The 120,000-nt window shown below is 39.9% G+C and overlaps 3 protein-coding genes across 14 annotated transcripts; 1 reads left to right on the top strand and 2 right to left on the bottom strand.

Moving 5' to 3' along the window:
* Positions 1 to 2,907: 2,907 nt before the first annotated feature.
* Positions 2,908 to 33,061, top strand: cyth3b (cytohesin 3b). Of its 3 annotated transcripts, none has more exons than XM_043232959.1 (13): positions 2,908 to 2,926; positions 17,370 to 17,452; positions 17,788 to 17,852; positions 18,714 to 18,780; positions 18,977 to 19,095; positions 19,477 to 19,557; positions 19,864 to 19,976; positions 20,858 to 21,006; positions 21,310 to 21,421; positions 29,049 to 29,125; positions 29,542 to 29,613; positions 29,703 to 29,857; positions 31,558 to 33,061. In XM_043232959.1, the coding sequence occupies exons 3-13, from the start codon at positions 17,815 to 17,817 to the stop codon at positions 31,628 to 31,630; spliced, it is 1,056 nt and encodes a 351-aa protein (XP_043088894.1). In that variant the 5' UTR covers positions 2,908 to 2,926; positions 17,370 to 17,452; positions 17,788 to 17,814; the 3' UTR covers positions 31,631 to 33,061. The 3 variants fall into 3 exon arrangements, with proteins under 3 accessions (XP_043088894.1, XP_043088888.1, XP_043088879.1); XM_043232953.1 differs by lacking the exon at positions 2,908 to 2,926 and adding an exon at positions 3,192 to 3,476; XM_043232944.1 differs by lacking the exon at positions 2,908 to 2,926 and adding an exon at positions 13,377 to 13,527.
* A 180-nt stretch (positions 33,062 to 33,241) lies between these two features.
* cacng5b (calcium channel, voltage-dependent, gamma subunit 5b) lies at positions 33,242 to 38,638 on the bottom strand. Of its 3 annotated transcripts, none has more exons than XM_043233130.1 (6): positions 38,491 to 38,638; positions 37,110 to 37,351; positions 36,348 to 36,434; positions 35,162 to 35,302; positions 34,937 to 35,082; positions 33,242 to 34,301 (listed from the first exon to the last, which is right to left on the bottom strand). In XM_043233130.1, the coding sequence occupies exons 2-6, from the start codon at positions 37,303 to 37,305 to the stop codon at positions 34,011 to 34,013; spliced, it is 861 nt and encodes a 286-aa protein (XP_043089065.1). In that variant the 5' UTR covers positions 37,306 to 37,351; positions 38,491 to 38,638; the 3' UTR covers positions 33,242 to 34,010. The 3 variants fall into 3 exon arrangements, with proteins under 3 accessions (XP_043089065.1, XP_043089083.1, XP_043089073.1); XM_043233148.1 differs by having other exon boundaries at positions 33,242 to 34,268; positions 38,491 to 38,636; XM_043233138.1 differs by lacking the exon at positions 38,491 to 38,638 and having other exon boundaries at positions 37,110 to 37,646.
* Positions 38,639 to 41,080: 2,442 nt separating this feature from the next.
* On the bottom strand, positions 41,081 to 98,927 carry LOC122334878 (protein kinase C alpha type-like). 8 transcript variants are annotated; one of them, XM_043232783.1, is made up of 17 exons: positions 98,840 to 98,922; positions 71,470 to 71,581; positions 69,689 to 69,817; positions 63,211 to 63,367; positions 62,999 to 63,133; positions 61,758 to 61,851; positions 60,838 to 60,867; positions 54,941 to 55,114; positions 54,497 to 54,670; positions 54,206 to 54,235; positions 53,218 to 53,309; positions 52,661 to 52,723; positions 51,404 to 51,542; positions 46,658 to 46,738; positions 45,269 to 45,376; positions 44,539 to 44,679; positions 41,081 to 42,171 (listed from the first exon to the last, which is right to left on the bottom strand). In XM_043232783.1, exons 2-17 carry the CDS (start codon positions 71,480 to 71,482, stop codon positions 42,004 to 42,006), a joined length of 1,728 nt encoding a protein of 575 aa, XP_043088718.1. In that variant the 5' UTR covers positions 71,483 to 71,581; positions 98,840 to 98,922; the 3' UTR covers positions 41,081 to 42,003. The 8 variants fall into 8 exon arrangements, 7 of the variants coding, with proteins under 7 accessions (XP_043088718.1, XP_043088708.1, XP_043088701.1 ...); XM_043232773.1 differs by having other exon boundaries at positions 54,974 to 55,114; positions 98,840 to 98,916; XM_043232766.1 differs by lacking the exon at positions 71,470 to 71,581 and having other exon boundaries at positions 98,840 to 98,927.
* Between the last annotated feature and the right edge of the window lie 21,073 nt (positions 98,928 to 120,000).

The following is a 120,000-nucleotide window of genomic DNA, read 5'->3' as shown; positions in this document are numbered from 1 at the left end:
AAACCCGCTCGTCGCCACTTTAAGGTTTATCTAATCATTTTGCCATAATCATTTTTTTTTATTTTTTAAGGAAATTGCATCCCAGTGAGGTCGTAGCATAATGTATGAATGAAATATAATATTTTTAATATTATTTTTAATGCTCTAAACAATGTAAACGCATGAAAAAAGCTCATATTCTGGTCTTAAGAGAATATATTTTAGTCATCCAAGTAGATGTTATTTTCACATTTCTTTATAAAATACACTGTAATAAGTTGCAGCTTCAACGCGTGCACCCTGATAAAGCCGTTATAATTAGATTCAGGCACTACTGTGATTAAACTTTACATAATAGATTAAATTCGAGCTCATAATAATGACAGCAAAATGTGCGTGCGTGCCGATTTCAATCACAGTAAAGGCATGCGAACGTCTTACTGTGATCAGTGTTTTCTCTGATTATTGAGGGGAGCAAATTCGTGACGGTTTTTCACATTACTGCTGCGCAGAGACACATTTACATATTTATTTTACGGTAAATGGCAGACAGCAGTGACGTGAGACAGATTAATGAAATGAAAGAACAAAAAAATCATGCAAAATCCCACACAGTCACACGGGCACTTTATGAAAATGCACTCAAGTTTAGTCTGCAGTGAAAGGAATGTGACCAGCGGTATTATCCACACAGGATGTCCCATTTCTCTGACCCCCTCGTGCCCCTTTCCCCAACCTTCAGGAACTATAAACCCACAGGATGCGCACTCTTCCCCTGGCCTGCTCTTCTGTATACATGTATATATATATATATATATATATATATATATATATATATATATATATATATATATATATATATATGAAGAGTTCAGATGTGAAAGCCTTTATAAGAGCTGTTTTAACATTCAATTGCCTAGAAAAGGACCGATATATTGGCATTATAGCAACATTTCTGAATCTAGCCATAGGAGACTGATAAAAATGCCCATTTTTAGATGCAGTTTCATAAAAATGCAATTTCAGACGGCACTTTGAGGCACATGAATAAACATATATATATAATATATTAAAGTTGCATCTTTAAAATCAGCCCCAATAATGTTATATCCGTCATCGGATAAAAAAAAAAACGACAGAACCGTTATAGTTTGGCAATGAAAACCTAGCCGTGATGTTAGTGTGTAATGCTGTGAGGTTGTTAGGGTGTTCCTCATTTGACTGATGCAAGTTTCTTAATCCCTTATAATGTAGCTTATAGGTTGCACCAAATGAAATCTGGTTGTTAACAAGCCACATGATTTGAGGCATCGTTCATGGGTTGCGCAGAGATTTAGCGCCGTTGGGGGTGAGGGGTGACCCAACCGAAGACACCGGAGCAGATGAAAACGTGTTTGTCTGACTGCTCAATCAGGCCACGTGAACTCGGTCAGCGCGCCCGTGGTCTCCCCCGACTGAAGCCCAATTCCGCCAGACGCGCGCCGCCCCGGGGGCCGCCGCCTCTGCTGCAGAGCACGCTGGGAAACATCCAGCCCGCCACGCGCCTGATGCATGCTTACGCGCAAATGTAAATGTGATCAAAACATGTCTTTCGGCGTGAACAGACGTGCAGATTATTCCAGCCGAAATATGACATGTGACTTCCAGCTGAGAAGCCAGACAGGACGATAAAAACACGCATCGAGCAGCTAATGCAATTAGCATGCCGCGATCAGTCGTGCATCAAAAACCAATGAGAGAAACAGAGCTGTTCGGGAAGAGCGTTTTTGACCATATTTGAAGATTACGCGTGTGACCTATTTTCAGTCCGCAGCTTTGATATATTCGCTCGACTCCGGCTGAAAGAGCGTCCCACCCAAGTCAAACTGGGAAAACAGAGTGTTTCCTGGACTGCGTTAGACATCTGTTCCCCGAACAGGAAACACTCCCCCAAAACCTGAGGCTCCCTCAAGTCGAGTTCATTATAACTCCCCGCTCTGTCCACCGACACGCATTTTCGAACACTCCTGAGACTGGAAGAGTCTTCGTTTTTTTAGGAAACTGGCAGTGATGATTATGTTAAAAACGTAACATCTGGACGGACTTTGAAGTGAGTCTTGAGTCGTTTCAGGAAAATAAATATCGGTCCATCAATTGCCGAAGATTAAAATGCGGTCTGTGTAGGAGCTCTCCTTCTTCTTCTCCTTCTCATCATGTCTACTTGTTGATTTGTGAATATTAAAGAAGAAAATTCCACGAGACCGAGAAATAAACGGCCAACTTCATTCTTGAGGGGTTTGGTAATGTGTATAAAGAGGGCAGCCCGTTTCGTCTGAGAGGCCGGCGTGCCGTAATTGAATCCATGTGTCGGTGAAACATACAAGCGCAGCGTTGTGAACGTCCAACGCCATCAGCCCCTTTAGACACTTTTCACCGCCCGTTATGTGAGGTATACAAGTCTCGTCTGACTTTTCCCCCTCATACTAAGACGATATCATGCTCCTCTCGGCTGTAATGAGGAACGTTTTCCCATTCGATTCGATTCACCCTGTTTTCTCACTCAACCATTTTAGTACAGCGTATGTTACTGTATGTGTCATAGCCTTTCCGACGCTTTGTTAATGAATGTTATAGCGTATTGTAGTATTAATTATAGCGAACTGATTAACTGTAATAAATACTGTGGTATGGCCTATGGTTAGGCCTGTAGAAAGCTTTGGGTATAGTTATTTGCCCAGCTTATTTGAGAATATATACATAATTATTATAAGTGGCCTATGCAACATTTATAGTGAATTAAAACGCTCCATTTCTGTTTTCACTCAGTATCCGAGCTACAATACAATGAATGAAGAGACGAACACGTCCTACTAAAGCGAAGGCTTGGCTTCTGAATATTATTTACGCCACGCGACGTCTGTCCTGATTGGCTGAAAGGAAGGCGTTTGCAGGACGTGGAATTGTGAAGGTAAATATTTTTTTTAATTTGACTTCTTTTCTGCTTTACGTCCGCGCCCACGCGTTACAGCCGTGTCAATATTATAAGCGAAACAATTATGCTTTTGTGAGGCAATGAATATCAAAAACCGGCTTCAAGTCGGTTACCAAGCAACGTCAGCATTAGCTAGTTAATATTCATACGTAAAGCCTTCGTCTTAGTAGGATTGGTGCGTTCTCGTGTAAGGGGCGGGGCGAGTGTGATGACGCGCGACGGTCGCTGCGAAACACAGATGCCCGTGTGTCTGGAGCGCTTATTCCGCTGGATGTTATTGATCCGCGCCAGTGAATAAACCGAGAAGGGCTGTATCCCCACATCCGTTCAGAAAAAGGCTCCATCGGATTTAAACGAGGATTGAGACAGAATATCAGTGTATGCCGTTTAATAAACAGGAGCCGTTTCTACACACAGCGTTTAAAACCCTCAATATTAAGCGTGCATCTGTGCCTGGAGCGCGTTTTCTCATCACATCATTTCATTATTTTGCATTCATCTGCAGATATGGACGAAGATAATCAAGGTAAGACCACCGGGTTTATAATGCAGAAGAAAAACGTGGACATGTGTGACCGTTTTATGGGTTAACACGGCATTAGACGCAGATGTGCCATATCATTAAGATCGAAGAGCATTGCATTCATTATTCATGCCATTTATTTAGCCATATAAACATTTGAAAAAAACATGAACGTGATTTATTCGGTGTAATAACAAAAACACTCTTACTAGGTCCGTAAGGTGACACCTGCAGGCACAGTTTTTATGCTTGTTTTTGTTTTAAGGCCTAAAAAAGTCTTTCAGATATTAAGACAGTCATAACTTCTTCATATAATAATCTGTAACGCAGTACGTCTGGAGAGTAGCGCCCCGCTCCAAAGCTCCAGGACTCCATAATCCATGTTTCATTCTCAGAAGTGAACTGCAGGTTTGACACAGAGCATGTCAAGCACTGCTTTCTTTTCCCAGTCAAATGAGAAACTTCAACGGCTTTAGGTGCAAAGATCGGACTGCATGGGATGACCTACATGCCAGTTTGCCGGTGTTCGTGAAGAGAGACTGTGAGCTGATATCTCTATTGATTTCATTCAGTCAACAGAATATTCCCAGAGCTCCCGCTTTTTCGAGCAGGACACATATCCTGCACTTTTTCGTTTTTAACCGGTCGAGCGACGCGATAACCGATACATCTGTTGACAAAATGCAACATTTTAACTGCGTTTGAACATTTTTTGGAAAGAAATCACATTATCTTGAGAACCGGCTGAGAACAGACTTGTCTTCCGTAGAGCTGCTTTATAGCTGCATCGCATTCGTTTCATAATGAGTGAATTTTGGCCTCGTCGACACTGAAATGAATCGATATTGTACTTGACTTGACTTGAGCTGAATAACGACGCTGCTGTCTTCACTAGAGCTATACCTGTAGCTGACCTGAGCTTGATTTGATGAACTTTTCACACGGTTATTAAGCCAAATAATAACACGTTGTCACATTGTCGTATGGGTAGATGTGTTCTGGGTGGTTTCTTATTGACCGAACCAACATAAAAGCCTACTCTCTAATATTTAGGTTTTCTAGGATCTCTCCTGGCCTTCTCACCGCTTGCTAAGACCCTAAAAAAAAGACCCTTCCTCAACAAGCTGTGTGATTTTGAGCTTTTGGAGCGTTTAGTTCTTTGCACGGTTTCCCGCGACGAAGCTAATCCGTTGTTATGAGTGCGTGCGTAGTAATATTTCAAAAGATGGTCTTCTCACTGGGAAGAAAACAACAGCTAATTAGCATATTCAAAGCATACGCTCAACGTAATCCTCCTCCACAATGCCGTGGGTTCGCGCTGAGGACTAGCTAACAGTCAGACCGCTGGTGTGTTTTGACAGCGGTTTGGTGGTTCTGTCAGAGAAGGCTGGTCCAGCGGGCAGACTGGATCAGACTCAGGGAAAGCCGCTCTGTTCCATGCCGGGTTCCCCGCTGGGCGACAGTAATCGATGCTGTGGCCCGCTGTGGGAGATCCCGCTCCGGGCCCACCGGTGGATCCGACCGCACTGAGAGAAAGCTTCTTGTCGCATGCGCACTGAGTTACGATGGCCGAAAGTAAGACTCCAACAAAACAAGGTCTCATAAGTAACCGAATGCAGGATTTTGACCTTTTTGTCACTTGTTGTAGCACTGATTTACAACATTAACTATCTATACGACCGCTATAATAATGCATATATATATATATATATAAAAATGCAGTTTTTAAATCCACTTTTAAGGGGTCGTCTGACGCCCATTTTCCACATTTTGATGTGATTCTTCAGGGTACTAAGTCTATAACTTACGTTGTTTCATGGCAGTGTTAAACCACGCCCCTTTTTTACCTTTTCAAGATCAGCTCTTTTCAGGGCAACCTGTTTTGTTGCATATTCCTCTAAATGCAAACGATCCCTGCTCTTTAGCCGCATTCACTGTGAAACCCGCTAACTAGCGCACTATTAAGAAAGGGCAATCTGCGGGTACGAGAAAGGCCATTAGATGTATCAAGTGGATTTTTATCATTATAGGGTGGTCGCGAACACACACAGCAAAAACACATTTCAGTTCAAACGACATATTTTGCATCCGGCGACCCCGACTTCATACGCATTCACGTCTTACCTGTCGAGCGAGATCCCCGAACCGTGGCTATTTTTGACCTGGATGTCGCTGACGTCGTCTTCATGCCGCAGAGATCTGAGCCTTGCGTCAAAGTGCTGTGCTTTTGCCAGCTAATGTCAAGATTTGACGATTGAAGTGACACGGTCATGTTCTGCTGACTGGAACTACGGCTGGATTGGAGTACAGTGAGTCTTTGTGCTGCAGGGCATTGGGCTGTTTCCGTAAGAATGATGTATGTTTCATTAAGCCGCATGACGTCAGATGGGGAAACCACCAGCAGGGCAATACTATGAAATAACATCAGTCTCACCCAGGAGTGATTCACATCCATGGCTCCGAACAGGGACTGTTTTGAACTCATCTCTGTCGAATTTGTGATTAATCCATGTGATAAATCATAACAAAGTCTGGCAGTACGCGCGTGCAATGCCAGCAAAGTTAAAAACATTATTTGAGGCTGACAGAAAAGTTCTATGACGAACTGTCTGTTGTCTAAATAGGCAGCCGTTCACACGGAATGCATTTTTCGATTCTAATACTCTGTTTTTCAAAGTAAACATGCACGGGACAGATGTGTTTGACTGTTCTTCTCTGGTGTGATTTCGTAGGGTGCAGACTTCTACCCAACTGCAATTCGTACATGTTTTACGAGGTGGCCATTTTGTACGAATTCATACGACCTCGTTCTTAAAAACGTAGAATATTTTTGCTAAATCAAATGGATTTTCAAATCGGTATGAATTTGTATGAATGGCTTACACCTAAGCCCGCCCCCCCCAAACACGTCCGCCAATCGGGTTTAGACAAATCGCACAAAATCGTCCAGTCGCATGAATTTGTATGGATTAGCCACCTCATAAAATATGTACGAATTGCTGCGAGATCTGGCTGGTTGTCCGCCGTCACAAATCCGTTTTTGAAAGCCCGCGTATTCCACGTATTTCAAAAATTCGAGACCACAAAAACGGCAAAATAAAAAAATCGTAAACCACATTGTAAAATACATCGCGAAATGGGAGCAACGTGTTGGGAACAACCAAAATGGTCACAATTCTCAATATTAACTATCATTAATATTACTAGCATTTTGGCTGGTTATTTATCGTAAAGCACATATTAATGCCTTATTCTGCATACGCATATTTTAGAACTCTTGGCTCTTGAATCTTACATGATTATTTCTTCTGACCTGGTCACAAAGCATTGTGGCACAGGCTTTGTGAAGGATACATACAATGCTGCCTAAACAATCTGGCCAACACAAAGTATCTCAGAATTCATTCTGGCAGCTCGCTGGTTTTTGGAACGAAGCTAACTTGCGTCCTCAGCTTTCTCATCAGCATATAATGTTAGCAAATGCAGCAGGCAAGAATGCACATGGAAATGATTTGCGTACCGTCCAAAATATCAATTTAACATTTTAAGAAAAATTTAAACGTCTTGCCAAATTAGCTGGGATCTTTCTGTTCTTTAAATGGTCCAAAGATTGAAAAAAAAAATTTCATCTGATTGACTTAACTTATGGTACGGGGTTAAAATTTAAGAATGCAAAAATTAGAAACACATTTGCACAAACAATACGGCAGTTTCAGGAATTTAGGTTGGCGAGAGGAAAACTGAAGACTCTTTCACCCCCTCATAAAGGAAACCAGACTGCAGACGAGTCTCTGGAGTGTTGGAGCATGTGGCAAAATGCATTCCAGCGAAGGAGAGCCACTCTTTTGAAGAACGGTATTTTTCACTGATGCTGGAATAGCACGCAGGAGTAGAGGTGAAGGGAAATAGATTACGTAAGGGATCTCGAATTGTTTAAGATGATGAGGGATCAGGAAAAGGTGCATTCAGTGGTCTTGGACAACAGGTTTCGTTCTCTCTTTCCTCTAGCGTGGGCTTCAGCTCTCCAGCGTTTGTCCTCAGAAAGAGGTTACTGAACAGAGATTTGCTGGAGGAACAAAATGTTCCATGCGAATCTTTTTGAGAGTTACAGTTTTATCTGTAGATTGTCATGCACTGCACAACCATCATTTTGTCAGTGTTTAGCAGTTCTGACCTAAGCAAGCTTCACCATTATTCATTTGTAAGATTCAAGCGAAAGTTCACCCAAAAATGTTAGCTGTTGGACACAAAAAAAAGATATTCTGAAGAATGTTGGTGACCAAACAGTTGACGGTAGTCACAGACTTCCTTAGTATTATGGAAGGCTACTATAAAATGTTTGGTTACCAGCATTCTTAAAAACATCTTCTTTTGTGCCCAGCAGATGAACGAAATATAGGCTTTATATACTTCTAACCCTAGCACCAAAAATGGTCTTGCAGCTTCATAAAAAGAAAGTCTACAGGTTACTTTGTGTTACATGCTGTTTGTCTGTAGGCAAACGATTCTGGTTAATGATTATAGTTTGCCAATAGCTCATTAAAAACCAAAATCCTTCTTGTGTTGAACATTTCCCGTGCAAATAAGCATACGTCCATGTGCTGCTTTCCCTGGGTGTATGGGGGATTTCTGTTGGCGATGCACATTTAAGAGGCTGCATCATTCAAAATTCATACTGTTTGACACGCAGCTCCGCAGAGATATGTGTTTGTGTGTGTGTGTGTGTGTGTGTGTGTTTGTGTGGTCAGTCACGTTTGGCCTATATATATATATGCAAAAGAAATGTATGCAAAACGAACATTCCTTTATCAGGAACCTTTCAACCATTTGAAGCCAGATGTATGCATGCGTGCACATGCAGTTATGTGTTTGATAAAAACTGGTTAGGCGATCTAATTTATAGCACTAATCTAACCTAAAAAAAATAGGTTATAGGTAGTGGTCATAGCCCAGTTTTTGCAGTTACGTCCAACATACCGTGTGTATTTATTGTACTTTTACAGTAACTAGGGGGAAAAAAACTACTGAACCTAACCTAAAATTACAGAGAAATGACAAAGAAGAAATGATCATAAAACTAGCCTGTGTTAGTGGTGCACTATATCCGGAGCCCTCTGAAGCCATACAGTAGACGCAAATATACTGTAAGATGCCACTGATAATCTTCCCCTCCAGTGAACTGAACTGAAGAAGCGGATCAGTGAATGGATTGTCTTTCACAAATCGACACAGAATGAATTCAACACATTGACTGAAGCTATTCATTTGCAGCTATTCTTGAGTTAACAGGTCACCGGAGGTCTGTCCCCGCTTGCAACAGACCCTCAATCTACGAAAACCCACATTAATTGTTGTAAACCAACTATTGTTACAGGTTTTCGTAACTTGGGTGTTGGAATATAGCATATGGCTGGACTACTTTAAAGGAAAACACCATTGTTTTTTCCATATTTCACAATGTTTTTCCCTCAAAACATATTGATACGTATCTAGCGCCACTATGTTAGCAATATCATCCTCAACCTCTGCGCAAAAAATCACCACGTTTTATTTTGTGTCACCGTACTTACTTACGTGACCATCTATAAATAGGGAAAACTTGAAAGCGTTTAGTGGCTTTTAAATTCATGCCTGTTCGGTACCGAAGTAATGAATGGTATAAGCTAAGTGCTAACGCTAGAGCGGCTAAGTGCACGCACTGAGACGGGACAGATGTATCAACTCATCTAAGATGAGGGAGTTGTGAAATATGGAAACAAAACGTGGCGTTTGCCTTTAATGGTGCTTTTTCCTATTACAGCAATGAAAGTAGGTGTCTCCACATCAGATATGATCTGATTGGCTGTGCATATTGGCCCATCTTACAGCAATTTCCCATTCGGTCTGGACAGACAAATGACCCGGTGCTAGAATGCGTCTGGTTCAGATCTGGAGTAAATGAGTTCAACAAGCCAAAACTAGCATCTCTGTGGGATTCCCAGTGGACGCGTGGCAAACACAGGTTTAAGATCATTTGTAAAGTGTAGCTGGTTAAATGGGTCACGGCTCGTGTTTCTGACAGCTGCTCTAGTGTGAGTAAGCTTGAGTCAGTGCGTAGCCGGAATCGGGGGCTTCACCTGTGTTATGTCAGCAGCAACACTTCACCACTGACCCCTTATTCATCACTTCATTGCTGACAAAAGTCTGCTGTGGGTGGAAATCACTAATTACTAGGTTTGATTTGAATGGTTCGCTGTGCTGTTTATTCCAGAGCTACGCAACGAAAGTGTCGTAAAATCCCTCTCTCGTATCATTTGAGAAATTCAAGATCATATTCCTGTATGTAACTTTATGCGGTCCGCTTAGTTAATCTGTTGTTGACATATTGTGGAATTACAAACTAAGACTCCTTGATTTCTTAATAAATTTCCCCTTATTTCGCAAACCTCTTTCAGGTAGATTCACATTTCTTGGAAATTAGTTCTAGGTTTGTGAACGTTCTTGCTTAAAATAACACGCAAAGTTCACATTAGTGTACCCTCTACTAAACATCTGTACATCCTGTACATCTCCACAGCTGGACCTAAATTAACAACAGCCTCTTCTATAGTTTATAATTAAACCCCAAAGTCCCAAGGAAATTCAGGCTAAAGGAATTTAGTTCACAGGGAATGAATAAAACACTAGTGTCAGAGCGCCTGAAGAATGTCTTATGGCACAATAAAGAGCTGCCAGGACCGGATGCTCAGCCCCCGTCGCCCACGTTTCAACCATAATAACGTGACAGAGTGATTTTGTCTTTGCATTCCCCTCTCGTACAACAGAGTACACCCCCTTCCTCGCATCCAGATGTGGTGTCTGGACAGACGGGGCCAATATAAACAGGCCTGTTAGGTGTCCGGTGGCCCAGTTTGTCTCATTCACGGCTCTCTATCAGACGGCTGGAATCAAACTCTAAACTCATTTCCTGTCTGAGTCATTGCAGGCCTCGGGGTGTTCAGAAAGAAGGTCTCACGGTCTCACCTCGACGCCCCATGAAACCCTTGCAACGTATATTTGTTTTGATAGACAAGGAGATTCTATACTTGATTGGATTCGTTCCATAGAAGGAGACAAGAGATGAAATCCTGACTATAATCTGGATTTAATGGTGTCGCTCGGAAATTTGATCATCATTCAAAGCGACTGCATTTAACAGATTACAATCTGAGAATAGTTGAACCACTGATGTCCTATGGACTATTTTATGGATGCGTATATTACCTTTCTGTGTCTTTTGGAGTGACGTAAGGATCGGTAATCAAGGAGAAGATTGAAAGTTTTGGGATAAACGATCCCTTTAATTATTAAACTCACAAACCCCTTGCAGCTCAAACCATTTGGATCAAGGTGATGCAATGCATTGTTTAATGCACTTCACACTGCATCAACAACAAGTGGAATGTATTTTCCCTCTCTTAGGTTTACATCAACGTGGTACACGATTGTTCTGATTAGTCAAAAGCTATCTAAAAGTAATCGAAAGTGGTCAAATTCAATATAAGATTGCATTACCGACTACATATACACCTACGCCCGATTTCTGTTCATGCGTTCATTCTTGGGCCATTATATGGTTTAAATTTTCCAGTCAGGAAAGTCTTTACGTGCGGTATGCATCGGAGGGAAGACCCTTGGATTTAATGACATAATTTGTATTTCTTATAAACGCCTACTTGAGTGAAAAGCTGTCAGCCGGTCCGTCTCACTTCCGGCAGTTTCTCAGTAAAGAGTCTTTTAATCTAATGGCGCACTCGCTTATTTATCATCCTCATGCAAACCACGGCAGGATGCAGATACGGAAGCTCCGCCGATGTTTTATGTAGCCGTTCTTAGCTTAAACTTCGCTCGCGTTATTAACCCAGATGCTGCAAGCGAGGACTAAACCAGCGTGAGAAATCAGATGCAGGCAAACCACTAATTATACGAGAAACGGCACAGAGCCTCTGCCAAAAATACTAATCTAATTTGTGAACGGGAGCATGACACAGGATGAACTAAAAATAGGGGGCATCGGGATATTTTCTCATCTGCTAAAGGAAAGGAACGCTTTCTTTTTAAAATCATTTTCCAAATGGGCTCAAGATGTCAGCGTGAAATGCAGGCGATGAATAAGGCATTGTGAGGGTGTGCGAGGTTTTTATTGAGTTACGTGTGGAGTGGGTGAATTTTTTTTTTTATAAATTCAGTTATTATTTTGTCTTGTTGAGTATATATATATATATAAACAGCTGTTGCATGAAATAGATTATTCAGGATAGTGCTAAATAAAAAAATATTTATTTTGTTTCAGTTATTAACATTTAGCATATTCTGCAATGCGTATGTAAACTTATGAACACAACTGTATGTTATAACGCCCTTTATGACTATGCTGTGTATTAAAATGTAAGAAATAACAACATGTCAAACTAACATAAAATTTCTCGATCTAGAGCCTCTTTGCTGAAATTTATGCTGAAACGATTTGTTCTGAACAACAACAAAAAAGAGTCACGATAACATGTTTTCTTTGTGTCAGATGGCTTTCCCAGACTAATGACCTGTGCAGACTTCACATATGGCAGTAACGGAGGTTGGAGTATCATCACCAGAATGAGCAAAACTCCAGATCTTTTCATCAGATTCAGCAGATTTAGTGGTTAAGGCTTCTGGGCTTGTAAACGGATCATTGCTCGTTCTGGCCCCATGAGGGAATGGCCCACGAGCGAGTGACATTATGCTTTTGAACGATCAAGACGCTAACACAAGCTAAATGCTAAATCGACGTTAGCATTTAGCTTCTCATGTACCTGTCCTAAAGCAAAAACGCCGTTCTTTGCTTTGCTTTTTGAGCGATAACAATCAAATTGTTCAAAATGTGATCCCCCTTTTCCGATCTTGCTCAAAAGCGTACTAACTTAATAATATTTCGACGCTGTGGCTCATGTTATGTCGTCGTGCCCGAATCATTTTCAATCATCAGGCATTAACTGGAAGCAAAGAAATAAAGTTTAGAAGAGAAACGCAATTTTGTTGTGTAGATCACAAATAACAGGATTAAGTAAATCAGACAAACACTTTACTTTAAGGACCAATTCTCTTTTATAGAGCCCATTGTTTGTGTTTAGACATACTTAACAAAGTGAATTTTTTAATACATTTCAGAGTTAGTTTGCTTGTTTGTTGGTAGTGAATTCAAAGTGCAGTCCTGCTTTTGCTGTGAGGCTATAAATAAAGCTTGTGACTCATCATTGAAACCAGTTCTGATTCAGGTGCCACTCCCGTTTGAGTGTAAACAGTCCCAGTATGTCAAGTTATATTAATGACATCAGCGAACAATGTCAGTGTGAGTAAAGAAAGTAACGAGGTCGTATCACAATGAACAATAACAGTGACTGCAAACAGTATAATAACAATTTCGGAGTTTGGCTTCCCCCTGCAAAACCTGACCGTGCTTTTTTTTGAAATATTTTTTTATATACCTGCCGGGGTGTTGTGGGAGGTTGCCAGAGTGTATTGATTTGCTATTATTACAGTTGCTATAGGGTTTGCCGAATGTTGTTAGCATGTTGCTGTGCCTAGGTGGTTGCTTGGCTGTTGTACAGTAGACGGTTGTAAGGAAATTGCTAGGAAAACGAAATACAATGCAGATTAAACTTAATAACCATGTACTGTCCTCATGCAACATTTTAACGAACTCAACTTATACTATCTGATGAAACCTGATCTTGGTGAATATATGGTGAGTTTTACCATCAAGCGAAACAATCACGGTGATTGAATGCACTAGAGATTGAAGTCTTTTCAGAGCAGAGGTGGTCGAACCGGTTTTACCAGAACAGCTGGTCTGTATAAGTATGCAAACTATGTCTATACTGTGTTTTGAGTGCAGCGTGTGTGGAATAAATGTAGTCTATCCGACACATCGTGCCTGTGTCTGAGTGCTTCAGTTTCCCCTTGGGAAATCATTCTTCTGACAGTTTCCAATGTGGTCCGCTTTGAGGAATGACTGCTGTGCTACATAAAGAAGAACAGACATGGTCAGAGAGTGACGGTACGTACTGCACGGTGAGATTTAAGATGGAATACGTTTTCCCGTGTACCTACGGTGACACAGAGCTATGTTTTTGGTGGGTGTAAGTGGGTTACAGCACGATAAGGCTCTGCGTTTGTGTTGCGTGCTGCAAGTCTTCTAATCTGGGCCCCAGACAGGCAGAGACATCCTCTCTATTGTCCCAAGGCAGTCCTGGACAATATCAGGATGTCTATCCAAGACTTTTCTTCATTAGATGTCCCCAGTCTCCACAAAGGATGTAGAGCTTGTCATCTGAACATTGCCTTTTTCGTATCTCAGCAGAAGCAACTCTAAGTAACCCGTTGCTGGGTTGATCCTCTAATGTTGGGTGGAACTGAGTTGGGTAGCTGTAGAAAGTGTTTTTGTCTCGAATTTGAGGAAAGCACAGCATTACGTGAGATTTAAGCAGCCTTAGCAGTCACAAGACGGCTAATATCTGAGTCTGGATCCGAGGGGGTAGATTAATCTGTTCACTGGTGTATTGGTTCACCTTTTGATCCCTTTCGGAGGGATTGTTCATGAGAGGCAGGGAATGAAATGGATGATGGGAATAAGGTTTATTTATATGTAGATCTTTCTTGTCCTTTATCCATACACTGGTAATGCTGTGTATGTAGGAGCCAACTCACATTTATGCTAAAGCACTGAAAAAAACGACATTAAAATTCTAACGACTGACTAATTCAGTTGACGATCAGGAAAATAACCCACGAAATCCTGTTACAATTCTCCAGGAGAGTTAAATGCTTGCACGCAAGGTCAGATAACTCACACGAGCTGAGACCTGATTCGATTTTTGATTTGATACTTGATCGCAACCACCGCTTACATCCATATTGATAAATTCCAAATTTGGTGACTGTACGCCCAACCATACCAGCGTATTGAATTGATTTCGGTTTATTTGGTTGCTAGAACGTCTGCCAGCAAAACCCCAATCGATGATGATCAGGGATAGGACTTTAGTTGAGATGAATCAACACCGCTGATAAGCGCAGGTTGAAATGATGCACTCTCTGTATAGTGCTTAGACTGCAGTGGTACTTAAATTTGCACAGTTGACACACATTTTTTGGCAAGCAAGTTTCCTTTTCCCCTTGTTGGGTTATAGGTCATGTTTAATGCATTAGAGCGACAGTGATATCAAATTACGCCGTGCTTCCTGTGTGTGCGCTCGCTAACACACAGCGGGGGTTTGTCACCGAGTCCAATAGGCCAACAATTAAAGACATTTGCCTCTTTTATTCCAGCATGGGAATTTTCTGTGCTGTAGACGTAGGTTCGCCTGTGGGGGATCATTCAATAAATGCCGCTTTATGCACGCTGTCAAAGAAAACCCAGAAAGCATTGTGCGCAGCCGGGACGTGGTTAGTATCATCATTTTTGTCTTTATGGAAAATATTCATTGTTTCCGTGAACCCTAGCCGTAGCCGCAGTCACCCCACTACAGACGTCCCAGGCCATCAGAAAGCTTTGAAGCAATGTTCGGTATCTTTTCATGTTTTTTTTGGCCTAGAAAGGGTTTTAGCAATTGACAACTGAATGTGAAGTGAAAATGGGAGATGAAATTCAAAGCAGCTTAGTGGAGTGATGCAGATGGGATTTCTCTTCCCAAGCAATGGATACGGGAAGCTGGCAGAGAGCAGGCGAGCGCTACAATCTGCTCCAGCAGAAATACTGAAGTGACCTACTTCCTCTAGCTGCCGAATGAATCTCAGCCATCTTCACTCAGAATCTGTGGAGCCTGATGGTGAACACGTTTCCTGTTTTTGTCCAAATTACGTTCTTTGGATTTAACCGATATTCCGTTTGTCTTATATTCATTCATTTTTCCATTCAGGTTTCCAGGCTGAAATGGTATATATTTGTATATTGCCTCTAATGCATTGTACACCGCTATTCATTTTCGATGTTTCTTAAACTGGTTGGGTTTATCTGTGCTTTCATTTATTTGCAAATGTAGTGGATATCTCTGTTCAATATTATGTATATTGTATGCATGTGAGCGGAATTGGGTGAAGTTTTGTTGAGTAGATTAGCCACGAACTCCATCCGAAAGACGTGTTTACTTGTTTATTGTGGTTTATTTATAGTGTCCAATTCCCCGTGAAAGCATTTGAAAGGGAGGCATTGTCTGTCTGCTGCTAATTACAGAAATAAACGGAAGTCATCACTGACATACACAATGAAGACATTTTACCAGATGCACGGTATTCAAGTTTAAGGTTCATGGCTGTTGTTATTTCTTACTCGCAGTCCTGGCGGCACACCCATAGACCATCTATGGAGTTCTTGGTGGATTTGAATTGCTTAAATGCCAAGATTTTACTAAAATTGCAGTATGATTGGCTTGTAGTGTATGGTTACTGATCACCTACTACTTCCACCATGATTCTGTAGTGAAATCCAAAGGACACTTTACTACATTTGTGAATGGCAGGGACATAAAAATGACAATACGCAACATACCTTTGAACAATCACAAGTAGGTTGGTATGTAACACCTCTAAAGGGTATATGATATTGGACGCAGGTAAAATCAGAAACAGGTGGCTTCAATAATTGCTTCTGTACTAGGGTTTTTATAAAGTTCTCAAGTTCTTTACACCTTTAAAAAGGGAACATACACGTGTTATTAAACTGTATCTCTTAGTGTCACTTAAATAGAACTTTTTGAGAAGCAATCTATTCATAAAAGTTGTGTTTTGCGTGGTCTTCGTGTGAAAAAGATACAATACAATACAGAACAACCCACTCTAAGACCTCAGTCGATGGAAACAGCTGCAGTGGGCTAAAAGAATCAAAGAATCAGATCAAAACCTTTTTCAAAGAACGTCTGTTCACTCGGCAGACATATTCGCAGTGCCTCCAGACGGTTATTTTGGTCGTCCAAGACCAAATACTTTCTGCTTGAATAGGGAATCCTGATAAATTAAATAAATATATGATAAATGGTCAAATAAGCAACTGAATCTGACACGAACTGTCCCATAAACATTTGTTATGCTCAATAAAAAAGCTTATATTTTAAGCTGAATGCTCACGTGCGGCCCCAAATGTGCAACTCGGGACGCTGACTGTTTTTATGGCAGACACACGCTACTAAAAGCAGCTGCAGTGTTTTAGAACGTATGAATTATTCCACCGTATTGTGCGTTGCGTTTTTTTCCCCATTCATGAGAAGCGTGAATATTTGTACGCCGAACGTATTTAAAAGAATGCAGAAGCTGTGGGCTTTTGGGAATTGAGGAGTTAGACTTCCTTAATGAAGCTTTCAAACGGAAACCATCACAGAAATTCGAATGCTTTACGCTATCAATATTAAGCATTACAAACCATCGACTATCAACCATTAAAATAATAAAAAAAATGATTTGATGTAGGGTGTTTTGGGTCATATTCCATTAGAATTTAGTTTAACAAGCCACCAATAGAAGGTTTAGATCCAAACATGATCAAACTAACGTGTAGCTGCCTATCAATCCTCCTGAAGACCTCGATTAACCGGTTCAGGTGCGTTTGATTATTGTTGGAAGTAAACTCTGCGGGAAAGTAGACCTTGAAGTAACCTGTCCTCACTTTTCCGACTGTTCGTATGACCCTGGCTCTTTTTATGGCTATACTCGTTAAAAGTCTGAGAAGAATATTTATGGAGGTTCTCTCGTTTTATGGCAAAGATTTTCATAGAATCTGGAGATACTATGAATGCTGAGGGAAACATCTGACCCACATTATTGCTAATTTGAATATGCTATGCTCTTCTGCTCCTCAGTGTTAAAACGACATGTTTACCGGTGTCCTACCCTTGTGTTTCGTTATAGTCCCTGAAGATCTGTCCTTAGAGGAGAGAGATGAGCTGTCCAACATACGACGCAGGAAAAAAGAACTGCTGGATGATATTGAGGTGAGAATGTAGTCGAAAGAAAGAGACTTTGATAACAGAATTAATAAAGAATAGTAGTCGCATTTATATTAGATAAAATAATTATTAAATGAATTCCTCTGGCAGTGCGTTCTGAGCATAACCCTTACTTTTATTCATTAAATGCAATGTAAAAAGCATATCGTTTAGTCTTCTCTGGTTAAATAGCTTTAGAACTTCATTAAATACGTTCGGCAGACAGTTTCATCCGAAGAAACTCACATTGAGGGAATCGAACCCATGACCTTGGCGTTGTTATTCGGGTTAAAGGAGTGTCATGTGGAGTTCACTGTTTGACGTGAGCCCGTGTTTTGCAGCGGCTGAAGTTTGAGATCGCTGAAGTGATGACAGAAATCGAGCAGCTCACGTGTGTGGGCGAGAGGTGAGTTACGTTTCCTTTTCATTACAGTCCGACTGAAGCTCATTTATATTTGCACCTGTCTCTCTTTTGTCTGAGCGTCCTCACGGATCTGTCCTCTTCTACACGTTCATTAAGCACTCTATTCACAATGTGTCGAAAGGTTGAAAGGTCGTCAACCGCGCACTCACCTGAGGAAAGGACACGTGTGCTCAGGTGTTATATTGCGCTTACAGGAATATGGATTGACTCAATGTGAGGAAATGGATGTCGGACATCCATCGTTCAATAACCCAAAGCGGTTAGAGTTTAGTTTTAAAAAAAATAGCTTTGAATCTGCCCAAGAAGACGTAATAAGTGTAAAAAGTACAATATGTAAAAGCGATGCTGTGTAGCACCTACGGGTCTGCAGGTCCTTCTAAAGGACGTTTTTAGCAATTATCACAGATCATTATAAACGGTTTAATTGCTAAAAAAAGGGCAAGAATGCAAAAACGGGCTGAACTAAGCTAAAAGTACTACGCTGTTATAAGGAGCTATGTTATAACGTTTCACAAACAAAGACGTAACTGTGAGGGATATGGTGAACTTTGTGAATGAAGGTCATTTTGTGTGGGTGTTTACATAGAGTTATATGTAAAAGCATAGCAGTAAAACAAACTAACAACTGTTTTGGAACAGTCGGAGCTAAAAAGTGGACCTCATTGGGAGATTAAAATAAAATAAATATTGAACACGTCAAATCAACAGCTATTTGTGACCATAAGCACAGGACCATTAGTTTTAAAAGTGCAGATAGTGTTTTGAACTATACAAGAAATCATACAAGAAGTTCTGAGTCTTATTAAGGCATATTTGTTTAGATATATTTATTTCCATTTGCAGCAAAACAACACAAAGAAACAAACAGATCGCAATGGGAAGAAAGAAATTCAACATGGACCCCAAAAAGGTAAGATACGTTTTTTTATTGTCTGTTCTACAATGACCCAGACGTTTGAAAATCTACACGGACGTCAGTGTTTTTTAAAGCATTGTGACATTTTCCCTGACACACTGTATTACTTTTGGAAATGTTCTACATAATTTCCCTGGCATTTATTGGGTTGATCCTTAAATCCTTTTTTTTTAAATTAAATTCCTTTTAGGGGATTCAGTTTCTGCTGGAGAACGACCTCTTGCAACAGACCCCTGAAGACATCGCTCAGTTCCTCTATAAAGGCGAAGGCTTGAACAAAACTGTTATTGGGGATTACTTGGGGGAACGGTAACCCTTCATTCCTGTAGTTTTTACCCCTGTTTATTCATTGAATGTCAGTCGCCCCCGTGAGAGAGATATGTGCCTGATCCATCACAAAAATCCTCCGGAAATTGATTGTCTGGGTTTAGAGAGCAAAGCAGCAGCAGTGAAATGCAACATGTTTGCCTCTGAGGGAAGTGGACCACCTCTTGGGATGTGCTGTCTTGTTCAAAACAACAGCATTTTGTTGAAGCACAGCTATAGATACAAACAGACGGAGGCGGTCCACGAACGTTGCTGAACATCTTGAAGGATCTTAAAATTCTGCTTTTTTTGAAAGACAAGCGATCGATCTTTCTTCGCAGAGAGTAAGCATTTCTCCTGTGTGTGGTTGTTGTTTTCTCGCAGGGACGATTTCAACATCAAAGTGCTTCAGGCTTTTGTGGAGCTCCACGAATTTGCCGACCTCAACCTCGTTCAGGCTCTGAGGTGGGAGAAGCTTCTCATTCTTCCCCAAAAACCGCGCGCATGTCTAGGCTATTAATGTTTAGTAACATAAATCTGGTCATTTTAAGGTCCATTTCTCGCCGTTAACAAACCATTAACTACGCATCTGTCTCAATTAACTGCTTAATGAATGAATTTTTTTTGGATTGTGACATTTTCATAAACATTTTATACCAAAAATATAATATATGTGGGGAAAAAACATTACACACAAAAACTATTTTGTGTAAATGCAACCTCGACTTCACTCGCGAATGATTTTATGATGGATTCGCTCTCTCCACGCAGGCAGTTTCTCTGGAGCTTCAGACTTCCCGGAGAGGCCCAGAAGATTGACAGAATGATGGAGGCGTTTGCGTCGCGGTACTGCCAGTGCAACCCGGGGGTCTTTCAGTCCACAGGTCAGACGTGCCAAATGACCGGCGTCCATACTAATGCAAACCTTCCACATTTCATAGAGAGATGTTTGTTGAAAAAGCAATCGAACCCAAAAACATACTTAGTCAAATTTGCTTGCTTAGCCTATCTTGCAAATCTCAAGCCTGCAGAAAAGCGCGTGCCGGTTATCCGATCACAGCAGAATGGAATGAACGGTTGGGGTGAAACAGTCATGTCATGTGCCAAGCAGGCTGCGTTTAATGCTTGATCTGTATACTGACAGAACAGACGCTTGTTTAATGTCACTGGTTAGAGTTAAGAGCTCGTGTCATGATGTGTTTAGAGAGTAAACGTTGACCGTGGTTGGATTGAAGCTGTAAGAGAACAGCTCATTCTTGCAGTGAAATCCCGCCCACATTCTCACCACGCTAGTGACTCACACCTACGCTTATGTCAGGGTTTGGCTTTAAAGCGATACTAAGAGTTTTTTGGACTGACTTAAAAGTTCAGAATATTAAGGCGAAAGAAGATTTGGTAACACTTTAGCATAGGGACCAATTCTCAATTATTAGCATGCATATCATTAGCATGTTCATTAGTACTTATAAAGCATTTATTCCTAAAGCTCTACTCAATAGCTCTACTCAATACTTAATCTTAACAATAACTATACTAACTATTAATAAGCAGAAAATTGGAACTTTGATCAAGGAGAATTTGACAATTAGTATATAAAATCTATCTATCTCTAATGTTTTTGTATAGTTAAAAAACTTAATCAATGCTATTATTATCATCAGCCTCTTAATAGTAGAACACTCTTACTATTGCTGTTTATGGAGTGAAGGGCAGCAACAGACACAGATATTTGTTGGAGACAAATAACCTTTATATTTCTTTGCAGACACGTGTTATGTCCTGTCCTTCGCCATTATTATGTTAAACACAAGTCTTCACAATCCCAACGTCCGGGACAAACCCGCCGTAGAGCGTTTCATCTCCATGAACAGAGGCATTAATGACGGAGGAGACCTTCCCGAGGAGCTGCTCCGGGTAACAACCTATCTCTGATTGAATAAGCCATTAATGATATATGATATAACAGATAAACTAGCTAAAAAGTACGAGTTTTTCCCCTGTCCTGGAAAAGCCCAGTTTGAGGGCCAAGCGCTAACAGCAAGAACTTTATTTACTCTTCTTTTTCTTCTTCTTCTTCTCTCACGTTCCACTTTCTAAACCTCTGATCTCATCGTTATTATTACAGCAGCTGCCATGTGACTGTTTTAAATATTTGACAGTGTAAATGCGCTCATCTGCGTACATTAAGAGCACCGATGTCCCTTCGCTCTCCCGCAGAACCTGTACGAGAGCATCAAGAGCGAGCCCTTCAAAATCCCTGAAGATGACGGCAACGACCTCACGCACACGTTCTTCAACCCGGACCGGGAGGGCTGGCTGCTCAAGTTAGGTCAGAACCAGACTCTTACAGCTCCTTGGCTTGATATTTTCTGCAGAGATGTGGTTTTTACGCTGCGGTCTGCTGGAGCCTGTAGGTGGTGTCAGGGAAAGCTGCGAACACAGTACTGCTCATTATCATCCTAATGGGTTTTTCACACCACTGCGAGGGATTCCTTCAGAAGAAGCACGGCGTCTCGTAGGGACAGAGCGCCTGACACACGGAGTTACAGCCACTCATGAAAAGCGTGTTCAGTTTAGTAGGGAAACATATTGTGGGGAGACAAGAATAGGATGAAAGCAGAAGCATCAAGCAGAATGCAGTGGGCTTTCTTGCTGTTACTATTGAATTAGCTTTTTAAACGTCAGGGTTGTGGTACTTTCATTTGTGAATTATGAGGTCCTGGAATGGGGTTCTGTTGGATCTGGCAAGGGAGAAAGGGATGCATAATTAAAAAAAAAAGATGTTTAACGCCCAATTGAAATTGTATTTTTTTGTAAAATACTGAAACACTGTTCACAGCATTTACTGTAATCTGATGTAAAAATGGATTTGGCAAACTCTAATTTGATTGGATAACATTGCATGTCTATTTTTAAGTCCACCTGGGTACAAAGTTATGTTTATGAGCGGTGCAGTGATAGACTAATTGCTGTATTTTAGCAGATTACTAGAATCAAATATTTAAAAAAATCTGAATGACTTTAGCGCTTTGATAAATATTGTTTGTGTGTGATTTTGCACTTAGTAGAAAGCAAACTGGGTCACACTTTAGTTTAGGGATTCTCACAATTAACTATAACTTTTTCCTCAAACTTTTAAAAAACTGGTTATTAATAGATAGTAAGGTAGTCGTTAAGTTTAGGTGTGGGATTTGATGAAGAGATCCAAATAATGGTCTTGCTTTATAACTACTAATATATAGCCAATATTCTAGTAATGTGCAACTAGTTAATTGTGAGCGTTGGTCCCTACATAAAAAGGGAAGCTGATGTCAGGTCTGCTTTGTTTATCCGCCATTTTGAAAGGATCACGCTGCCTCTCCGCTATTGAGTTCAGAGCACGATTGAGATTTTCTGCCATGATTGCGGAAAATGTCATCATTGTCATTCATGCTGCATCAAATATTGCAAAAGTAACTCTGATCATCTGCGTTTGCAGCAGAGGATGATCCTCTCAAAATGGCGGAGGGACGTAGATTCCTTATAGAGTTTTCTCGAAGTCGTTTCAGTTAAAACCGCCTCTAAATGGCACATGAAAATAAAAGTATGACTTCTTATTTAGATTTTTTTAATAGTGTTCAACCGTTGAATAAGCTCTAGTGTGGACCAGACTTGATGCTGATAGGTATACTAAATTAGTTGGATGTATGGCGCCAGATCTTGATCCGAATCCCATTTGTATGTTGCTCTTTTATTTGTCTTTCAAGCATCAAATGGCACTTGTTTGTATGTTTCTGATGTCTCGTCTCCCATCTCCTAACATTATGTGTGTCATTTCTGTCCAAAATGTGTATTTGTATGTGTTGTGGTGGTGCTTTGTTTGTCATGTATTGATGTTGAACATTCCTTCTTGTTTTCCTTACACACTTTGCCCTTTGACCCCTGCCCTCATTTTCTGTCCTGTGACTGGCTGTCTCTACAGGAGGTACGTAACCAGGACAGATCTATCCCATCATTCCCTCAACTTCTGGCGCCTCTTTTCATCTCCCGTAACCTTCATTTTATTCTTTCCTGGCTGTCATTCAAGGCCTTCCTACTTCCTGTCTGTAGGGACGTGTATATTATTAGGTTGCTCCTCTCTGACTGGCTGCTGCTGGGGTCAAAGGTCAGTTTAGTGCATATGGTCTGATTTAGCGTCACACCTCAGCTGTATTGTTTGGCCTGGGACACACAAATTCCTTGTTTACTATGTAACGTCCCGGGAGTCCTGTATATGTTGTAATAATGAAGGTACACATTATACCCACACATTCTTTATGTGCCCCCCTTCAGTAGTAAGCAGTGGGGAGCTTTTTCCACTCACAATTATGGTTTTCCTTACTGAAAGTATTCCTGCTGTATATGTGGGAATGTACACTGAAAATGTTTGTACCTGAATAAGGAAATGTAAGGACAAAATCAGAAAAACAAATAACCCTGTATTTACATGGAAATAGTTCATATGAATTAATTTGAGAAACACTTAATGTTGAGTTATGTATCATTATGTATTAGCTTTTTTGTATTAATTATTAAATTTCAAAACCTACTTTCAAATAAATTAGTTATACAAATAATACACACACACACACATATATATATATACACACAGTATCACACAGAAGTCAGTACACCCCTCATATTTTATTATTATTTTATTTTATCTTATATCATGAAACTTTGCTACAATGTAAAGTAGTGACAGTAACCGTGTCAATTTGCTGTCCCCTCAAAATGACTCAACACGTAGCCATTAATGACTAAACTACTGGCCACAAACAATCTATACACCCTGTTATATGATTATATTATATTATATTATATGTTATATGATTATGATTATGTTATATGGTTTAGGAAGTATGGGTGTTAAGATTTAAATTCCCAGCACCGGTAGAGAGGTAGAGAGACTGGCGTAGCTGAAAATAAACCAAAAATCCAGTCCAATTTCCTCTTCAAATCTCATCTAAAAACAAAAGTGGTAAAATAAATCTTCGGCGTCCAGGACACACCTATAAATTACTCAGTCAGAAGAAATACAAAGATTGGCGTGCACCACCCTACCTAATGTATCTCTAGACAGCAAGTTACCGACAGCAGCATACCTACGAAGTAAGCTATGTGGCTTACTTCCCTGAAGTGTTTCAGCCACTAACCAGCATATTGAACAAAGTATCAAGATTGCCCATCAGTCCATGAACCTGGCTTTTTAGAAGCCTGCTGGAGAATGGAGATTGATTGGAGTCAGAGCATTGAATCAGAATATAAATGAACCAGAAGAGCAGAATAATGGGATTGGTTGAAGTGCTGGTATGTGAGGCAACCACTCAGCAGCAGTGGCAAGAATGAATGGAACCACTAATAACCTGAAATAACAGAGCAGAGTGCAAACAGACAAAACCCAATACCGTTCCGTAACGTAAAAAAAAACCCTAAATGAAAATGTCCAAATTGGGTCCAAAGTGTCAAAATGTTATGTGGCCACCATTATTTTCCAACACTGCCTTAACCCTCTTGGGCATAGAGTTCAATAGAGCTTCACAGGTTACCACTGGAGTCTTCATCGACTCCTCCATGATGATATCAAAGAGCTGGTGGATGTTAGAGACCTTGCACTCCTTGAACATCCATTTGAGGATGCCCCACAGAGGCTCAATAGGTTTTAGGTCTGGAGACATGCATCACCTTCTTTAGCAAGGCAGTGGTTGTTTTGGAGGTGTGTTTGTGGTCGTTATCATGTTAGAATACTGCCCTGTGGCAAAATTTCCAAAGGGAGGGGGTCATGCTCTGATTCAGTATGTCACAATAAATGTTGGCATTCATAGTTCCCTCAGTGAACTGTAGCTCCCCAGTGCCAGCAGCACTCGTGCAGCCGCAGACCATTACACTCCCTCCCCCATGCTTGACCTCTAGGCAAGACACACTTGTCTCTGTCCTCCTCAACTAAATCAAAAATGTTTATCTTGGTCTCATCAGACCACAGGACATGGATCCAGTAATCCATGTCCTTAGCTTGCAAACAGTTTGCAGGCAGTCTTTCTTGTGCATTATCTTTAGAAGAGATAATTCCTTCTGTGACGACAGCCATGCAGACCAATTTGATGCAGAATGTGGCGTACTGAACACTGACATCTCTTGCAGCAATGCTGGCAGCACTCATCCGTCTATTTCCCAAACACAAGCTCTGGATATGATGCTGAACATGTGCACTCAACTTGTTTAAACGACCATGGTGAGGCCTGTTCTGAGGCCTGTCCTGTTAAACCACTGTATGGTCTTGGCCACCGTGCTGCAGCTCAGTTTGAAGGTCTTGGCAATTTTCTTATAGCCTACACCATCTTTATGAAGAACAACAATTCTTTTTTTCAGATCCACAGAGAGTTCTTTGTCATGAGGTGCCATGTTGAACTTCAAGTGACCAGTATAAGAGAGTGAGAGTGATAACAACAAATATAACACACCTGCTCCTCATTCACACCTGAGACCCTGTAATACTAACGAATCACATGACACCAGGGAGAGAAAATGGCTAATTGGGCCCAATTTGCACATTTTCACTTAGGGGTGTACTCAATTTTGTTGCCAGCTGTTTAGAGATTAATAGCTGTGTGTGGAGTTATTTTGAGAGGACATCAAATTTACATTATTATACAAGCTGTACACTCACTGCTTTACATTGTAGCAAAGTGTCGTTTCACATAGAAAGTGTTTGTATATCACATATCTTTTTAGATAAATCTCAGACGGGTTTGTTAAATAGTCTTCTTAGATAGATGGAATACATACTTAAAGAGGTTGGTCAACATTAATAGGCAAGTCACAGTTCTCATGAAATATGAAGAGAAAGAAAGATCTTTCTGAAGATTTAAAGCATTGAACTGTGCAACAATATCTTGCAAAAACCATAAAAACAATTAACATTTTGTGAAAACTTGAATAGATTTGTTATTGATTCAGAGCACAGAAGAACTCGATCAGATAAAAGCTTAAGGAAACTTAAGGAAAGTTTCTGTCAAACTAATTATTTGTATTAAAAAGCTATAAAGACCCACTATTGAGCTGCTGGTGTCCCAAGAAACTCTCCATGTAGACTGAAAGTTGTTTAAAAAGCTACATTTCGGCCAGCCCTGACAGAAGGCTTATAGAGAGACACATTTACAGTGGGTGTAGAAATAATGCATGAAGACAAATTTTTAATTTTAGTTTTATTCACTGATGAATGGATTGTTTAGATGGTTGTAGTTCTGGATGATGGGCGAATGAAAGTTAGGAACACAGTGTACGCAAGTATCCTTCTGAATAAACAATAATTATTGTTGGGAATGTATTGTCCAATGCATTGTCCAAATGAAGGTACCCTTATCTTTGTAGGTCAAGAACTAACCGAAGCCTCCATGTATTAATAGAGTCATTGAGATTTTATCATCGTCCCTCAACCATTCAGCTCCCTCACTGAGAAACACATGCCATGAAACATCACTTGTGATCTCTCACCCTAGATACGAACCTCATTCTCCACCTAAGAGTGGCCTTCATTGCCATGAGCTGCACTGGTACATTGAATTTCTCTTAAGCTGCCATCTTTTGTAACCATAAAGTGGCATAATGCAGATGAACATCAGAGACAGTGAATGTACGACTTGGGAATAGAATTGCAAGTAGGGAGCAGACAGCACAACTCTAATCTCTCTCTATGCAGTATGTTTCAATGCGGATGTGCATTCAGCATCTGTGGGTTGGAGACGTTGGAGTCAGGAGAAGGGGTAGATAAGCCCGCGGCAGCTTTGTGCTGGATACACCATGTTATTGCAGCCAAAAACAGAACAGAAGAGTGCTGCTTGCTCTAGAAAACAGCAGAGGAAAGATAACACTGTAGATGAGTCAGAGGCTGTAATGTATATGAGAACATGCAGTGTGCGGGGGTGTAAAAGAGAAATGCTTTGCATGTCTGTATCTATGTATGTGTTTTCACACCATGATAGGGGGGTTTCTACATTTGCCATGAGACACGGTGTCTAATTCAATCTTAAAATGCAATCTAGAACACTCATGTAAGGTCTTTTTTTGAGAAAGACTGTTGCGTGACTGTTTCTGAAGAATAAACCAAATAAGGGTAACGCTGTGATCCAAGCTCTCTTTGACATCTGTCTCAAATAACTTCTCTCATCGTCGCAGCATTGCTCCCAGACATTTCTGTTTTCACTTGCTGTGGTCAGGAGTTGCAATCGAGAAATCGAGTGCTCGGCACAAATGTAGAGCAGTCACAGGTTTGAGCTGTGTTTTGTTTTCTGAAGGGTTCAGGAGAATCTCCATGTGGAATCGCCACTTCAGTTCGTGAAGATTGTTAGTCAAGTCACCTTTATTTATGTAGCACCTTTAACAATAAAGATTGTGTCAAAAGCATAGCATCAAATAGGAGAATAGAGTGTCAGTAATGTAAAATGAAAAGTTTAAACACTTAACTTAAATGCATTTCATTATTGAATTCAGAGACGTCATTGTCCTTCTTAGTTCAGTTTAAGTAGTATTTGTGAAATCAAATTTACAAACCATGCTGGAAATTACGTGTCCCCAACTAAGCAAGCCAGAGGCGGCAGTGGCAAGGAACACCTTGACAGAAACCAGGTTCAGTTGAGAGCCACTTCTACTAATTCTAGCCAGCAGTTCAATTCCAACCACAGCAAAATCAGATTGTGTAAAGGACTCATCTGATTCCTGTAATCTTGTCTCGATGACCGTCAATGACTTTAGTTGAAGACACCACAAACTTCAACAAATAAAATTGCAAAAATATTGAAGCCTTGTTTACACTTTCAGTCCAAATCCTTTTTTTGTGCACATCCGATTGGAAACTGATCATAATTACCAAGTGCGAACTGGCAAAAAAAAAATCACATCAAATGTGTATCAAGCTACATTTGTATATGGTTTGGAATTTTATTCACGTTTTTGGAAATGTGTCTCAGCCTGATTGCCCAGATAGCTTTTTTTACATCCTCGTGCGTTTATGTCCAATTTCTGTACTATACGCTCATTTTTATACATATGTTCTGTTTTATAGGATACATTTTGGGAGGGTTTATGTGCAACATATTAACTTGGGACGCCCATAGTGCAACAGCACTGTATGTATCATCGTCAGCATGCCACTCATAAGGCTGTCAGCACAGACACAGCAGACGTTGTTTAGTAGAAAACATCGAAGAAACAAGGTTGTGTTGTTGCGGAGCGCACTTCAAGCTGAAAATAACAATTGACAATACTACTGGTCTCTTTGAGTTTTGAGAACAGTAGAGAAGGTAGCATGGAACAAACCTGCACATTCCAGCTACGTTTAAGCCGCTTTCTCATTCAATGTAACATGATAAAGCGCAACGGCAACATTTACATTGCAAACTGTAGTAGTTGCGATACACGGTGTGGACAGTCATTTAAATCCGACTCCAATCGTATACACAAATAGTCCGATTTGGATTGACAGTCTCTACAAGGTTTACTGTTTCCAAACAAGTTTCCATATTGTCTTGCCATCTTCCATTTTTTTACGAAACATCTAGTTCTGCCCAAACTTACACCACTGACATATCCAACCACTCTAACAAACAGAATGCTGTTCTCAAGTGCCACTGGCCTCATCTGTGTTTAATGTGGTCTCGTGTCCTTCAAATGCATGTGTCCATGTAGACCAGACCATATCCTATTTGTTATGAATCAGAAGGGAGACCCAGAGTGCCTCTTCTTGGCTTCAATGTGTTATATTACAGATCTTTCACTGGAGATGAATTGGCTATGTTGCTCAAATAAATAAGAAATGAGAAACAGGAGCTGTATGTTATTGTTGCACTGACGCTAGTCATTTACTGCTCAGAAATTGGGTCACTGGCCTTGATTTAATTTCTATTTCATGGTTCGTAAGTTCTGTTTAATTTTCTTTGCAGGTGGCCGAGTAAAAACCTGGAAGAGGAGATGGTTTATTCTGACCGACAACTGCTTGTACTATTTTGAGTACACAACAGTAAGTAGTTTTTGGGTTGGCAAAGGAATAGTTCAACCAAAAATAAAAATTCTGTCATAATTTACTCACCGTCGAGTAGTTCCAAAGGGTGAACAAATGATGACAGGATTTACATTTTTGGGTGAACTATTCCTTTAAGTACGTAATTTCTAAGGTGTACTGTACACCAGGCCTGCTATACCTCTTCCTGGAGATCTATGTACCTGCAAAGTTTAGTTCCAATCATCATCTAACACACCTTTCTATAATCATCAGCTGCTCCTGAAGACCTTATTTAGTTTGTTCAATTGTGGTTGGAGCTGAACTTTGGTGGAAGGTGGATCTGCAGGAACAGGATTGGGCACAATCTCCTGTCTGAGAGTGTGAGGAGTTATTCTCATCCTGTATGCATTTTAATGGGTTTCTCCTGCCTATAGGACAAGGAACCACGTGGAATTATTCCTCTGGAGAACCTCAGCATCAGAGAGGTGGAGGAACCCAGGAAACCTGTGAGTGCCCAAACAAACTTATAAGTTACAGCTGAATAAGATCATGAAAACATCATGCATTACATTTTATGTTTCATTTTCTTTTGTAGAACTGCTTTGAGCTGTACAATCCCAACCATAAAGGTCAGGTGATCAAGGCGTGTAAGACAGAGGCAGATGGGAGGGTGGTGGAGGGAAACCACGTCGTCTACAGGATATCAGCGCCAACACCAGAGGAGAAGGAAGAATGGATCAAATCTATTAAGTAGGATTTCCTTCATATTCCTCTTATCTGATTATCTATCTGTCTGTCTATTTAATTCATTCATTCATTCCAGTAATTAAAATTTGAGGGATTAAACAACATGAAAATAATGTCACTGTGCAAAAAAAAATCTTAATGGTTTTGTCATGCTATTGAGTTGAGTTTCACCTCACTAGTTTTTGAAACGGAGCTATTAGCTGTGGTTTTATTCATATTGGGACAGCAGTGGATTTTAACAGCACTAGTCATGATGGTGTTTTGAAAAGAAACAGCAGTCTCATCACATAACCCGTTTTCATGGGGCGTCAATGGAGATTAGTCAGAGCTTAAACCCCCACAAGCCATCAACTCCGGCGGGACCAACAGACCTGTTGCAGACCTGTTCTCTCCGCTAATCCAGGGCTAGCACTAGCGTGTCTCATCTCTCAGGGACATGCTGTAGGATGAGAGGGTTTATCACAGCACATTTTGCCTAGTCGACACAGCTATGACCCGCTATCCTTATCTGCTTATCTGTAATCACGCCTTATACCCTCAGGATAGAGGACCATTCAGTCACGCTTTGGAAACAGTCCCAGGAACAAAAACGAGGGCTTCCCATGGGTTTTAAGTCTTTCAGCAGAAATAAGTTACGGCAGTGTATCCGATGGGTATGTCGGCGCAGAATCTGAGCCTACAGAAAGTAGCATGTAGAACTTCATTGGAAGCAGAATTCTTTTCAGGGTAGAAATAGAAAAAAGGATATGTTTGGAATAGAGCACTACCATATTACTTGCTTAAGCCTGTGAAGTATATTGAATCAAAATCTCATTCTGACTATAGAGTGTGCAAACACATTTCTCAGTAACCTCCGTAATAACAAAGACACAAAGAGCGCGCATTCTTCTCTGCCTCTCCAAGAACTCACAGTTTGTAACTACTTTTAGTATTTCTTTTTAGAAAGAGAGAGAGTGTGTCTCAAAAAGGGAGGAATATAGGAAGGTCAATAAACTCAATGCCACACGTTTCATTCCAGTAGGCTTTAACATTAGCATGTTGCTAAGCTAAATTAATAGCACAAACAAATAGCATTAATCTCAATACGGTACATTTTTTTTCACCGGGTTCATCCCAGTGCATGGGATTGCCCAATAAATGAATTGCGCATGTGGTGCTGCCTCACATTTTGGCCAAAGCAAGGTATCTTATAAAGGCAGCGTAATGTTGCCTTCTATCTCGCTGGAGCACACACGTTGATGCCTTAATATGCCGTCTACATAGGCAGCTAATTAGGTTTTGGAACAGAGCTGTATCCTCACGATGAAATGAAGCACTTCCTGCAGTGAAGGATGAGTTTCACGCTATGCTCAGCGCTAACAAGATTTCTAGCCGTGAAAACTGTGGCACCATCAGCGGAGCGTTCGCGACTCTTCCCAGAGCTCTTTGTAGAGCAAAAGAACATCAGATATCGGTCACCGATCAGCTCGAACCAGCCTTTAATCTTAACAGGTCAGGCCTTGCACTGGACGAGACTTAAAAAAAAGAAAGGCGGGGTTAAACAGGGGCGGGGTCTGTCCCCAGAAACCATGGAAACCAAACTAGGTCACCGAACAAACTATTTTTCAATGATGCGCGTACTGTATATATGTGCTACATTTCCATATCAAAGATGCCGGAGTCTCTCTGCCTCTCCTCACATCTGCTTTAATTGCTTCCTTCAGAGCGAGCATCAGCCGGGACCCCTTCTACGACATGCTGGCCACCAGGAAGAGACGAATCGCCAACAAGAAGTGAATGGCTTCCCCAGTGGCTTCCCCAAAAGCAACACGCACTGCCTTCTGGGACAGCCTTCGTGAGAGCGTGTGCGTTTGACGCGCCCCGCAGCTGAAGAATTCATGTTTATAGTTCCTTTCTCGTGTTTCTACGCGTATGAAAACACAGCTGTCCTGATCTGTTTGTATTTGCATGGATGTATACCTGGGCGGCTCACTCGAGAGTCCAGAGGAAGTCGTTCGTGATCCCTCGCTACAGATGTCAGATAGAAAAGCCATTTATTTCAAGAGACTAGACCTATTTCGAAACCCAACGACCTGACGATGCGATCGCACAGGGCTCTGAGACAATAAGCCTCCGTGGCCGTTATCTCTTATGGTGCTAGAAGACTTCCTGCGTGCATGTGACCGCCATAGAAATCAACGTTAATGATCCAAGGCTAACACTAGGTGGCGGTCTGGAGTCAGCTGGACTGATTTCATGTTGTTAGAGCAAGAAACAGCAAATATGTAACACATACGCTGCTGTTCAAAGGCTTGGGATGAGTACGTTTTTTATGTTTTTTGAAAGAAGCATTTTGATTAAAAATGCTGAAAAAATCTGTACGTGTATTTATTTATTTTATTATTTTATTCAGCAGAGATTTGTTAAAGGCGTCACAAATTCCAAAGAATATTAAGTCGTAATGTTACATATAATACACTGAAGACTGCGGTAATGGCTGGTTAAAATTCTGAAATAAATGATATTTTAAAGTATATTAAAAAAAGAAACCAATATTAGAAATAGCAAAAAAATACCGTTTTTTTTCAGCATTTTTGATCGAATAAATCTCCTCGATATCTTACCGATCCCAAACGTTTGAATGGCATATATATATATATATATATATATAGATTTAGTTTCCGGAAGCGGTCCATTAACCTTTCTGTTCTGGTCTTAGATGACACTATCTACTGTCACGTATGATGTGTTGATGTAATATGAATGAATCTGCTTGCTTTTGTGTTCTTATGACAAGTATAGTTAAATATCTTTTATATTTATTTTCTTCGTGAAATGATTTTATTCTGCTCATAATTGGCATACTATAGATCTAAGTTATGTGTAAATACTGTAAACATTTGTCTTCTTTTTTTTTTTTTTTTTTTTTTTTTGTAAGTACAATCTGTAGCATATAAATCTACTGGCTTTTTAATGTTAGGGCTCTTTGCTCAGCAGCCTTAAACTAATGTACCTCTGTCAGGGAAAAACACCTTGTAATTCTGGAAAATATTTTTTTTTTTTAATCCAGTAGCAATTTATATGTGGTTGTAAAAATAACAGCCCTGTCCGAGGGCGGAATGCTATCTCCAATGCCCTTTCGGGGCTCCAGATTAATTTTTATATGTCTGTATAAGCTATTGGTCGAAATGTACACGAAATATGAATACATAAAACATTCATAAAGAGTGATTTTTTCTTTTTCTCTTGCATCACAGCTGTTCGATCCGACTCGAACTCGCTTGCCGCTTTTTTAAATAACTCTAAATCGCATTCTATAAGTATTAAATGGAAGATGCGTGGTATTTAAGTGTCATAAACGGTAAGTGGAGCTGGAATCAAAGAATTAAGGAAACATGGATTAAGAAAAACAAGGAAAGCTTTGCAGTATTTTTAGATTATATCCATAAATGCAACCTTTCTCACACTTACAAAATATTAATGTAGAAAGCGTCATCATACATTAGCTATGACAAAAAGACAGAAAACAGCACATCGGATACATTTTCGGATACAAAAAGAAAGCAAAATACTTCGTTATGCAAACATGGATGTGAAAATGTTTACAAAGAGCTATTTTATGAGTTAGGTTTTATATTCCTAGCAGAAAATAAGTAAGCTGTGGAGCAACAATATAATATCCACTTTGATGTGTTTCATCTCACATGTGCACTAATACATGATATGCGTTGTATATTTGTTCATTTGATTATTTGTATACTTTGTATATGTTGATGAGTTTTTCAAGATATTCTCCTTTTTAAAAATCTGCACTTATTTGCTAATATTTAATTTTTTTCAGAACAACCTCTATAAGAATACAATTTGAAGTATGAACAGATTTTACATTGCATAAATACATAGTGTAACGCGCATAAATGTGCTATTCTCGAAAGCAAGATTGAAGGCTACTGTTCCGTAATGGCTACAATTCATGTTTGTATGAGCACCGTAAATATTTACATCGATCAAAACCCGGTTTTACGCTAAACTTCGACGGTTACGCGCGTGTGAATCGCTCCAGAGGAGAATACCACACTGCCTCCTGCTGGAAACGAAGCCTTCGGCTCGCTAACATGACGGTCGTACGTTCTATCAGGACATAAGGCGAAGACGCGCGCGTGTGTGTTTGAGACCTTCAGCAGGGAGAGGAAGACACCTGGTCGTAGTCGGGGCACTTGAGCAGGGCAGGGTAGCCGGCGTTCATCTGAAGCGAGGCGTCACTGGAGATGTCTGACGGGCTGCGTCCTCGCGTCCAGGCGTCGGGGTGAAGGAACTGACCCGAGTAATCGGAGCAGTTGCTCAGGCGAGGGCGGTAGAAGCTGGGGTGAGGCTGGTAGATTTCCTCCGCCGTGTAGCGCTTCATGAACAGGTAGACGGACATCACGCCTGCGCTCTGAAGAACAGGGGAACGAGACGTTTCCTGAAGCTACGCGGTGGACGTCGGCGACGGTGAACATTTACCAGGCGAGAACAGAAAAAGCAGAGTGCTTTTTTTAATCGTGGATTTTTTCGAAAACGACTCGTCGTGGAAAGTCGATGAAAACATCCCGCGATATTGGAAATCCGAAAGCTAGTTAATGTCTCTTAGCTCGACTCTGAACTCATTTGAAACGAGCCATCAAAATGAAACGCTAGCACATTTCATATATCTTTTCGCATTGATCGTGAATGAAAATTCACGCCGTAATGGAAAGACGTTAAAAAAACAGAACAGACTGAGACAGAGTAAATAGAGAAGACCTATCTATCAGTTATAGATATAGTACCACAGCAACAGAGAAAGCAGTACTAAACACAGATTTCATGTCTAACCTAAAGAAGATTAAATTAATAGCTTATCTTTAAAAAGAGGTAAAATTGTACTGAACTCTTTGACATTCCTTTCATCTTACATTTCGTTAAAGCCAGACTTAAATTACGCACGAAACGCTGGAATGGAGTCAGCGCATTAAACATTCAAGCTAAATGAACTGCAGAGGGTTCAATTCCTTGCGGAAAGCCCTAATAATGGAGAAGAGTGAGAGAAGAATGACGGTAAATGGTAGTGTGTGAGCTTTTTACCTCAGTGAGCAGAAAGGAAATGGCGGCGAACGCGAACGACCAGCCGTACTTGTAGCTGAAATACGCTTCATTGCTCTTGGTCCTGTTGAACATCTCGTCGTTTATGCTGGAGATGTACAGCACCAAACCAACCACCAGGGACAGACCTGAGAGACGGAGAAACGAATGAGACGAGCCGGACTGACAGACGAGGAAGAGGAAGAGGAAGAGGAAGAGGAAGCGTACCTGACAGGATGAAGAAGATCCCAGAGACAAATGCCAGTATGGTGCGATGGGGCCGGATATGTCCGATGTTGTTGAGCACGAAACCAATGAACATAAAGAATAAACTGACCAGGGGAAACGGTGTGGCCGAACGAATCATCTCTGAAAAAAGAATATTTGATAGCGAGTGAGTAAATGCCTGTTCAATAACTACACAAACTAATCTAATATTGAGTCGATTTTACGTATAACTTAATCGTAAAAATCTCGTCATTAACACACTATGCCTTACTCAGGAAACCGTTGAGGTAAGATGTTTTCAATGAGCACCATTGAGAAAAATTGTGCTGAGGCAACCTCTTCCTCTTTAGTTGCATTTACTTATTTTCATGAACGTTGGTAAGTTCTCAGCTAAACTTCTCGTGAGAATATCACATAAGTTGTAATATGGTTTGGTCGTGGTCATTTATTCGTCGGTCAGTTTATATATTGGTCACGCTGTTCGTTTTTTTTCGCGTGCGGCCAAAAAATAGCGTTTTTACCGAATTCAAATGCTTTTGCGCGATGGCTCAGGATGCTATCTTCTGGAATCGGCTGTGAATGTCAGATGAGTCACGAGAAGCGCGCTATTTCTGTGAAGCGTGTGAGTGACTGTTAACGAAGCTGCCGACGGTGAGGATGCGGCTCGGCGAAGGATCTCCCGTCGGCTCAGACCCTCAGCAGGGTAATTACCAGAACATTGACAGGACGGCGCACCGAAATAAACTGACAGCTAATAACCACCCACCCTCTGTTAGCTACGCAGTCTGGATCGTATAAGCAACCGGATTTAAATGTATGGTATATGGATTTTAAATGATAGGGGTGGATCTGTTCTGACGGGCGGCGGGAAAGCAAAGCTAACCGCAAGTTAACCGTAATGATCGTGCAGAGTGGTTAGGAGATTTACGATGACTTCACGGACTGGCTGTATGACGTCGTCCTCAAAAACCATTGGCAAAGGTGTGCAAAGTGAATTCACATGTTAATGAAGAGGCATCTGCGGCTCACTTTCGGGTTAGAAAACGCATTTAAGTGACCGGATGTAAACAGAACCGTCGACTCTCAAGACAACAAAGAAATCATTCGGCGTTGTAATTTAGAAAGTCAACTCAGAAGCAACTGCACTGAGGGTTCAATGATTTGACCGATGTGTCTCATCGCTTACTGAGGACGCTGACTGTAGACTCGCTGGTCAGCTGAACGCTCATGGGCATCACGTACTCGATGGTGAAACACCGGCCTCTCTCCTCACCTGAGACAGAGAGATCACATGATGGTTTATATGGTTTCTTTCTTCATTGGAACACACACACACACAAACACACACGCACATAATATTAAGCAAAATGTCTCAGCGTTCTTTTTTTAGCCCAACATATACGTTTTATTAATTGATTTTTAATTTGCCGGTGAACTTTCGCTTTAAGGACCGTCATCTTTGAGAGTCACTGACACTTTCCTCATGCGGTGTGACCTACAGGATCACGATATCTCAGTCAAAGCCCAGAAATAATGTGAGACTTCTGGACTTCTCAAAGTTTTAAAGCAGACGGTGATCCCAGCAGAGCTCACACCTGTTCACAGCCACGCTCGATTTCACCGGCTGCAAACAGCGTGGGGTTTGGACCAAACTCTGTCCAATCGAGCGCCCACATCTTCTTTCGCTGAGGCTAATGTGTGTGTTTGTGGCACGGCGGGTCGTTGCTTGCCCATTCAGAGGACCGCGAGCTCAACGAAACGACCTGTCTCGCGTGGATGGACCTCCTCAATGCAGCAGAAGACATCTTATCATTAAACGCATCCAGGAAAGTGCCATGGAGATCTCCAGCGTGGCGCTGAGACTTTAGCAGTCGGCCGTAATGTCACGCAGTACTCACAGCTGAATAACTGTAAATGTAACTTGAGGTAGAGATGGCCGTGCACTTACCTGCCAGGAAACAGACTCTCCAGAGGCCGGAGTGGATAGACACGCGTATGTCGGCGCTCTGGTTGAGAGGCAGGATGACGCCCTCCTCCAGGTAGAGCCAGTAGTCGGTGCTGACGGCGATACCCAGCAGCCCCAGGCTGCACACCGCGAACACGCTGCTGAGCAGGGTCAGAGCCTTCCTCCCGCACGCGCTCATGCCACTCGGCCTCCGGCAGGGGGCGCTCACCACGCGCGCGGATAATCTGAGGGGAGACGCGATTTCACAAAGAGCCGCTCGCTGAACGCAAACCGGGGCGGGGCGTCCGCTTCCACGTCTGACACGTAATGAATCGCGAGATGACAATCGACGAAAATACGCGTGCGTTTTCACATCTGTGCGCGCGTCGCCTGAGCACAGCCGGAGCCGCTAAAACACGTGATATGTGCGAGGCATGACAGATGTGGGACATACGCGCCAGTTTAGCCAAAAACAGTTCTGCAACAATGCAGAATAATTAAAGACTACCGTTTTATATTGCACACGTAGAGCTCTACTTCAAAATGCATAAAGATGCACAACTTTTTGAGCTAAATAACACTGTAAAGCTGCTATTTAGTTGAACCGAGTGTTTCAAAGTTGAACCTATCGACGTATAACAATAATCTATAGAGCTCCTTTATGGCTGAAATTAAATGTTAAAACTATTTCGAAACGGTCAGAATTGTGTATAAATAAATATGACTTGACATAAATTAAGGCGCTCTATTATTACTACTGAAAAAAGATTAATTCAATTTACTATATTTAATTTAATTAATTATTTGCAACCGCTTACCATAAAACAGTAACATACTTTTTTTTCAGTGTACAATACAATTAGTAGAGAAGCCTAGAGTATAAAAAAAACTTTATTTCTATATTGACAGATAGCAGCAACTATTACTGTTTACTGTAGCGTAATAATATAGCTGAAGCCATGGTAACCATCGCGCGTTTTGGCAAGGGCGCGCGGCACTTTGGGGCGTCAAGTGCGTACGGCAGGAGAATTCCAAATCAGCAGCATATAATTAATCAGCTCACTAGGTTTAGAGACACGGCTTTCATCTTTAAAATCTATAAACATTTTTTTTTTTCTCGGTTTCATCACATTTCTGTGCGTTACGTTCCGCGCGCTCTGCGCCCCGGTTATTACGAAACCAATTAAGCAATTTAAAACACGTTTGAACACTTTTTAGCGCGTGCACACTGTATCAACCATGTTAAAAGCATGAATTGCGAACGCGCTACGCGGTGTGTGAACTAAGTATATCAAATCATGCTTTTAAAAAGCGTGCACGACGTTAAAACGATGACATCAACTCCACGGTCCTTCATCTATGCATCGAAAACGTGGTCAGTTACCTGAAGAATGATGCTGATGAGAGTGAATCTGAGCGTAATCCAGCTGTGGAGTGAAGCAGCTCCTCGCAGCGCAGTCTGACCACGAGAACGAACACGAGCCAGCTAGCGCGCGCGCGTGTGTGTGTGTGCGCGCGTGTGTGTGCGCGTGTTGTGTGAGTAGCCTACGTGCGTAGCCGGCGCAGGTTAACGAGTCGGTTCGTTCAAATGAAACGATTCACCGTTCAGCGATTCCTAATCGAGTCATCGCTCGAAACGCGCTGCAAATGTTGCAAAACCGAGGAGCTTATTTATTTATTTCCTATGCGTTTGGTGTTATGAAAGTGCCTATATGCGTATGTAATAAAAACAAAAACACGTGGTACCCTTTTGACGTGTATATGACACGCACGTGTTTGGCGTGCGTATAATACGCGGTTTTCGAGTACATATGATACTAATCTACCCAAAAGTCCAAAACTGTAGTCCAAAGTTTAACCAAAAGGCTCTCTTTGACTGAAAAAGTCATTCTAGTTCAGTTCAGCTCTGTACTTTACAAAATAACACCATTATTAAATAATAATAATAATAATAAAACCTTTTATGTACCCTCACCTTATCATCTAGCCCCTTGTTTAATTTTCTGCCAATATGTATTCCCTAAAAACATTTAAGCATTGTTAACGAAACCCTTAAGGAACGTCAATAATTAGAAGAATCGGAAACAGAATAGTGGTTTAATTCTTTACGATTCCCTTCTTTGCTCGTCCCGGTTCCTTGGGGAGCGTGTTCGGGTTTTAGACTTCGCTTTCGTCATTTTGAAGAACTAAAACACGGACGCGATCGCTTTTGTCATACATTTATTTATACACATTATCCTTCACAAGGAACAAAATTTTATAAAGAAAAAAAAAAAAAATCGAAAAAACCGATGAGTGATTTAACCTACTCAAACTAAAACACTGTCCCGGAATGCTCAATGATAGCAAGGATAATAATAAATATATTTATGATTTCTGATAGAATCTCTAATTGTAAACGGCTGGGTGGAAGGTTTGTATTCTCCTAATGTCCGGGGGAATGTCAGAAGGCGACCTCACATGCCCGAAAAAACCCACAATCAAACGCGAGAACGTTACATTCCCAAATACTCTCAATGTGAGACACTTGTGTAAACCTGCGTCCTGCAAGACAACTTTCTAAATCGCTCCGTAAGAGGGCCGGCTCTATTTCCACTCGTTCGTCGTATGTCCATTTACTTTTGAATGAACGGAGAAGTAATATACGCAGGGCTTCGAACATCAGGTCTAAAACACGTACTGAAAAATGCAACACGCGCATGAATCAGCGGTGAGATTCAACGACGGTGCGCCTGACAACTACAGTATTTCCACCGAGGGCTTGGCACAAGACTAGAGCCCGAACCGAGCAATCTAATGCGTGAATACAGCATTTCTGAGGTACTTCTAGCGTACGTGAAATGACGTCTGAAGTGCGGTGAAACCGAATTCCCCGTCTTGACCCGGTTGCCATACGCAACGACGGAGGTCGGGATCTACGAATTACAGAGTCTAAGTCTTCACCCACTGACCCGAAACGAAACGGGAACGAAAGCGACGACGCGAAAGAAGGTAGCCGAGGTGGGACAGATACGGTACGGTCGTTCCATGCTAGAAGACTCCGGGTCCCTGGAATCATGCGACACGTTTTTGCATGCGCCGGTTTGCCCCACATGCAACACAGCGGCTGCGGTACGAACGCGCATACGGTGTTGTAGGAACACGGAGCCGGTCGGTCTACATACAGCTCCTACACTTATACACCATCAGCATAGAAAACAGAGCGGATCAATACAAGAATTACATGTAACAAAGGTTTGCAGATACCAAACTAGTCTTTTTGGATCGTCTAAACATAGAAACCGTCTAAGTTAGTAAAAGCACATTCAGTTCTTAGTATAAAATCTGCAGGGTAACGTACGCCTTTCTCTGCATTTACAAAATTCTTGGTTTATATATATATATATATATAGTGTACTTTTAGTGTAACAGTAAACATAGCGCTCTACGTAAAAGTACTCACAGAGCGGAAATGCAAGATGATTGCAAACTAAGACCTAAAAAGATAAAAATATCCGATATATACTGGAAAGCTCCCTTTGATAAGAACACGTAGTTTAACACGAAGAGCATCGACCACCAAAGGACAAAAACACTACCGGAGACAGGGTTATATTAGAAGTTATACGTAACTGACCTCCCGTCCCCATTCAACGTTTAGGGAGTCATGAACTGGGATGATTTACATGAAAAGAAAGTGTATTTTGAACTTGTATGACAGTTGGGCATCATTTAATTATGTTTTTTACTTTGTTTCGAATGGTGATTTTCAGTGTCAGACAATAAGCAGAACCAACTACAAAGACGGCATGATTCTTGGTTTTAAAACATTATATTTTGTTTTAAGCAATTAAAAATTTCAACTAAACTGAAATTGAACTATGTTCTGGTCATGGTTTCCTGACATGGTTTTCATCTCTTTACGTGTTCTTTACATTATAGCAGTGGTAGTTTTCTTCAGCATAATACGCTGGGTTGATCGTTTACAGATCGGGCCCAAAATCTACGGGATGGGTAAAATACGTTAAATAAAAGAGCATCATCTGAAGTATTTCATAAAAACAAACGTGCAGATGGATGGGTAGGACGGGTGGTAGAATTCTGCGGAAATCTGCAGGATCCTGCGGGGAGTGCGTAGGCCCGCGCTTTACCAACGAGGAATCACAATCCATACATTTAGAGGGAGAGAAAGAGTCGTGTATATGTTGATTATGTATAGGAACCGGGGCGAGCAGGCAGTGACGGGATTGGAAGTTGTCATGCTAAAACTCGGGGAGCGATAAGGGTTCAAGTTTCGGCCCAAGATAAGGGACACCACCAAGAGATCTAGTAGGAAATCAATATGCATATATAGAGCTGGATATAAAAAACCTTTTGATGCAGTTATATTTTGGCACTCCTATAACAAGATATTTTTTTTTTTTTAGATTTACAAATATATAATTCAAGGAACATTAGAAATGGCAGTAGAGGATACAAGGAATAGGACACAAAAACCTGTTTCATGTCGGCATGCTTCACACACACGAAGAATCTGAGGACTGGAAAAAAGGGATCGTTTAGTATCTTCGCCTTCAAAAAATATCTGTTTTTGGAAAATATACTGGCCCTGCACGTAACATCTATCTGCATGCGACTCACTCACTGCGAGGACATCTTTCTGACAGGGCTTTCTGTCTGCTGCCTACCCAAGCAGCGTCCTAACCGAGATGGGTTCTCATAAAAGAATAATTTGTCAGGAACGAGCCTTAAAATTTCCCTCCAGCCATCAAACCCCCTTCTCCAGCCCTCCTCGGTTCAGATATGTTCAGATAAAGGGTATTCAACTGTCTACAAAGATTTGGTGCGTTCATAAATAACATGGATACGGTTGTTAGTTTGCGCGGGACGGGTGGTCCTCGTCTTCGTCAGGGCCGTCTCATACAACACTGTGAAGCGACGATGGGTGGATGAACTCTGGGTTTATGTAAGAGAATCCAGCGAACTCGCTCTGGTCGATGTTGGCGATGACCAGTTGGTCTGGAGGAGTCAGCATGGGCTGCGTGCGGGTGAAGAATTTGTCAAAGTTCTCTGCCGCTTTGCCGCACTGTGAAAGAAAGGGGGAGAAGAAAGACGGGTGGGTTATTTTTAGACTCAAGTGAAAAGCTGGGGGCGCGCTTTAGAAAGAAATTCATTCGCGTAGGGCTTCCGTTACGGATGTCACCGGCTCTCAATGGAGGACTTTTGGAAAGATGATTGGAAGGGGAATATTGAGGGCTGGCTGTGTTAAAGGTCGAAATGACTGAAGCCGGTGGGGTCTTTTGAGGGGGCTGTGCAAACAAGCATGGGTGGGCACAGGTTGAGATGAATCAGGTTATAACCATAAATCACACTTATTGCATATAGACAGAATGAGGGAAGATCAGCTCAGAGGGTGGGTGGTTTTGATGCAAACATAACCAAAAGAAAAATGTTTTATCATGTGGATTCCCTTTTAAGCACCACGTTCACATATTCCTTTAAGAAATGAACAAAGGAGAAAACTTGTTTTATTTCGCTTTTAAGCCCCAGGTCCCAAAACAACAATGAACAAAGGGAGAAAATGCCCCAGGTCCCAAAACAACAATGCAAACGAGACGGGTATGAAAACGCACCAAGAGTGTGAGAGCAGGACTTTAATCACCAAAAACGATTGATTGAAATGGATGAACAGGTCACACAGATGATTCATTTTTCAATACGATCACTCCTGGCTTCTCCAGTACACTTAAAACATCCTTTTCTTTAAAAGATGTGCACAGTTTTCTGTTTAATGGACTTGAGATTAGAGCTTGGTTGGCTGGCATTTTTCCACATCTTAATACTAATAAGATTTGATTGTGTTGTCTTTGGACCCTCTTCTTCTTCTTGCAAGCCTCTATAAGTGATCATGTCAAGAATTTGGCTTTAGCTTTAGATAAACATTTTACTAGTGTTGTGATGGCTCGTATTGTGCTGCATAAATTCTCTGGTCTGGACAAGTCAGCTGCTTCTGAGGAACTTCTGAGGGAGAGCTCATCATTTCAAGATTGTTCATGAGTTACAACTCTTAAAGTCAACATGAAATCCAATGCTTTTTAATACACATTGTACTGTGCATGTTTCATATTTTAAAGAAGTGTTTGTACTGATATTCTGTAATCCAGCTACTTCGAAGTGACTTGGCTCCTTATTGACCCTATATCTACCTATTTTTCCTCCTTGATCATAAGATCAAGTTATTCTGTAAATTAAAACGCATAAGTAAGCTAAGATGGTGTGTGAAAACAGTTCTTTTTGACAGCTTTTAGACAGTGTCCTCATTAGCCGTTCAAGGCTATAAGCGGTCTACTGAGTCCTAACAGCATGGACCTTCAACCCCCCTTTATTTCATTAGGCAGTTCACCAAAGTTCACGGTTCCTTCCTGCCAAGCACTGAAGTAATAAAAGAAAGAGAATAATTTACTCATCTCAGCGATCAGAGAAATGTCTCGATGGTCTCGTAGCTTCTACTCAATAATTTAATTCTCGTGACAAACTAAAAGGTGCAGAATTACACTTGTACAGATCTGGATGGAGATTGTACTGGATAGTAGTTTGCTGATTTTGCTCAAGAGAATAATCTGTTGAAGTCACTGTCATTCTAACTGATCATAGGTTGAGTAGCATCAGTTATAATGTATTGCACTGCCGTTTGAAAATGTTCACTGGAACTATGGTTTTGGGAAACACAAAATCATGAAACTATGATAATTAGAACAAAAAACCACCACTGTTTTTCTAAAAACCAAGAGCGCTCATCACTAGTAAGTAACATAGTAGCAGTTAGCCATTGGTGGATGCACTAGCGTTAGCCACATTAGGGCCAGTTTTACTAACAATTTACAAACCACCTTTTTCCGTTAAGGTAGGATTTATGACGCCCAGTGAAGAATTAGCTCTGAAAAGGTGTGGGCTGACCTTATTGGATATGCATTTCTAGGGGCTTCCCTTTCAGACACAAACTTTTATGGGAGGAGCGTATTCAAACGAATCATGCTAATTACTGGCGTTAGCGCTATTATCTATCAGCCAAAAAGAAGCATGTCTTAAACTATTTTGCGCTTGAAATGACTGCGATTTGTTGCAAGGAGAACTTTTCAACTTACATTAGCTTCTATACTTCTTGATTTGCGACTACTCTAATTTGAGTTACAATTGGTGCATTGGACGATATGAAAATGAGATCTCTTAGTAAAACTCGCCTATAGCGTATAACTTGCATTAGACGAGCAGGGGCCGGTCATTTGAGGCTGAGATTATGACACGTCCAACTATCAGCAAAGAACGGGGGGTTACGTAAGTAACAAAACGCCATACAGTGTGGTGTACTGTGACCTGAAAGGGCGAGCTGTCATCGGCACCAACAGCCCCGGCGAAGGTCACAGACGTACAAACGAATCATATTCGCACTCACCACTTTGGGTTTGAAAGGTGGCTGGATCTCTCTGTTGGCCAACCGTTCCCAGTCGATTCTGCGGAAGAAAGCTTGCTCCTTTATATCTCTCTCACCCTCTGGACCGCAACCTAGACGCTTGGATGGATGCTTCGTCATCAGCTGTGTGCGTGGAGGAGAAGAGAGACTATTAACCTCAGGTTTAATCACGAAGGAGCATCTGGCTAGGTAGGCTAAATCTGAAAGCATAAATGATGTATATTTATATATATATATATAATTCATTTTCACTAAAACGCACGAGTGCAAAGTTTTTCTTTTCAATTCGGCTGTGCTAAATTGAATCTGAAATCACATTTTCCATTAACTAACATTGTTAGTCTTATTAACACCCATTTACATTCATATAAAACGATTAATAAAAATGTCCAAAACATCTAATGGCCTTAAAAGTTATTCTAAATTATTAGTAATCATGCAGGGTCAATATTATAACTGGCATTTACAGTATTTCACCACCATGAATCATATTCATTTATTACCACGGAACATAATCAAACAGAACGGTGGAAAGATAATGAAATATTCTTAGCTTCCACTTAACGGGTGATATTTCCGTGATTTGCGCTGACAGCGATATTAAAGCACGCGAGTTATTAAGCCGAGCTGAAATTTGAATTCCAATACCGCCTCTGCATTATTCGTTTCATCCAGACGTTTAGAGGAATAAAGTTGATGTCTCGGGACTCACCCCTTTACAGATGGACACTGCCTCTTTAGACAGGGATTTGGGGTAGGAAACATTGTGCTCCATTATGGACTGAAACAGCTCATCCTCGTCCTCGCCATCAAATGGAGGCTGTTAAGAATCAAACAAGTAAAATATTAAACGTACATAGTATATTCTCTCTCAATCCGTCTTAAGTTCTCCAGAAGTACTGACAGCTTCCACCTCCTCATCCTGCCAGAGGCGGGTTTTCAGCAGACACCCGCTGTATACTCAATGCTTTAGAGTTTGAGCTATACACGTTTTTTGTCATGATTCCAGAGTCATTTTACACTTTTTTTTTTTTTTTACTGTATACTGTACCCTCAGAGCGGTGGGATGATGTATTACATAAGCAGGAATCATTCCAGGATGGGGGTGTCCGAGACAAAATCATCCAAAGGGGAAGTGTATAACAAGATTCTTCTGTTGGGTAATTGGACCCCGGGAGAAAGCTGAGATGTAAATGATGTAACCTTGGTAACCGTTCTGGCAGAAAGTACCGACGACGACGACACAGGAAGTGTGTTTTTACACTGAGGCCTGGGCTGCACTCTATATAAATGAACCTCACTGAACTCAAAGAATATTCCGGAACGCACAAATAAAGCAGTTTATTATTTCAGTGCATGTGAATTAAATATCTGCGTATATCTGTGTAGTTGCTAAGTTTAGGTGTCGGGTAGGATGAGGGATGTAGAAAAACAACAGCTGACTTTAGTCACGGCCTAATAATAAAAAAAAGCCTGATAAGTGGCTCTTAGAATTAAGTGTTACCTGTAAACAATAAAAATTAAATTCAATTAGATGAATCGATTAATTAATTGAGTGAATGAATGAATAATTATATAAACGACATCTTTTTGTGACATGGTTTGCCAGGTCGAATGAAAGGACATTACAGGCCAGATGTGGCTTGGGGGCCCTGGTGTGAGCATATCTGATCTTACATCAGTCTACATCAGAGATATTAGTTACCAGAGTAGTAACATTTGCCCTTAAGGTAGTAATCCAAACGTATGGTAGTGTAATGAACACTTTAGGGGTAAAGATGGTACAGAGGTCCCCCTTTTAAGGGTAAGTGATAAGACGCCGAACCCAGGAGATTAAAAAATACATTGTAACACAGAACTGCGTAAACTTCATGTTCCATCAGAAGCACCTTGTGCAAACCAAAGTCTCAATCCTCTGCACTGTTGCTCAGAGACAGCATGTTTTGCTGCAAGTCATTTTTCTGTGGCTTTGGCTGATCACAGCAGGGCCGCAATCACATTTATTCAAAGCGGCTCTGAAAGGCCCTGCTTGTCTGACTCATTTGAGTATGACAGAGAATGCTAAATGATTCACAAGAACTTTCTACGCACATCCACCTACCTGCCCAGCCAGCATCTCGTAGAGCAGCACACCGTACGCCCACCAGTCCACAGATTTCCCGTACGGCTGATAGGCGATTATCTAGGGGAAGAGGAAATGGACATGTGCATCATTTTCTGTCCAGTCATTCGATTGGCTCTCATGGGAAACTGCATTCAATCTCCATTCATTTGTCAAGAGCACAATACGCATTTCATTGCCGCTAAAGGGGGTGGTTGGCGCTCTGCTATTTTGAACCATTTGCTGTAATAATTGCTTTTTTCCCCCTCAACAGTCCATTTACACCCACATATTGAGCACACACACACACACCAGTGAGTGTGTATAATCACAGGGGTAGTTAATGAGAGCTTTGTTAAGCACAGCGAGTGTACGATTCGTGTCACATCTTGAACTTTCTTCCTCTTCACGTGTTGTGCCGCTTTCCACAAACAGGGCACAAATTGGTGCCCCTTTTCTTTCTTAAAAGCAACGAGGTCGCACATATGCCACATTCATTCAAGAGAGACCCATTTGATATGTTACCTACACTCTTAAAAATCAAGTTGCTTCACGACGCCGTAGAAGAACCTTGTCTTAATGGTTCCATAACATCTGAAAAACCTTCACAAAATGTTCTCTGTGGCAACAGAAGCGTCTTCAAATGATAAAAAAGGTAAGAAAGTGAACTTTTGACAAAAATTGCTCTTCTATGGCTCTGCTTTAAAGGACCTTTAAGCACCTATAAAATTAGTAAAGCATGAAAAGAAGGTAAAATAAGCCAAATACAGCATCTACATAATTTTGACTAAATTGACTATATCTAACAACTGATTTTGTCGAAATAAATACACATTTGAGTGTATTTACACAACTGCTTAACTGACTATACATAATATGATATGATTTCAATTTGCTACATATGCATGATTATCCTTGATTGAAAAAAGAAAATTTGATATAATTGAGACACATACAAAGTGAAATCCCCAAGACCAAGCAATGGTAAGACAATAAAATGTTCTTTATATTATATTATGTAGAGTAGTGCATGCATCAAGAACATTCAGATCAACCCTGTTACCAATTTATTATCAGAAAAATGGTGTAACATTTTTTTTATTTTATTAAAACACATGAGATAAAATTTTACAAAGGCTAAATGCTGCTACAAGATTTCAGGTTAGATTAAGTTTGGAAATACTGGTTGTTTAATCAGAGCATGCAAATGGATATTTGAGTGGCGTTGGCTGTTTTTGAGAAGAACGGGAAGCTCTGCACGCGGGGTGAGGTCACAGTTAGCATGTTTTATATGTCTACTGGTCGTCTGTTCAGCTTGACCTCAAACGTCCTGACACACAGCACAAACAGATAAACAGATGAACACATATACTACATTCCTACTAACAAAAGTGATGTCTCTTGAGAAATGTTGTCGTTTTTTGCTCATGATGCTATCTACATTGAGCTTGTGGTATGTTTCGAATATTCAGCGATGTCAAATCAAGACCGCTACAAAATGGTGGACGGCTTATATATCGAGGTTCGAAGAAACGATATGTCATTAATGAGGCATCTACGTATGTATATATATATATATATATGGTATGAATTTGAACGAATTAGCCACCTCATAAAATACATATGAATTGGTCATGAGACTGTGTTGGTCTTTTTCTGTTTAGTTTGCTTAGTTTTGTGCATAAAAGACCAGGATGTAATCTGTCCCGTCCAATTTTTGCTATGACAAAATGTCACTTGTTCCAACAAACTGAGCTGCAATTCTCATGCAAGCACGTTAAAATCATTTCCGAGTCATCTCGCGTCGTTCCACTGTCAATAAAATGGCAGAAAGCGTGCAGCTGAGCGTAACTGTTGATTAAGTCGTCTTCCAGCACCTGTTTTCCAGAGCAAATTTAAACTATCGATCTATTCCTGGGGTTACACCTGCTTTTAGAAGCAGGAACGTCAATGTATCTAATCATTAGCATTTGTCTAAAGACAGAAAGATCGCCCCATTTCCTATTACAGTGTGAATCTGGAAGCCAACATAGTGGTTTTTGGTTTCCTTGAGACACAACGGTACGTATTCATGACATCATCACTGCAATATGGGACACATTTTCCCAAAACGCAACAGCTAAGTTCGAATTCTGAAGAACCAAGCATCTGCTGCTCAGATCACTCACCCAGAGAACCGTATTTGTATAAAAATATGAACTTCATTTTGTTTCTAAAAATAACCTCCCATCTGCAGTAATATAAAGATGGCAGACATCGTGATCGGAGGGTTTGAATAAAGTCGGGACGGATGAAGAGGTGGAAGGGCTGCTTATGGATGAATAAATGATTGTGTCAGGACACGGACGTGCTGGAGTTTCTAATAGAGAAGCTGAGATGATGGAGTCACACTGACCTTCTTCAGATTCAGAATACACTCAAGGCTATGAAGACACACTAGTGGGAGAGCAGTGTGTGTCTGTCGTCTGTAACCGTTATAATTATTCTAGAAATGTATTTAGAGCTTACTGTAGTTCACATAAGAGCAGATACATTTACAATATAATCAGATTAAAAGCTTACTCGGAAAGAGAGGCTTTACGTTAACACCTCAATTATTCAAATGGAGCTCAGCACAAATTAAACGTCCAATCTGATTAATAAAAGGTTGTGTAGATCTAAATCGGTAACACTTTATTTAGATAGTCCACTTTAGACATTCTACCAATTCTATCCATCTCTTTTAAATAAATAAATGCGTGCAATTGCTGGTTTGACATAAATCGTGGCTGGCACTGAATGTTTCCTAGACTCTTCTATTTAAATTATCATAAAAGGGTCTCTGATAAGACCTGAGGAGATCAATAAGTGAGGAATTGGATGAAGCAGGGAGCCGTCACGACGCATGAGCTGAAGACTTCAAGACGACACTTGAAAGGACTTAAAAAGTCATAAGCAACCTGCAAGCTATGCGCGATATAAAGAGATCAAAGTTTCCTCGAATCCCTCACATGCACACACAACATTCTGTATCAAAGCACCCAGTGCTGTCCTGAGAAACAAACCGCCTCGTTCATTTTAAAAGCTATCTTTGAGATATGAGGATCCTGCCAGGAATACATCATGTTTATGTTTGCTCTCTCTCTCTCTTCCCACCTACAATATGCTTTTCACACAGTGCATCTTCTTTTGTGTCATAACGCTGGAGAAGAGCATGATGTTCCTGCAACCCACACGGCTTCGCAGCTTGATTACCCCTCACACACGCACACAAGATATCAAGCTGCCACACGATTCGGTGGAAATGGCACGGCGCTAATCTACAGGTCAATATCACCGTGGGCTTCGCGAAGAGAGTCAATTAAAACGTGGCTATTAGGGAATGGTGTGGAATGTACGTAACATATATACATTATCATACATACATACATACATTATCTCAAACTGCCCTCACATCACCACATGGGTGGAAGGTTTCAAGAAAAGAGCTTCAAGATCTTCTCCTAGCTCAAGCTGTAACTTCAAATGGCACCGGCTTCTATGGTTAGATCAAACTAAAAAAGATTTTTGGCAGCAATCCCATCAGATTAACACCACAGGTTTAGCACAAACAGGGATAAAAAGTACCCCATTTCCAATGTTAAATATACTGCTGGATCTTTAATGTCGTTGGCCTGTTTTTATGCCAGAGGTCCTGAACCTCTTGTTTAGATACTTGGCATCATGGATTCCACCAAATACCAACAGAGGAAAAACACTGAAGCCAACTGCCTCTGTTAGAAATAATGGGCCGTGCTTGATCAAAAAACATCAAAATCAACCGAGAAATGGGTCACTGAGCACAAAATTAATTTTCTATTAGTTCCCTCTGATCTCTTATCAGGTGCTTTCCATAATATTCAGGCATTATAGAAGAAAACTCAGAGCTGTTATTTAGGGAAAAGTGTGGCCCACATGAACTACAGAAAGCATTATTTCGCAGTTAGGTTTCCCCCTCACTATTAATTGTTTTACTTCAATGAATTTTGAGAATTGTCTTGAATAAAAGATCAAAAGGACACCGATTTATTTTTACAGCTACCTTTGCTCATATTTACCAAGGCTGCCATATTAGTCATATGTAACGACTCTGAAACACTTTTGTCATAGAGCATGATTTGCAAGCTCCATATGTATGGCTTTTCCGATGTAGTAAACTTGCTCAGTAGCTCACCTGGTACACAATGCACTTGAACTCGGGCATGAGTCCCACACAACATGAGCCATGATGAAAGAGACTGGTGAGTTTAGAGTAGGTTGGTACCTTAAACTCCACAAACTCATTAGTGATTTCATTTCTGAACTCATAAATGCAATAAAACATTGGCAGATTCGCTTTTAATGGAACTCCCTGGACATTTCTTTTTGCTGAGATATCGCCAAAGGGAAGTTTTTACAAAGAGCCCGGTTATCTATACGTTCTATGAGTTGTGTGAGTCTGTATGAGAGGTCAACAAGGGTGAGGACTTTAAGGCCTGAGGTCGTGTCGTACATGCAGCAAATATGACAGAAGCAACCCGGGCCATTCGAATTCAGTTAAAATTGGTTATCACTCTCTCTCAACCTGGAGTTTGACAAGCTCCCTCCTCACTACTTAAGGCCAAAATAAATCTCCTTTTGCGTTCCGCAGAAGAAATAAAGTCATACGGGTTTTGGGGTGGCATTACGAGTGAGTAATTATGAGTGAATTGTACAAAACAAACGTATGCGGTCTTGGTCGTCCCTCACCTCCGGGGCGATGTAATCCGGTGTTCCGCAGAAGGTGCGCGTCGTCATGCCCTCATACATGTGTTCCTTACACATGCCGAAGTCTGCAATCTTGATGTGGCCCTCGGAGTCCAACATCACGTTATCCAGCTTCAGATCTCTGAGGACAAAATGCACAAACCCTGTGTGTTAAAGTCTAACGTGCATGACAGTCGCATGTTTATCTGCCTTCCCTCATTTCACCCGGCGGAGGGTTCGCAGTTAATAGCGGGGTCTCTAGCTGTGGGTGCGCGACCGCGCGCGAGTGGGCAGTATAAGCGAGGTCAGGGCGACCTCAGCCACGCTCGGCTTTCATCATCAAAGAGCATGATTAATGCGAGCTGAACGCTGCAGCCCTGCGGGGACGGGAACGGCGAGTGAGGAGCTGAATGCAGACAGCGCTGCACATAAACAGCCTTTCTTACAGTCCCCTTCTCCTCAGAGAGTGACTCATTCTCTGGACAGGAATATTTATGTTGCATTTCATGGGTGTTTCGGATCTGCTTAACCCTGAGTAATGCTGTTTACAACAAGCGGTATGGCGTTTTCAACGACACTGCGTTCTCTATACATCTGACGTCTGTCATATTTTATCATCTCGTTCAGGTAGCATACAGATATGTTAGCTACTGCAAATAACGGCTGGTTGATATTAACAAAATAAAATCAAACTTACGAAAACATGTCTTTAAACACTCGTATTTTTTCTTTCACAGTGCACATTGCAGGCATTTCATACCCTTTTTTCGACCTCTTGATGTCTATAATTTTCAGCATATTCAGGTAGTATTTTGTCTAGGATGGATGTTCCCATCTTCCCAGTTAATACTATACATATATTAACATTTAGGAACACACTGACAGACATGGACTAAAAGTCACAAAATTGTGATTTCACTGTGTCTTTATATACTCAGTAAAAGCTAAACAGTGGTGCATGCGTGTCCTGAATTTATTGCAATTATATGTCAAATAAACTGAGGCTCTTTCTCTGTATTGCTGCAAGGGTAATAACGAAAATGGAATTTTAATGGGTTTGTCTTGACGCCATCTCAGCTGTTACTGGCTCCGTTCTCAGCTAATCTAATTCAATCATGTGGAGAGTCACATCTGCTCCAATTAATGTGTGTTTTCCACTGACGGCGACACACTGCCAGCTATAAGACCTACTGCGATTCTCAATTCTGTGTAGAGCGATAACTATGTACTGTAATGCTAAAGATACCGCAATCCACTCACCTGTAAATAATTCCCTTCCTGTGAAGAAAGAAGAGTCCGACAGCAATCTCTGCGGCATAGAATCTGTCGACCCAACACAGAGCCGATTAGTCATCATCACACAGTCATTAACATCTAGAGGATTGCTTGTTTTGCTTTTCCCAGACTGTCATCCCAGGCCTTACGAGAAGCAAAGGAAGTAAACTCAAATTGATTACTCCGGCAGAACTTTTCTAGCTTCTGTTGACAAGGTGAAAAAATGGCGTGGAGTTGTGAACAACACGAACAACTCTAGAAGACTGGGTGTTGATGGAACAAACGTTTACAGAATTTACAGAACGTCTTCGCAGAATTTAAGCACATATTGGCATTTGAATGAATTCTGATTTGAAGAATTTAAGACAAATCTTAATGAATGATTACAGTACATCTGGCACCATAAGCTGGTGTCCCACTGAGATCATAGCCACACAAGCACGCTTTGTAGATGAACCAGCATATGTGTTTTGCTTGACTATGTGTTCACCATTAGTGTGTACTCGTTTTTGATTGGCTGTAGGATGCGAGTCATGTCTTACACGGCTTGTGGCTCCTTAAACTTGCCCACTTGCTGGATGTGATACATCAGGTCTCCGCCGTTAATGTACTCCATTACAAAGTACAGACGATCCTGATAAAAGAAAAGCGAAATGAATAAAAAATAAACAAGTAAACCCCTGCATGCGGTTCTGAATCAATCCATGCACCGACCTCAGCTCAGACAGGATGCCATTGACATATTGATTTACTGTACAGCAGACACATCTTTTCTTTTTTCTTTCTCAGATTGATAACTTTCGATTGCTTTCACAACCGAACAGATATTGACTAAAGAATGTCTCTTGAGCCTCTCATGCAGGGCTCAACAGCAACGACGGACAGCTAGCTCGCAAATTGATTTTCTACAGTTTAGGTGCAAAATCTCCTTATTTACACCAAGATATTTTTTATAATCTTCTGGTAAGGACTCCACCACAGCCCCAAAACGCAACATACGCTGGTAAACAGCTCTGAAGACCTTTTCAACAGGGCTGCGTCGGCTTACTCTGACACCAGTTATGTTGAAGAAGCATCGTGACCATCCCAGGGGGAGTTCTGGTGTTTGGAGAGAAATGCGACTGGACATGATGGCTGGTTTGTTGTCTGCGTGCAGCTCATGAATATTTAGAGAGGGCATGCTGGGATCTGTTGCATTATTCATCAGCAGGATGCCCATACTGAGAGCGGCCCCGCTGTGACTCCTGGAGGAGCTTCCCCTGTCTTGAACTTACAAAACCCCTGAACTATTATGTACGTCAGTTGTTTGTGTGCTGTTTTCTAAGAAACAGACAAATGAGAATTTCTAAATGGAACTGCGAAGATCTTCATTTGCACACTTTTCTCAATATTTAATTGTTATTTTTTTGCACTCTCAAATTCCAGATTTTCAAATAGTATCAAAATATTGTCCTGTCCTGGCAAAACCATACATGAGTGGAAAGCTAATTAATCCAGCTTTCAGAAAAAAAAATTACTCTTATGACTTACGGTTTTGTGGTCCATCGTCATATATGATTGCTTTTTGTGAGAAACAAACTGAAATTATAACAATTCACTGCAAACAGCTCTGAAATCGAGTAGATTTGTCTCAGAGCATTTCCAAATATCAGTTGTCGAATACTGCAGCATGTTAAATTAGTTGTGAAGTCATTTTGAGAAAGTTCTTAATTGAAACTCTGGCGCTCTAAAGGTTTACTGCCTCTAGCCTTCCACTTTCCATGGCCACAGAAATGCCCCCCACCCCAAAAGACAACAGACATAAAGAGATGCATTTCTCACCACAGTCTGGAAGCAGGAGTGCAGCTGGGTAAGGAAAGGTGGCTTATCTCTCTGGGCCAGTACTCTCTTCTCCACCATTGTGCACTCCACATCATCGTCCTGGATCACCACGTCCTTTTTCAGGATTTTTATGGCATACAGCTCCTCAGTGGACTTCATCTCTGCCAACATTACCTAAGTTGAAAACAAACGCACACTGAGTGGAAACTCATGGTGTGGGTCATTTAGTTATTTGACATATGCCTTCTTAAGGTGCTGTCACTTTTTCTCTTGCTTGGCATATAATTGAATCACTCCAATATGCATCTAAAAACCTATAGTATTACTCTTCGGTCTTTTTTGCTTTGCACAATTTTAGATGGTGGGATTTAGAGTCAAGTGTGGTTTATTTACTCCACTGACAAACAAAATAGTTCTGAGGAAGATCTAGTAGATTTATCTTACCAAGCATTTGTTTGAGGCCCGACAGTGACTGACCTTCCCAAAACTGCCTTTGCCCAGAAGAGCCAGAAAATGGAAGTCATTGAGTTGAACTCTGTTCATGTTCCCGGATGGTAAACTGAAGCGTCGGTGATCAGTGGGAGTGATGACTTTCTTTCCAGGGCCGAGCTTGGCTTTCTACAAGAGTGACGGAGAGTGATCAATAACCCATACACCGAACACACACATGAGCCACAGCATTAAAAATCAGTTGCGTGCTCACTTCTTAGAAACGTGCTGTAACATGGTCAGGCCTGTGTGAAAATTACAGGACATGCAGAAAAATGTGCGCTAGGCTTGAGAGACCTCCGCAGCTGCTAGTGAGAGATGCAAAGATGCTGTGGAGATCTTCAGGACAAAACTGAACGACACAACCTCCAGGCTCAACCTTACAATTAGCCCCCACACCCTTTTCAAAGTCTATCTTGTATACTGTAAAGTATATCAGGGCGACTTAAGAGTGAGCCTGGCTTTAATGTCTGGGTTAATTTAAAGTCCATTCACAGTCGCTGAAGGTCACCGAGTCACTGTCAGTTGCAGCGGCAATGCTGTGGTGTCCAACAGAATCGGGCGACATGTGAGTCACACAATTTCATTATATCGCACCACACGGCCTGTTCAGGCTTTACACAATAAATCAACAGAATTTTGCTCGATGGTGTGGCGCAGGAATGTAAAGGAGGAATAAAAACATATGGTAACGCCATATTAGTTTAGGGAGCAGTTCTCAGCATGCAAATTAAGGGCATATTGGCTGTTTGAAGCACATATTATTGACTTATTTTACATGAAGACATTTTAGATCCCTTAATCCTACTCCATGCATAAACATAACAACTACCTTACTAACTATTAATAAGCAGCTAAATAGGAGTTTACTGAGTTTAAAATAAGTTAATAAATAGTTAATAGTGAGAATTGGTCCCCAAACTAAACTGCAACCAAACCTATTTTTTTTAAAGGACAGGAGGTGTCAAAAAATGTATGAAAACATCCTGTAAACTTTTAAATCTGAAAGTGTTGACGTCAAGGTGAAACATTAGCACTTGTTGGTCTTTTCGTGTTTGTCTATATGAAAGTGCACATTCATTCTTCGCCACTAGGTGACATTTTTGGAGCAGAAAAAATGAGTTTTTCCTGGTAACGCTGTACACAAAGCAGCACTGTGCTCACAAACACTGCTTTCTCAGACATTCTGGCACAGTAAAATGAAAATTAGACCAATCACACCAATTACCTCAGATTAGCGTCATGCAAAGGGAGGGGTATGTAAAAATTCATTGTTAAACTAATCGTTTGGGAGTTGTTAAGCAAGTAAGGTAAAAATATGAGACAATAAAAGTGTTTTTTGATCTTGCATACATGTCAACCTATTGTTGGAGACTCCCGAAACCCCAAAAAATGACCTTTCATTACTCCTAATAGGGGCACTTAATAGTCAACTCAAAAAAAACCCTCATGGTTGACATGAAAGCCATCTTCCAAATTGTGTAAAGTCTACTTGCACTGTGTTCTTCACAAATATACCTCAAAATTAATGTACATATTTTTTAAGGCGTTTTTATCTGGACAAGAAATTGCAAGCCTCCTGCACCGATTGTCAGATGTTAGAGAAGGTCTGTTAACTGGAAGAATGAAGTATAGCACTATTAATAGTGGAGCATGATGTTGCTCTGTTTGTGGCCTTCATACCCAGTGGAACTCAGTGAGGCTCTTCATGGTTCACCGGTTCACAGTGATAATGAGGGGCTATCACCTTCCTTCAAATGCCGCCATTACACCTCCGACATCTTTCACACACTCTCGCTGTATACTGCATTCTCACTTGTATTCTACTATAGCACTCTATTCTACCCTGTTGTTTTGGTGTAAAAACCCATCAACAGTATTTAGGGCACTAATGCACTCTCTATTTTTCCCATAACCACCGTGGTCAGTTCTGATAGACTACACCCCACTATTGTCAATGCACAATGTACGATGCTCATTCTACAAAATGCGTGCTTTTGTGTCCCTTATTAATATACCATACGTGTAGAAAATGAATAACAATTAACAGCTGCCAATTTTTCTGTTATTGTAGGTATTCTGGTTACACTTTATTTTAAGTTTTATTTTCGCTATTAGCATAAACACTTTATAAACAACTAAATTGCTGTTTTTTAATAGTTAGTTAGGTATTTATTAAGTTTAGGTATTGCGTAGGATGTAGAATATGTGCTTATAAGTATTTAAGTACAAATAAACAGCCAACATGTTAATATTCTAATAAGTAACTAGTTAATAGTTATAATTGGTCCCTATTTGATTTTCTTATATTTAAACAAATATTTTAGAAATTTTTTTAAACTTTTTTTTTCAAATATACCCATTTTGATAATAATAATAATAAAAGATAATGCATAAAAAAATATGTAAAAACAATACAAAAATACTAGCTTTGTTAGTATTCGCCTTGGTTTAAGCATGGTTTAAATCATATCTATCTGACCGCTATCAGTTTGTAGAACTAAATGAGGAGGAATCATATCGCTCACAAGTGAAATATGGAGTTCCTCAAGGCTCAGTGCTAGGACCGTTACTTTTCAACCTGTACATGTTACCTCTGGGAGATATCATCAGGAGACATGGTGTTAGCTTTCACTGCTATGCTGATGATACTCAGCTCTATATTTCAGCGCAGCCTGGTGATACACACCAAATTGAGAATCTAACAGAATGCATAGTCGATATAAAAAACTGGATGATGAGTAACTTCTTAATGCGGAGGTGCTAATAATTGGACCTAAAACAACACCCACATAATAATCTAGAACACAGTCTAACACTTGATGGCTGCTCTGTTAATTCTTCATCATCAGTTAGGAACCTAGGTGTGCTGTTTGACAGCAATCTTTCGTTCGAAAACCATGTTTCTAGCGTCTGTAAATCATTTTCCTATCTAGCACCTAAACTCTGGAACAATCTCCCTAACTCTGTTCGGGAAGCAGACACACTCTGCCAGTTTAAATCTAGATTAAAGACACATCTTTTTAACTTAGCCTACACATAACACACCAACACACTTTTTATTATTCAAATCCGTTAAAGGATTTTTTAGGCTGCATTACTTAGATTTGCTGGAACCGGGAACACTACTCCTAAAATACGATGTACTTGTGACATCGTAAAAAGAATGGCATCTACGCTAATATTAGTCCTGTCTCTTTCTCAATCTGTTTTCACAGTTTGTATCCAGACTAGATGGTAGATCAGCACCCAGAGATTATGTTCATCAGAGACCAGAACACCTAGATTGATTGATTACCATGATTTTGTACCATAAACAATAGCTAACAAATTTGATATAAAAAAACAGCAATATTATTTTCCCTTCTAATAAATGCCCTATGCTCCATATCTATAAAATCATGCTGTCAATCCTGTTAAAATTCTGATGGTGTTTTAACACTTCTAAAGTGATCTGGCACAAAAAAGCATATTAGCGCTACAACATAATATGTCATAGAATGTTTAAAATCTTATTAAAATATAACATTTTTGTAATGGAAAAGACCTCCATTTAACATAAGAGCCAGTTAGTGTCTCTGAGATAAGAGGAACACCATCACTGTGTGTCCTCTGACTGCACAGACATCGTGATGTAGAAATGTCAAAAAGAATTATCAAAGGTTTCACGTGTTAATTTAATTTGAGGAGGCTGTTTTAAATCCTGTCACACTGTTAATGATTTCCCAGAATTATTAAAGTAGTGCCATCCTAATGTCATCTAGAAATAACTAATGTGTTTTAGGCAGGTGTGCAGACTTACATGGTTAGATATTACAAAATGACGTGACTTTCAGCAGCATTATTAAGTAAATCAGTGCTGTCATGCCTAATTTTTCAATGATCAGTTATGTTACTCTAAGTGCGCTGATATGGTGAATACGAATGGACAAGCTAGCAGCTACTACGTCACATTTAAGGTACCAACACACAGAAGCTCTTCTCAACAATTTGTTTTTAGCTAATAATGTTACTGCCCCTTTAGTATCAATCTTTTGTGCTGTATAAACCTCATAAACCACACTGAATTGAAAGCATCTGTTAAACGTTTCGGATGATAAACCTACTGTAAGAAGGGAGCCATCGTGTGGTTGATTTTAGATTAACGGTGCTCAGTTATTAAACACAGAGAGCTTTCTTGTAGACTTCTTAAACACAGAAGTGGTTAGAAGATCAAATAATAAAAAAAATGTCTCATTTGCTGGAAACCAAATAAAACTAGTGTATTATCACAAATTTTTTCATAGATTACACAAAAAATTACATTACTGACAAAACAATAGTGTATTTGTCATCTGAAGTAAAACGCAGTTTAAGGGTCTCAAGAATTAAGGTTCTTGAGAAGTTGTTTTAAATTATATTAAGTAGTGCTGCTTGAGGATAAACTGCAGTCTTGGGGCTGATGACGCAGTTATTTGTCTTTAAAGTCATTTAGAGGCTTCAGGTTAACACCGTTAGAATAACGCTTTAATTTAACACTTTTACAGCCTGCGATACTCAGTAAGTAGTTACGTTTAGCACTGGTGTTCCTCAAGGAACGGTTTTAGATCCAAAAAAGTCGTAAAACTCTAAATAAATGCAGTGTATAAACATCCTGTGTAAAAACATTTAAAAGAAGGAGAGTTACCATTTAGCCACCCAAGCAGCTATCATGATTTATATTAATATGATAGGACATAATGCTATCTAGACTGGGGTACAAATTAAAACGGTCATTTTAAATTACATGATGTAATTACATGTTAATTGAACTGTAATTACAATGTAATAGAACCTAATTCATAGATTTTAAGTTAAGTATACACAAGTTAAACACAGTGTAAAATATATGTACACTTCCTAATTATATACAGAAAATACTCTACACAGTGGCCCAATGATACATTGTTATCCATCTATTCTCACACGCACACATTTAAAGGTTGAACAAGCATTTCATTAGCAGGTTTCTCTTTGAGAAATAGCAAACAGCAGACGCATCTAAAGTTAACAAGTGCTGCCCCCTATTGGAGATCTCATGTATGTGAGCTTCACATCTACATGCAAACCCAAACACTAGTGCACTCGAGACCATCAACGGCGCAGTGAAACAAAAACGGCGTTAATACACTTTTTCATTCTGTGACTAGAACAGAATCTTTCTGTGGAGCTAGACAAAAAGATGCGATCTAGTTCGTCATTCGTTCAGGATGCACATGAAGCATGCTCAGAGTCAAGAGTGTGAGGGAACCTTCTATGATTTATAGAAGGCTGACGCAGATCACAAACAGCCAAAAGATCATTGCCTGTCCTTTAGCTTCTGTGCTCTGCTGTGCTATTTACTAACAACTGCAGTGCTTGTGGCGGGAGAACTAGAATAAACATGTAATAAGACAAAATAAAGCGAATAAATGTTAATGTGATAACTTGCAAAACACAAAATTAATTTCGCATTGGCATGTATTGTGCCTATATATATCTGTATATATAGCTGTATATATATTTCATTTGAAATACAGAAATAATATCAATCAAACTATCTTATTTTTATGCTCAGATGGCAACAGCTGTGTGACCTTTTTCCGCCGATCAGAGGTCAGATGTCACGGGATGTTCATTGGAGCGATAAAGAAAGAGAACAAGAAAGTGCGCGTGGAATTGCGTGGCGGAAGTGAACGGAAACCCGTGAGAGGTCGGATTGCATCTTTGTTAGTAAATCTGATTTTTTTGTAGCAGCCTGAGCCGCACAAATAATCAGAGGAGTGAATTATAATAATCTGAGATGAACAGACAGAGACAGGCGAGAGGCGAGCAGGGCAGAGAGAGGAGGCTACCTTCAGCAGGTGGATATTGAACTGACAGGCCTATAAGAGGGAAAAAACTGCAATGTTAGTCTGCTATCTGCATACGGGACACACAGGGACTGTGGAGACACAGCAAGTCTTTTCTCTTCAGACGTCTGCTGTAGACACAGAGAGGCAGGAAACAAACGTCACAGAACAAGGAGAGGATCAGTCAGGGACAAATCACTCGCTGTCAGACACAAGCATTGGCAAGAAGCTTGGCAGACGGAAAGCATTCGACCTAGCTGTCTAGTCTTACTCGTCATTATTTCTGCTCGCAGGTGCTAGGAGAGCGTTTGAAATGAACCTAGTCGATAAAAATGTTACAAGGCGATCCAACGATGCGTCCTAATGGCGCAATACCTAGTCCCCGTTCTGTAAAGTTTAGTCTTTCAAAGTAGTTCAAACCGCTTATTCATCTGAGAATCGTGATTCCTAAACTCTGTCAAAACAACCATGACCTTCGTACGCCAGGCCTGGTTTCCACGATACCACAGAAGAAGGAAAACAGCGAAAAAGACCGTTCGATGTGGAAAAAAAACAAAACAGGGGTTTCCAAAGAGAGAGACACATAATAGAATCGTGAAGCCGAACAGTCATCGCATAAACAAACACTTGACAAAGGGATCTCAGCGCCCATCGTGTCCCTGGCATCCCTCGGCATCCCACCAACCGCGAGATCTCGCCATGGAAACGGTTGCCATGGCGATCCTGACCGTGGCTTTTTGGTCTTCGAGAGTCACGATCTAGTAGTCTAATCTGTATTATCGCGTCCTACGATTCAGCGCCGCCGTTATTTCAACGTTGACTTGACTTGAGAACGAACAGCCGCGCGGGACTCTTCGGCGCTCCTCTGGAACGACAGCGAGTCGCGAACGAACGCGTTTGGAGAGATAAACACGCACTCTCACCTCGAACTTCTGCCTCAGCTCCAGGTTGATGTCGTTCTCCTCTGGGATGGGCACATTGTAGTACTCACCCTCCTCCTGGTTTAACATCTTATACCTGCCAAACAAGAGAATATCAGGCAAAGGTGAAACATTAAACAGTGTATTGATACAATCCAGGCTTTCCAATGGCTGTCATAAATACGATATATTAAAGCTGAGATAGCAGATCTGGTCTCTGGGTTCCTGGGAACTTTCTCTCACATACACTCATTTGAAGCGGAGGGCCTCTCAGAGGACCAGAGATATTAAAATTAAATCACACTCTTTTGTCCATGGATCGTTCTGTAATTTTATAAGATATACTGTCGAAACTACACGCTGAGAGTAAACCTAAATAATAGGGACCAATTATAACTATTAAGCAGTTGCTTGTTAGCTATGACATTGGCTGTTTATTAGTACTTATATATCTCATATATATGTCTTATTCTGCGTTACCAAATTGTTTCCGTTAATTCCAACCCCATACCTAAAATTAGAGAGTGAAAATTGGACCTCGAAAATAAAGCCTGTACAACATTTTTTTTATTTTGTTTAAAGATCTTGGTAACAATTTAGGTTAGGAAACACATAAACATAATGGTTACCGTACTTCTAGACTAAATGTAAATATGCATGTACTCATCTCATATTCAGCATTCTTCAATATGGCTAAAAACTGTGAAAATCAAATTCAGAATACGACACAAACCTATAATAATCTGTAAAATAACTATTTTTATATATATATATTTAATCCTGTTTTATTAATATATGTCTTTGCGGCTAATACTATTAAGCACATTTTTTTTACATTTACGGTAACAGTTTATTTTACAGTTACACCTATCAGTCGCTTATTAACATGCATATTACTAGAATATTAGCCATATATTAGTACTAAATAAGCACATATTAATGCCTTATTCTACATCCCCAATCCTAAACTTAATAACTACCTTACTAACTATTAATAAGCAGCAAATTCTAACGGTATTGAGGAAAAAGTCGTAGTTAATAGTTAATAAATGTTAGCTATTCTAAAACGCAACCAAATTTACAGCCGGAGGGTTATTCATTTCTGGCTTTAATATTCGACATATATAAAAACAAACAAGCAAGCCCAACCCAGACGAGAAAAAGCAACACGCAAGTAACGTAAAACATTGCAACAACCGCTGTAACTTTTTTTACAGTTTGTTGTGTCAGTGCGTTTGACTCACCAGCCACTTATAGGAGCTTTGATCAGCTCCGACACACCAAAGGACATAGAGCCCATGAAGTCATTACGGGTGGTTCTGTCCCAATCCCACACCTCCACAGACAGGCGACGCTCCTTATCCGAAGGCTTTAACTTGCTGCACACAAACACACACGTGAGAAAACACTTCTACAACGCCGTCGGAAAGGCGGGTTCGCAACTGACAAGACTCACAAGATGAAGGACTCGTTCCAGGTGGGGTTGAGCGAGGAGCGGATAGTGCGGGTCTTCTGTTTGGTCTCGTTCTTGGGGTCCGGGATGAGTTTGAGCTTCACATACGGGTCTGACAGGCCATTGGGGTCCATGGGAATCAGGTTTCGGGCCTCGCCCACTTTATTAAAGAGAAAGAAATCGAATAAAAATCTTGAAACCAAACAGAAACAAGAGAAAACATCAACACTTCAGTACAATTGCGATGCCTAAACTTAACGATTGCCTAACTATTAATGAGGACCAAACTGGAGCAAGTTTACAGAGGCAAAAGTCATAGTTCGTTTGTTAATAGCGAGAATTGGACCTTAAGATAAAGTGCGATCAAGTTTGAGATAGCTAATGTTCGAAGAACATTAATAATAGCTAATGTTCTAAGCATAATTATTACGGCGATTACACACAACTGTCGATGTTTAAACGGCAATCACGTATAAAACGGGTTTCGAGGAACATATGGGTACAGAAAGCGGCGCCGTTTAAGCACGTTTTCAAGTACATTAGCATTACTCCTAAATCATTCTCAGACAGCAACTGAGCAACTGTTCAAAAAAAATGAAACGGGCGGGTTGCATTTCTGTTATCGACCAAAAGGTGGAGACGTGTCTCTTTCGGTCTTTTTCACATCAGGTAGCAACTTAAACAGAGCTCACAGTTTTTTCCCAAATCCGAATGCGCGGAAAACATCACTCAAATCTTTTAAGAAACACAGAAAAACTCAATCCCAAGGTCTGGCAGTGATAGTGGCCATTAATTTGACTCTCCGCATCGCCTACACTCGGTGGCTGACGGAGAGACGTCGACAAGAATCGAGGCTTTTTCTGCGGCTGTTGCTTAGATACGACATCTACGAGGAAGCGCCGCGTGCATCCCTTCGCTTCCACTTGCTCTTCTGAGGCTTTTCAGATAGAAAAAGATCCGCTGCTGTTAATTCCAGCTAAATCGTCTTTCTCTTTACACTTCTCTTTAACATGATGCGTTAAAAGTTGTCCCCCGCCCAAAAAAAGATGAACACCGACACCTATGAACACCTATAATTACCACATAATATAAATGTACCGTAATGCTCTCTAGAATTTGTGTTTCCCAGCTGACCAATGAATGTACATTAAATTGATTTTCCGAGGTAAGTAAACACGACAAAACATATTATATGCAAGCGTTTTAATTACATCTTTCTGGGGTTGAGCACTTTCTGCTATTCATTCGTGTTTACTTTGTGCTATAACTAGCAGAAGACAAAATGTCAAGGAAGTAGTCCGTGATGCCACACGAAGACATATTGTTTGAATTTCAGATAATTTTTCTATAGAATTTAATAGCTCAGACTTTGTTTTATTAAAAGTATTAAAGGTTCGAGGCTTTTTGCTCTTAATATATGGCAGATATGCGGAAAACACTGTTTAGTTAGCTAGTTAGCTCAAGCAGCAACAGAAAACATGGACTAAACCAGTTCTCACTATTAACTAGTTTCTTATTAGCATGCCTATTATAACAACATTGTCGGTTTATGAGTCGTTACAAAGCACATATTCTGCTTGACCACTTTGTACATCTCTAACCCGATACCTGAACTTAACTACTACTTAATTAACTACTAATAAGCGTCAAATCATGAGTTTATTGAGGCAAAATCCATAGTTAATAGTGAGAACAAATACCTTGAAATAAAGTGTGACCAAATGACAAGTAACACATTAAATTAATCTGAAATAGTATTGTTTGTTTTGTTTTTTTTCCCCCTACTGTAGCATCATATTTATTTAATCTTAGTTAATAATCCAGTGAGTTTATGAAGGCCAGAGTTGCTATTTGGCATCAGCTTCATAAGAATGTTTAGATGAAAAATGCATTTGAAACTATGGCTGATAAAATTATCATAACGTTTCCTCTTCATAATGCTGCCCATGATACGGTATGTCATCCTCAACTTCAGCCAAACGTATCTGACTGATATTAACGGATGGCGGCGTGAATTCCTAAAACGTAATCTTCAAAGGCTATTTTTACATGTGGTTTTCCATAGACGCTCCAATCGCACGAATAGCCTGAGAAATTCAGATGTGCTGTTACATAACCACCAAATGTCCGGTCCACGGCATGCTGGGTAATCTGATAATGCAGTCAGATGAGCTCGTTTCTTCCTATTGTTTATCCACAAAACAGAAAGGGTCAGCCAAGATTCCTCCGTCTGACTTCAGCCTGGAATAAACGAACTCTCGTACGAAAACAGCAATGGATCTCAATCGAAACACGAAAATGCTTGCGAAATACTTAACCTGCGAAAAGCTACCTCCACAGAAAGCTTGTGCGCATTGAATAGACACTGTTTCCAGAAAGGAAACAATGCATAACGCCAATAATACCATCTTCATCCTCCCGTTTGACGACCCATCAGCATCACCTCGACCAGCGTATCACAGCTACGCCGTCAAAGGCCTGATCTAATGCCAAAATGAGTCACAGGTAAAAAAAACAGGAAGTGAATCCCAACCGGCAGACACTAATATCACCTACAGTCACCGCTTTAAATAATAACCACAACATTTCCATCAACTGTGTGGAGAGAAACTCTTTAACCGTTATAACGCTTCCAGAATCCAGAGAGAAAGAGGCTGATAAGACTGAGCCGTACCTCAGGCAGGACCCACGGTAAGACTTACATCGCTTGAGCCCCCCGTTACAAATGGGATCCATGAGGGAAGCGCTGATAGGGACCACCAACGTGTTTAGCTCGGGCCAAGCTTAGGGGAAGAGGGGGGGGTTATGTAATAAAACCCTTAAAGAAGACAAACAGACTCCAGAAGTTCAGGCCTACAGATAGCGATCGGAACCGGAGGTCTCATACGCAAAAAAAGCTGATTGAAAACAATGCAAGAGGGGTTGATTGCGAACAGCTGGAATGCCTCTCTTCAATCTGTTTTTAATTTACAAAACGACATATGCACTTTTATCCAAAAGGGACCAGAGTTCTGTCTCTACTACAGTAGAAAGTGATAGAAGAGAATGTTTAGTCTTCAGTCTTCAGTGTCACACGAGACCATTCTTTGCTGTTTAAGAATCATTGATTATTATAAAGAAAATAAGAAGTATCATCACAGCTGATTCCAAAGTAAGAAGTCAGTTCTTTGTTCATTTAATTTTACGGTGGATTTCTACTGTAGTAGAGACAGAACTCTGGTCCCTTTTGGATAAAAGTGCATATGTCGTTTTTTACAAACAAGGCCCAATTCTATGTGGAACTTTCAGGAAGACTGAAATTGAAAGGCCATGCTGTGCTGACTATATTGGATCTGACAGTAATGTCGCAACAACTGTGAGTAAGTGTGAGTTTATTACATGGTTGCTGTTGTTACAGACAGTTTGATGAGAACTTTTGCGATGAGATGCGTTTTAACCTAAAAAACAGCAGTGTCTATCTGTTAAGGATGTCTGCTGTCAAACATATACAACTATTAGCCAATCATAGCCAAGTCCACAATACATCACGCCTATAACAGAGCATTTTAACTGGACCTATAATTAAAAAAGTTTGTTTGTTTGCTTGATTATATTCTGTTACTTCTTGAGGTCTGATAGACACGGTCTAAAATTTTTCTAGCTTTTCTGCGTTCATAGGAACCGTGCGGACTGTCTAAGAGCAGCAGCTTGCATCTCATTGGTCAGTTCGAAGAAAAATGTCTAACCCAACAGTAAAACAGTAAAACTATCACCAATATAAGACAGCTTGTGTCAGCCCAGCTACATTGATCAAGAGTTTGAGATACTACAGGCAGGCAGGAAGTTGCCAATCCCGTGGGAAATTTGCCTTGGGACATACTTGTGATTTACAGCTGGTATCTGGTGCTCCACATCACAACAGACAGTTGCGCAGTCTTACAGTTAAAGTCAAAAAAGTAAAAAAAATGTGAAATTAGTCCTAGCCGAGCATTATCGTCTAATGAAACCGGTTGACCGAACACTTCCAGCTAGCAATTCTTGTATCAACCATTTGTTTAACATCGATTCCTTAAATGATGCCCGATATTTAACCATCAGGCTAACACCCTGCACTGAAAAGCACGGCTGAATAGATGATGACTAATGTAGTGTAAATATGGATAAATAGCCAAGTTCGCAAAAACACTTTCATACCAACCGTATGGACAGAACTGTGATGTCCGATGCACTTAGGTCTTAAGAGCGTGAGTAAAAGAGGACACCCTGCCCAGAGCGTGTATTTGTGTGTATTTATTGTGTGCAGAACATGTGCACATGGATGCCGTGTTCCTGGCTGGACAAATTTAATCAAGTTCACCTCAGAGCACACAAACCCCATGAAGAACCATTTTCTACAGACACAAGAAGCGTGTGTTAATGCTTCCCTCGAATCCAGCCAATGATTGGTTTGATGGGAGACACTTTAGTATAGGGATCAATATTAACTAACTTATCATTAGCACGCCTTTTATTAACGTATTGTCTTTTATTACAACTATCGTCTTTATGACTACTTAAGCACATATTCTACATCCCTAATACTACCCAGCACCTAAACTTAACAACTATTAATAAGCAGAAAATTCGGAGTCATATGTCATAGCACCTCATGCTCACAACGCAAAACTTTGGCTATAACCATTTCCAGTTAACATAAACGTAGGCTCTCTTTGTGTCCTTTTTCGAAATCTATGGACATTTTAATGGATAATATTAATATAATGGGCCTTGAGTATTTGAGCACATTAGCGTACACTACATTATTTGTTTTTCAATGACCATGCTGTATTATCTACTTAAAGGTACAGTAGCAAAACAGTCATTTAAATTTTAAAAGGGTGGTTCTCTCAAAAATGACAATTCTGTCATCATCTACTGACCTTCATTTGATTCTGAACGCATGAGACTGTCATTCATCTTTAAAATACAAATGAGTTTTGGCAATCTCCCGAAAGTCCAAGTAATCAAAAATGCATCAAAAACTCCAAGAAGGTCATAAAAGCTTCATAAAAAAAGATATTTGGTTTCCACATGCAAGTAAATCACATCACTTCATAAAATTGGGATTAAATCGCTGGAGTCGCGTGATGCCTTTATGACATTTTTGAAGGTTAAAAATTTTGATTGCCAAGACTTTTAGATGAACAGTAATCTGCTAGGTATTCTGAAGAAGAGGTTTGGAACAACATGAATATAAGAACTGTCACGAGATGATGTGTGTGTGTGTAGTAGTAAAGAACATTTGACTAACATCATCAAGTCCATTTCAGGGCAAATAAAATGCAAACAGTGTAGAATATGGCTGCTTCATCCACTATAACCATAATAACTTCTTCCGATATACCTATACAGTAATTATCAGCGGATCAGTGTGAAAGCCCTGCTTGACTTCAGCATATCTGTGCGTGTAAGGTCAGAGATAAGCAGAGATGATATTCTCACAGCAGGGAAGAGGTGCCAGCTCACAGGAATGTGTTCACTGGAGCAAGAGTCTCTGAACGGCCACAGGCTGGCATACAAGTCTCCTCCCCCACATAAACCCCCACCATCACAGCAGCCGGGCATCAGGCCAGACATCTGGCATAAGCTAAGCTCCCTCATACCTGCTGCCTGCCCGTGTCCTGCTGCGACCCAAGTCCTCCAAACACACACACGCGCGCACACACACTCAATCTCTAAACCCACTCAACCCCCAACACATGACCTCCCATGATAGCTTAATGCTAACTGGCAGTCTGTGGAAAAACAGCATCAAAGTATTATAAAATCTGAGTAATAAGACTAATGTGAACGACTGTGTTACTGAATATTTGGTCACACTTTAGTTTGAGGACCAGTTCTCAGTGTTAACTAACTATTGGCTATGACTTTTGCCTCAATAAGCTCCTAATTTGCTTCTTTTTAATAGTTAGCAAGGTACTTGTTACATTCAGGTATGGGGTAGGTATGGACTAATATGCTAGTAATGGTGATATAGGGTGATATACTAAGCTCTCTGTTAGTCCTGTTATTGAGGCCTGTATTTAAAAGCCAAATACAAAAACAGCTATTGGTAGATTGCTTTGGTCTTCCTGAAAATGACATCCGTGTTTTTTAAAGGGGTAATATCATGTGATTTCTGTTTTTTAGTGTGGTGCGTGCACGTATAAGATCTGCAGAGTAACAAAGCTCTCAAAGTCTCTCACGAAAGGATTTATGCTACATTCTAAAAGAGAAGGCTGATCCAGAACAGGCTAAAATGGCACATTAAACACGCCCCCACATGTCTAAGTCACAGTGTGGACATATTTGCGTAATGCTTCCCAAATGTTCCACGCAAAGAAAGAAGACGTGGTTTCAGTAACCGCATGATGTTCAGTATCAGAAGACACTATGTGTTTCTGCACGAAAGCAAAAACAATGTAACTTTGAGATGACAAAATAAAAGTCTTTTTTTCCCCCCCAGTTCATGTGGGATGCTGACCTGTGACGTGAAGTCTGTCTCCGCTGACCTCGATCTTGAGAAAGAGTCTTCCTCTGCGCTCAGTGTGGTCGGTGCCGCACAGACTTGGCACGTTCATCACGCACTGCTTATGAACGTTCATGTCGCAGGCTGAGAATAAGAGAGAGAAGCATCTGTAAACACTACGGGACATAATAAAGTCGATATGACATGGCATTCACAACCCGGTTTCCTTCCGCAGTTCTTTCAACAGGAGAAATCTGTATAAGGGTATGATTTAGTATATTACAAATGTATTCAATTGTAATAAGTTGTCTATATCCACAACAGCCAATTCAGCATAATGGCTCCCTTCTTCTGCTTAATAATACTTTTAACAGGTTAATTGGAAAAAAAATGCAGTTTCTAGTTGGAATGAACGTTAAGGACGATTACATTTTTCATTTACAGAGCCACAGTTCATTAAAGAAAGCCTAATTTTTCATTTATATCATGGTATGCCTTCAAAAAAAATGCTTGGAGATTTGAAAACCGATACTTTTGAACACTACGCATTCACAGATTCATATTCAGCCGTTTTTAAATGCAGGTAACTCTCATGATACAGAGTTGTACTTGTGAGGCAAGGAGTTCTTGCATGAGTCTCACGAAACTACGATTCAACAAAACAGCTTAAACCAGCATATGAGAAAAATATTAAAATATCAGTGTTTCCCCAACAAACGTTAACACCACTGAGGGGTTTTAGGGTTGGGTTTGGTGAGTGAGTGTGTTTTTTTTCCAACTCGATAGAGCATTAAACCTTTAGTCACACTCCCCGCACATTTAAATTACGAACCACTGCAGCATGTGCTTGAACAAACATGCTAAAAACATAGCCACGGTCATGTACCGAATGCACATTTTAGCACCACTCATCGAGCATTTAACTTTGCAACTGCCGCAAAACATGTAGCAAGGAATGTAATATTGGTTTTGCTGAAACGTCGCCACGAGCGCGTATTTTCATTGAGCCTGGGTTGCAAATTTGTTTCTGGGGTTTTAATAAAATAAGTGTAGGAGCTGTACACAAAGCTATTTTAAATGCAAAACTGACTGCCACAGAAATACGATTTTTCAAGGAAATATAATTGTGAGAATTTTTGGCTAATCCACGTTCACTTTTCATTTGTATGAACAAAGCACATAATGAAAAGACTTATTGTTTGCTTATTAGCATGCCTATTATTAGAACATTAGCCATTTATTAGTGCTAATTAAGTACATGCCTTATTCTAAATGACCTTATTCTACGTCCCTAATCCTAAACGTAATAACTACCTTACTAACTATTAATAAGCAAGAATTTATTGAGGGAAAAGTTATAGTTAATAGCCTTTCACGCTTAGAATAACATGCGCCGATGAATTCTTTTGAAGGTTAATTTCATGTTGACGACAAGCAAATCTTTTTCGTTGGAGTGTTTTTACTTGGAAACGTATATATCAGCATGGCTTTTGCTACCGGGCAGCAGCGAGCGAGGCTGAAGTTGAAATGCGGAAACAGAAAATCGCTGTTGTGCGTCGTCTCGGAGCCAGAGCGTTCGAGAGGAACAGGTTCAAACGACGGAGGCATCTACGCAAAATGCAAAACCTAAGCACGTCTGACCTCATAACGGACGAGAAAAGCAGAAACAGACGAATTTGGCAGGCCTAAGGCAGGAGCTGCCCTTTTATACTGATCCTTTTTAATTTGTTGCAGGTTTCAATTGGTTAAGAGAAGATGTTCTTGAGAGAGTGCAAAAGGGCAAGGTTCTCACTCACTGTCACATTTCATCCCCTGGTGGATGAGGCCGTACAGCAGTGATCCACAGTGGTCGCAGAAGGTGGGACTGCCGTAGCTGTGGATCTTAAACTTGTGCTTGCTCCTGGGATCCTGGAGAAAAGCGGCAAAGAGAGGAATCGTTTAAAAGCCGAACTAAAGAAAGAGGTCGGGGAGAGTCTGATGCAACTTGCATGTTACGAGCATTTATGCAATGAGACCAGGTAGGCAGGCTTTTCTGCAATCAAACCTGGGTAAACCTGGGTAAAGGTGCTGAATTGATTGGAAAGGTGCTTCTGATTGGAAGATGTAGAAGATTAAGAAACATCTACTCAGAATTCTACAAAAAAACGAAACAAAATAACATATTTTGAGGAAGTAACTAATTAGGTTATGACATATGATATTTTAAGACACTTTAGAGCAAGTTCATCTTTTCGTCGCGCGAACAAAGCAAACTCTGAGTTTCAAAAGTCTGGCTACAAGAAACCAGTTTTTGATGGTTCATACGGAGTAGAGAGTTCATTCTTCCTGCTTAAAGTGAAACCGCTGCTTGCTGGTACTAAACTAAACACTGCTAAGGTGTTGTGGGTGGTTGCTTTTTCCATTCATTTTATCATGTGCCAGGTTAAAACTGTAAGTTTGAGCAGCAGTAGCAGTGAGGCCTGGCTTCACTGAAAATCTGGAAGGAGAACTGGGAGGAGAATTCCAAGGTCAACTGCGAACTAAAAAAACTAAAGCAGTTACCTAACGGAGGCTGACCGCATCGGCAGGTCAAATGCGTCGCTGCGGTTTCTGTCCAGAAGCAGGAAGCTAATCATAAGTCTGTGGGGTTATTTCACTGGGCCATGCAAATGGGGCAACCAATTAATCTGTCCTTGAGCGGTCTGAAATTAATGAGAATGTGAATGTAGTTAAGGGGGCCTCAAGTTTTCCCATAACCCAACCATTAATCTGACATTAATAAAGAGCTGTCAGACTCTGGCTTTACTGCACATCAGAACTGCGAGGAACGCTGAGTCGAGTGTCACTTTTAGGAAGCGCTTTCTATTTCTGTAACAGTTGCAGTTTTAATCTAGTTTCAATCTTAAGCTTGACAAATTAGGTAAACTCAATTGCGCACAAAAAAGTAAACCCAGAAAAAAGTATTAGAAGATGAGAGCGCTAGGCTCCATTCTGATTAGCTGCCTTTGAGCCAGGCTGCACAGGTTTATACCAATCCACTGAGAAACAAAGTAGTGTTTACAAGTTCCCGGGTTGCTAATGAGTATTTCTGACAAAGAACTACAAAGTTCACAAGGTTTATTTGATATGTATTTCGGTATTTGAGGTATTAATTAGCCTTGAGATAAACTGGATATCCTTGAGTCCAACACCATTCGGCTTTGTTTTCAGAACTATTACCCATTATTATACAGAAGGCTGCACTATTATTCAAAATAGTTGCCGTGCACTCTGGTGCACATCTATTTTTTCTGGTGTTTATGAATTTATATCAGAATTATCTGCCTCTCAGCGTTGCATCAAAAATAAAAGATGATCGCTGAATGTCAGATTTAACTGTTCTTCTTTGACAGTTCTTTCAACGATCACTGCTTCTTCCTGTCTAGATCCTAGCCAGGATGACATGTAAAGTGCTGCGCGACTTCAAGTCAATAATCAAAAGCCTGCATGCACAAGACTTTACGCACGCTATTAGAAATGCAGTGTAGTAATTGATATTTCAGATACTGAAGAGCGGAAAATAAGTAGCTGTGTTCGGATCCGCCTTGCGCGGTGTGCTATTTCCTCCAGACAGCTTTTGTCACCCTGTACTAAGTACTAATTGAAAAGGCCAGAGTGCAAGCAAAGCAAAGCAGATGCAGTCTGTGCACCAGCCTCCTGGCCAATGGAGGAGCGTGTGATGAAAACAAACAGTGGACCGACCCCGAGAACCCCGTGATTGGCACGGAATGAGTCACTGAAGCGCTCTAATTAGTACCTTGGCGTCTTAACTAGCATTTGGGCTATTTTTTCCCCCGTTGCTGGCTAGTCTCAAGCTGCTGCGACAGAATTATGGCACAGCACTAGCTATCGATGGCTGCAACCCAATTTCTATACTTCTACTATGCACTAAACATATTTACTTTGCTGGTGACGGGAAAGGACATAGCTCTGAGCAGATGGTCAGCCAGTAAACCGGCACTGGGGCGCGCGCTATGATAGCATTTCTTTGTTATGTACCGCTTGCGCAAATGCTGTGTTTAAAATCTCAGTAATACTTAGTCTGAGGACCGATTTTCAGTATTACCTGCTAAACGATCTTAAATATGCCAATTTATCAGAGAAACCTGTGCCCCTAAACTCATGCGGTAGCGAAAGTAATAAATAAAAAAATCATTTTATAAACTGCATTTAAAACGAAACAATTAACAGCTACCAGCCAATTGAGTTAAACACGTCATTGAACAGTTCATCGTGCTGGAGCAACGGTGAACTTTTGAACTCCACATCTTTGAAGTTATTAGAGGCCTGCCTGTGCCTCTCTTTCATTTCCGCGGTCTCTTTCTCTCATGTTTATCCTCATTTTCCCTACATTCAGTCATCCTGTGTGTTCCGTCTCTCTGTTCATGCCATTCGCGATACGATCAGCTTTACTGCTGGCCGATGAATCGGTCACGGATGAAAATAAAAGCTCATCTTCAGCCTATGTCTTTTTCCTCCTGGGATGAGCCGAGGATTGAAGGACGGGTCGGTATATATGTGTGTGAGTTTTCACTGCAGGTGTCCGTGTGTGCAATGTAGCCAACGCGCATATGACCTTTAGTTCCTGGGCAGAGCAGCTCCACACTTCCACACTTGCCATTTTTTTTTCCATGGCTGGTGTCCACAGCTCAGTGTGAAATCCAAAGACACAGTACAGGACAAAAGACAGCTCGCTGCCTCCGTCAAACGCCTCTGATGGGTAAAAGTCAAAACTGTGAGAGGAATCCAGGAGATGGACATTTCGTGGAATATTTAAGACTGTTTCCTCATGAGCAGAGGCCCATTACGTGCGTGATGCTGTGAACCTGTGATGATTATGGCTATGTTTAGACCGCAGGCAAATCATATATCTGTGCCATCCCTTTACACTTTTTGCTGCATTTGCTCTGTAAAAATGCCTCTGAGACAGTTTGATAAGCTCTAAAACTGCTCAAAAAACCAGCAGACCACACCAGCAAATCACATCGCTTTTAACTTCTTTTTACCCAAGAGAGCTATAAATGACAGGCTATCCAATTCTGCTGAGATTTCTAGGCGTTTTGTGGGCACACTTTCCGTGTGTGAGGTTTATGCACAACCTGTGCTTTCCACGCACAAAACAACCAAATCTAGATCAGTTACCTAATCCGGTTTGGCTGCTCCGAGGAGACACCGAGGAGAACATACGGTGTCCTTCAAGAAACAGACTGTTGGCAATGGGCAGATATGTTTTTTAAGAATGCTGGCACTTACATGAGGGGAAGATTTAATCTCTGAAGTAAAAGATCATTTCTGGACAGGACGCCGATACTATTTTACACTAAAGGCAAAAAATGATTTGAATAAGATTGAACCTTTCTGACTTTAACTTTCAGAAAAGAACAAAAATGACATCTTAACCGGTCTATCCATGATGTCAAACCTAGCATGAAAGCATTTGCTGCATACTGGAAGCCAGCATTAGTTAGAATTAAATGTCACTAAAACATCTTATTTGCTTCGACGTGGCTTAATATTTTGCGTTGTATTATTAATACAAAGCTTTTTGTGTTATCTGTTATCTGAGCATCATGTAATTATGCTCATGTTAAAGTTGCTATTTAAATATATACTGGTAAATATTTAGTTTTTATGTTTTAAGCATGTTAATCATGTTCTGCTCAATGTGGGAAGAATCTATTAAGCGCATATTAATGCATTATTCTACATACATTTATTCTACAAGCCTAATCCTACCCAATACCTAAACCTAACAACTACCTTACTAACTATTAATAAACAGCAAATTAGCAATGTATTGAGGGAAAAGTCATAGTTAACATTAAATAAGTCAAACGTTGTGGGCTATACCATGGAAAGCTACGCTATTAACAGTCGAATGCCATTATTAAACAATAAATCGTAATTAGTCGCTAAAAATGGATTTTAAAATCTGATTGCTTTGCGTAATTGTCTTTATGATGCCACACATTAAAACGGAGCAGGTACATACTGTATATGATCATCGCTTCATGTCGATAATTAGCTGACTCGTTACCTGCAAATGAGTGGAAGAACCTGTTTTTCCATCTGTATCATATGATGCACATTTCAAGCACGGCTTGATTCATTAACGTACAGTTAGCGGTAAGCAGCTACATCCTTAGCCGTTTTATTTGTCAGACACAGCACTAATCGATCCGGGAAAGCTTTAGGGAATCCTGTTACAAAAATACTAACGTGCCTATATTAGACGCGTCTGTTTTATCTGGTTAAAGAGGCATCGATTGAATGATGCTGAAATGCGCCTCTCTAACGGTGTGTGATATTATTTGAGGATGCATCGCTGCAAGGACAAATGTTTTCAAATGTTTCAGTTTTTGTATTTCAAAATTTGTTCATTCTGAGTGAAATGTGTTCCAAAGCCTTTCTTCTTAATATATAAAGTCCATCAAGTAACACTGACTGTAATAAAAACGGCATGATATCAAACGGAGAACCGCTCTGGTTTCTACCGCTTTCACAAAACTCATTCGAAAACTTGTAATTACACATTTTACAAAGACGTGAATGGTTTTTGCCGAACAAAAACTGTGACAGCAATCCTGTCAGTGGTCCAGTAAAGTTGAGCGACTCAGAACGGCACCCCGCTGCTCTTTATCTAAAAATATGCCAGGAAAGCTTTCTTCTCAAGCTTCTCAACTAGTTTTAGACGTCTTTGTGAGAGCGTATTAATTCTGTCTGTACAGCACTCTAAATCGACCGCATATTGCGTGTTTGTCAACCAAAGCCTCAATATATAGTTCAAATATATTGCTCCACCGTCACTCCTGCTGCAATATTAGCATTATAAAGTTCAGAGGTTTTTAAAATTCTATCTGTCTGCTGAGTATTCCTTCTACATGACTCTATAGCAGTCTACTCTGACATTATTTATGTATTAGTTGATGTAGTTAAAGTTACTCACAACTAGTAGAATATCTAAAGTGCACTATCAAAATAAAGTGCAACCGCTGTTTATTATATTTAATAAAGCACATTTTCTGCAGAACCATATTTCTGCCTCCTAAGCCTACACAGTACCTAACTTAACAACTATGTCAATAGCAAGAAATGAACATAGCAATAAATGTAACCATATATACTATATGATTGAATACGTATATGTATTATGTCATGTATATACACTTTCTGAAATTAAAAATCAGACCGCTTTCATATTCTTGGTGTTTGTATGAATATCCATGCATAGTTACTACATGTCACAAGCGGTTATAAAACGTTAAGCGTCTAGATATAAGTTTGTAAAACCTTAATGCTGAGCATGTATTCCTCAGGCTATTATTAAATCCAGATTTAAGTGAGAAGTGTGTGCATCTAGTGACTCTTTATCCTAAAATGACACTTGATCGAACATTACAAACATTCTCATTGGGCTTGGAGGATGATCTACTGTAATGCAGAAAGCAGATGGGATGATAATGTAATGGCTGTGTTTCCTGTGTGAGACGAGCACGCATGAAGCCCGGAGCTCTGTTGTTAAGATCTGGCTGATGCTTAGCTCTCGCAGACACAATCATCTGAGCTGTTATCCCCGTGCCACCCGAGGTTAACATTTGCATTTGATTTCACTGTTAAACCGACAGACCAAAGATGTCACGGCTGCGTTACTGGGAAAAAAAAGAGCTTCAGATACAATGGATCGATGTAAGTGCAGCGAATGGTGAGGAAGGCACATGATAACAATCATACCATGGACAACTGATATGTTGCTATGGCGATGAGATGAAGACAGCTGCACTGCTGCTGTATCACAGGATATTGTCATATTCTACAATAATACTTCTTATTATAGCTGTAAATATCACATACCGAACCAAGATGCTAACGGGTATTAATAAACAGTCAATATGTTAATAATAGCCGACTAGTTAACAGTGAGAATCCCTGTACTAAAGTGTTACTAAAAACACAAATCAAGTTTCTCCATTGCTAAGCTAAAAATGAGACAATCATAAAAACTATACAGAACAGTCTTTGATTTAATTTACTTGATGGGGTCGTCACAATGAAATTATCTGCAGATTATTTGGCGCAGGTTTTACGGTGGATGGCCTTATAATGTTAAAGAGAACTTTAAAGCAGCGTATTATTGCTAACTACTTTCTAAATGCCTTCACACCAGGACTACGTCGCTTAAAATGTTATCTAGGTAGACAACTAATAATATACAATACCCAAAATTAGTACATTTTCTTAGAAATTCAATTCAACTGATCTTTCATAACCTCACAATATAGTTTTGTTGATTTTTTTTTGACAATGTGAAGCGTGTGATGTTTCAGATTACGCCTCAATATCTGTCAGATGGATTATTGCATTTCTGGGAATTCTATATTGCCTGTGCATTCTGCTTAGCCAATAAAGATTTCCCAGAAACTCAATAATCATTTCCCAGAAGCTTAATGAGCATGTTGTTATGACAACCTATAGTATTTTTGAACTAAAAGACGACTGGAAAACATCAAAAGGCAAGCTCTGTTTAATTAATCAAATAAAATATAGGTGTATGCATATACTGTATGCATAAAGAAATATGTCGAATATGTTCATAAAATCTAATTGACCGAAAGGTAGATTAAATAGTGCATTCACGTGCACGTATGTCATCAAACATTCATTATATTCAGCGTAATCTCGCCATAATCTCTTTGGATGTATGCGGAGATTATAAAATATAATCTTAAAGGACTGCGGTGAGAGGATCAAAACGCCATCATATTTCCATCACCGTATCTGCCTTTCCGCAAAGGATTTATAAAATCTGAAACGCAGGAGACAGAATGAGACAAACTCTTGTTGGGTTATCCGACCCATCGGCCCTGGCTGAAACAACGGCATGAAGATCGAGCTGTTAAGCTTGTAGCTGCGCTGTGAAATCATTAGGATCATAATAGGAATTTGAATAATTAATCCGTGTGTGCCGCTTCATTTGATCTAGACAGCCGACGGCTCAATAGCTCGATCCATAATCTGTCATGCACACTCTGAATGAGACTCGTGATTGGATTGACGGCACCGATTTCATTGACATGATTTATAATCCGAGGAATGGATTGGCAGTCGCTCTGGAGGTTTTTATTGGTCTGTTCTGATTTATTTGTTAGCGTAAGTGTTAGGAAAGCTGGAAGGTAAAGGCATGGTGAGCTATCACACGGTTATAACATCATTATTAGGTAGTTACTATTAAAAATCATATATAGTTACAACGACAACAACAACGTTGAGATATCATTGTATATGCTGTGTTTCCATGTAAAAATGATCCAGAATGCACCATTGTATTAGCCCGTTTCGTGTTTATTTTGTTCTGGTTCCAACATTAAATACAATCGGAAATCATTAGCAAATCAAACAGTCTGCTGGGAAAATCATGCTAATGTTGTTCTGCATGACCCATATCAGGAAGTATCAATTAGCAGATGGCAGTGGCTGTAATTGATAATGTGTTATTGACAAAAGGCTCTCTCGCTCTTGTGAAACAGCTCACCGCGAACCTGAACGTTGAATTAAACCGATCATGCTAAATGGTTCCTGTTTGTGTCATTTTCATGCAAAAAAAAACGAAAAGCGTATTTAAATGCACAACGCAAATTTCCTCAAAGACAAACGAGGCGCATCTCATTACAACCCCCCTGTCCCGCTGGGAGATAAAAACACACATTCATTAAACTGCAGGATAGACTTATCAAAGCCCATCAAGGGGATGAATTCAGACACATGCATAATATCCACTTTCAGGTGTGCTTGAAACTGTAGTGCAGATTAGCATTGACTGAAATGTGCGTTTGCTGTTTGTATGAGAGGTGTTTCATTAAACTGGAAAATGCCAGTTGATCTTGACGCATACAGTATACTTGGTGAATCTCTAATGTTGACTGTGTGAGTTGATATCAGACAAAGGCTAAGGTCCAAATAACATACGAGACAAAAAGTGTCTTAGATTTGGGGGTTTCATCAAATAAAGGGAACGTTAAAATTCTGTATGGTAGTAGGCTATGCCAAACAGAGCCACAGCCAGATACACTTGCACACATCCACTCAGGGCTCAGGTTGACAGTTCTGTGATGAAAGACGCGATGGGTCACTCTGTTAAAGGCATCTGTCTTCTGCCACAGTGTCATATTGTGCTCCCTGTCTTGTTTTATTCATCTGTGAATCTGCTAGCATTGAATCAATCACCCTGCACAGGCTAATAAGGACCATGCCTCTCTGATACACGTCCACAGCTAATAGACCAGAGAAGAACCGCTCTTTAAAGCCCTACGAGTTACGTCCTCCTCTTCACTTCTTTACATTGTGAGGGATCCAGCGCTCAGCAGCACGTAATGACACGCCAGCAGACAGTAATAATTGGGAAGTTACTCTTGTGCTTTCAGGAAATACAGGCTGACTGCTTTCTTAAAGAAATCTCTGCCTCCAGAGGAAATCTCACAATTCTACTGGAAGTAATACGTAGCAGAATCGAGAGCTAAAAGTGCAGGAATGCTGTTAATACTCGGCAAGCCCATGTTCTTCCATGCATACACCTTTTCTCTTTAAATTCCCTCAAGCTTCAATTATTGGCCAGCCTAAACCCTGTCCACCAATTAATAACCACGACAAGCTCGAAAGAGACCTGAGCTTCCTGTGTGCATGAGAGAGGATATTGGTGGTCGCCGAGAACTTAATTGGGTTGTGTTTTCAATCGACTGTTAGAGCTATTTATAACGCTCAGGATACGCCCCTCTCGCTGTCTCTGGGTAGCGCTTTATCGTCGTCTTGCTAGGTACAGCGCGCGGCATGCAGCTTTTCAGGAAACACACGCCTGTGCTCACTACAGTGATGTTGTGCGATTAAAAAGAACAGTACACCTAATCCATTTGTAATTTTTAGAAACATCTGCCAGTAGATGGGCTGACGTGAATATTTCTAATTACAGTTAATTAGAGTTTTAAAGATGACTGAAGGAAAGTATGTTTTTCTCTGCGGGGATGACATAACGGAGCTATTATTAGATTTTTGTAAAGTAGCTTGCTACTTTCCAAGAACACTGCCCTGGAGAGTAGTCAATAAACTAATTATGTCAAGGTTTGTACTATGTGTGTGTGCCGTTCTGGTATTTAATACATTATGGGGACCAGATGTTTTGAGGGTTCGAGTTGGGGTAAGCGTATAGAATAGAAATAAATAACCTAGTTAATTGTTCAAATTGTTTAAATCAGCATCTCATCTCATCTAGGTAGCACTTTAGTTTAGGGATCAATTCTTACTATTAACTAGTTGCTTAATAGCATACATATTTCTAGCATATTGGTGGTTTATAAGTAAACCACATATTAATGCCTTATTCTGTAGGACCACAAATTTAGGTGCCTTAATCCGACCCCACGCCTAAACTTAATAACTAACTTACTAACTATTAATAAGCAGCATATTAAGAGTTTGTCCAAACATGGACAAAGATTTAAGTGCATTACAGACAAACACAAGTAACTGCAAAGCTCTAGATTACCTTAAAGCTGATCGAAACTCAATTTTGATTTCATGTGATCTTTTTTGCAAAAACCACAGCCAATAGAATGACTAATGCTCCATGTGCGGCACAGGTAGACTATCCATGACAGCTCAATAACTGAGAGCAGAGAGACATCTCCATAACTCCTACTCCAGGCTGAATCACAGGCCGAGGGAAACCTTTCAGGTCTCAGAGCTCCCAGTCGAACGACTTCACATTTGATGTGATTAACTTCACGTCTAGACTCCCGCGAGCTATCGCAGCAGAGAGAGGGAACTCTCGGCGGCGTGCGCATCGGTAAAGGGGGCGTCCCTGAGCTACACATATCAATAAGCCACCCGTGTCTCATTTCGAAAGAAAGAGAAGAAAAGCAGAACGTTCTCTCTCATTTCCTTTCTCCGGGATGCGTGGTTACGCAGCGCTGCTGCGGAGCGTCATCTCTTCTGCATTTTTTTTTCCGTACAACAATGCACTTCTAAGCATCTGCGGTTTGATTTCCATGAACAGTTTCTCAAGGGGAGGGGCTAGAAACTGCAAAGATGCAAAGAAAATGAGTCTGAAAAACACCGACAGCGGCTGCACGCGGCTCCGAAAAACGGGCGATAAGTTTTCCATGATATTTATTAGCATTTATTGTAAACATCGGCTCTGCTGGGTATATGTGAGACTGGTATGTTTAGACTTAACTAAATCTGTATTTTAACTCAGCAGTACTGACTAATGACTCCATAGAAAGAGTGAGCAATCAAGTCATAATAAATGTATTTTCTATAATAATCAGACTTACAAAAAAGGGGACATTCAAAAAGAGCGTTTTTTATTATTCTCTCAGTTCACTAAGTTGTAGAACTGCAAGCTTGATAAAATGTGGCAAAAATGTGGTTTTGTTGGACTCTTGCGAATGGTTCCCTTTAATCAATGGAGCTGTCAACACTGCGCAATAAATCTCTTATTTACAACGCGTCTATGTGTCCTTGTCTTGTTTTGTCGCATCACTTCCTTGCGGCCTTCGTTGGGCGTTACACCGCCTACATTGCACACGAACGCCGTGGCATTTAGCAAAATACAAAAGAAGATGTTTCTTCATCACTCCTGTGGTTTAGCTTCACGATCACTCATTAGGACTGGCTGTCGTAATTGACGGGCCTTAAGACGTCTGCATTAATGAGACATGTCTGGGACCGGCTCCAAAGCTCAACAATAAATCTAAATGGAATGCTATTTCACGTAATCGCAGTTATTTGAGCTATTTTGGCTATTTGTGCACGCTCGTTCTTCGGTTCAAAACATTTGATGATTCAATTATTAAAAGGACAATTTTTTCGTTAAAATGAGAATACACACACGGCTTTTTATAGATGCGACGGATCTGATTAGAGCTGCTTTACGGCAGAATTTAATTCAGTGGTCATCACCGAATCTCTGTTTATTACTATAAAGCTATTTGTACATAAAGTGACATGTAAGCAAAGGTGATTTAGAACTAGGATTTATATAGTTAACTAGCAAAAACAGAAAAAGTTTTCCAATTCGTTTCCAATTGATCAGTTTTGCAACATTAACAGTTATGCTTCTGTTTGTTACTGAAAAGCAGTGAAAGCTAAATAATGAACCAAAACACTGCACCGGTCAAACCTTTTCTTCTTATAACTACAGCAAAAAATTCCCTGCCACTTGCACATTCTGATAAAAGTCTCACTGGTTCAAGAAGAAAGATCATAATAAACTGACGATGCTGCATGAAGAGAGTTTGCGCTATTTGCTCTTGTCGAAGCTCCGTGTGTGCTTTGATGCTCCCCGAAGCTTTGAGGCTGTCTCCTGCTGTCTCTACGCTTGTCAGACGGTCTGATCAGACCAGGTGAAGGTGTCTGGGGCCGTTCTATTTCCGGCCGCAGGTAAAGAGAGTCGACAGACCCAGGAGGCCACAAGCAGGAAGAGGCCTTGTGCAAGGAAAAGACCACGGAAGACATTCGTCTATTAGCTAAATATAACTACAAACCACTTCAAGAGCCAAACTTCAAGGTGACGATGTCCCAGACAGGGAATGCGGGGAAGGATTATCAGATTTTTAAAATATAAATAAAATAAAAAATCTTAGTTACAATTGATATTTGACTACAGGTTTTACATGCACATCTTTAGCATGACATTAAAAGCTTTGCTTGCTAAAAACCATGACCTACGAATCTGACGACAGAAGGCACGTAAATAGAATATTATGTAGAACAGGTTTTTCAGCAATAATTTCATCATGTCTACAAGGAAGAGATGTTGACAACTTGATAGGGCTGAAACACACACACACACACACACACACACAGAGCACTCCAGCGCTATGCCATAACTCCAGCGTGCATGTATCTGAAAAGTCATTAGAATTCTGAAGCCTCATTTCTTTGATGAATGCACCAGTGATCCTCAGAAGAGCTGATTGCATTTCCACTAAATCAAGAGTTCGGTTAGAAGATTCAGAGTTTCTTGAAATAATCAATGAAACAGCAGCTGTTTCGGAGCAATCGCTCCAATAGAGTGCTTTATATTTTATGCATCAAAACACCAAACCACAGACTGATGGGTTTCACAAGGGAGACGGGGGACAGAAACGGTATTAGGAGAAAGCGGATGGAGCTGGAATCGGTTCAAATTAATTACTTCAATAAATCACAGTTAATCACATTTGCACGTGTCGTATAATCACATATTAACTTAACTAATGAACCGCAGGCTTTGTTTTGAACTCTTACTTTACTTTGAAAATGATGCAAAAGACCTGGATTACAGGTCAGGGACCAGGAGTTGTTAATTGACATGCATTTTCGGTCAACTCTACACTTTTTAATGAAATTGAATTAACGTCGCGCAATCATCTGCTGAGGAGTAAAAATGCAATTTCTAATAATGATCTCAAAATGTCATTTTTAAGTAGGTCAAGAAGGAAGCTGACTCAAGAGAAGAGAAGGAAAGTCGCTTGTTTCAAACCAAACCATCTTCAGAGTGATTGGAGGTCATTCATTCAATGAGGTGCATGAAATATGATATTGCGGCTGAGATTTCACAGGCGTTGTTTGCATATTCCGTCTCTCTTAATTGAAAACGCCGCGCTCGCCGCGAAGCTGCTGCCTTGTGGATTAGCAACAGCGACAGAACATTTGTCTAGAAGTGATAAAACCGTTCGTCGAAAACGCGAAGTGCTAAACGCGAGCCATATAAGCTGAACTATTATCCACTTGGGCTCCGCGGATCCTGCGCAATCCTTGAAATGTTCTGCTTCCACGATATTGAATTTACCCAGCCGAGCATCCATGCAGACCACCACGAGGAAAGCCAGGAGTCGTGCCGTTCATTTAGTTTCTCCCTAACAGCGCCCGAGATGGATTAGTCTGTTCGTGAGAAACAGCTGGTGTACCGTAAGAGTTAAGAGGTAACATGAGAGAGCGATCCGCACGTGTGCTGGAGGATTATGGGACGCCGGCTCTGACATCACTCTGGTTTCAGCTGTGGACTCCGGAGGAACGAGAAGCGATTCTTTTCATTGATTCCACGTCGAATAACTGGTCTTGTGCATAAACCGCACCGGTCAAAAAAGTAAAACATTTCAAGCGTTTTTATTTCATGAAGAGACTTGAGGCTCGTTTTAAAAACGACTCGTTTAAATGATTCAGAGTCAACCCGTTTGCGCTTTCAGATTTAAAACCGTTACGTACAGCAAAACAGATCCAAAAATCCATAACAGACAATATTCAAAACAATAAAACACTAACAGGTCTCTCTCTTACTTAGTACGATTCATTCTGACTTTATTTATTTCAAACTAAACGTCTTAGTGATAAATAATCAGGTTTGAACTTGGAGATAAGTGTTTGCTTGCTCGATCCTTGACTATTTAACGTTAATTCTCTGACAGCTGTGGGGTTTTTGAAGCACGTTTGTCATAGCAACAGTTGCGAGGGAAACTGTGATCAGATTATTTTAGTTGTTTTCGATGATAACGACTGTAGTGGTCAGATTCACAGATCATGTCCGAAGTCTGATCTCAGAGAACGCTAGCTGGTGTGATAATATCTCTTTCATTACGTGAGAAGTGCTTTGAGCTGTGTCTTTTTGACTCACACAAAGATCAAGAATCAACGCGAGAATCTCAACAATGGTGCTAATCAATTCAAACCTATTTGTGAGCTTGTTTTGTGATAGCTTGTTATTCGTATGCATTCATATGCAGGTACCAGATGTCTTTGAGATCTGATCCCAATCATTTCGGTGTAATGATCTACACTTGCAACATTTCAAAACAGGACGGCACTTCAAAATGCGAACCCACTAAATCTAAATAATAGACTCCAGATGTGTTTTTGTGATAACTGCTTGACGATAAAATTATTATCTCACTAGGTTTTCTCAAGCGCTTTCATTCGAGGATGAATAGCTTTATTACCGTCAAGAAAACGCCTTAAACATATCAACATCTAAACCTAATAAGTCAGACTGCTTTGTAATAAGTAAAGATTTTTAGCACTCTGTGTTGCCATACATTTTACCATGTTTTGTTGCTTTTACAGTGTGGAAAATACACATAAGCTACGCAAGATGTTTGATCAAATTTTTTTATTTATACAAATTATCAATGATTAGTGTTCCCTTTGGTTGGGAGTTATTTGGTTTGAAGGGAAAAAAGATAACAGATAGGTTGCTTTTAGAAGGTTTTTTTTATTATATAGTCATTTTTTGTATTACTGCATTTGTTTTTGTGTTTATTCATGATCTTTTACAATGTTTACCGACTTCATCATTCAGCATGCAAATTGCAACAATGCTAACAATTAAATGTAATAAAATGTAATATTTTCATTGCATAGCCATTTTGTTTGTGCTACTACTGACACAAAACAGCAAATAAATTTGTTAATAAGAACAACAACTGTAAAACAAAGCATTTGCATAATTTATTGTGAGTGGGTAGCTGTACTAAGTCATGAGTCAATTCAACTTAAAATAGTTGTTAAATAACTGTTATGTACTTCAAGTTTTTAAGTAAATTCAACTTAGAATGTTATGCTTCAGTAAGACTTTTTTAGGTTGGCAGTAACCTTAAATTATTTGTCATTTGGTGTGAATTTAGCATTTTGAGGTTTTGCAATACACTCATATCATGCTTGAACATATATTTACCCTTAAGACAGATGTAACACAACCCTCTCATTACTGTTTGAAGTTGTGTTGAGAAAGTAATGTAATCGATAGCAGTCAAAGAGTGGATCGTTTTATGAGTTCATTAGTGATGTAGCAATCATTATCAGACAGTAGGCTTCTGGAATCAACATGTTTTTCACGTCATTTATTAGGGTCCATATGGAGTTGACTAGATATAATAGTGTTGCTCATTAAGCTTCAGAGAAGAGCTCGATTATTAAAGTGTCATTGTTTCTGGGGAAAGAGAGTTCATAGGTTCAATGTTTGAGGTGTAAAGATGTTTTCCTTAATGATGCTGTGATTCATTCTCAGATAATCGCTTCCAATTAAAGAGACTTTAAAATATTTCTTTACGATTGTGGATCAAAGGTTGAGTACCACAAAAGTGGAGAAGCTAGGGAAAAGTTGCCCACACACCATATATATATTTACAGTTCACAATCTCATGCAGCTAAATACACCTTACATATATCTCCAATAACATGCTACACACTCAAGAGGACTCAAAGACTGCATAATAGAGGTTAAACCACTACCTGTCCCTCCTTTCATTATTCTCGATGCATCAGAGATGAACAAGAAACCTGATGTAACAGCAAGCCAGGATTCACAGTCCAGCAGTAGATCTACGCGTGCAACAGAAACTCCATTTCTTAATAATTCAGACAAGGGCAATTGTGCTAGTGCTTTTGTGACTGAATGAAAAAGAAACATATAAAAGGATCTTTTCTAACAAAACACAGAATCGTTCTGAAGAATTCAACCTCAATGATATATATTCAGTATATTCTTGATCACTTATCGTGCTGCATTTAGAGGATAGAGTTGCCCTTCAAGATGGCTAACTTTGTCCTCCAACCAGGTCATGGGTTGGAGGACAAAGGAGCAAGAAAATTTGAGCGCCATTTGTTATTATCTGTTCAACTCAGTTGCTGTTTTACACAGCTGTCTTAATTTGCTCTCTGCATTAATAGCCATGTGTTTCGCTGAAGAGGTTGTGTTATGCTTAGTTTTGAATTGTCTTATTTAAAATAATGCTACAGTTAGATCTTAGATGTTGTCTTTAATGTTTCAGCTCAGAAGTCACCAGTGATTGTGGTGCCAGCAACCAATCAAATTCTCTGTAGCATTATTTTTCTCAAAAGATAATTGGCCAAAAAAAATGTCTTCATCCAGACATGAGCGCCCGTGAATAATGATGGCAGAAAGCAGTATCTATGAAATGCAAATTAATTCTTAAGATATTACAGACCGTGTTATCTCCTGTCTGGTGTTTATACATAAAAAGCCCTTTTCATACATCCCAATGAGGAGTATAATAACCATACAGGTCATGAATAGGCACAGATATCTGACAATATACAGCGATGATAATGCCTCTTCCCAGTGAATAATGCTAATCTGAGTCTAATAATCATCCACGACAAATGCATTCGTCTCACTGTGAGAACAGGCTTTCATCACACAGGACTGAATACATATCTGTTTCTGAAATCCTCCAGTTGAACAGCTAATGAGTCTCTCCTCTAATCAACAGAAAGATAACTGCGGCACATGAACAAACACAAGTCTTTCTGCAAAGCACTGTAAAACACGCTGCTTTTCCTGCCGTCGAGTTTTAAAGAGTCTATGCATCGACAAGCGGTTGTCTTCGAGAGTTGACATTTCTATTGAAACAGCAAGATGAACACGGAATTGTGAAACACTACCGTCCCTTATTTCTTTTTAAAGCCGAAAGTCTTTTTATCACATCCTGATTAAAACATGTTTGAATCGATGCCCTCAGGTTGCTGTTTTAAAGCACTGAAGCTGAAGACTAAGAGATCAGGCGGCTTTTATTCCCATAGCAATTAGAATGGTGAATCTGAAGAGGAACGACAGAAGACTGTCTCTGTGTGTTAATGTCATAATGTCATTTATTCACGATGGTCCTTTCAAACTCTGTAAACCATTTTCTCTCTGTAAATATAAAACTTGACCTGATTTGACTTGGCTAGAATATACGGCTACCTCTGAATGGCCATCCACAGAAAAAGATGCATTTTATGGGGCTAACAGGATTACTGTCATCCAAGAGAGTAGAGAGACATTTTATTAGACCAAAACGTTTTAGCAGAAGTTTAAAATTAACATGTAAATGACACGTGAACAGAATGTAATGTTTTATAACACTTAATAGGCACGTTCTCTGATTTTCATCCTGCAATTGGTTGAACTTGAGTTATTTTTTAAGTCTTCTAAGTCACTTCTAAGTGGAACAGATTTGAGGAAGCGGCAAAACTGAGTTAAATTTATTAGCATTTGTCGTGTGGAATAGATTTGATTGATGGACTCTGAAAACGGTTGTTGGGTTGCTGAAAAGTGCACAGACAAATTGGCCCAACTAGAGTTGGTAAAAGTGGGTGGGTCTAATACCAATGGTCTTCGCATACAATGTTCCCAACGCTCACGTACTTAAGGGTACAATTTCAAACAGTCATGAAAGTATCCTCTAATTATATAAACTTAAGTGACCTTTTATTTGATTATTATATTATCTGCAAGTGCATTATTTGATCTGAGTGTGCATTCAATATAATTAAGTGCACTTCTTTTCACGAGGATACACACCAGAAAAGGAGTCATCAATATCAATATTGACCTCAAAGACGTCAACTCTGGCATAAAACTTTTATGGGGACTTTAACAACACAGCCGGAAAACAAGACGTGGAATTTGTTTCACGTGATTTAGAAAGAAAAGAGGTAGATGCTGATTTTGGCATTTAAATGTCAGTGAAATGCTACTCTGCATTACTAAACCTGTGCTGCATCAGTTCCATGACTCAACCGCCCTCCAAGTCACATCTCACATTCAAATAATAACCCTTTCTGGACACTCAATTCATGAGAGCTGCATTTCAACAGTCACTAAGTGCTACAAAAAGTCAATCAAAACACCAAACTGTTTACTGAGCTGCTGTGAGTAATGCTATAACGCAAGCTGTTAAGCGTAGAACAGATACAGTTGATTGAAGCTGTTTGCGAAAAATTGACCTTGACTTCATAAATGGTCATTGTATAAAACCTTAGTCGCATTTTCCCTTTCATTTATATGTAATAAAGATGCACTAAAAGATGTCATGATGTCTGTTTATACTGATACAACATTGCTAAAGAAAAAGCTATAAGTCTTTAGCCTTGAAATGTGAATAAAATTGGATTTTTCAGAGGAAAAAAAGATTCAAACAATGAAGAAGTCCAGATGAACAGTTTCCAGTGTTGTTGCCCGCATAGAGGAAGCAAGACAAAAAAGAAATAATAATAAACCGCTACAGTGACTTACGGTTTCATTTGGTTTTTACTTCACATGATCTTCTTACCTACCCACACACATAGAACTGAAAGTAGTGAAAAACATTTAGACATTTCACAGCCACACTCTCTTCCCATTCTCAAATTCAAGCCTCGGGATGTAACGAGAAGAAAAAAAGAAAGTAGTCAGAGATCTTCCACCACTCGTGAAAAAGAAGCGCGCTTAACTGAATTAAATGAGCTGTTTCGAAACATTTATGTAAGTATTTCAAAGACAATAAAAGCAATTAAGAAAATACAGTACTAAATCCCTTCTCATTTAATTGTACCTATAATGCTGCTGTGTCCAGAAACATTACATTCAGTTTGGACTTTAGCATGTATTCATGGCTAGATGTGCTTAAAACAACTTTATTAACTTTTTAATATAAGTTTAAAGCTGTTTGTAGTGCAATATTTGACTGATCTCTGTATGTGTGTTCATCGCTGAAAGCATCACGTTAATATAGAACACTGATTAAACTGCCTGTGCTTTGAATTGTTTTTAATACATTTTAATATCAAGTCCTTTTTAAAAGCATTCTTAAGTGTAATTTTATTTTCTACGAGAGACACCAGCAGACACAAGGCACGACGGTGTACAAACATGCCAAACAAATGAACCAAGACAACAAAGCATGTTTAAACACTACAGCAGTGTTTGAAAGTGGAGTAATTGATTTAATCAATGCGCAGCTTGATAATTACAGACGCTGACGAGACAAACAAACAGCGCTCGTGAATCTGCATGAGGCGCTTCAGCTGATTGACTGTAATCATGTATGAATGTCATGAGGATAAACCCGCCGAGAAATGACGAAGGATAATGAGAAGAAATCTGAGCACACTTATAACACTAGAGCGGTTTTATTTAGCTCTTCTCCACCCATGATGCTCTGGGCTCACGCCCCAACTCTGCCACGGAGCAGGTTGTTCTTAACATGCCCCATGGGTGGCTGCCGTCTGTTTCCTCAGTGTTGCTTTCTTTAGCCTGACTAATGAGATAAGCACATGCTCTAATAATATTAATAATTCAAAGAAGAATTTGTTAAATGTGCTCCATTTTAAACCACCCATGGAAGTGTAGTTATTGACTGATGCCTGGACTCATCTGAAGCACATTACTGTATCTGAACGTGACGTCTAATTACGTTTGTATATTACTTGCAATAATTGACTGTTTTGTCTATAAAAACATGGTAATAGCACGACACATGTTGGTCCTCATTTTGTTAGAGATGTTCTGTATCTTTTCGTGACCCGAGGGAATGTGTGCGATATTTCTGAGCTCACACTTATTAGCGAACAGGAAGGAACAAGTCAGAACGTTCGAAATGCAAGTGTGTTTTCCGATGCCTCGAGAGAGCTCGCAAATCTCAGGATCACTGAAAAGAGATTCCTACAGCATCCAGGCATAAGAAGTGTTGTGTTTCGCACATGCTGAGCTCTGTGTTAAAAACGGAGATGTTTGTGTCTCTTTTAGTCAACCCACTCGATAGACCTACCCAAGCCCATAAGAAAATATAGAACAACAAACACACGTACGCACATTTCTGCACACCGCAATATGTTGCCAATGTTACTATATCACGGTGCGCTCTAAAAAAACGCTAAGTTGTTTTATTTAGTCAATTGTTAAGCCTGTTTGTTACTTGTTATGGGTTATTTTTACAGTGTTGGGTAGTTTTTGTGTAACCCAGCTGTTGGGTTAGTGGCTGGATCAATCTCACTGGCCATTGAAACTACACACACCTCCACTCTCTCTCACGAAATAACCTAGCTTTTCGGTTTACAGTCGGAGTCCACAGCACTGCCGATTTGGTGGATTTTGTCTGAAAAAATTTAGATTCAGATGTTTGGAAATTAACAGCAATTTGGGATAAAAATTGTACGACTGCAAAATGGTTTTATATAACCACTTGCTTGAATTTTAAGATAAAATATCGATCTGAAGACAATATTATTCGTATTTGCTCTTTTACCAATCAAACAAGTTCCAAACAAATGCACAATATTTTGAACTAATTGGCAAAGGTGACTCACTCATATAGTCAGTCACATTCCCCATTCCTTAAAATAAAGTGCAACCAAAAATAATATTATAATAATAACACCAATAATAATAAATTCAAAATTAGCTACTGACACTGTCTTGCAAATCAGATGCATACTTACAACCTAAGAGCTGGACGAAATGTTCTACGTAAATACTTAAATGCCATTTCACATGCTACACTGCAAAGACAGATTTTGCTGATACTGATTTAATTTGATTGGTGAAAATACAGTACACTTTGTACCAATATTCAATAACTGCATAACTGGTAAGAACATAGTTACAACACTAATATGAATACAGTGTTGCAACAGATTTGAAATTTTAGATTTGGAAGGATATGAGCATCAGTAAACAATGCCAGAATTTTAGATCATCGGATATAATCGTGGATAATTATTGTAGATCTATGTTCTGTTGGCTTGTTGATTAATGGCTGTTGTGATTTTTAACCATGATTGACGCAAAGCTGAGAGAAGCTATTTACACACACACACACACACACACACACAGTACAGCACGGCAGGATCTGGCATACACACAGATACAGATCGTCCTCTGGGTCTATGTTATTGTCGCTGCAGTGTGAGGGTGGCACTTCTGTTTATGTAACTCCTCTGAGCTTCACCTCCCCCTCTAAAACACCTCCAAATAGACTATTCCCACATTACAACACAAACATACAACAACACCAAAACTCATTCTGTTCAAACAACACACCGAATCAAGCTTTATTTAAGAAATATTTATTTCTAAGGATATATTTATCTTTTATTGCAGTAAGACATGCCAGTAAACACCCTCTCCAAAACGTGCATTTCCTAAAGGAAACAGCAGTGCCTGCAGGGCAGGAAAAGAGCAGTGTTAAAGCTGTTAGGTTTAGGCTTCAGTTCTGTGTAAATTAAATGCTGCTTCAGACCTACTTTGCTGTTGTCAACAAGCTGTGGGCTGTGTAAGAGAATCAGCAGGAGATCTGGAGTGTTATTGTAAACTTTACAAATGACAGACTTTGTGGTTAAATGGAAATGAGAACCATATACACATTCAAAAGGAAATGGATATATACTTCCATGGAGTAGTGGCTAAAACAAAAAGTGAAGCTAAAAAATTGCTGAAATCATCTGGATGCAGTCAGATTTACTGAAAAGAAACTCACATCTTTTTTTCCGAGCAATGGATGAGGAGTTCAGTCCCGGCTTAAGGAATTATAGAGGTTTAAAACACTGTGTCAGAATCTTCTGGTGGGTTTGTGTGAGTAGATTTAGGCTCATCAGTGCGTCAGTCTGTTTCTGATGATGTCAATGAGCTGTGACTCTGAGATAACACTCAGAGCATGTGGCTCTGATGAAATCACTGTGATCATGACCTCCATCTGTCTGTATGAGGATGCTGTGACCAAAACCTTTAGCAGAACTATAAAACGCAATACAGTGCCAGAACAAATGTTCAAAAATTCGACCATTTGGGGGTACAAGAGCTTGTCACTGAGGCAGTACCCTCAAAGGGACACCTTTGTACCTTCTTTAACCCTGAAGGTCGAGAAACACCAAGCCTCGCCAACCGGAGAAACCCAGAAACATAAAACGTAAAAACTACAGTTTGCTGACAATTTTGAATATCAGTAATTAGAACTTGCTTGGGTAAGATCACGTAACATTAGAACTGTCTTCTGTTTGTGCTGCCTTCATTTATTATTCATTTTCATCACGTTCACTTTCACTTCTCTGGCACAGGCTCATTTGCAAAACTAGGCATCCAACCCGAGTTCTGATGGTGAATGCTCAATCTGGCTGACTTGAGCCTGATGAAACCCAATGGAACACACCAAACCGACAAGTTGCTCGCTGGCATGCCCAACAAGAGCCAATGGCCAATAGTCATCTTGGTACGTCCCGGCCTGGAAGAACACATACTTTAGAGTAGCATGTATCTTAGTTTGTGTTCTTATGGTACTATTACGAACCCTTTAGAGGTAAAGAAGGTACAAAGGTATCCCTTTGAGGGTACTGCCCCAGTGACAAACTGTTGTACCCTTAAAGGTAAAATTTTAGATACAGAGTAGCAACGGGTAAACACTTTTTTTAAAATAATAACTGCACAAAGTGTGAAACTGTCCACAGCATAAGCTCATTGGAAAACATGCCTCTACATTTTTGCAAAACTCCAAAACATATGAATAGTTCACTGCGGTGTCCAGCTGAAATGAACACTAGGGGCAGTAAAATAAACACTTAAGGCTTAAGATTTATAAAAATAATTATAATTTGCACAGATTCGTACGACAGATTCATACATATTTTAGAAGTTCTGACAAATACATATGAATCTGTACAATTTCAAACTCCTTTGAAAACTTCGGCAGAGGTTTGTAGATTTATGCTACATTTATAAATGACAAGCTGTTATTGCTGAAGGCACAATCTTGACTGTAGGATGTCTTTTGGACTGAACTGGAGGGTCTGGAGAATTTCAGACCATGAATATTTGGCTCGGCTCATCACATGTCGTGCGACACACTAGGACCATCGTTTATTCAACCAGCTGAGATAATGCATTAGTCTGACCTTTAGTCTGGAGTTAACGCTACAGGCCTTACACAGTACATGAAACAAAGAGAAATAAAAGCAGTGCAGACACTGTCCTCCCACGAACCATCAAGACCCTTAATGAGGAGCATGCATAACCCACGCAATTACACATCTGCATATCACACTGCTGTGAAAGACTCATCTCAAAAAAAAAAAAAAATAACGTGCTATAATGTAGTATAAAATATTTGCCTTGGTTTAATAAATACAAGCAAACGAGACTGGTTCATGCCTACTCCCTGAAGTTGTATAAGTCAGATATTTAGACTTGCAAATGCTTTTCAGGTCCGTGTGCAGATACAACAACTGAGCAGTTCATGGATGTGCTGTCAGAGGATGGAACTACATAAGAGCTGGCTAACAGAGCTGGTCTCACATCTGTGTAAAGTCTCCTTTAAAATGAGAGGCCAGAGCTCCATCTGTACGCGAGCAATGAGGTGGGGAGAGAATAAAGGGTACTTGTGAAATCGCATTGCTCTTTGTCACGTCAATTAAACCGCTCCGCTTCACTGAGGAGAGCGATCGCGTAACTATGACTTCACAGCTGAGAAAAAGCAAAAGTTCAGAGTTAATGACACGCTGAGAAAAGTGCAGTATTCCGGATTGCGATAATTAGACTATAGGATCCTACTTTATCTTCCGATTTATGCAAGCAGTGTTGAACAGTACCTCAGAGGTAGTCAAAACAGCTTATCTTTTCTAGTAATAGAGGTATTACAGGCAGTAATCTTTAGGCATCTCATGATTTGATTTTGTTTCAGGGAATCACATTTACAGATAAGCATCAAGACATCAAATTTTATGCAACTGTATAGTAGTGCAGCTCTCTGATGAGTGATTACGTAATATCTCAACTGGCTATATCAAAGGCAAATTGCAATTTTTACTATCACACGGTTCTATATATTAAGTGAGATTTCACTGCTTGATTAGTTATATTATCTGAGAAAGTAAACTCTGTCATTGTCCGGATCTAATCTGACTATAAGGCTTGAAGATATTTAGATATTTCAGTAAAGATAGTTAATAAAAATACAATTGCTTGTAATTTTTGTTTTTTTATTAATTCATCATTGTATCTTGAAGTTGTTCCAAAACTGTATGAATCTCTTTTTTCTGTTGATCACAAAATTTTATTATGGGGAATATTTAAGAGCAGTTTAAAAAGAACAAATCCAATAAATACTATAAACGTAAATCACTCCTGTCAACTGTATGGTTACCAATTTTCTTCAAAATGTAAAAAAGCGCAATATAAATAAAACTGACTTGACTTTGTTGGCATCAAAAAGGCGATACTAAAACATGTTTGCTTTCATGCAGATAATATGAATAAATCAAAGCAGTGTACAGTATGTATGTGGATTCATTGAGTATGCTGTTTATGCTTTTATCTGAACGCATTGTTGAATAAAGTAATTAAACATGTTTTCTTTGTGCACAAAAACATTCTTGTAGCTTTGTATAGTTACGGTTATGTCAAGTGGATTATTGGGTGATTTCTGGGTGAACTATACCTTTAAAAACGACTGCTAGCGGCAGCAGGGTGTTCAGAGAGATAGCATGATGTATGATTTATCGTATTGTGCATGTTGTTATTTTAAGCAGCCTATAAAAGAACACTATGTAACCAGATGCATGAGAGATTGTGTGTGTTTAAAGCGCTCGTGTATAAACAGTTCGCGCTAATGACTTGAAAGATGCTCAACGTCCAGCCCCAGTGGAGTCCAGTAATGAATATATCAATATGTTCGGAGGCTCTGGAGGCAGAAAGACACAGAAAACCACTGGGGACTTGACAGATCATTTGTTCCAATTTAATCCACATGTGGAAATCAAAGCCTCATATGAAACGCTGCGACCGTTAGATGCGGAAACACACTGATCTGATTGTGACGCACAATGCTGTGGACCTGTTTGAAGCCCACCTCAGACAGATCCTTTAAAAAGGAACAAATTTACAATATTTTTGGCACAATAACATGTTTGCCAAAGGAATAAACAAAGATGTATTTACTGTACACACACACACACACACACACACACACACACACACACACACATATATATATATATATATATATATATATATATATATTGCAACTGCAATTTGGTTGAGATTAATAGGAATGCTCAATGAAAAACATGAATTCTGAGAATTTTGATTTATCTGTTTTTGCAAATGAACTCATCATATATATACACACACATACATTAAAAGAATAGTTGACTGCAAAAATTATCTTCATGCCATCGTAGATGAGTCTCTTTTACATCAAAACAGATTTAGTGAAAAGCAGCATTCAGTGGGCCTCAAAAAATGTACAGTTAAATTAAAGAAGTTGTCCTTGCCATATCTACACACTTCATATCTTCATAGCAACCATATGAAGTTAAAAACCACTCAGTAAAGTAGTTTTATTGTGTTTTGCACAGTAACATGCTCCAAAAAAGTAAGACAGAAGTCTAAGGTGACAGTCTCATAAACAGTCATGGCCAAAGTCAGTTCATTGAAAAAAATAAAAGGAAAGTTATTACGCCTACTAAGTTCCTACGTAAGAGCGTATGCTCAAAAAATTCGACACAATGGAATAAAAAACACTCATCAGCCACCCACGACACCCTAGCAGAGCCGGCAGGTTCTTGCACATGCAACTTGCTCACATTTTCTTCCCGAAATGAAGGTGGCACAGAAATAGCGCTGCAGCTTTAAATGAGAATGGAGATGGTTTATCTGAGTGTCTTCAGGGTTCGAGCATCAGCTAAGGGAAGACGAAGCACGAGGCGACAGAGAAAGAGATGTGAAATGAGCATTTTTCAGGTGAAAGCCCATGATAGCAGGGCTGGATGGATGCAGCTTTAGGGTCGTGATGGAGCACATGCTCACACCAGGAGGAGAAGAGCTTATGAGATCTGCAGCTCTGACCCACTCACACGCAATCACAAACACACAGAGTCTCCAACCTCTCCAAGAAACAGAGAGATGTTTGTCAAAATGCCCATGTTGCTGGTTGATCATCACATCAAACTGACTTCCACTCTTCTTTTCCTCAAAGCATTTTCTTTGATGCTTCTGTTTTAGTCTTCTCCTTACACAAAGCCAAAATGCATCCTCAGAGTAACTCAGAAATACAATCTCGAAATGAGATCTGGGTTTTTTTTAAGCTTCAATGTTTCAACCAAATAGTTCACCGACTAGTTCACCCAACAATTTTAATTACGACATATTTTACTTTTTATCCTGGCTCTTCCAAGCTTGGTAATGCTGGTGGATGGTGACCATGATTTTGAAGCTCCTTAAATTGGCTATATCTACAAGCACTGTGTTGGAAAACTAACCTATACACGCCTTTGGCGGGTTTTCGCATGTCCTCGGAAGCAGATGGATGGGTTTTTGTAAGAAAAATATTTTTTAGTTTTAAAATTTGAATCTAAAGAACTACTTTCGAGAACGGCCATATGCATGTTCCCCAAAGCACGTCTTGGCTGGCTTGACTTCGACGTATGACGTGAACAGTGTCACGTATGTATCACGAGAAAGTCACACAACTTCTGAAATGACATGGGATGAATGAAAGATGACCGTTTTAATTCTAGAGTGAAATATCAATCAACAATTCAAGGAAAAGGAAAAAGTATAAATTATACACAATTGTACTATTGATAAAGGTAAAGGTACTTCCCGTTTAAATGGCAAAAGTCAAACAGATACGATTGTGTTGTTAAAGGAATAATTCACCGAAAAATAAAAAAATGCCCCCATATTCTATCCTCCCCAAAGCCATCCTGGATACATTTAAAAAAAAACTGACTGTTCGCCTGAAAGACGAAAATCATATACACCTAGGATGGCTTTGGGGTGACTAAAATATGGGGTAATTTTCATTTTTGGGTGAACTGTTCCTTTAATTCCTCCCGCTGTCACGATAAGAATACTTCCTTTATTTGTACATACAATCTTGGCTACAAAACAGCCACAACAAGCATGTAAACCTCATAAGCTATCTCCTGATGTGGTTTAGAGGCTAATGCGAGGCTAATCTAGTCATCGGTTAAAAGAAAACACATAGCTAGCTTTGTGTGGGTTTTTCTGGATGTATGAGTAAGCAGCACTCAGGGGACATGCAGGGGCCAAAAGGTCATATTTGACCACTACTTGCCCCCAGGGCGCATCTACGGCAAACCGCAAGCAGCTGTCCTCACAGCACACACACAAACACAGACGCACACATCCCCACAGGGCAGGAGGGGGAGAGAGAGAGAGGAGAAGACGGTTTTTGCTCAGCATTATGCTGAATTTTTAGCGAACGCAACAGTTTTAAAGTAAGCACACCTTCACGGAACAACTTGAATAGGCGCGGGTCTTAACAAACACAGCTCTTTAACAAAGAACATGATTGCAGCGCGAGCGAGTGCGTGCGAGGGAGAGGAATGCAAGCGTTTACTCACATCTGTGTCAGGCCCCTTGTCGGCCCCTGGACAGGAGAAGGAAACGAACTCATGGCACCTTTTGTGGACCACAAAACAGCACACTGTGGAAAAGCATAAAAAAAAATGTTTCATATTCAAATCAATTATCAAACCAATACATGCACCAAAACTGAACGAAAGTAGACATTAGTGCTGGGCGATATCGCCCACCCTTTATAGACAAACTGAATAAAATAAACTACAGCATTAAATGAAATTCATTTAAACCACAGTTGGATTAACTAAAGCGAGGTGGCTCTGATTATTGCGATTTTATTTTAGCAAAATGTATTTTACAGAAAAACAAAATCTGATAGTCATGTCTTTGGACAACTAGCTCATCAAATATATACCCACACACATAAAATGATTAATTATTGTATTATGGTAATACGTTCCACAACCCAGAGAATAAGCAGTCTGAAGAATGAATGGATGGATGGTTTTATGCAATATCTCCTGATTAGCAATTCATAAACACATTTTAAAAACATCCTTTACAGTTTAATAATGGATACAGCCATATTTATTCCGACTCTCTTTCAGATGAACCATTGCTCTGAGAGTCCTAAAGGAGACACAAATGCTGCGTTGTATTTACAGAATAGCTCCCATGAGCAAATGCTTTCCAAAATCAAACAATTTCCCCATCAATCTGTGAGCTCTAGCCTACTGCTGCTTCGGGGGAAATCAATTCCAAGGTTTCTGTACCTGAGCTACATTTAATCAATAGTGGTTTTGTTTCAGAGCTAACTTACAGTGCTGCGCATTAGAGAAAAATAGGAATCATGTCACGACTGAATTCAATACCCTGTCTCGCATCGCATTATCATAAATTGTGCACTATTATTACATCTCGAAACATAAGAAATAAGGCATTTTGTAACACTTTAGTACAGGATCAATTCTCACTAATAAGTTGCTCATTATCATGCCTATTATAATATACACGCTATTTATTAGTGCCTTCTTTTAGTAAAAAGTCGTACTTTATGGTTTGTTAATAGCAATAATTGGACAGGCGAAAGAGTATATGCTTTAGAAAAAAATGCATAGATATATTAATAAATTTTAATTAAATATTAATCAAATATTGTTACAAATATAATAAATCAATGAATGTTACTGCCCGTACTGAGTGAAACTGTATATTTCTCATGAGATAAAGTCAAGTAGAAATATAAACAGGCCTCACGGGTTGCTGGAAGGTTCTCTCGTGCCGATCTGCCGTATTGTACACGGCGGAGAGTGGAGATTTGTTTAAATGTCACCAGCATCAAGTACATTATCGGCACAAATGCCTCCCACAAACAGCAGAGAGCTGGGAATGACTCCAATCTAATCGAAGCCCCTGTCAACAGCTCCATGCAAGCACCACCCTTCAATTTATATTGCTCTACAGTCGTTTATAGTGTTGAGTGTGGCGTCTCATCCAGTTACATCATCCTGACACATGTGACAGACTGAGTGCGAACGATGACAACGATGAGACATGTATTAATGAATGAAGTGATGTGAAAACATGCCGCATGCTGACTATGATTCACTTACGAGACAAATGCATTATAGTGTGTTGCTGATTCGACCCAATTGACCCTTCAGAAATACTTTAGTTACTACTTCCATGCCCGACATTGCATGACGCTCTCAAACAGGCAGTGAAAAATACATTGCAGGGCAAAGAAAACACACCCTGTCAGACAAAACAAGAGTTAATTTTATAAACAGTCTCAGCTTACCAGTGAATCTGTCAATTGACCCAATGAAGGAATCCAATAGTGGCTGAAGGTTTCCAGTCTTTTTAATTCATTTTAATTCCTAATAGGACTCCAATTTATTACGACCACAAATTTAGACTGAAATAATGGAAATGGTTGTTGTCAGGTAAAGTCTTTACTTTATGTTTTACTCGTTCATTAGAATCGCCATTTTTACGCTGACCTCAAGGTCACAAATATGCCAGTCTGATAAGATTTTTGAGATTTTTGGCTATGTGTGTGTATGATGCTGTATAAGATAACATACAAAGACACATACAAAAACTTCATGCTGTCTGATTTATAAGCTGTTTTCCGATTATTATCCTTGTGGGTTATAGTGAAGAAAATACTGTTTTGACTGGTAACATAAGCTAAACTTTAGTGAGCTATTTCAGCCTGCATCTTCTGCTATCTTTCTGGCAACATCATAACAAAAATAAACTCCATAAGTTGATTTGGAACATTGTACTAAACACAGACAAAATGCATACTCAACAATATACTTCTTTAAACTCCACTCATGGGTCATTTTGTAATGGGCTTTGTTTGTTCAATGTTATCTGTTACACGTACAATTTGTTATCTCTCATAAGAACAAATAAACAATTCTGTAGGTAAATTCATAATTTATGTTCTCATAAACATAATGCATAACTGGATGATTATTATGATTTTATTACTCAGAATATGTTAAAAATTGTATAGGTTAATGTGTTCAGTCATTTAACACTGTTGAATTAATGTTTTAATGAACGGATTGAGAATGAGAGTCAGTAAAGTCCCATTGCCAGTTTTAAAAGAGAATGAAGTTAGCGTATTGCTAAGCTGTTAGGAAAATGGCTAAATTACAAACAAAACACACATTTACACACATAGTCATTTTCAATTGGATTAAACTGTTGCTAATAGCACTGAATTGCACTGGGATGAGTAGCTATAGTGATGAAGCTTTCTTCAAGTCCTGTGTTTAATTTAGACCAAAAGAAAGAATCTTAGAAAACCAGATAATGTTTCTTCCTACCTTCCTGTTTGATGCCTTTGCTGCCTAAAAATGCTGACTAGGAAGGCAATTCACAAGTTTTTCGAAGAGCCAGATGCTCGAACAGCTTGTCCACAGCCAGATGTAAATACGGTATAACCAAAAGCCAATAACACACAGTATTGTTGAGAGATAACATTGATTGATTGAACGGGCAAAAGTGTGTTTATTTGGGACGCCGCAGTTTGTGTCGAGCTGCGTTTTCTGTAAATTCCCAATGAGTTCATTACTGCTGTCAACTTACGTCCTCCAAAACTCAGCCACCCACCCAGCTTCCTCTTCCTGACACTCCACTGACACTGTCCAAACACAGGAAGACAATCACTAAGACATCTTTAGCAAGTCTCAGGGTTGAGTCTTAATTTAGAGGCACTGTGATTATCTTGTTTGTTCACTAAAATTGGAATATGATGCTGGAGATACCGAAGGGCTTTAATACCGAAAAATTCTGTTGCAATTCAGAAACCTGCTCAATTGCTTGGGAGAAACCATTACATTTCCTGTTGGAAACCATCAGCAGGTTCATTCAAATGCCATCTTAAGCTCAAATATGCAAATACAAGCAGGAGACTAGTGAGTTCATTTGTAAGACCACCTAATTCATTTGTACTGCATCCCAGATGCGCAGGTGTGAATCAGTCCTCTTCACGGCATGCATACAGCTGCATTTTTGACACTAAGGGATGTAGATGTCAAACAGCTGCATGATTCTGGAGCCAATTCTGGAGCCAGCCGCTTGGTTAATTGTTAAAAGATTGCGATCTTGAATCAATCACACACGCAATCTTATTTGTATATAAGGGTTATTCGCCTATTGGGTTATTGCCTACTTTTTAGTATTTGTGGTTATGTGGTTAGCATCTTGGGAACCATCCAGTACAACATCTGTCCATTGAGTGAGTCAGGAATCTTCAGTCTTTCAACTAAAGGAACCGTGAGAGGGACAACCCATATATGCCTTCTCACCCTGTGTTCTCTGGCAACAACTCTGTCTCCAAGCGAAAGCAATGAGACAGGGACTTCAGACTTCTCTCATAATTGCTTCTGAAGTCTTATTAAACATGCCTCTGGAAAAAAAGTTTGTCATCTGCCAAACCTGCCAAATAAATTAGACCAGCAGCACAAAGAGTCCCATTCCCAGCTAATTAAAGTGTTCTTACTTACGTGCTCATGCAAAATTTCTGTTGGATTCAAAACAGCTGAAGTGTCAGAAACACTGAATGTGCCACGATGGACGCTGCAGCATGAAGGTCCTAACACTTGGACCCGGCCCAGCTGGCAACTGCATGGATTTTCTCAACGGGAATAACCTTATGCAAGACACCAGGTGAAGCCATGACACATAAAATGAGCCCCAGCAGAGTTAGAGGACACTCTGTCTGAGCTTTAATATGCCTAAACAATCCTGTGTGAAACCGTTTAGCTAAATAAAAGCCTAACCCTTTATCACGCTAACCAAGTAAGTACCGGAGAAGTCTGGAGACTAATATAAAATAGTGGAGGACAAATGATCTGCACTTTGCACGTAAATAGTAGCAAGAACATCAATAGCATTCAGGAATCGGCTATTTGTTCCTTTCAGGGGAATGCCCCATTGGTTTTAAGTGTTTGGTTTTGGTGTAATATTATCCCGCCTACACGTGAGACAAGATCTCTGCGCGTCAGAAGATGCCAGGACTTTGCCTCTATTAGACTGCACGTCTCGGCCAAGCAAACGTGGCCTCGCCAACAAGGATAATCAATATCAGCTTTGATATTAATACTGCTCAAGGGATGAGGTGAACCAGATGAGATCTACACCTGGCTAAGGGCAATACCTAAGAGTGAAATTTGGAAGAAAAATCAAAAACAGCATCTTTCAATGCACATTTGCTTGCAATGTGAACAGATCTACAACAACAAATATGAAGTTTCATGTGGTTTGACAGATAAAACACTAATTTAAGTTAGCATGTTTTCTCAGAATAATTTCCTTTTCTACTACGTTACAATAAGTGCGTAATAACTAGGTACTAACCCTGAAGCTACATTAAACCTAACATTAACCCATTTAGTGCATGTCCTGTAAAATAAATTGTAATCCAGAACGTGTGGCAGTCAAATTATGCAAATCTTTCCTTTAGACAGCGTGTTGTACGAAGGATCACCACTTGTGGCATGCTTTTGTCAGCTGAAGTACAGTAAAGTACTTTTTTAAAGGAGATTATGCTTGAATATACAGTATATCACCTTAAGTGATATATAAACACTGCGTTGCAGCAAAGCTCTCAGGAAGGTGCAGCTTTTATGCGAGTTACTGTAAGGTGGAGGATAAATTTCAGCACTGTGTTAGCGAGTAAAAAACAGCAGACCGAACTAGAATATTACATTACATTGACAATAACCTCTCCTCTCTGAGAAGCTGAGATGAGGACTCCCACTAAGAAATGTTGTGCTGGATTCCAGGCAAATCCTGCTGTGATGATAGACAGTATATAGATTCTTTAGCAAGCTTGTGTAAATATTGAATGGAGTTGACTGAACAACAATTGGACCAGCACTAAGCACCTTAAAACAGCCAGTGAAATCTAGGCTCTAGTTAACTCGTCAGATGGTGATTTATCAGGTCTCTTATAATTAATCAGAACGAGCTTTGTTTTCTCCACTCAACCAGGTAAAATACAAACATACCCATTAAACAAAGCAGCTTACGGCACATTGCAACAATATCTATCTATCTATCACTTGCTCAGTTCAGTCTGTGTAAGGCTTTAATGCTTGGATTAGGGATTAATCTCACTCAGGTAAAACCTCCTGTTTGCTTTTAATGGGATTTCATATAAACACACAAATGATTAAAGTCGTATATTTTGCTAATAGTGACAATAGACTCTGGGTATTAAGGTGTTAATGGGTATTAAGTTTTCCAAACATTTCCACATATAATTCTAATTTCATATGCAAACATGTAACCCTATCATAGCTGTGGGCATTATATTGAAAGAGACATGATCCCATAAAACCGATGCTTCTCTAAATCAGAGTAGCAAAAACTGTAAATAATGACTTTTATCATAAAAATCACATTAACATTATAATAAAAAAATTTCAATAAAAGAATGCAAAGTAAATCATTTACACACAACTTTAAAATGGGAATAATCTTAATTTTAATGAATACATTTTATAAGAACATTATTATTATCACAATAATATTAAGGTAATATTAAGTATACTTTTTACTTTTTCCAATTTTGCTGTCCAGTTTTTAACGTTAAGGCTGGGAATACCTGTGACGCCTAAAAATGCATCTCACTAAATTCTGGACCAGAGCTAGGTAGAAAAGTAGAAGGAGGGAGGCAGTGATGTTTAGCCATTATTGTCCATGAGGCCACATGATAAGGACTTTACTCTTAACTGAACACACACACACACACACACACACACAGGCTAGGGTTACTGCTTTCTCTCACAAAACACACATGCACACATCTCACAGGCTGTCCGACAAGAACAGGCACATAAGTCCTACTCCATCTCTGTGTGTCAAATTCTCCTCAAACTTTCATGGGGTTGAAGAACAATCCCGTTATAGTCTGGCAGTGAGAAACTGACACGCTCTGTTGTTTACACATCCTGCAGTTACTCTATCCCCGTGTAACTACACCGTCATGGCAACAGACTGACAGGTTACCAGTGGGCCTATAACGCGAGTGGACTCTTCACCGCAGGGCTGCAGATCTCCTTTGTTTTGAATGGACCGATTATTTAGCACGAGACGGAAAGAGACGCTACGCCTGAGCTAACATAAACAGTGAAAGCTATCAGAGAGCACTGACAGTGATATACAGATGATACAAATTTGTGGACACACAGACGCTTTCACACACAAGGCCTTATAAAGAGGCAAATCTGAATCTTTTTTAATAAACCAAGGTTTGTTTGCGGATTTTAATTGCCCAGAACCTTTAAAACCAACTGGGAGACCGGTTAAGAACAGAAAACCAGCTCGGGCTGATTTAAGGGGTTTTTTTCTCCAAAGTAGGCCAAACCAAACCAACAGAAGTCAAGTGTGACATTTAAGAACATACTTTACACCAGTGTGAACACAACACTTTCTAGCTAAGCTCCATTTCGCGCAGTGCTCTCCTTCAGAACGTTGGACTGTAATTCATATCTTCATAACAGAATTGCACAACTCATTTTTAGCATTATTACAAGGGGTTCTATAGCATACAACAGTGTAAAGCTTTAAGGAATGGCCATCACCTGTTGTCATTGCAGTATAATCATTTGAAAGTATTTTCCTGATCAATTTACTAAAAGCTAGCGTTAAGTGGTCAACATTGCTTATTACTGCAACTAAAAAAATAACACATTCAGTGCTTATTAACGCTGCCACTGTCTATGATGTCATCAGTAATAATCAATAATGCTGCAATAAGGCGGCAATAATGCTGAGGAAAAACCCTGTAAACCTTTGGATGTTTAAAGCATTCGCAGATACTAAAAGTGCTTTTGTTTATCACTCGTAATTGTCTTTTCACCGTTTTTCTTTATATTTGCATGTTTTAAAGCTATATTTAGTTGGTTAAATTCTTAACAATTGTAATAATTGTTAATCAATTATTCATTATGCAATAATTGACATGATAACCTCTTTCAAATCTTGTACACCAGTGACATTTTCAAAAGAAATAAGTGTTAACATTTCCCTGCATATGTTCTTTTGAAAAACCAAATTATCTGAGCTTGAGCTAATAAGGACTCATTGTCTTCTGCTGTTGTTGCTTTGTCTGTAGTTGAAATAAGCTCAATTAACACTTAACTAAATTCAGCTGAATAACGACGTCATTGTCTTCTGTGTTGTTGCTTTGTTTCATAACCACTGAAAACAGTTAGCAAACATTAACACTATTATAGGCTTCTTGAAACATTTTTTTTATTGTATAAAGTGCTATGTTAATAAAAGTGACTTTACTCTGTAACATCTTGAATTCTTTGTATTTTTGCATTCTGTGCATTCTGTGATTGCGCTCTATGAGTGCCTATGCCGACTAAACCCCTGTCTAGGTAGGTACTGTAGCTCAATACAATAGGTTTCACTAGGTTGGTACATCAATCATTTCAAAAACTCGAAAAACTGTATCACAGCAGCAAGGCAAGCAAACTGGAAACATGACAGGTCTGCAAAGGGTGGCAAATAACCCCTGAAGGAACAATGCGGTGACGTCCACAGAAGTGTGCTGCTCAGCAGGAAATGATGCGTGTGATGTCAGCAAAGACACTTTTCCCCTGTCTCTGTAGACCCTCTGCCTCTGTTCATTTACTCGCGGTGCTTACTGGACTTTCTGAGTGCGTGTGTGTGTTAGAGAGAGAGAAAGCGAGAGAGAGAGTGAGTGTCCTGCTCCATGCGTGGGTGAATTTGCCACTGACTTTCTCAAGGCAACCCAGTCGTACCCTTCTGTCACCAAGGCAACCGAGCAGATCATTCAGATCCTGTGTATCTCCCTCCAGCATGTTAGTATCTCGGAGATGTGTCTTTCTGAATCATAGTTTGGAGTGGATTTTGAAGTTTACAGTAAATAGTGGATATGATTTATCTGATTCTAATGCAGGGTCAGCAAAAACATAAATACAGGGTTCCTGCAGGCTTTTAGGCTTTAGACTAAGGCCGATAATACACTGGGCGACTTTTTGCACAGCTTTTTTGAGCAATTTTTAATTGAGAACTTTTTAATTGAGAATAAGTGACAAATTTCTGGATAATTAATATCAGGCCCTGTGTGTCATGTGGTTGGCGGTTTATGGCAACATTGCTCAAAAAGTTGCCCAGTGTATCATCAGCCAAAGACAGGGCTTAGACAAGGGGATTGATGGGCCAATTCTCAGCTTGTCCCCCTCTTGAACAAAGGATGGTAAGTGTTGGTGTTCACCCTGGTTGTTGAAGGATTGGATCTTGTTGGCTAAACACATGAAAACCTGGTTGTGTCTCCACGTGTACCTGCCTTGGGTGAGGCTGGTCTTACAACCAAACAGAATGCGCTTGAGGGTAGCCGTGGCTGTACATAGGGTCAGGATGGGTCCTTTCCAAGCCATAACTGCAAATGAAAAGGATCCGGCAGAATGTCATATGTGGCCCAAACGATAAAGCTCAGTCTGTTGGTTCCATAATCCAGAGATCGTTCCATGTAAATTTCTTCCTTTCAGCATCCTCCCATCACATCCAGCAGCCCTGTTTAGCTTGAGCTACTGCTCTGGAATGTCTGGCTGCTTTCTCCAGTCGTCAAACCTCCTCTACCACCATGGTTCAGTGTTCTGTTGTAGAAGCCTTTTGCCAGAGGGGTGTTTCTGTTCCAAGGCTAAAGCCTCCTCTGTCTTGTTGGACGTGACCCACTATGTCACGATGACGAAGAGCAGATTTGGACTGTTGCACAGATGTGGCTAGGGTCCACTTTTTCCCTGTTGCTAGGGGGTATCTAGAGTCATTGAGAGACATATCCAGTCTTACCTTGGCACATCTGAACTGTTCTACCAGGCTAGAAATTGGGAGTGACAGAGCTCCGTTGCTGTAAAGTCCCACCATGCTCAAGAAATCTGTAAGTCCAAGCCACTTCCCGACATAAGAGTTCACTAGCCTTTCCAGTAGACTGCCATGGGTTAGCGAGACCTTGTACATGGTCAGAGTAAAATGCAAAGTTACTTAGCATGTCTGTAATGGCTAAAGTGAACTACTGCAATAAAGTTTAACCTAGAGTGCATAGTGTCTTATAAAGTCTTAGAGGCTACTATTTTATAATGCTTTTTGGGTCCTGACAAGCTCCTGCATGTTTTTAATGTGTGGGAAAAACACACACACCTCAGCTGACAAAAGGTTTTTTTGATGGCATGGGGGTGAGTAATTTAAGTAATTAATAATAAATTCATTTATTTTCCTTAATTTAATAATATGATAATCCCTTCTGTGTGAACTACTATATTTTGTGTCATGCTCTCAGGATGAGCTGTGAATGAAATGCAGAGAGCGTTTTCAGAGTGTGTGAAGGGCTAAACATAGACGTGACTGCTCTTGAGTGAACAGCTCCTCCTGGGCCTGTAATGACCATGTGCTGACACTACAGAAGAGAGGAAGACACACTCTGGAGGGTAATTTGACGGTAAACGGCAGTGCTGTTTCTGGGCCGTAATTCCAGAGGAGAACAAGTGAGTCACATCCCAGTGGGGGGAAATTGCTAGCCGCTGTGTTTTTTGAGGAATGGGGTGGGGAGCCATGTACGGAGATTCAGTTCACCTTGACCCAACAAATGCATTCAGGTTCTAAGGGACCATTTGTCTAAAAATGCTTATTTATTCACGGTTACAAAACTCTTTTTTGACATAATGTCAACTGAGAAAACCTATCCTTTACCAAAAGTTCTGTAGTATCAGATACAATCCATGATACTCCACAGTAGTACCACAATGCATAAGCAGGCACTTTACAGTAGACTAAATGCATTCATTGATGAACTACTCCAAAAGGATTAAAAATACTTCATAATGCATTTCTATTATCAAAGCTACTCTGTGATTTTTCTGTGTTATTTTCTGTGAATTTCCCTAATTTTTTATGTACTTAGATAAACAGAAGTCAGCAATTCCTAGGTTTATTTCCCCCCCAAAAAATATAAACATTCTGTCCCTGTGCTGCTATCAAAATAGTAATTGCAAAGAAATTATAATAATAAACAGTAAATGTGCATTAAAGCATTTATTTTTTCACTTCCATCGTCTCAAAGTCAATGTATTTTTTAATGGAGTTGTCACGTTTACGGCTTCGCGAGACTGAGCACTCGAGACGTAAATGAACTTAAATGGGTTTAGTCCAAAACGGCAAAATAAATATACAAAAGGCAGGCAGGACAAAAACCACGTAAGGACATTGAATGGACTGACGTTCGGACCAACTGAATACAAACACACAGGACTTAAATACGCAAGGTAATTAACTAAATTAACAAGACACGGCTGGAAGACCATTAACTAGAACTGAACATGAAGGGAAGGTAGGGCGCAGAGAGCACATGGCACGAGACAAAAACAATAAACATAGAGTCCAGAGACGTGACAGGAGTTAAATGCCTCAATTGAGACAAGCTGAAGATATTATTATGTTTAATTTTATGACATAAAACTCAAAACTCAAAACTGCAACACACAATTTAATTTAGGCGAAAACCTGATACTTACAACAGGTAGTCAAATTTCCTAAAATTTGGATCTAAGCAGCCATTTAACACAGATGCCTATGAAGGAACAGTAGAATGGCTATTTTTTGTCCACAAACTGCCATGGTGTGCCGTAAGGAAATTCTGTAGACTAACTTGACTTGACTGAATGCATCCTCGACTGTAATGACAGAGCATGACACCTTATTTCTTCATCTACCCTCCATCGGTCCAGGTGTGATTGGATTGGTTGGAACGTTTGAAGGAAGGCTGAAGCGAGTGGTGGAGTGGGATTGAGCATGACAGGAGTGTGACAGGGCTGGATAATCAATGAGAGTTGAGTGATGTTCCTCTGTCAAGCAGCCGCATCTCGATGTTTGATCATCTGACAAGCCAGAGGCAGGACAGGCGTGTATCATCAGAGAAGCCACACGGTCGCACCTGCGCGGCAAAACATGACCGCCAGGCTCTGATTCACAGGGACAGGTAAAGACGCCGCCGCATACTGCCATTTATATTCAGCTTCCTCAGCTACTTTTAATGCCGGGGCCATTACACATCCAACCTGTATCACAATGTATGGCGTGCAATTACGTAAGTTCCATGAAAAGCGTTAGCTTTGTTGTTTTGCTAATGCCTCAAAATGAACCCGGCAAATGTATGTGGGTGAGTAGGTCTTCAAAGTGCACTTTTTCACTTCATAATGACTTCTTATTCCTCTTTTTCATAGTAGGTGCATTTAAAAAATGTTTTGACAATTAATCCTGGGCTCCCGCTCAAAAAGGCCTTGATCCATCCTGATGGGTGCCAGCTAAGTGGAAACTCCATGGCATTTTGACCAATGAGAGAACAGATTACTTGCATGTGGCTTGTAAAAACGAATTTGGTGCATTTAGAAACCTAGCTGCGTGAAGGCAAACTGCATAAAAATAAAAAGCAACATTGTAATAATGTTAATCTGTGTAAACCGACGTTGTTCGATGGCTTTGCTCTGATATTACTCGGTTCTTAAATGTATAATTACATTGTAACAAGGACACCTTAAAATCCATCATGTTCTTGAGCTCCGTGCCTGATGTAGAAAAATGAATACAATAGTTAAGTTTTTCAAACAACATAAAACTATTTTTCCTGAGAACAGGCCAGGAAAATCCCACATCTAATCATGCAATGCACAATAAGCATTACGTACAAATGCAAAGAGAAACTCTTGAGTGGGTGAGAGCACGTCCCGGATGACCACATTAATCATGACAGAGTGTTTAAAAGATTAGACTGAATAAATCCTCTAGTGTTCTCTTTTCATTTCATTACTCATCTGCATGGTCATTCCCTCTCTAATTGACTCATTCTGTCGTGTCACATTAGGATGTAGTGGGTGGTCTGCATTTCCAGCTGTGGGTGCTCTTTCCTCTCTCTTGTGGGCAACAGACATTAAACATTTGAATGCATTGTGAGTAAACCTTTCCCTGACCTATTTTCTGTCCACAGCCAGAGCTTGAGGGTCTGCTCACATATCGCACGCTCACGCGCACTGACGTGACACCAGTGGTCTTGCGAATAAAACAGAAGCAGGGCTGCTGCCTATTACGTAATACTATACAACCTGCCACTTATTTCATAATCGGATCATAGATCCCGATTATCTGAGATAAGTGCAATGCTTAACTGCATGCTTGCTGTATATTTTACTTTCCAAATACTATCCGTCTGAATATAGTGTGATATTGATACTTTAAGTTTGCATTTCTGTTCATTTTATCATTCCAGTGTTTTTAGAGCTGCTCCAGTACAGTGGTATCATAATCACATGGAGATTTTGGCCATTTTAAGGAACACTATGTCTTTGCCAGCTCACCTGCTCCACTCCAAATACTCCCATGTCCTCCAAAACTCAACCACTGTCTCCAGCCCATCAGTTATATAAATGTACATCCTCGATCGCCCATAATCTTGGAAATCTCCTTTCTGTTCTTTGTTTGCTCTACTGTCTATTCAGTGTTTGTTTCTGTGAGTGCAGACGCAGTAAACACGCTGAAAGGTACATTAACTCAGCACTGGACCTCATACAAATAGAAGTAATGTTCAGTGGCGTAGCGCAAATCCACGGACCCCTGCGCGAACCGCAAAAAACGGAGACCCTCCCGGCCCAGGTATGAGGTTGGGGTTTTATCTGGGATGCGTCACAATATTGAAAATATTAAACCTTTAAAACGAGTCGGTGGATATATCACACAAGAAACTTTCAACGTTTCAAAACACTTAATGGGGTCGTAACAAATTCGAGAGATATCAGAAACACCTTTCTGACTTCTCTTTGCATCTGAAGTAGCACTGAAGAATCAAATCCGAATGCATTAATGAGAAAGTGATTTGTGTGTGAATAAGTGCTGGACCTGTTAACATCATGCTTTCTTTTGAAAATGATCGATATCTAAATAATAAGAGTAACAGCCAGAATCTAAAAGGACTACATTAATTGAAAATGCCAAATACTCTTAAAACGCCATTGTCAGTACATTTGGGCATGGTGTATATACCTATGAGAGCATGTTATTTATTAGTGTTCACGTTCATAATATAAATCATAATGTCATTCTACCATGTGAATCATCTGTGCCTGGCATGAACACATAAATTAATAAAATGAAAAAAATATATATTATTTTATGACTATTAATTGCCCGGACAACTGTGTAAAGGTGGCAGGCCTGAAGAGGCAGAAGGGATTTTTCATAGGGAGTTTATTCCTCCTCTTACATAAGATGCCCACGCCTTTCTCTTCCTCATCGCTCTGCCCTAGTGAATACCCACCAGGTGGCACAGCACACTGCATCATTATTTGCCTGAGCCACCCATAACCACCCCACCACCCCCTCTCTGAGCTTAGCTGCAAAAATCACTCAACATATCCAACATATCCAGATGCTGGCTGTTGGGATAGAAGATCAGTATTATGCTGAGGCCGCACTTAATGCACACTGAAGCTTTATTAAAGAGCCCTAACACACACTGTCAGATTACAGCTATACACACAGCACCACCAGCATATTCCATATTGTCAAAGAAAGAGTGTTTTATTATAGAGTTTTTTTGTTGTCGTAATTTACAAAATTTGCCCGGTGTGTTACTGTTTAGTTGCTAGGGTGTTTTGGTGGTCCACTAGTTAAAACACTAAACTTAAAAGTCAGCGATTGCAATAGTGATGCATTCTATAGCAATAAACAATGATAATAACTACGTATGATGAACCCAAAGGAGACAAATTGATTGATAGTTGAAGGCATACGGTGCATGTGTGTGTGTGTGTGAGAGAGGTTAGAAAGATAAAAGTTCCAAAAGTCTACAACAGTCACAAACTATCTTTTCACTTGAGATCCTTCAGCGAGAACCCAAATGTACTGTTCTTAGCGTGCTATTAGGAAGAGAGCAGCATGCTAGCTGCCTGCGGACACGATTGAGGATTTGTTTTCCCTGTCAGAAAAGTAAAAAGTAAAGATTCTTCTATTTACTTTCTCTCTTGTCAGAAGCTCCCAAACTTCCATGAGTGATACAGACGTTTTTAGATCTCAGGTAATGCTTGACTCTGATTGGCTGAATTTCTATTGCACTTATTTTTGGCCACAAAACGATGGACTATACCTGTTCATTTAAAACCCTTTGAGGCCTACGGTTTCTGAGAGAGTACTTTAACTACAGAAAACATGCAAAACACACACACACCAGCAAATTAAGTAAACATTTTATCAGTTTGAGAACATACAGAAATGCACGTTAAATACAACGCAACCAAACAGAGAAATAGACTGCAAATATTCACACTGCAACAAAATGCTGCGAATAATTACAATGCAAACAAATACAAATAAACGCTGCAAACATTGCACAACTAAATACATAAAGGCTGCAAACTCAACAAGAGATGGAGAAATGGGCTGCAAATACTAACAGAAACAATCGCAAATACTCAAAATGCAACTAAATATGCTGAAAATACTAACACCGCAAAACACACGAAAGAGCTACAAATATTCACCAAATACAGAAATGTTGCAAATACAGAAGCACACCGCAAACTCAGCACACCCAAATACAGAAACAAGCTGCAAATAACTCAATACAGAAAAGCACTGCAAATACTCACAATGTAACAAAATATAGAAACACACTGCAAATATTCACAACGCAGCCGAATACAGAAATGCGTGTTTCTGTATTTTGCGCTAGTATTCATCTGTAGTACACGTGTTGCCAATTTGATGCTTTCTTAATTTGCATTTAAATAATATTTGTATATGTTTTCTTCAAGTTGCAGCGTATTGAGCTCTCTCAGCCACCGTGAGAGGCCTCACTACTACAGCAGCAGAACATGACGTTAAGTGTCACAAAATGGCAAGCACAACAGCCAGCTGATAGGATCAGGCTGCACAAATAGAACATGTACACAGATGTCGACACAGATCAAGAGACCACTTTCTCGGACATGAGCAATCTTCTTGGATGGCAATGCACGGACATTGTTTCCTAAACACTAATGCTTGCTGCATTAACATGAACAATTAACCACGATTTTTATACAAATTTTACCAAGTATTTATTCACTTTAATCACAATCAGTTATGAAAAATTCCTTAAATTTGAAATACCTTGAGGGACAGATCCAAAACTTGCTTCCTTGGTAAAGGACGAACTGGTTAGAATCGTACATCCCACAATGAAACTACTTTAAATAGTAAGCTAGATTGATATCAACATTGGTTCCTCTGTTTGTTCTGGGCTGCCACTAACATCTTATAGCACAGTCAGCATCGTTTATGCCTTTTTAATTTGAACGATGTCAAAAAAACCTGGCAATTTGTCATCATGTTATCTCGCTGGCTTTGGGAGCATCAGTAAGAATGCGTTGATAACCACAAACCAATGAATAATGTTCTTTATTGTGTATCATTATTTTATATAAAGAACTACTGTTGAGCCCTGTTTATGGGCAGGCATAATCTTTGGCACTTCACAGATTCTGGCTCATTAGAAGACTGGTTAGCGCATCACTTCTGTAAGAGGCCAACATTAAGTCAAGCCACAAGACATGTAACAAATTAGACATCTTCCATAAGAACTTTTGTGTTCTAATGAGTCCAAACTGTAGCTTTTTGGCTTAACAGCAAATTGCTATTTTGGCACAATTTCAAACCAATTTCAGTCTGCATACTCTTATATTTTTTCTTTTCTATATTAGTTTCTACATGACACAGAGTGAGTGATACTCATCAAAATAGTCATCTCCGACATGGAGATTCACTACAATTCCTTTTTCTAGCTCTCAAGCTCACTCCAGGGCTTTAACCGGTCAAGATGAACAGCGCTGCCACTGACTCCATCTTCTTCAACTTGATTTCACCACACCAGGGGTCTAACACCTTTACATCTGACCCACTTACAGACCACCTGAAGAACCCCACATCTCTCATTTCCTCTGCAATGAAATACTTCTTATATCGCTGTCGTGCAGGATCAACAAATCTCTGTCGCTAAAGTCATTTCATGCTTCTTTGTTGTCTGCTTCTCCTTAGCTTGGATGACAGGTTGACAGATTCCACCGAATAAAGCCGTTGAACACAGCGGGTCAACAATTGAGCATTAACCTCTTTCGCATCTCCAGTATCAAGATAACTGAAAAAATCAGTGTGAGGTGGGAAATCAGGTAAGGCGTGAACCGCTACGATTTTTAACAGTACGCGTGCTTTCTTTACTTTGCTTTTACAATCTTTTAAAAAAAATTCGATCTGCGCATTGATTTGCCGCATTTAAGGGAGGCTTAAACCATCGCTTCGCTTGAAAAAAGAGAAAGAAAAGCCATGAAGCTGTGATGCAATGTCAAAATTAGCTCTATTCGGATGGGACTAGTTTTCCAGGAGTCGCTTTAGTTTTAATCCTGTCAGAAATCGGTGTTTTTCCTCACACAGCCGCTGTAATAATTCCGGCACAAATTACCTATTGTTTTTCGGCGAACTCTGTGATCCTTTGAGAAAACGAATCCTGTCTGAATGCAAATGTCTGTGACCGCCAACGATATACCGTAGGTGCTCTTATTACCATGCCCATCTGATGTTTGCTTCCTGGCAATAAAAAATTTAATTAAAATGGTCAGAGTACGTAAACTGTAAGACTGGCTGCTGCAATATCAGCGTCAGGTAAAGGTTTCATTTTTTAAGCTTTCATTTACGTGTTTAATTACAAGCATGTGTGCCTTTGCGGACATTAAATATGGTGCTACTACAAATAAATAAATAAAAGCTAGCCATACTAGCCATAGCATACTAGCCATAGCATAACCAAGGCATGTTGTAATAACGGTAATCAATCCAAAGCAACTATATGCAATGTAAGAATTACCATCAATTACTATCAATTATTTCATCTGAAACTGCATCCTCATGATCTAAAGATGAGCTTTTTGTAAAAAGGATGCAATACAGTTAATAAACATTTCCTTATTGGCAGCTACCAGTTAAGAAGGTCTGCCGATCATTGGGGTATAAGAAAATATTGATATACTAGAGTATCGCAATATTTTGTTTGGCTGTAAAGATTCTCAAAAATCAATATTTAAAAAAAGAAACCACTTTCTCTATACATTAATGAAGATATTTAACCTCAACGCACTATGGCAGTCATGATGGCTTTGGAAATTGTTATGAAGTTCTGCTTGACAATGATGAGCTGCGTTTTTCAATGGGCCATTATAGTCGAGTTTGTTTTGTTAAGTGAATCAGAGATGTGACGACACGGGTCAACCGCGCTTTCATGAGCCATGAGTGCTGCGAGAGGGACTATAATGGCATAATAGAGCTTGAGTTATCCAGACACATTAACCTTAAACACACGCTATTAGAGACGCTAAACCTGCCGTGCAACATAGAAATACTGCATAACGCATTCGATCACTCTTGCCTCTTCTACTCAAACATACCAACTTTTTATAAAATCAATAAAGTATATTATTAAGTACGTGACAATACTGCCAAAACTCTGAGCTGGCTGGAACTAGTCCTCATGGACGGAAAACAGCCGCTAGATTAGCGTAATGGGTTATTTAAAATCTCCAGTCCACTTGAATAGAGAAAGACTAAAATCTTTTTTAGTGTCCACATCTTTTAAGCTCTAAAAGAGTCAACCCTTGTGAAAAAGCACACTTTACACAATTTTTCCTGCCAGTTATGAAACATATGTGGTATTGTTTTACTTTTTATTATTTATTAGAAACAAGCGAAAAACGTAGACATAATCTATGTTAAGTGCATGAAACAAAAATTCTATAATTCAGTTACGTATGCGGATTTTGGAATTGTGGAAAGCTGAAGGAGCTGTTTTTGGCGTGCTTTATGCATATGCGAAATGTATGTAAATGTATGAATGTATTGTAATTCAGACATTTAAAAGCATGTCGTTACAGATGAAAAAGGGATTCTAGTTTTAATAAATATCAAATGCAATAAGTTGAACTGAACTGTTACTTAAAGTGGACTTACTATAGGTGTATCTTCATGCGTTATAGAGTAAAAGAGGGTTTGAAAGATGAGAGGCTTGTCTGTAGTCGCTGAAGGCTGTATGATACTATAAGAGTGCTTGCATTATTTACAAAGAAAAGAGAGAGACGAAGTCAATTAAGGGTGTTATTACGCACAAAGTAGAGCTCAGATCGCACTTTGAAACACCACCAGAGATTTGAAAAGACATGTGGTCAAAGGTGCGCTTAAAGTATATCAGCTACTTTACAACAGCTTTAAATATGGCTCATCCAATCGCAATTCACAGTTTAATCTGTCTTATAATAACTCCTGTTACGTAACGCAAAGCTGTGCGCATAGGCAAGGCTTGTTCATACCCCAGACTTATTCATTTGTCTCATTTGCTTATTTTATTTTTCGATGTATTTTTCGATGAATAACTCGTTCGTCGTTTTCGACGGTTTATGAATGTAACAGATAACCACAGTTTTTAATAAAACATTGTTGTCATCACTTGTCACTTCTGATTGGTTTATTCTTGTTTTGGTGACACTGACTACTGTTAGGGCATGCATCTAGTTCAGTTTTAGTACAGTATAGGGGTTCAAAGATTTGTGATCCATGGTTATGGCTGCATTTTCTTGTGTCACCGTGCCTTGCATGAACGTATCTACAAGCCGTGAGTTTATTATCTTAATTGCTATCTAACATTACCTCCTAATTCGCCTCCCTGTTTATTCTCTGTCCTGTGCCAGATTGTTGGTTCCCAGATGTGTCTTGCCCTGCCGTGTCTGGATATAGTTTTTTAAGAACGGGATAATGCCCGTTGAGCTCTTTGCCTCTTCCCCACACAAACCCTACCATCTAGGTGTCCTAAATGAGTTTTTGGTTATACCATTGGGTTAACGTCAATGCAACAAAACAGAGCAGATTGATCTGTATATGGCCTCTGGCTCTGTTAAATGGTATCCCGATGCCTGATGTTTTCTTTGCTGCTGTTGAGGCACGGCCAGGGGTCTCACAATGACAACACGGCGCAAAAATATTACCCCAATCTGCGCTCTACAGCCAGATTAACTTGGTCTTGATATTTTCTCTCTGTTCTCTTTTCTTACGCTGTCCTGCTTTTTCATTCTCATCATGCTACGATTTGCACTCCCACTCATCCAGCAACGATTAGTGTCGATTTACATTGTCTTTTTTTGGTATTATTGTTTGTCTTTGTGTTGTCTATCTGTGTGTTTTTGATCTACTCGTTCTTCCACTCTTGCAAATTACGTTCCTATTTGATATTTCCTGCCTCCACCCACACTATTTCCTTAACTACTCTCTCTGTCTTATAGTCGCTTTCGCTCCAACGAGTTTCTATGAAACTGATCACGAGAAAGGTAATTTGGTCTCTTTTAATTAGACTTTCTGACTATAGTCACACGCCACGGTCAACTTCAATGGTCTACTTACTTTTTATGTATGTAATATTTTGGGGGCATCTATATCTTTGATACCGATTGTTGTACCGAGAAACATTAATCTGCTTCCCATAACAGCGCAGAAATACTAGTCAGAGGCTATTAGGGACTGTTTGGTTCTTTAAAAATATCTTAGTATGTGTTAAACAGAAATCAACAAAGAAACTCTTTGAGAATGAGGCAATTTTTTACTTTATGTTTGTTGAAAAGGTTAATGCATTTTGACAGTGGGACAATATACACTCCAATTAATATTCAGGCCTATAGATCTATTAGAATCATGGTTAAAATTTCCATTCATCCACAGTTTTAACTGATGAACTGAATGTGTTTAAATACGTGATTAACCCCATTTGTATATTTCTACCATTAAATTAACATATATTTGTTCAGTCTTAACTAATTAAATATTGATTGTTCAACAACTAGCCATATTTGCTTTGAAGAGACATATTATTTAATTAAATTGTTTTTTAATGATAATTTGAATAAATGCTGCTCGAGCGAAAATCTTCTCCCCTTCTTATTTTTATTCATGCATGACAATATGCATCCCAACTTTTTTTTTTCCCAGCCATTTTTTTGGATTTTTGAATTGGCTAAACTATTCTTTTCCCATTTGCGAATCCAATTATATCCAGCATTCAAACCTGTAAAACACTTTTTCGCAATTTTCGCCATACACGTTATTTTCCATGTTATTGTTATTTTAATAATTGGGTCTACGCGATTCTACTTTGGCTGCTTTCAGATTAGCTCTTTGCACTGAACATTATAATTACGGGCTTAATATAATAACTTGCACTGGGCAGAGAGAAACCCCATGGCACATTTGTTAGTATTACAGGTAGACTCCTGTAATATAATATATTGTGGCGTGGCTGAAGCAGTCCATATGGTGCCGCTCAATACATCGCAGGAGGTTCTCGGCGCGCCCAGTGCTCCTAATTGGTATTTGTGGAGGCAGAATGGAGGCCCATTTGTTGTGCTGTCCTATTAACTGAAACCGGGAACAGCCTGCGCGAACAAGCGACTTAGAGGAGCGCTGGGGCAAACCTCCACCAGATGATGGATAGCCTTCTATTCCTGCGCGTGAGAGAAACCAAATGTTCCTTCGAGCAAACAGCGGCTGCAAATCGATTCACGCGAGTAAAGAATTCACATAAGATAAAGATCGG

The sequence above is a fragment of the Puntigrus tetrazona genome, chromosome 3 (assembly GCF_018831695.1).
Source record: "Puntigrus tetrazona isolate hp1 chromosome 3, ASM1883169v1, whole genome shotgun sequence".
In the NCBI taxonomy this organism is placed as follows: domain Eukaryota; kingdom Metazoa; phylum Chordata; class Actinopteri; order Cypriniformes; family Cyprinidae; genus Puntigrus; species Puntigrus tetrazona.
Note: the sequence above shows the minus strand (reverse complement) of the source record. Positions and strands in the feature narration are given on the sequence as shown.

Excerpts from the sequence above, each read along its gene's own strand:
- cyth3b (XM_043232944.1), top strand. The coding sequence starts at position 13,479 with ATGACTGCTGTGCTACATAAAGAAGAACAGACATGGTCAGAGAGTGAC. Across the intron at positions 19,977-20,857 it reads GGGGGTCTTTCAGTCCACAG|ACACGTGTTATGTCCTGTCC; the intron begins GTCAGACGTGCC and ends ATTTCTTTGCAG. Across the intron at positions 21,422-29,048 it reads GGGCTGGCTGCTCAAGTTAG|GTGGCCGAGTAAAAACCTGG; the intron begins GTCAGAACCAGA and ends TTTTCTTTGCAG.
- LOC122334878 (XM_043232783.1), bottom strand. Across the intron at positions 55,115-60,837 it reads TCAATATCCACCTGCTGAAG|AAAGCCAAGCTCGGCCCTGG; the intron begins GTAGCCTCCTCT and ends TCACTCTTGTAG. Across the intron at positions 54,236-54,496 it reads ACTCCTGCTTCCAGACTGTG|CAATCATATATGACGATGGA; the intron begins GTGAGAAATGCA and ends TCTCACAAAAAG.
- cacng5b (XM_043233130.1), bottom strand. The coding sequence starts at position 37,305 with ATGAGCGCGTGCGGGAGGAAGGCTCTGACCCTGCTCAGCAGCGTGTTC. Across the intron at positions 36,435-37,109 it reads GAGAGTCTGTTTCCTGGCAG|GTGAGGAGAGAGGCCGGTGT; the intron begins GTAAGTGCACGG and ends TCTCTGTCTCAG. Across the intron at positions 35,083-35,161 it reads GATCTTCTTCATCCTGTCAG|GTCTGTCCCTGGTGGTTGGT; the intron begins GTACGCTTCCTC and ends TCCGTCTCTCAG.